At 43.8% G+C, this 144,179-nt stretch overlaps 1 protein-coding gene and 1 long non-coding RNA gene across 2 annotated transcripts; one reads left to right on the top strand and one right to left on the bottom strand.

The window, feature by feature from the left end:
• Nucleotides 1-1,178: 1,178 nt before the first annotated feature.
• NFIL3 (nuclear factor, interleukin 3 regulated) lies at nt 1,179-19,283 on the top strand. The gene is made up of 2 exons (XM_029618761.1): nt 1,179-1,440; nt 17,329-19,283. The coding sequence occupies exon 2, from the start codon at nt 17,530-17,532 to the stop codon at nt 18,907-18,909; it is 1,380 nt and encodes a 459-aa protein (XP_029474621.1). The 5' UTR covers nt 1,179-1,440; nt 17,329-17,529; the 3' UTR covers nt 18,910-19,283.
• Nucleotides 19,284-37,039: 17,756 nt separating this feature from the next.
• LOC115081646 lies at nt 37,040-112,229 on the bottom strand. The gene is made up of 3 exons (XR_003853848.1): nt 112,098-112,229; nt 41,002-41,234; nt 37,040-37,844 (listed from the first exon to the last, which is right to left on the bottom strand). It is a non-coding gene; the product is annotated as an uncharacterized LOC115081646 (long non-coding RNA).
• Nucleotides 112,230-144,179: the final 31,950 nt, after the last annotated feature.

Here is a 144,179-nt window from a genome sequence, read left to right as displayed (position 1 = left end):
TAAAAACATAAGTTCAATCAATAGAATACAGCATCTGTTTAATAGCACAATATCTTTATTCCATGCAACCTCAATTCAAAACATAATTGTGCTTTGCTCATGATTCTAAATTTACTTTCAGACTGCTCCAGTCTGTCCATGACATATTGCAAAATAAAACCCAAATGATTCTTGACATTTTGACATATATTAAAATATAAATATATGCTGAGTATTACATATACACAGACACACACATATTTTCAGGATGCAAGTACAAAAGCAATCTACAGTACAAAGCTCACAAAGTCACTATAACAAAAGTTGGCTCCTTTCAACATTTTGCCTTAGTTAACCTTCCCTCTGTAGAAACAGTCCTCTTTTGCCTTACATTCCTACCATTCAGTAAAGACTGACAGGCTTCTTAGTAATTTAATTTACTTGGTCCAACCTCCAGACTCATTCAAGTCATCCTCTGGAAACATGAAAACAGAGAACCAGGCAAATACCTCAGGCCCGTACAGTCAACCCTTACTCCCACCTGTTCCAGTAATGCAGACCCTACATGATCTCTGGCCTAACCCTCACTTTGCTACCCTGTCTCTTGCCTTCTCAAACTCTGATACTATTTTTGGGCCTCTCCTTCCCACTACCAAAGTTGGGTTAAGGGTGCCTTGGGCCCTGTGTGGCAAGGTCCCTTCACCCACATCCATTCTCCTGTTTGGGCTCCCTGTCAGGCTGGGTCCCTGGCAACAGCCCAATTGCTCCTCCATTCCCTTTAATCCATCACTGCCCACCCCCATCACTTGGAGGCTATTTTATGGGATCTTAGAAGTCATATGGTGGAAAAAAAAAAAAAAAAAGCTTTTATTCTGTATTGTTTTAAATACACACAGTGCCTAGAACTCTATCTTAACCACTGCTCCTGGATTCCTGTTGGGTAATTACGTAAATGCCAGTTCTTTCTTTCTCTCTCCCCTGCCCCCACCACTCTTCTGGTTACGCAATCCAGCACATCCATCCTACTGTACCAGCCTTCACAGTGGAGGTGTTTTTTTTTTTTTTTTTCCTCCCCTCAATTCAGGGTAGGTCCCGCCTTCTCGGTCCCTGCAGGAAGCCGCCATTGGCTGGCGTGCCGGAGTGCCGCGCTCTGATTGGCGACGGGCGGCTGTGAGCCGGGGCTAGGCTGGCAGTGCATTGAGTGTACGTCGAGGAGCATTGACCTACTAACACAGATCCCCGCTGCAGGCTCCAACCGAGCGCGGGGAGGGACGGCGCGAGAGGCGCTTCTGAGAAGCCGCTTTTTAAAACTCCGTCTTCTGAGTTCTCGTATTTGTTTTCTCTCTCTCTCTCTCTCTCTCTGTGACGAACGGAGGCAAAGGCGAAAAGAAGCTGGGAGGCTCCTTGCTTTCCAGCGTGCCGGAGTTTTAATCTTATGCCCTGCCAATGAGATCGAAAAAGGTAAAACATTTTTTTTGTCTCTCTCTCTCCATGCTCTCGAAAGTGGGATTCCTTATTCTCCCGAACGTTTGCTTCCCTTGTTAACTTTCTAAGGGGCGTTTCAGGGCTAAGGGGGGGACTCTCGGAGTGGTGCCTACCCTGGGAGCTGCGGCTTCGCTACTTCATTCTTGCATAAGCTGTCTCCTGAAAAATTGATGTTTTGATAGGGAAAGCACCATGGAGGTTGATCTGACACCGATCACTCCCGGGGGGGGGGGGGGGAACTGGCAGCGATTTCTTTTGTCAAAAAAGCGTCATCGCTTGATGTTTATTTACTGTTTCTTAAAAAGGTATTATTTAAGGAAAGGTTGGTAAAATGCTAACAAGATAATGCTCAGTGAAAAATTCCTTCTCTTTTGGGCTGTGTCTTTATCCCTACATTCCTCCTTTTGTTGCTGGTGATGTGTTTAACCAGCCCGAAAGGCGGGTTTGAGTGCCTTCCTCTTTCATACAGTGCATAATTTGTACACCGTTCGATCCTGCTGAGGATTATACGGTATGGGTGTGCAAGACTACCGTAATTCAGGTGCAGCATTAGGAAATTAGGTTACTAAATCCAATTTAAACATACTGTAGGTAACGTTTATTTGCAACGATGATCGTGCAACACAGCGAAATGATTGATTTTTATTTTTTTTGTAGAATTTTAGAATGAATATTTATAATGTAGGGATGCAAATATTTTCCTTGATAAACTTTCCTAGCAGAATCATGTATTTGTTCATGCCTTCTTGTTTCTTACCGAATCCAAGGATTGTCAGACCCTGCAAGGCTGATCACATAACAGTTCCTGGAAATGTTGCATTATGTAACCACAGAGTCTGCTGGCAGTCAGGCTGAGAGAGCGGGAGCTGATTACGTGATTTTATAATCTTGCTACAAAAGAAACTAGGACAATCTCAGCCTGGAGAAAAAAAAATCACTGTGATAGATTTTGTTTTTAAAGGATGTTTGAACAAAGCTGGCGAAGGAGAGTAGACAATTGGATGTGCGCATCTGCTTTGCTCACGGTGCTGAATGCGTCATACTATGTAAAATCAAATTTGTGTTTGTCTATGTTTAGCACAAAGTATCACATTTTCGCAGTTGTGGCTTCGCCTGCTATTTCTGTTCTTTCCTCCAGAGCAGCAGAAATAGGCGACCCAGGGCCTTTTGCCTCTCCCTCGAGTCAGCGTTACCATGGATTGCTCTATTGATATGCTGTACTTGCCACAATTAACAACTGAATTGTGGTGAGTAGGCAAGTGCCTTCTATCTAACAAACACATGGTTGCTAGTACCGTAGTAGTGTAATTACAGTGCAGAACTGGAGGTGGCTGATTACATATTTATTTTTTCTTGATTTTTCCCGATAAAGGATGTAAAATAGACAAACCCAGGGGTAATATGTGTCCATAAAATACAGAAAGACACACTCACAGATGTTAAATGTGTTCCATACATTCAAAATATTTTTCTCATTTAAAAATGTGGTATTACGATAAAGATGCATGGATATTTAACATCTTTCTAGGAAAATAGATGAAACTTTCTGGTTTGTAGAGTTTACGTTCTGGGGTGTTTTTTTTTTCTTTTTTTGTGCAGCAGGTAGCTGCTAGAAACAAGGTCTAGGTGAAGGCGAAGCTCTCCCCATGTCACCATAGGTCGGCGGGGGGGGGGGGGGGGGGGGCTATTTTTCCCTGCTTTCCGCAGGCAGACGGGGAGAAGGTGTTGCCATAATTGCACGCTTGACCGCTGGGAAGTGTGCAGCTTTGGCCCGGGCCTTGGGGTGTTGGCCCCAGCTGTCGGGAGGCGTTGGTGCGGTGGTTTGCGATGCCGAAGCCGGGGAGTGAATGGACTCGGCTGGGCTGCTGCTGCTGATCTCCGCATTCCTTTGTTCTATAAGGCGATGGTGGGAGAGGTAGAGGCAGCAGCTGCTGCTGGAGGAGGGAGGGAGCGCGCCGCCCGGGCGCGCGCGCGTGTGGGGGGAGCTAGCACTGTTGATTGGGAAGGACATACGCCGCACGATTCTCAGCGATAGGAGTATGAACGGATCCTGCTGCTTGTTTGCACTGAGCGGGGGAGACGGATAAGGCTGAGTAGCCTGGAGAGCGAGGCATGCGCCTCCAGTCACGTACACTCTGAGTGTGTGTGTACTCGAGCTGTTCATTAATGCACTCACACAGAAAGGGGGGGGGGGGGGGGGGGGGGGGGGGAACGACTCTCCGTCTCCCTCTTTGTTACAAGTGGAAATATGTTAAGCAATCCATGTAGCTCCTCCTAAGTGTGCTTAACAGACATTCACTACTTCACTCCTTTGAATTTGCCAGCGAAGATGAAAGCCTGTTGTGACTCTTGCTAATGAAGAAAGGTGCTTGGAAGGTGTTTGAATGCAACCTGAGCATCGCCCCTTATGAATTCATGCAGCTCCTGGGACTCATTTATTCAGATGTAGAGGAATGCCTTTGTTCTGTTTCTCTTGGTGTGTGTGTGTGTGTGTGTGTGTGTATGTATGTGGGTAGGGCTCTTGCTGGAGAGCATAGAGTTACAGTACAGTTTAGTAACACTAATCACTTGTCTACTGATATTTATGATCACATCTTTCTGAACTGTGATAAATAAGCCTTTAGCTTGGACAGAAGTTATTTTGAGAAATTATGCCTGACATGTCGTTGTGTATGCCTAAGATAGAGAAGCTGTCCTTTGTCCTTTACCCAGATAGGGCATTTTTTTTGTGTGTATGTGAAATTAATCTTTTGTACTGCAGCTATCAGAAATCTATTTTCTCTTTGTACCGAAATGGCTCTCTTGTTTTATTCTTCTGGACATGACTGTGCCACCTGATAAATGAGCCCTGGTAGCATCTTCTGGCCATTAATGACCCTTTTAGCAATCAGGCATAATTCAGGGTTCATTCCCTAACATTCTGCTGGAAAATGAGATTCTTTCTATGTACATGAACATTGGTTTTACTGGAATTTATTTGTACAATAATGTCTCCAGTAATGGTTAATGGTTGCGTGAACTAAAATTAGAGCACATCAGAGTAATGCAGCTGTTCCTAAAATACATCTCGCTGATTCTTACTCATGTGATGTTTTAACAATTTCTTTAAGCTGTTTTTGACACCATTAATAGTAGATTCAAGGTATGCAGTAAAATAACAAAACTTCTTGCAGGACAGGTTGTAGAGTGATAGAGTATTTTTCTCAGTTAAAAAGCAATGGAATAAAATGCTCAGTTATAGATTATTTTAAAATTTGGAACACTGTTAAGACTGACTGTCCTAAATAGAACAGCAAGGAATTTGAATTTGTAATTTGATTTAAAATATAACAGAAAAAAAGATCACAAAAATTCCCTGTTTTGAATAATTCCCCTTAAACCAAATGTGATGACAATTGCTGCTGTTTTTGCATTGCTTGAAATCCAGTTTATTGTTTTGCAATTGCATGAGTTGATCCTTGCCCAAGTTGCATAACACAAGCACACATATTACATAACTGAATTCTTTAATAGCAATATTGAAAGTTAACTTTCACAATCTTTTTCCAGTTGTCTTAGGAACATTTTGTATCAGAAGTTTGGAAATAAAGGACAATTAAAAAAAACTATAAAGTGATATATTTTTATTGGACTAACTTAATGCATTTCCTGGCTAGCTTTTGGGAACTTTTTTTTCTGGAAGGGTTGGCAAGAGGAAGAAAGGAAATTGGATAATGTACATTTGCTTTGGTGTCATGAAGTATATCATGGATGCATTGTAGGTATTAACTGCTTTGCTATGAGTGAGGAAATTATAGAATCCCATGTGTATGGATGCAAGTGGTGTTGCGATACTTAAATACATCTTGTTTCCAGTACAAAGAAAGGAACACAAAAATCAAGGTTTCACAAACCAGTACATTGACCCCATCACATTGGTGAATGTGCTGTAGAACATAAAACTTAAAAAAAAAACAAAAACAAAAAGAAAGAAATTGTGCTGACTCAGCATTTCAAAGAAAGAAAACCAGAAGTCATCAAAGCAGGATCGGAGCGATGAGTTAGCAGAGCTGCATTGATTGTGGAAGTTATGGAAGCCTTTCCATCCCCTCTCAGCTGCTGGTGACAGATCCGGTTACAGGGACATCATGATCCAGAGCAGATGGGAAAACCAATAAAAAATGAGGGTCTTGAGGGGCAGATTCAGAGAGGGTGACTTTCAGGAAGAGTTGTTCTCATGAACAAGATAAAGTAGTTCTTTGTGGAATTTTTTTTAAAATTAATTTATTGCATGAAAACAGTTTTTTAAAGTACCTTGAGCTGTTTTAAATATAGATTTTGGATCTCATTCTGCAATGGCATCACTGTAAAGCAAATGTTAAAGGAGGAAGCATGCTGACATTCATTTTTTTTTTCACATTTGGGCTTATAAGTCAGAATGAGAAAGAAAAAACTTCATGGCTTTGTTTTAACTGTCAAGCTGAGTTTCCCAAAAAATATTGGTAGATTTGTTGTTTCGAATGAAAAGATGTGTGTACATTAAACTATTCATTTAGTATTTCTGAGAATAAGGAATGAAAGATCTAGAATTACAGGATGTCCAGTGGATGCAGAAGTACTTTTATGTTTAAATGAGGTAGATTTTTAAATTGCTTCCCAACCTCCAAGCTCTGAAAAGGAGGAAGATAATCGGAAAACCTTAAGGAGACATTTTCCCCACTGTCAAAAACAGCTTTTAATTTTTTGAGCCAGGATAGATTGAAAAAATAACAGCATCCCATGCCTCCTTGGTGAATCACCAACAGCCGTCACCACTCATGTCAGGTTCTCTTGTTTCTTGATGTGTGAAGAAGAAATAGCAGCACAGGGAGGCCGGTCCTATTTTCAAAAATGCGATGAAATGGTGCGTTAAATAAAGTGTGGCAACACAGTGCGTTCCCATGGGATTTGCTAAACTGTGGCAAGTGATTGTTGCAGTTTAGTACATCCTGGGTGTCCATGGCCAGTAAGACACAGAGGTTGCCAGCGGCAATAATCTTTGCGTGCTACCGGCAGTGGGAGCACACGTCCCTGGCTCCTCTGGCAGGATGCTTAAAAAGGGCACATCGCCCCAAATTACTTTGAACAAAATCCCTTTGTCTAAACCAGATCCCCATCTGCCTCCCTGGCAACCCCCCCCCCCCCCAACACCAACCCTGGCTAAGAAACCACGATCCTTCTGCTGGCACCACAGCTCCCCCTCTCCCCACTCCTGGATCCCCCTTAGTCTTTAGTCAGAGCCTCTGGGGTCCCCCCCCACCAGGGCAAAAGCGATCCCCATTGAATGCAGTTGCGGGGAATGTAATTTGGGGCTACGTGTCCCTTTAAATATTTGGGGGAAGGGACAGGCTCCCGAGCATCGCCATACCAGTTAGGGAGCTAACGGCAGCTCTTTCAAGGCTTATTGAGGAATGCAAGGTTTATGGCCATCCACATGAATCCTTTTTAATATTAATGAGCTCCTCTGCATGCGACGCAGGCCATTCATTTTTGCCACTTGTCCCAGCAATGGTTTCAGCGTTATTGATAATGCTTGCGCAAGCTTGCCCAATAATACATTTTAACATGTTTTTTTTAACATGTGTTAACTCCATTTAGTAAACAGGACTCTAAGACTAGTACAACTCCCGTGTTAATGATCTGAGCAAACGTCAGGCGAAAGGCATCGAAGGAGCACATAATATACAACCTGAAAGGCTTGATTATACCAAAAGAGAGATTTATTGTACCCAATGGGCATTTTATGCATTTAATAACGTGACAAATGAATTGAAGAAGTTTGCCTCTGTACGGTTGACAATGTCATGTTTGAAACTGCCCCCCCATCAAAGCATTGCAAAACAGAAGAGAAGTTTGCTTTCATTTTAAAAGGCTCGAGGGCACTAACTAGAATATGCTGTGTTTTAAGAGTTCGTATGCCAGCCAGATGCATTATTCGGAGCTCCTGTCCGTGAGGATTCCTGCCGGCCCGCTGGAAACCTGGGAAGAAAGCTGAACGGGCTCTGTGACGGGGGTGCTGTCACCAAACCGCAGCTAAGGGATGCAGATATGAGGAGGGGAGAGTCCATTGGATATGAACGTTTTCTCTTTTGGATAGGTAGCGGTTGCCTGTCAGCGCAAACGTCATGCAGTGCTACAGAACCTCAGCCCAGGAGGATTGCTCTCCTTGATGCCCAGGCTTCCTCATTTCTTAACCTTTTAAAAATTGAATCAAAAAAAAAATAAGGAAAGCAAGGAAACTAACTAATGCCTTTCCCTCCCCCCCCCCCCCCCCCACCTTCCTGACTAGTTGCTCAGCTTATGAGTCTGTTGTTCTGTCTATCCGTGTGCAAGCGTTCTCTCCCACTATTGGCAATCGATGCATATGATCTGGGGAGGGTGGGGGTGGGGCATCAAAATCCCTTACGATGTTGGACGTTGAAGAAAAGCGCAGATATTTTAACCCGTTTATTTTTTCCTGCACCTTCAGCCTCGCCTTCTGAGCGATCAGTATATTCCTGCAAGTTATTGGGAGCTGTGATTTTGTAGTAAGTGGCTCTTGCCAGCACAGCCTCATGCTGTCAGCAGAATCACAAGTGTTATTTACAGTGTGTCCACAACCTTGTCTTATATAACGTGCCTTGTGTAATGGCAACCAGCAGTGTTGATCAAGTGTTTTTTGTTTTTTTTTGTTACTGCGCCTAGAAATCAGTGGAATGGGGCCAAAAGCGAAGGAGAGAGAGAATCTTTTTTGAACAGGTCCCATAAAACAGAGTTATGGTCAATGTTTCTTACAGCGTACTGCGAAACAAAAGTTTAGGCCGAGGTGTACCAGGCACTAGAAATAGGCTTTGTAGCATCCACGTTGCATAATTGTTTATGTAGCGTGGATGGTGTGACCGTGTATGCTTGTGTGAGTTTCGTTGTCTCACTCCTCGTACTGTACTAAATGATGATCACAGTTTAATCATGTCTTCAGAAGGGTAAAAACAAAATAAATGTATATTCTGAATCATAATCAGACCCTCTACAGAGAACTGGTGTGAGATCACACACACACACACACACACACACACACACACACAGGGATTAGTGGCAGTGCCTGGGCCTCCTCACACACACACACGGGGATTAGTGGCAGTGCCTGGGCCTCCTCTCACCAAGCAGGCCCAGTTTCTGCAGGAACGTTGGGCACATACCCCTAGGTTTCGAACTTGTGTGTATGACAGGGCAGTATGTCGCCTGCAGTCCTGCTTCTTCCATTTGAAATTTGCTTCACCTGCACCAAAAAGCTGCAGAAAGCAGTTGTTAAAACAGTCAGAAGTGACCAGAATTATTCCTCCAGAATAATGGGTCATTTGTCAGTTCAGTGTGTGTAGTCTTATCACACAGGTGCTCTCAAAGCAGCACTTTTCTTCACTCGAATCACGTAACCGTTGTTGGTAACTTTTAAATAGGCGTGCGGGCGTGTGGTTGTCAGCCCACGCCCAGGGATGCGGCCATTTTATAACACACGCCCGTCATAAAATAGCTTGATTGCGTGCATATGTGCGTGCAATTTTAAGCAGACAAGTGCCTGTGTGTGTGACAAATGCCACTCCCACTGCGTGAGTGGGATTTTAAAAGACACGACGCCATTAACAGTTTTCCCAGTTCGTTACCAGTTTGCACAGAAAAGGAACAGGACTTCCAAACCCCCCCCCCCCACCCAATTTTAATTGCCTCCCTTTTCCCCTGTTAGCCCTGACCCTTAAAAGCCCGCCGATCTGTTTATTTTATTACTAACACGTCATCCATAGCAAAGGAAAAGTTATGCGGCAGGGGACCCTAGGCGCGTAAGTATTTATGCGCCAATTTGAAGTTGTAATCCAGGAGCACCTATGCCCTTCCCAGACCACGCCCATTCCCCGCCCCTTTTTTGGAACTTATCAATTGTGCGCCCGACGGGAGATAACGCGCATACTCGGGCGGATTTTAAAATCCAGTTGGCGTACGCCAGCCCAACATATTCGCGTATCTCCCGGTTTTGGTGTGCAGGCTTTTAAAATTCACCTTTCGTGAGCCCACTGTTAGAATGCTAATGTACTAGCCAATGTACTAAAGTAATTTAGCATTAATGAAACATAGAAACATAGAAATGACGGCAGAAAAGGACCAATGGTCCATCCAGTCTCCCCAGCAAGCTTCCCATGGTAGTATCTGCTGCGCCATACAGGTTACCCCCATTTATCAGTCAGTGCTGTTTGATGCGCTTTGCTTATGGACTTGGCCAAGAAGCTGTCCTGTGTTTTTTTTCTCAAGTGTGAACGCGTGTGAAATGCATTTTAATGCACGTTAACACTTGCAACAGTTAACATACCTTAATGTATTAGCCTGCATTACCGTTAACTTGGACATGAAGTTGATTAACACAAACAATACTTAAATGAGCTAATTCGATTTAATCGGCTCATATCCAATTATTGCAAATTAGTATAATTTCCACTAACGATCTTGTATTAATTTAGCCCTTGATGCAAAAAAATGAACTACATCTCTCAGATGCATAGTCAACTTTTTGCATTAATGGCTGTTGTGTTCCGCGGTCGTGGTGCCCCACGACTGTGGCCCCCTACCTTATCCGTGGCGTTCCTGCGCCCCGGGGGAGGGCTCTGATTCAGGCCGTCGCTCCCGCACGGCCTCCCGAGCTGCTCGCTGCAGGGGTGGCCGTCCTGCTCCCCCATCGCGGCATCTCTCCTCCGCGGGGCAAAATCAAAGATGGCCGCCGCCATCTTTAGGTGCGAGGCCACGCCTCCTCATTAGCCTTAAAGGGACATGATCCCTTTAACCAGGCTCAGCTGTTCCCTATGAGCTGGAGCAGAGGAAGTATAAAGGGAGACTTTCTCTGCTCATTCCTCGACTTGGCAACGTCTGATTACTGTCTAGTCCACTTGCTTCGGTGAGTTCCTTGAGCTTGGCTTCTGGTTCCTGCTTCGTCTTGGTATTTCTGGTTCCTGACTTTGGATTGGCTTATGGTGATTCTCTGGTTCCTGACTTCGGCATGGCAAGTGGTGATTCTCTGGCGTACGACTTCGGACTGGTGAGCGACGACCCTCTGGCACCCAACCTAGGACTCCTTCATGACTACCGTCTCCAAGGGCCCACCTAAGTCCCAGCGGCCCGAGTCCCTACGGGCTCCTCCCGGGGGGACGCGGGCTTCCAGGGTGAAGCTCCAGTCAGCCCTTGCACCGTCACCTGACCTCTCAAAGGTCCGCCTAAGTCCCAGCGGTCTGGGTCCCTATGGGCTCCTCCTGGGGGTTCCACAGACTTCCAGGGGTGAAGACTCAGCTCCCCTTCTCGTCTCTTCATCCGCTTTCGCAGTCGCCTCAGTCTCCAGTGCCAGGGGTCAGCTGGTCCTGTCTCCTGCTCTGCCTCACCACCCGACGAGAGAACCTATGGACCCTCCGGAAGGTACACCATCCTCCTGTCGGCCAAGGGTTCACAACCTGAGCATAACAATGGCGGAGTTAATGCAAATGTTTTAGTTAATGTAAAATCCTGCTTTTAACGCATGATGTAGTAAAAGCTTGGCTCCTTTTATTACATTATGCATTAATGAGCTTGCAAACACATATCATGATGGGCATGTTAGCCTGCATTAACAGCCGATTTTCAATCAGTTTCATACACTGGCCCCATCGTCTTCTTTTGGTCACTATATGTAGAGGAAGCCAGTGATGCCACACAGTCTTCTGAAAGCAAAACATGCCAAAGTCTGTATCGCTTCCCATTTGTTGTTGTTCATAGTGCAAGAGCTTCTTGCAGAATGTTTATTGGCAGAAGATTCAGTTTTTTCTAAGGCTGGTGGGACTGCTAAGGTAGCCTCAGTATGCTGCCGTTTTACTCGTGTGACACAAGAAGGATGGTGGAGCAGGATCTAACTATCACTGCTTAGAGAGCGTAGACTGGCATTCATGTACCCTGTAATCACTCTTAATGAGAAGAAAGGGGAAACCAGTTTCTGGCCACCGGCAAAAAATTGCAAAACTGAGAAATTCATGAATGTGAGAGAAGGCTAACCCGTTCTGAGTACAATAAAGTGGGCCAAATATTTAACTCTATTTTTTGGAAAGGGAAATGGATACATAACCCCTGTCCCATGCCAGCTAATAGGGCACAGGGGCGTGCTGGGGCTGCATTCCGACCCGGGCACCTGGGGTTCTTCTCCCAGTAGTGGGGGGAGGGGGAAGTGAAAAACTCTTTCATGGTCCTTAGGGTTTCCTAGAGGTCATCTGCAGTAGCACAGCACAAAAGCACACAGGTACACAGTATCTGTTATTTAAAACAAATCCGTTTCCTGAAAAATTGATTGCAGGAAGAAAATAGCAAGTAGTTCACTATTAACTACTAGTGCACAGCAATACAAACCATTTCCAGGAAAAAAATCACAGACACACTCAACAGAGAATCTGAACACCCTAGCAATATGTACTTTCCACAAGACACCCTCCCTGGGCATTTCCCCAATGGTAACTGCAGACTGGATACTCTCAGTAGGAAAACTGGAATTTCTGCTTATATGCTTCAGAAACTTTTAATGTTAATACTTTCTTTTAGTCAGCAGTTCTTGGAATCTTCTCCCTGCAAGGCAGTCTTCCCTCTAATTCCCCACTAAGAATATCCTTTTTCTCTCCTCTTCTTTGAGACCTCGTCTTTCATTCTTTGGAATAACTCAGGAATCCACGCTTGGAGCCCCAAGACAGGATCTCCGTGATCCCTAGGGACCTGAAAGCCACCCTCTGAGGAGAGGAGAGGGTTGGTTCTCTCCCTTGGAGAGACAACCCCTGGAGCTCCTCTCTCTCAGAAAAAGAGACCTGAAAGAACTCCGAGTCAAGTGGGCTCATGAGCTTTGCTAAGGCACTCAATTAGGAAAAGACATCTCCCATTGTGGAATGTCAGAGACACTTCTCCACCCCTAAGCTCAATGATAGGGATGGTGGAACTCCAGTTCTCGAGTGCCCCAAACAGGCCAGGTTTGATTTGCAAACAATGGAGGCAGTGCATGCCAATCTTTCTCGCATATTCACTGTAGGTATCCTGAAATCCTGGCCTGTTTGTGGAACTTGCAGAATGGAGTTCGCCATCCCTGCTCCATGACCTCATCTCTCAGTGTCTGTGGCGCCACTGAAATCAAGGGACCATGTCAATGAATCTCTTACAGAGAGATGAATTTTGTTGATATCTGCATATGCTGCTGCTTGTTTTCCTGGTGGGATTTTCAAGCAACTCTGTTGAAGGTATTGATGCTAATAACAGTGAGTGCCATTATGCCGCTTGCTTCATGCCCAATGCCATTAACTTTCAGCTGCTAAAAAAGAAAACCCTGCAGCAGTGACTCATGATAGGCAGCTGGAAGTGTTCGTTAAGATTTTTTTTTTTAATGAGGAATGTTTTCTCTAATTGATAAATGAATCATCAAAATTAAAAATGTTGCCTTGCTGCGTGTTGTCTGAGGAATCGTTATGGATTATTAGTGTATGTGTAAATACTTGTGTTTTCCCTCAGAATTGTTAAATACAGATGCGGTGAAATGGCTTTTACATTGGAGGCACTCTGCCATCGTTGCTGCTTGGAGTTTAGCTATTTTGCAGGCTCTCGATCGGGCTGAATCCCAAAGAAAGTGATTTACAGACAAACCTCACGTGTTTGGTCTATGCATTACAGCATCATAATTAGACTGACTGTCATTGTTTAAAGAAGCTGGAAATGCAACCAAATCTTTGCTGTGCTCATAACTTGATGGCCTTGTGATCTGTAGATAGTCTACTGTATATCCTGTTATTAGTTAAAGAACATAAGAAAACACTTTTCTTTAATGCCTTTGTAGACATTTTTGTTTCCATTTTAACTTGTTATCTACTGTCAGAAAAGCAATATGGCTGCTTACCGGTGCTGCTGTAGCCAGAGACTCAGCACCAGACAGTCTTGCTGCTAAGTACAGTAGTTCTCCAAAGTGAAGGTTTGTGCGAAAGCTACCGGTAAATGATGGACAGCACTCCTGACATGTTTTGAGGCATAAATAGTCGTTTCTTCATGGTGTCATGGAAATGCTGGCTATGCTTTGAAAGGTGTCAGTATGTCAAAGCAACGCCAGGGTCTGCCTTTTGAGGATATTTTAGGACTCTGCCTCTTTAACTGTGGCATGGCGTGAGATATAGTATGTAATTCTGGTGTTGTCTTTCTTTTGGCTGGCAGTGTTTATCATTGCCAATGAGTTCAAGCCTCAATACGACTAAAGGTCTGGGGCAAATTAGTGGAAAAAATATACTAAGCTCACTGTTGTTAAAAAAATGTATTTCCCAACAATATTTTCTTGTCTTAGGCAAAATATTACTATGTAGACTCCTGAATACCTGCAATAAGTATTGCCACAGATTTGTTAAAAGTAATTTGAAAATCCTGAAAAGTGGCAATGGTAATTGTGCTTTTCAAAAATATATGTCACCTAATTTCAGAGCCATAGTAACCTATTAAGGATCTAAATATTATACTTTAATGCAGAGACCCGGTCCCTAGGATATACCCAGACAGTCAGGTTTACCGGACATCCACAATGAATATGCATCAACTAGAGTTGCATGCATTGCCTGCATTGTATGCAGATCCAGCTCATGCATATTCATTGTGGAGCTGGGCTACAATTAGCCACTGCACCCTGGGCATTTTTCTAACCCAGGGACCTAAACACCTAACTCCCTGCTTAGACATTGTATGCAGATCCAGCTCATGCATATTCATTGTGGATATCCTGAAAACCTGACGGGCTGGCTGTATCTTCGAGGACTGGGCTGACAACCCTGCCCTAGTGGAGAGGAGAGAGAGGGAGGATGTGATTTTCAAAGGGGGTCTAGGTGTCTAAGCAGGGAGTTAGATGTTTAGTTCCCTGGGTTAGAAAATGCAGTGGCTAATTGTAGCCCAGCTATATTTAGCTGCTATCAAAGCATGGCTCCTGTGCAGTGTTTGGTTCAGGGGAGAAATGTACATGCATAGAACTGAACTATAAATTCTGCATATGTTGCTGTTCCCCCTGTAACACAAGCACGTGTAGTTTCTCTTGGAAAATCAAATCTAAACGTATGCAGGTGCAAAAGTATCAATGGTCTTTGCCGCCATGCCCCACAGGCGTATGTTATCAATTATTTATGCTCTGTTCTGTGGCACCTCAATGCTGCCGCTGTTAGAAATACAGTACAACTGACCCTATAGGACTGGTTTCTGGACCTATTCCTAGAGCGAAAACATCTGCAATCAAAGATGTGTAATTAATTCTTAATCCTAGATTTCAGGTAATCCTAGATTACTTGCCATTGTGACCTTACTGCACCTGAATAAAAGACTTTAACACAATTCACTAAGACAGGAACCATGTCCTGATCACCGTACATATAGTAACTGTTATTCCGTCACTGTTTGCATTTTCTGGCAAAGATGAGGAAAAAGTGGTAGAATATCGCTCTGCGGTGACGTTAGGAATTTTTCAGGCTGGTAAGGGTGACCAGGTTCATGAAGGATTGTGCCCGTAGGTATGAAAGAAATGCCACCAAGACTGGTCTTATCAGTCATTTTAAAAGTACCTTCAAGAAACATCGTGACGTTAACCCATCAGCACTGACGTTGTTGAACCGGCAGGACACAGTATGAGTGCTAAGTGGATGGTTAAATTGTGTATGTGTGAGTCGTTATCTTACTAAATGTGGTTTTAGGAGGACGATGACTAACTGGAAAATTAGGTATAGGGAAGTTTATGTAGAGGAATGAGAACACAGTTTTGTTATGAGGGCAGCCTCATTTTGTTTTCATATGAGTTATATCAGACGTCAGGTCTAAATGCAAAGCTAGGACGAACATTTCCTGCAGCTTGCGGAATCAGCGTACCTTTCTTAGCTAGCAAATACCGTAAACGGAGTTAAAGTCCCACCTTGATTCGAATATCAAGGGCTCCTGTGCACTAAGCCAGGGGTGGTCATCTCCAGTCCTCAAGAACCACAAACAGGCAGGGTTTTCAGGATATCCATAATGAATATGCACGAGATAAATTTGCATACAATGGAAGCAATGCATGCAAAACTATTTCATGCATATTCATTGTGGATATTCAGAAAACTAGACCCGTTTGTGGCTCTTGCAGACCGGAATTGGCTGTCCCTGTATTAAGCATTTTTCCCAAAGATAGAAAATATGAGAAAACCTTTAGTAAATAGGCCCATATGCAAGCATACACCAAAGTTGATAATGTTGCTATGTTATATTGTGCTGTGAGAATACTACATATTTTAGTACAAGAGCGACTTTTGCAGGTATTATAATTTGTACAACAGCTGTGCCTATTTGATTTTAGGGCACCAATGCATGCAGCACCTTATCCATTTTTTTCTTAACTGCTTTGCTGACTGTAAAACAAGAATAAGGCACATACCAAATTCTGAGATTTGTGCATCCAAATGAATGAAGCAGCACTGGGTAGATCACAGTGGCAGCTTAAAATGATCAGCTGAACTAAGTTAACGTATTCCACAAATTAAGCCGGTAAAGAATACATGGCCTGATTCAAATCCGTGCCACCGGCATATCTCATGCACAGAGGGCAGGCAGCAGTCAGGGAAAACATCATTGGGAGCATTTACACTTGCTGCCTCTGTTGTCTGGAAAAGGTACACCAGTCACAGGTCTGTCTTAAAGAGCTACCTCTAGTGGAAGGGGATGAGAACTGCGGCTGAGAAAGGAACCACCTCTACTGTTGTGCCAAGTGGAGAATTTCCTTTTGACTGAAGGGTAAGGCTGCTGCCTGTCCCTCAGCTAATGTTCTAGCCGTGGTTGGTTTTCATTTCCTCACCTTACACTGCACAGTTTACCAAGTAATTAGCTCCAGCTCAAATCTATAGCTGTAGAGTAGAATATAGTGTACTGTCAGCACTTCTCAGGGATAGTGGGACAAAGGCGTTTTTTTTTTTTTTTTAAATACACCTGCATTAATTTTGTAAATACACTGGGCATACATTTCTAACAACAATTCTTTAAGAGCAATTATATTCAGCTAAGACCTTTCATTTGGAGGGGGTTAGGCCCTTTCTAGTTGCTGGTTTGCACTAAAACCTCAATAAAGCCTCCATTTGGAAGTAACTGTGTTGGATGGTAGCAGTGGTTTTGGGGAGTGTCAGTGTGTGATGCACTTATGATGTCACGGAAAAGCATGTGCCAGTGTGATTGTTTAATCAAATCGTTTATGCAAGCGTCCAGCAAGTTTCTTGCCATTTAAAAAAAAAAAAAGTGTTATGAGAATAGGCCCCAAGACTTGTTCTTTTATCTTTACTTTGATATTCTAAGAGACAGCTGCTTTTTGAAGTTGCTGTAAATCTCATAGGTTCTTACTGGGACCAGTTGTTCTAATCATTAAGCCACACTTGTGTTGTTTGAGGTTTTAGTGAGAAATGTAAAGGCATCCTAATGTGTAACTACAAAGAAGCTCTGGGTTACCAAACAGAGCCTGACTTATGAGCGACTTCAGTTCCAGAGCAGAACGCAATTAAGCAGAGTATCCTACTTGATCAAAGCAAAACTGCATATAGCAGTCCTCTATGTCAAACGGAAGTACATTAGACTTATTGTATAATAACTCCATAGAGCAGTCCATGCCTATTTTATATACATTTATAATTTACAAAGAAACCTCTAGGTTGCAGTTCTTGAGGCCCCATGTGTATTTTACAGTGAGGCAATAGCATTATTATTAGGAGAACGTTTCCTGCTTATTGGATCATCATGTTTTAAAAGCAGTAGGTTTTAAAGCAGGATCTTTAATAAACTGTATTATGTGTTTCTTTATTTTAGATCACATAAAAGTCACTCCCAGTGATTGCCAAAAAGAAGATGAACTTGATATGTTCTTTACCATGGGACAGCTTGAGACAAGAGAATGAACGCAGATGGATTTCCAACCTAGCAGTGTCCATTGGGTTGTTTTGGTCTCAGAAGCAGTAGTTTGCCCACTTAGGAACTGAGCACATTTAGACCTATTGAAGACTTTTTCTAATGCAGTTGAGGAAAATGCAGCCCATTAAAAAGGAACTAGCATCTACTGACACAAACAACAACATGGACAACATCCTAGTACTTACATCTCCTTCAGCAGACACATCAGAATCTCTGGATTCTAGCGATGACTTAATGTTCAGCGATAAGAGTAATCAAAAAGCAAACAAGATGGCATGCCGGAGAAAACGGGAATTCATTCCAGATGAGAAGAAGGATGCCATGTACTGGGAAAAAAGGCGGAAAAACAATGAGGCAGCCAAAAGATCTCGTGAAAAACGGCGATTGAATGACATGGTTTTGGAGAATAAACTTATTGCATTAGGGGAGGAGAATGCTAACTTAAAGACTGAGCTGCTGTCCCTGAAACTAAAGTTTGGTCTTATTAGCTCTGCAGCCTATGCCCAAGAAATACAGAAACTCAATAGTGCAACAGCTGTATATTTTCAGGATTATCCACCATCCACGTCAAACAGGAACTCTTTCATAGGTGACCATCCTCTGGTAGGGAGTAGCTGTATTTCTGTCATTAAGCACTCCCCACAAAGTTCAGTATCTGATATATCAGAGACATCCTCTGGAGAACATGCTCGGGAGAGCCCCATTCAGAACAGCTGCAGAACCTCTGAAAGTAAGTTCCAAAGCATAAAGCAAGAACCTATGGAAATGGAGAATTATGTAAGAGAAGTAAGAGATGAAAGTGGTCCATATGCAGCATCCATATATCAGAACTACATGGGAAATACATTTACTGGGTATTCCCATTCCCCTTTGCTGCAAATCAATAGTTCTTCTAGTAATTCTCCAAGAACATCAGAAGCCGATGATGTTGTGGTAGGAAAGTCATCTGATGGGGAAGATGAGCAGCAGGTTCCAAAAGGTCCGATTCATTCCCCAGTTGAACTAAAAAATATTCATACAACAGTCATTAAAGTACCAGAGGCGAACCCTTCAGCACTGCCTCATAAACTCCGAATTAAGGCTAAAGCCATGAAGGTCAAAGTAGAAACCTTTGATAATGAGTTTGATGCCACTCAGAAGTCGCCATCACCGATCGACATGTCGGCTAAAAGATATTTCCAGCTTGAAAAACCCAATGTACATAACGTTCTCAGCTCTTCCCTCCCTCCTTTGTCTGTCCAAGTGAGTAGTATTCAGGACTGGTCTTTAAAGCCAGGTCATTGGCACCAAAAGGAACCTAACGATAACACTATGGCCACCTGTAATAGTGGAATGGTTGAAATCAAGGACAACCTCTACAAAGCCTCTGACTTAGAGAGCTTCTATTTAAAGCAAGGTATAGCAAACTTATCAGCAGAGGTTGCCTCACTTAAGAGACTTATAGCTACACAACAAATCTCTGCCTCAGACTCTGGCTAAGGTATCTACTGAAGAAAACAAACAAAAACCAATGCCTACTGTCTAAAGGATGTCATTTGCAGTAGATTGGTATGTTTTGAGTAATGCTGATTTTTCACTGGGCTTGTAATGTCATTTCACTGTATGTTTTCACATTAATAATGTCTGGTTGGTGGTGTCCTCCCGTTTTTGTTTTTTTTTTGTTCTGTACACAAAAAATTCTGAAGACTAGTTTGTGTTACGACCACAGTCAAAGTGTACAGTCAAAGTGGCCTGTGCAAGGTTGTACATATAAGTATGTATATACATATGAAACATTTTTTGCTGTTCTGTTATAAATTGTGTGAGTTACCAGATACAATAAAGCTTTGGTGACAAACATGGAACATTTCCTCCCCCATCCCTTGCTTTCTGCTGTTTCGTAGGTAATGAAATGCAAATAAAGTTTGCTACCATTTTAGTAACCTGACAAGTTCTGCAGGTCTTACAGCTTGACAATTATAGGACCGCCAGCTATGCACAAGGACTTTCTAGGAAAACTGTAAATCACTAGGTTCCTTTCCCTCAAGCCTTTTTTCAGACAGAAGAACCAAGAAAACAAATTTAGTGGATGGATTTTAGGGACACCGTGAAATCAGTGACCGTCTTGTTTATCTACAGCTTTCTTGAATTGTTCAAAGCAGAAGCACTTGGGGAGGGGAAAAAAATGTAAATAATTCATCTCAAATGGATTTTCCATAGACAGTGAGTAAGAGAAAACCCTTGGTGAATCAGCCCAACAAAAAAATTTAGAATCCCCTTTGCTGTGCTAACTTTTATCACATTTCTGAGGACATGGTGAAGGCTTGCAGTAGTTCCTCTCCCAAAACCAGTTTTACTGTTGTGAATGTAAGTAAATCAGTTGAGGGGAGGGTGTGAGGGAAAAGGGGGTATTGCTGTGCTGGTCCTCTTCAGAGCCCCATGCAGGCAGGACACAGGACACGGACACTTGTCGCGAACCAATACAGCACAAGCAGCAGAAGCATGGAGTTAGGGAAGGAGATTTTTTTTTTTGTTATGTAGGGGCTAAAGTCAAGTCATACCTAGGTGTACATTTATTTTATTAAAAAAAAAAAAATTAAAACTAAAAGAATTGTCTTACAAATGAAACCTATTAAGGCAAAAAAAAACAAAAAACAACTTCCTAGGAACTTAGGAAACCTAAAAAGAAGAAATTGAGTCAAGTGAGAGACTGTGGCTTGGGCAGTAATGTGTTTGTGCTTAGGGGCAGATTTTAAAAGGGTTACGCGTGTAATATATGCGCATAACCCTTTTAAACCCGCTCCTGCGCGCGCCGAGCCTATTTTGCATAGGCCCGGCGACGCGCGCAAGCCCCAGGACGCGCGTATGTCCCGGGGCTTGAAAAAAGGGGCGGGGAGCGGGCGGGACCGCGGCCTCTGGCACAGCGGCCATGCCGGGGGATTGTGCGCCGGCACTTGGCCAGTGCGCACAAACTATGCCGGCCTAGAGGCAGGCGCAACTTATTTATATGTAATTCTCCGATTTGATATGAATGTATCATGAAAGTCGGTATATAAAAAGTATAAATAATAAAAATAAAAAATTTAACAAAGGTGAGGGGGGGTTTACATAGGGCTGGGGGCAGGTTAGGTAGGGGAAGGGAGGGGAGGGGAAGGTGGGGGGGGGGGCGGAGGGAACTGGGAAAGCCATTGGGGCTCCCCTAGGGCGCGGCACGCGCAAGGTGCACAAGTGTGCACCCCCTTGCACAAGCCGACCCCGGATTTTATAACATGCGCGTGGCTGCGCACGCATGTAACCCCGAAAACCCGAGCCTGCACACGCCAAGCCTATTTTGCTTGAAAAAGGGGCGGGGCAGTCGCGGGGCGGGGGCGTGACCGAGGCCTCCGGCACAGCTGCTGTGCCGGGGGATCGCACGCCAGCACTTGGCCGGCGCGCGCAACCATAAAAAAATAAAGGTAGGGGATTTAGATAGGGCTGGGGAGTGGGTTAGATAGGGGAAGGGAGGGGAAGGTGGGGGGGGAGGGAACGGTGAAAGCCATCGGGGCTCCCCTAGGCTCGGCGTATGCAAGGTGCACAAGTGTGCACCCCCTTGCGCGCGCCGACCCTGGATTTTATAACATGCGTGCGGCTGCGCACGCATGTTATAAAATCGGGCGTAGATTTGTGCGCGGCGGGTTGCGCGCACAAATCTACGCCCGCGCGTAGCTACTAAAATCTGGCCCTTAGTGTTTGGGTACTTGCCAGGTACTTGTAGCCTGTATTAGCCACTGTTGGAGACAGGATGCTGGGCTTGATGGACCCTTGGTCTGACCCAGTATGGCATGTTCTTATGTTCCTAAGAGGTAAGGTGAGACTCTGAGTATTCTAGTGGTATTGCTGCTTTCATGTTTTCAGTATACATGGGTGGGGAGAGGATCATTTTCCAACTCTCCATACTGGGATAAAGTCTGTGGGTGCTTTCAACCTACGGCTTTTGCACCTGTTTCTGAAACAAAAGCCTCGTGTACATTAGCACCTGCTTTTCCCTATGGGTACTTTTTTTTTAATGGAAAATAACACATGTAAACTTGAAAATTGCAATCTCTGAGCCAGATTCATTAAGGCTTTTCTCCCATTTTGTGTCTATGGGAAAAACCCTTCATGAATCAGGTCCTATGCTTGCTATTGTCCCCTGGGATCACCTCCTCTAAATGCGACTAAAGGTCTACGAATTGTAGAATATTGTGCACACGTTTACCCACATGGAGAAAGGGCAAGTTTCCGATGGCCAGTTTCCATGTGAAAATCACTATTTGCCCACATAAAACAGCTTTGAAAATTGCTCTCGTGATAACTCACTAAGGGTGCAAAGTGCATGCCTTTAACATTTCTAGATGGCATGCGACACTGGCAGCATGCCCATGGTGCATATTGTACTTCACACACTGGGGTAAACTTTCTTTTAGATCATCTGGTTGTGAACTTGGCAGTGCCGGTAGAGACTGTTAACAAGGTTTGAGCAGATAATGCAGTTTTGCTCGCTGCAGTTGTGTGAACGAGTGGTGTTTGAAATAAAAATATTATCGCATACTCTTCAAATCTTTAGAATTTACTTGGCTTCTCCAAACACATTGACTTCCTTGCATTTTCAGCAGCTGCAAATCTGTCTAATGGTTTGCAGGCTCCCATCAATGTCAGCAGCTCGCTCGTGTAATTCCTAGATATATAGACCCAATATAGCTGACAGCCCCCAAAATGTATTAGTTTAGAAATAGTTCTGAAAATGCAGACAGCTCTGTTTTATGCAGGGGCCTGGCAGTTTTCTTCTGCTCTCTTTTGGGCTTTCAGTTTAAGCAGAACCAGGGCTTCATTTACAACTAACTGCCTGTGGATTTTTTCCTGTTTTTCATATCCCCTCCTAATTAATCTAGCCCAGTTTCTGCAGCAGCAGAGCTGGGGCCTGTGTGCCAGCGATGGGGGACTCTAGACAGAAGTATCTGGGGAGGCAGAAGGGAGCAAGCTAAGTATAGGGGTGGGGGTGAGGCACACCAAAGTGATATTTCTGCACATCACCCCACGCCTTTAAATTGGCTATAAAAGCACAATAAAAAAAAGTCCCAAGGTCTTTCTGGGTAATTTTTAAAATCCCAGCCAGTTTCAACCTCTCAATCAAACTACTATTAAAATTATTTGATAGCCTCAGTCAACCAATGCTTCTGTACACTGGAGGTTATGAGAGTGAAGTCTAGTTTCTAGACATAAAGGGACAGAAGCTTATTATAAATCTGCACTTCCAGTTCTGTAAGATACTCAGAATCCACAGAAATCCCCCCAACAGTAGACCTAGGATGTTGAGTACCGTAAACAAAAAATATATTTAAATTGTGTTGTCACCTCAATAGCAGCAGCACAAATACTTTTCACTGCCTGGCACTTTGTGAAGTAACGCTAACAAACAAAAGAACCTACAACTAGTCTTGTCACCGTAAACAAATCAACAAAAAAAGACTGGGACGTCTAGTATCAATCTGTGTACACCTAATGTAGTGCAAATGCTACAAAAAGCTTTGTGAAATTTTTGTAAAACCGCATCAGCAAGCCTGACAACGGCTGTGAAAACACTTGCCGTTCGGACCACTCGTCATTACCGCAAATGACGAGTGGTCCGAACGGCAAGTGTTTTCACAGCCGTTGTCAGGCTTGCTGATGCGGTTTTACAAAAATTTCACAAAGCTTTTTGTAGCATTTGCACTACATTAGGTGTACACAGATTGATACTAGACGTCCCAGTCTTTTTTTGTTGACTTTGTGAAGTAACACATAACACTGCAAAAAAGACTTTTAGAACCTTATGTAGCAAACCAATCATAGCATAAGTGCCCTAATTCCAAGGACTCAAACAGCAATAACTCTATCTTTAATAAAAAGGCAGCAATGCACTGTAAATAATACATTGGGCCCTAGAACACCAATACATTTCCTATTGGGGAAATAAAACAAAATGGATTGCTGCAGAACAATACACAGGTGCTACACACTAGCAGCATCCCTCACCTTGGTCACACACTCAGAACATGGACAGACTCTCACCTAATAAGAACATAAGAACATAAGAAATTGCCATGTTGGGTCAGACCAAGGGTCCATCAAGCCCAGCATCCTGTTTCCAACAGAGGCCAAACCAGGCCACAAGAACCTGGCAATTACCCAAACACTAAGAAGATCGCATGCTACTGATGCAATTAATAGGCAGTGGCTATTCCCTAAGTAAACTTGATTAATAGCCGTTAATGGACTTCTCCTCCAAGAACTTATCCAAACCTTTTTTGAACCCAGCTACACTAACTGCACTAACCACATCCTCTGGCAACAAATTCCAGAGCTTTATTGTGCGTTGAGTGAAAAAGAATTTTCTCCGATTAGTCTTAAATGTGCTACTTGCTAACTTCATGGAATGCCCCCTAGTCCTTCTATTATTCGAAAGTGTAAATAACCGAGTCACATCTACTCGTTCAAGACCTCTCATGATCTTAAAGACCTCTATCATATCCCCCCTCAAAACAGAATTAGAAACATGCAGACAAAAACTAAAATGGAAAACCCAAGAAGTCAGTCACTGAGACGTGAAATACTGGAGAAAAAGAAACAGAAATGTAATTCGTCCTCTACTTTGCAAAATACAAAAATAGAAGAGATGCACGTTTCTCAAAGCTGATATATTCCAGTTTCTGAAAACTGAAAATATTTTATTTCTTTTCTACCATTGTTCTTTGGGCATTTTTTTTTCTAATTTTGTTGGCCTCAATCTCTTTTTTCCACTTTCCTGGCATCAGTTTTCTCCTAAGTTCTTTTCTTTCCCAGGATTTCTTATCCATTTTTTGTATCTTTTTTCTTCTCCTATCGACTTTCCTTCTTACTCTATATCTCTGTCTGACATTGATATTTCCTTGTCATCTTTTTCTCAATTTCTCTCTTCTCTTGTCTCTCCCCTCAATGCTTGATTTTACCCGTATTCTCCCATTCTTTCACCCTCCAGTCCATAGTCTCCCTCATGTCACCTTTCACCTATCTACCAGCTATCCATTTCCCCTTCTAACCATCTCCAGCCCTCCAACTCTCCTCTTCCCCAGCCTCCTCTTCCCCTCTGTCTTTCATTTGCTAGTCCTTCATTTTCACCCTTTTTATTCTTCCCCTCCCCAGCCTTCATCTACCTTCCTCTGTCTTTAATTTCCTCAATAGTCACAACTCCTTTACTGTCATTCACCCCCTCTTGGCTTTCATCCCCTTTTTTCTCTTACCCCCTATCCAGCTTCTTATTCCACTCTTTCACACCTCCATTCCAGTCCCATTTCCACACTCTCACCCCTTCACAGACCTGTCCCTTTCCTCTGTTTTTCACCCCCTCCATAATCCATTCTCTTTACAGTGCCACTCAACCCCTCAGCTGCTCCAGTTCCTTCACACTATCTCTCTAGCCCTCCCTCCAAACATTGCCTCTTCTCATGCCCTCCCCCCCAAAATACTCATTCCCCATTCTCACCCAATCCTCCCTCCTGAGAGATAATATTCTCCCCTCATGCCCTTCTCTCCTCATGCCCTCCTTCCCTTCAAAGGATCTATCACCTTCTCACTGCCTCCTATCTTTCTCGCTCCTTCATCCTAGATACTCTCGCCCCTTAAGAACATAAGAAATTGCCATACTTGGTCAGACCAAGGGTCCATCAAGCCCAGCATCCTGTTTCCAACAGTGGCCAAACCAGGCCACAAGCACCTGGCAAGAACCCAAACACTAAGTAGATCCCATTCTACTGATGCCAGTAATAACAGAGGCTATTCCCTAAGTCAACTTGATTAATAGCAGTTAATGGACTTCTCCAAGCACATATCCAAACCTTTTTTTAAAATCCAGCTATATTAACTGCACTAACCACATCCTCTGGCAACAAATTCCAGAGCTTAATTGTGCGTTGAGTGACAAAGAATTTTCTCCAATTAGTTTTAAATGTTCTACTTGATAACTTCATGGATGCCCCCTAGTTCTTCTATTATCTAAAAGAGTAAATAACCGATTCACATTTACCTGTTCTAGACCTCTCATGATTTTAAAGACCTCTATTATATTCTCATTCAGCTGTCTCTTCTCCATGCTGAACAGCCCTAACCTCTTTAGTCTTTCCTCATAGGGGAGCTGTTCCATCCCCTTTATCATTTTGGTTGCCCTTCTCTGTACCTTCTCCAGTGCAACTATATATTTTTTGAGATGCAGTGACCAGAATTGTACACAGTATTCAAGGTGCAGTCTCACCATGGGGCGATACAAAGGCATTATGACTTTCTGTTTTATTCACCATTCCCTTCCTAATAATTCTTAACATTCTGTTTGCTTTTTTGACTGCTGCAGCACATTGAGCCAACAATTTCAATATATTATCCACTAAGACACCTAGATCTTTTTCCTGGATGGTAGCTCCTAATATGGAACCTAGCATCATGTAATAGCATGGGTTATTTTTCCCTATATGCATCACCTTGCACTTATCCACATTAAATTTCATCTGCCATTTCGATGCCCAATTTTCCAGTCTCACAAGGTCCTCCTGCAATTTATCACAATCCGCTTGTGATTTAACTACTCTGAATAATTTTGTATCATCTGCAAATTTGATTACCTCATTTGTCATATTCCTTTCCAGATCATTTATAAATATATTGAAAAGTAAGGGTCCCAATACAGATCCCTGAGGCACTCCACTGTTTACCCTTTTCCACTGAGAAAATTGTCCATTTAATCATACTCTCTGTTTCCTTTCTTTTAACCAGTTTGTAATGCATGAAAGGACATCGCCTCCTATCCCATGACTTTTTAGTTTTCTTAGAAGCCTCTCATGAAGGACTTTGTCAAACGCCTTCTTAAAATCCATATACACTACATCTACCGGTTCACCTTTATCCACATGTTTATTAACTCCTTCAAAAAAATTGAAGCAGATTTGTGAGTCAAGACTTGCCTTGGGTAAATCCATGTTGACTGTGTTCCATTAAACCATGTCTTTCTATATGCTCTGTGATTTTCCCTCCACTGACTCTTCTATCCTCACACCTCCCTCCATAGGCTTTCCCCCTCCCTCCCTCCCTCTAAAGACTCTTCCCGCTTTAAACCCCTCTCTCCAAAGGTTCATCCCCCTTCTCAACCCCTCCCTCCAGATGCTCTTCCCCTTCTAACGTCCTCCCTCCAGATATTCTTCTCCTCTCCCCGTCCTCCAGCCCCATCAGTCTCTTAACAGTTTCTCCACTCCCCCAGCCTCATAAGTCTCTCACTAGTTTCTCTGTTTCTCCTCCAAGTCTCACAAGTTCCCCTTGAGTTTCTCATCTTCTTCCCCAACCCCATGAGTCCTCCACCAGATTTTTTTTCTTCCCATTCCCACAGTCCCATGAATCCCACACCAATTTCTCTCATCCCACTCCCCCAGCCCTATTAGCTTCTCTCTTCCTCCTCCCCTTAACCTTTCTTCTAATTCCTCTGCCTGGGCTGCCACTCATCTGCTGACCTGTGCTACTGTCCCTTCTACTCCTCTCAGTCTGTGCCAGCCAGGCAAATGTGTTGAAAACTCATGGGTGGCATGTTCTTTAGGATGATCTCATTCATCAAGAGATCAGCCTACTGGCAGGCGCAGAACAAGAGCAGTAGTGGAGACAGAAGCATGAGCTCCTGCTACTCCTGTTGCTGCATCTGGGTGCACAGCTGCTCACCTTAGAGGGAGCAGTGGCTAAAAGTAGGAGCAGCATTTAAGATCTCATCTAATGCTTGGGCCATGAGACTGGCCCCATGGCTGCTGGAGATGTCATTTGCTTAAATGCTGCTCCTGCTGCTGCCTCATGGGGGGTGGGGGTTGGGAGGGGTTCGGGTATGAGGAAGTTGATCACGGTTCCACTGCGTAGCAGCACATTGGATCAGGCAGGAGTTTAGTTTATCTCTGCCTGATCCAATGTATGAAACTGAGGTGGCTTTCCATTTTTTGGGGGTGACACTAGCCATTTCTTGTCACCCCGCAGTGAAGCTTATGGTACCATTGCTCCTGGAACCCTGCTATCATGGGCCCTAAATCCAGCACTAGATGTTGCCATTGACCTATTACTATGACTCTCACCCCAGAGGCTGTGAATACTGTCCCTATAGCATCTACAGGCCTGGCTGGCTCAGGCAGCAGAAGACCTGAGCTGAGGTTTGATTCCAGGCCCTTCGCATGGTGGTGTGCAGCACCACCACTATGTCACTGGGCCAGCCCGATTATATTTTTCAAAGCTTTATGATAATTTTTAGTGGTTCAACATAAGAATTATCCAAAAATGCTTCACCTTGTATGTCATAAAAGCTCTTTGGATAATTCTTTTATTGGTCCAAAAATCTTTTATTTTTCTTCAGGACCCATACGACAACTAAAACTCTGATCTTTCCATACATACAGAATGAGGTTTACATATAGGCCCAGAATGTAGGGTTACTAACTAATTTCATTTAATCATGACAAGTTGATGTAGTCCTGGTTTTATCCTATTGTGTGTGTGGACTTGTAGTTTTGATTTTCCTAAGAAAAGCAGGGGCTACTAGTTCACACATGCAAAACGAGGTCTGACAGCGGTGACTGATTTTGGCTTTCAATGTCCTTAGGCACCAGCAGGGCCTCCCCTCTTCCATACCTTGGATTCAATTCCTAACCACCCCACAATGGACCTCTGATTCCCTTTCCACAATCTCCCCCCACCACTACTCATAACCACCATGATGGACTTCTGATCCCCCTTCTCTTGCCAAGGACATCAGAACTCCAGAGGTGCTGACAACAGAAGGCCATGAGCAAACAGACAGCCTGCCTGAGCTCACAGGTCCCACAGTGGCCCTGCCTCCTTTGGACTTCTGTGCAGAAGGTAGGGCATGTGAGTCTGGCCTGTCTCAGTCTCTATGCGCACTGTCTTCTGTTGATAGTACCGCTGGAGCCCTGATGTTCATGGGGAACAGTGTCAATGGGAAAGAGGTTGCGAGTGGCATGATTGTTGGAGTGGGGACTGCACTTGAAAATTCACATGACCCCAGAGGGCAACCAAAACAAATTAGCAGAGGTGTAGTCCCCTTCCAACAATCATGCCACTCACACCCTCATCACAATCCATAACATCCTCTATCTCGAACTCCACCGCCTCAAAAGATCCCCAGCATGCCCCCCATCTCTCAACCTCTGCTTCTCCAGATAATACCCTCTTAGATCCACCAACTCACAGCCCACCCCCCTCTCATCACCTTCATTCCTTTTTGTATCCCCTTAGATGATTCTTTCATCCCCAAACCCTTATAACAACCCACAGCTTATTATCTGTCATTCTCTCTCACCCCATTCGCTTATCCCTCTCATCCCCATCCCATATTTTTCTTATATTCTCCCAGTCAATCTTCTTTCATTCCTTTCTCTTACCTCCACAGCCAAGCCCTTCTCTTACCCTCTATAGCCAATCTAACCTTCAAACCCTTCCTGCATCTGATCCCTCCCTTCAAATAATTCTTTCTCTAAATATCTCCCTGACAAGGGTCAATGGCAACATTTTCCTTTGGGATCTGGGCCAAAGTTGGATGACAACTGATGAGAAAAGCAGGCAACCTGATGACAGGGGAAACATTTTTCTTTTTGGATAGGTTCAGTGGTGGGTGAAAAGAGAGGATCCAAAGCAATTTCCACTGGCCTGTGCACTCAACCCTCTCCTTTCATGGCCAGTTCTAAGACAGTGATCTACAAGCAGCAGCAGCAGCATTAGTAATGAAAGTCAGCATGGAGTTTGTGAGACAATGCAAGCTCACAGGCCCAACCTCTTCTTGTGCAGAGTTTCCTTTTACCACAAAAAACTCATGCAAGGACAGTGCCACTCAAGGCCTGTGAATGAGGGTTGGCTCATAGGCCGCTCATAGGCCCCATGCAGACTTCCACTACTAAAGATGCAGGTGCCTAAAGAATGCCATTATCTAAGGAACTTGTGACCCCAGCTTAAGGTTTGGTAACCCCATTTGGGTCACAATCTTCTTTTAAGTACTCTATTATATACCTTATTGACCCTTGTTTTGAACTAATTCCCTGTTATTCTATCAAATAAATAAATCTGTGGTTGAAAATTTATAGGAAGTGGTGTTTTGGCGCATGCCTTCTGATCCTCTCCTGCTGGAAAGAAGGGGGGGGGGGGGGGGGATGTGAAAGTTGGAATCTGGGAGCTGAAGCCTAAATGGCTTGTGGTGTCCTGCAGAGCAGTGTTTCCCAATCCTCTGCTGGAGGCACACCTAGCCAGTCAGGTTTTCAGGACTTCCACAATGAATATGCAGGAAATGGATTAACATTCCTTGGGTCTCCAATGCATGCAAATCTATCTCATGCCTATTCATTATGGATATCCTGAAATCCCGACTTGTTAGGTGAGTGTACCTCCAGGAGAGGGCTGGGAAACACTGCTGTAGAGTCCTCTGCTGGGAGAAGTATGCAGATGAGCCTTCTGGTCCTCTGCTGCTAGAAAGAGTTCGGTGGCTGTGAAAACTCAAAATTACGGCATCGTTCCTTAAGTTGCAGTATTTTTCCCTAAGCCATGATAAATGAGAATTAAATATCTCCCCAAAGTAATATAAAACACCTGGTGGGGCTGCTTAGTCCCCTTGTCCCAGACCCCCACCGCCCTTGCAGGTGGCCTGTAATTCCAAAGTTCCTTTTTTTTAAAGGCCCACATTTCATTATTAATGACAGGGTTGGTGCTAGCTTTTTTGCTGCCCTGTGCAAAAAATTACTGTGCTGCCTCCCCCTAATTCATTCAGGGTTTGTCCTGGGCCCATCAGATAAAGCCCAGCTCCGTCCTGCAATCTATATTTTTTACAAACTGACAAGCCCAGAACCCATGGATAAGGAAGGGTATTAGGTACCCTAGGCAAACTTTACAGCCTTGCACACACGCCACCTCTTCCCCCCCCCCCCCTTTACAGACACAAACACAATTAAATTATGCATTTATAACAACTTTCAAATGAAAAAGAACATTCAAGAGTAAAGTCTTCTGAGGCAAAAATATCACTAACTACATGCATATTATATTTACATGCACTCCTGTGGTGCCAACCAGAAACCTCTGCAAAAAAGACACTTGGAACTCCTATGGAATTAGATTTTTTGTAATGCGTCTTGAATGTGAGCTTGGCCCTCAGAAAGCCATGAACAAACAGAATTACCATTACAATATAGTAAACCTCCCATACCAAAACAACCCTAACATCCTTATCTATGAAAAGGCAACACTGCACATATTACATCAGGCCCTAGAACACCAATAAAACTCGTATTAGGAAACCAGGTTGCTATAGATCCCTACACAGAAATTACATGCTAGCAAAATACCTCACCTCGGTCACATTTGCAGAACACAGAGAGATCCTGACCAAATACAGAATAAAGAGATCAGAAAGTATAAACAGAAACGTGCTGAGAAGAACAGAACTGGATCCCACAACAAGCCAGCTTCTATATGCAGAGCAACAATGGAAAAACAGAAACATAACCATTGTCATAAAACAATAAATAAAATCAAGAAATATAAAACATTAATCATAATAGTTGTTGTATTCATAAAATGAATTTCAAACCAGTTAATGAATAGAATATAAAAAATTTCAAAAATCTGATGAATAAAAAAATCCAATTAATAAATGTTCTATTCCCCACCCCCCAAAAAAAATATATCAAAAAAGCAGAATCATCAAATTACACCCAATAATTAAAACTCATAAGGATTTAAAAATCTGCTCTCCTTACCTGGGATCTGATTTCCAGTACCCTGAGATTGTCATGAATTGGAGAAGGTAGGGCCACACAAATTTCATCTTCTCTCTCACACACATGCACAATAATACATTTAAACTCTCACACACTCCCTCTCTCTAACATACATAGGCTGCCTTTCCCTCAGCCTCACAGATACATTATGGGGTAGATCTTTAAAAAATACGCGATCGTGTATTTTTGTTCGCGCACCAGGCGCGAACAAAAGTACGCTGGATTTTATAAGATACGCGCGTAGCCGCGCGTATCTTATAAAATCCGGGGTCAGCGCGTGCAAGGGGGTGCACATTTGTGCAACCTGCGCGCACCGAGCCCAGCGGCGCTGTCTGTTCCCTCCGAGGCCGCTCCGATTTCGGAGCGGCCTCGGAGGGAACTTTCCTTCGCCCTCCCTTCCCCTACCTACCCCCCCCCCCGGCCCTATCTAAACCCCCCCCCTAACTTTGCACGCGCCAGCCGGCAGCCCCGCTCCATCTTCCGGTCCCGGGGGCTGGTCCGGAGGCCTCGACCACGCCCCCAGGCCAGCACCACGCCCCCGGGCCCGCCCCCGAAACGCCACGGCACACCCCCGAAACGCCGCGTCATTTCGGGAACACCCCCGACACGCCACCATCCCGCCCCTTTTCGAAAGCCCGGGACTTACGAGCGTCCCGGGGCTTTACGCGCGCTGGCGGCCTATGCAAAATAGGCGCGCCAGCGTGCGAGGGCCCTGCGCGTGTAAATCCAGAAGGATTTACGCGCGCAGGCCTTTTAAAATCCGCCCCTATGTGTGTGTGTGTATGTGTGTGTGCGTGCCTGTGAGAACCTGCATGGAGAAGCAGTTACTACCTTGGGAAGCTTGCTGGGCAGATTAGATGGATCATTTTATTCTTTTTCTGCCATCTTTGTTACTATGTTACTATGTTACTATATGTATGTCACAACACAGAAGCAACTCCTCTCGCTGATAAATCAAAACACGTAAACCAGAGAGGAAAACAATCATTCTTACTAAAAGAAAATGTTATCGAATTATTTTTATCTGAGGCCAACGATATCAGAATATAATGCCTTATTGTTTAATCCACTGTCTCTCGCCCGCAGTGGGCCCCAAACAGTATCAGCCGTCTCGGCACTGTATTGCAATCATTTATCGTTGCCTCCTAAAAAATTTTTATTTTATTATCCAAATATATTGTTGTTCGATTTAAGTAAATCCAAAGTAATTTTTTATTCTTTAATATCCTATATGAAAAAATTAAAAATACTTAGCTCCCAATATGGCATTCACAAAATTGCTCAAATGCCGAACATGGACCATGATTCGGCCATCCCAGCCTTCATCAGGGGTCACCTCATATATTTGTACAAATCAGACACCTTCAGAAACCATTCTCTCATCCTACAAATAAAAATAATAAGTACAAAACATTAAACTGCAACCCCATTCCAACCCCTTCAATAATTACTTTGTTCTATACTCCTAAAGCAGTTACTCTTCTAATGTAAATTACAAGCATTTACTCACCAAGGGAGAAGAAATTCTCTCTTTACTCATAAACACCTGAACAGGTTAATGGCGCCACAGCGTTCAAACATTCCCGCCTTCATTTCCTCTATGTTTTATACCTATGTCATGACATAATATGTCATGTCAATCAAAAATCACCACTACTCTTCTCAGTATTCACAAAGTCTTAAATTCCACCTAAAACACCGACCAATTAATTTCTTTATTAAGACCCCTAGGTGTTACAGTATCAAAGTAGTATATCCATTTTTGCTCGCGTTGCAGTAAATAATTGTTAAAATTTCCCCCCCGTTCAAAAACCTTCGGCTGATCAATAACGGCAAAGGTGAGACCAGTAAAATCATGATTTTTAAATAAGCAGTGTTGAACCAATGGAGCTTCAACTCGTTCCCTCATGATTGCGCTCTTATGTTCAATCAACCGGGTACATAAGCATCATTTTGTCTTGTCAATGTATAAAAGAGGGCATGGTCACCAAATGCCATATGCCATATACAACTCCTTTTGCAGGACCACAAGAGAAATTTGCCCCTTTAAAAAATGGTAGAACATCCCCACTAAATGATTGTGCACAAATGGAACATTTATTGCAGAAATAATGCCCGGTCTTGATATCAGAGCGATTAGTTTGATTATTTGTTTCATCTCCAAAACTGGAATGCACCAATCTATCTCTAATATTTTTGCCTCTTTTCAAGGCAAAACAGGGACCTTCCTTGAAGATTTCATGTAAACTCAAGATGTGCCAATGTTTTTTTATACTGTTCTGCACATGCTATATGTTAGGGGAAAAGGGTAATACACAAATCGGTCTCGTGCTCTTGTCCTGGAGGACTCTATTCAGCGGTTTGAGCAATAGATCTCTGTTTGCCCAAAGTGCTCTTTTATAAGCCTCCTTTACGATCTGCATCGGGTATCCTCTCTGTTTAAAACCTTTGATCATCTCTTTCGCTTTTATCTTGTACTCCTGTATATCTGAACAAAGTCGTCTTAACTGCAAGAATTGTCGTATTAGCAAATTGGACCGTAGATGTTGAGGGTGGCAACTTTCGTAGAGTAATATAGTGTTCCTATCTGTAGGTTTTCGATAGAGGGAAAATTCAAAGCTTCATTCCTGTATCATAACAAAAATGTCTAAATAAGACACCCCCTTATTACTAAATGCTGACGTAAATTTTAAATTAGGATTGCACGCACCCAACCATTGCATAAATTCTTCAAAAACGCCAACTTCGACATCCCATACTGTCAAGATATCATCGATGTAGCATCTCCATAATTTAATATATTGCCTGAAAGGATTTTGTATCAACCAAATCGGCCCATATAAAGATTAGCCACATCTGGTGCTATGGTGGCTCCCATGGCTATCCCCCTAGTTTGTAAATATAAATAATATGTCCCATCGAACATAAAATAATTATTTTGTAAAGCCAAAGTTGCTAGCGAAATCACAAAATCTGCAGATATATGATTTTTATCTAAAGCACATCTTAATTTTGTGCTAATAATCTCTATAGCCTCTCTCTGTGGTATATTCGTATATAGAGCAACCACATCAATAGCTGCTAATGCTAGTGTTTTACATGGACAAAGGTTTTTGGCTAAATCTTCTAGCTGTGTGATCATGTCTGAAGAGTCTCTCACATATAAGGGAAGTAATTTAACCACAGGTGCCAGAAATTTGTCCACAAATATTGATAGAGGTTCCAGTAGGGAACCTCGTGAAGACACAATCGGTCTCTCTGGAGGTTTTTCCAATGTCTTATGAACTTTAGGTAAGACATACATAACTGGCATCTTGGGGAAATCAACCAACAGAAAACAGCGTTCTCTCGAGGTAATCCACAATAGGCTTCCTCTAACATCAAATGGTAGCTTTTAGCCCATTAGTGGGATCCTCACCTAAACGCCTATAGTAAGCGGTATCATCCAGCTGACACATTACTTCATATTTAGAATCTTGTTTATTCAACACCACGGTTGCATCACCTTTATCAGCAGATTTGATCACTATGTTAGAATCATTAGCCAATTATGTAAGCGCCTTCCATTCTTCCTTAGAAAAATTAGAGTCCTCACCCATCGAAAAAGTCTTCAAATCTTTAAGATCTTTCAAAATCAAGTCTCTAAATGTATTGATGATCAGATCTAAGTTGCCCAGAGGGCACCAAGAGGATTTTGGACATACTATTGAGGGATCAAATTGCAGTGTACTTTCTTTAGAAAAATACACATGGAGCCAAAGCTGTCTAATAAACTGCTGTAAATATTTTTCCACTTCAAATGTATTAAACCTCATTGTTGGCACAAAAGAGAGTCCTTTGTCCAAAACACTAACCTGCATTGGTGTTAAATCCAATGTAGACAGATTGATTACTGAAGAGACATGTCCTGCTGGGAGCATGTGAGCCTATGTGTCACTATATGTATGTGACACATAGGCTCTCACAGGCACAAAACATACACAAACACACAAGCTCTCACACAGACACATTGACAGGTACATAGGTTCTCACACAGACACACACAGACCCTAACACACACACACACACACACACACACACACACACACGCTCTCACAGAAACACACATATGCACTCAAATAGGCTCTCGGACACACACAAGATCTCACTCATTCACACATACATACACTCTCACACACAACGGTCTCCTGTTATCATCTGCTCATGGTGGGATGAGCTCCACCATGGTCCTGTGGCCTCCTGCTATCTTTGGGCCATACGGCTCACCAATCTTCCTGCTTTGGGGGGAGGGGGGGGGGAGCAGAAGGGAGACACCAAGGGATGCCGAGGGAGGATCCTGCTAAAGGTAAGCCAGCTTCCATTAGTTTGCTAGCACGGTGCTAGATCTGAATGGATTTTAAATTCTCTAATCCTAAATGTCAGCGCATAGAAATCAGACCATCAGGATACCCGTGTCATTAATCTTCAGAGCTTCCAGCTGAGATCTGCTCAGTTCACTGTTTGAAATCATTCTTTTTTTCCTTTTTTTTTACATCGGTTACTGCAGAGTGAAAAAGTCATCTGAAGCATGGTCAGTGTTCTTTCAGAAACTGCTGTTACTGCATATTAGAACTGCCTGACGGCATCAGGTAACTTCTTGGTGAGGACACCCATGGAAAGAACACATTCTGAGCTCTGTATTCTGTTTTCACTGTGCACAAAATGTCTGTGCTAAAAATGATGTCTTGGTCACCTACTTTAAAAAAGAAATCAGGGAGCAACCACATGCGACAAGAATAGTCTCAAGGCAAAGGAACTCTTTAAGCTACCTTAATAAGCCAGGAGTTTGAGATCCTTCTGCCATGAGCCTTCATTTAGAACAACCTAGGGATTTCTCCCCTGTTTTAATAGAAGCCCTCTTCCTACTGTTCATAGTCTGTCATTACAGCAATGATGCTGAGATCAGGAGCCCAGGGATCCTTCCTGAACCCTGGATCATGGGCTTTAAATGCAAACACCAGGTATTGCCCTTTTACTATGACTCTCCCTTTCATTTTTCCTTGTTCTCTTGAGATTTTGTGCTGTAGTTAGTAAAATATGTTCCCTACCCCCATTCCTGGAAGATCATCTACAATATAAGGGCAACTCCTTCCCCCCCACCCCAAAAAAAATCACATAGTTTACCTATAACCTGGCCCTTCTTTGAAGTCATAGATGTAGTTTGTTTGAGTGGGGGAAAGGGGTGAAAAGAGTAGGAAGGTCAGATTGGTAAACAATGTGAACTTTCTCTCCGCTGCCATTCCCACTGGCATGAATTAGTTGAGGATGGCACAATGTCTCTTTACCCCTCCCTCCACTAATCACACACACATTCACTCTTTACACTGTCTCTTCCTCCCATGCCAGTTTTCTCCCCTTTCCTTCCCTCCCCACAATCATGGTGTTATCCCCCTTCCTTTCTTCACTCCCTAATCCTGACACTCTCCTCCTTCTTCCCCCTCCCACAGGCTGGGCCTTCATAGCCTATAATCCTGCCTCCCATCTGTTAATATGCTGTTGCTTTTCTCCTCTTTACCTGCCTATACAAGGATTACCTCTGAAATTTAGGGTGCATTGCACTCTTTCTGCTATCTTCGGGCCGTACGGCCCACCGATCTTCCTGCTTGGGGGGGGGGGGGAGGGAGCAGAAGCTGTCTGCTCCCTTCCCCTCCCCTCCAAGCAGGAAGATTGGTGGGCTGTGCGGCAGCAGGTGAGGCAGCGGGCCGCCGGCGGAGCCTAACCAGCCGGTGGCCCGTGGTCTCTCCTGCTGCCACCGGCCCACACCTCCCTGGGTCTGCCACTCCATGCAAATGCACAATGTGCACACCCAGTCGCGCCAGAACTGATTAATGAGTTCATTTAAATAGGCACAGTTTTGGGCCCAGAATTATGTGGACTATTTCAAATATCTTGCATTATCCCCATATTAGACCATTAACTCTGCAAAATCAAGTGTTTTTCAAATGGTAAATGGCCAAACACAGTTTAATGAATAAGGCCACTAGATGGCTTATAGTGTTCTCTAGAGTCCTATGCTGGGACTGTTAGGACACGTATGTCTTCCAGTTCTCTGCTGATGGAAATTGTGTGGGGGGCTGTGGAAGCTAAGACCTAGACAACTTGGATGCTGGGGCTGCTGGCAGAAGTATGCAAATAAGCCTTTAGATTCTCTGCTGTAGGGAAAGGTACAACGACTGCAAAAGATCACACATAGATAGAACATAGTGTTCTCTGCATTAAATTGCTGGGTGAAGTATGCAGATGAACCTTTAAGTCTTCTGCTACTAGAAAAACTGCTGAAGCTGTGAAAGCTGAAACCTAGATGACTCACAGTGTCCACTGGAGTCCTCTGCTGAGGCTACTGGGAAAAGTATGCAAATGAACCATTCAGTTCTCTGCTGCTGGAAATAGTGTGGGAGCTGTGGAAGCTGAAGCCAAGACAGCTCATGGTGTCCTCTGAAATCCTTTGCTGGGGTGGGACTGCTGGGAGAAGTATGTTGCTAAGCCTTCCGGTCCTCTGCTGTAGACAGACACTAGTTCATCCTAAGTGCATTGAGTTCAAGCTTCTTTTTAATTGGTTTTCTGATACTGCAGAAAGCAAAAACAAAACAAACAATAAATCCCAGCTGTACATCTGTATTTGACTCTGCTGAAGTGTGAACAATTCCTTCTAACCTCAAGTAGAGCAATTAGATAAAGTCCCTGGAACAATATTATCCATATAATTTAACTACATCATCATCATCTGCACTGATATATTTTTCCTCTAAAATGTGTCCAGTTTATTTTTGGAGTAGTTTAGTATTTTAAACATGACTGTCTCTGTTAGCAAAGTGATCCAAAATTTCAGTATGCTTTGCTCTATGTAAAGAATCTAGGCTTCTTTTGGTGATAAAATCTACTTCCCTTAGCTTTAGAGGTTGCTGCCTCCTCTTCCTCCACCACCCTCCAATCTGCAGAGAGGGGGTTCTATAAATATAGAAACTTGATAGTAGAAAAAGACCATAAGGCCTATCTAGTCTTTTCATCCACACCTACTATTCAGCTTTACAATCACTACAACTCCTTAGAGATCCTCTAGATTTATCCCATGTTTTCTTGAATTCAGATGTTGTCATTGTCTCTTTTATCTTCATTGGGAGGCTGTTCCATGCATCTACTATCTCTCTGTAAATAAATATTTCCTAAGATTACTCCCAAGTCTTCCTCCTTTCACTGTCATCCCATGCCTTCTTGTCCTAGAGCCTCCTTCCCTTTGAGAGAAGCCCCAATTACTGTGGATGGAAACCTAGAGTTAAATGTCTCTATCATATCTCCACTATCCCACCTTTACTCTAAAGTATACATGTTTAGAACTTTGTCCCCATATGATTTAGAATGAAGACCACTGATCATCTGGACTGACTCCATCTGGTTTATATCTTTTTAAAGCTGTGGTTTCCAGAACTGTATACAGTATTCCAAATGAGGTCTCACCACTGACCTTCACAGGGGTAATGTCTTTTCCTTTTTTCTGCTGATTATTCCTCTTCCTATGCAACCAAGCATCTTTCTGGCTTTTGCCGTTTCCTGTTTGGCCACCTTAAGATTATCATATACAATCACCTCCCAGATCCTACTCTTCTTTCATGGTTAGGAGAATTTCACCCCTCTCTCTATCACCCTAAAAGATCAACCAATACTCCCCAAAACCATGAACAAATTTCCTGATTGCTCTGTATTCATCAGGCAAAATCCAATAATTCCAAAAAATTCCAATAAATCACAACATTAACTGCTTACCAAAAAATGTTTTAAGGTGGAAAATAATAACTTCATATATAGCATTTTTTAGCATTAAATCATAGCTGTCATACCGTAGACCATTCCTCAAGCTTCTATAGATCCGTTCTCATGCCTTTCATACCTCCCTGGCTATTTATCCTGTTCTGTTGCAGATTTTGGTATCATCAGCAAAAAGATAAACCATTCCCGATAATCCATCCACAATGTTGCTCCTGAAAATGTTAAACAGATCCAAGGACCAATTCCTGTAGAACACTGCTAGTAATTCCATTTTCCACTACACTTTGTCACATCCCACTCACCCAGTTTCTAACTCAATCACTTTAGGTTCCATATCAATTTATTAATAAGTTGCCTACACGGAACCATGTCAAAGGCCTTACCAAAATCCAAGTCCACTACATTTAGCACTCTCCCAGATCCAATTCTCTGGTTACCCAATCACAGAAATTGATCACTCTAGTTAAGCCATAATGCCTTGGATCTTGTAATCCATTGGATTCCAGAAACTGTTTTAGCAGTGATTCCATTAATTTGCTCAACATAGAGGTCACAGTAACTTGCTTGCAGTTCCCAGCCTCCTCCTTATTTCTGCTTTTGTGAATAGGAACCACATCTACTTGTCTCCTGTTCTCCGGAACTACTCTCATATCTACAGAAGCATTGAAATGGTCAGCCAGCGGACCTGCTACTTCTCTCTCAATAACTTCAGATGCATTCATTCTGGCCCCATCATTTTATGTACTTTAGGTTTAGTTAGCTCATTTTCTGAAATTGATTTAGGATTTTCTCATTTCCAATCCTATTTGTTTCATGTGCTCCTGCTCTTGCTTCTTCCACACTGAACACCAAACAGAAATATTTGTTAAGCAATTTCACTTTTACTTCATCAGCTTCTACATATTGGGGTAGATTTTCAAAAAGCGCGATTTGGCGTACTTTTGTTGGCGCATCAGGCGCAAACAAAAGTACGCTGGATTTTAGTAGATACGCGCGTAGCCGCGCGTATCCGCTAAAATCCTGGATCGGCGCGCGCAAGGCTACCGATTCCATATAGCCGGCGCGCGCCGAACCGCACAGCCTACCTCCGTTCCCTCCGAGGCTGCTCCGTTCCCTCCGAGGCCGCCCCTACCTATCCCACCCCCCCGGCCCTGTCTAAACCCCCCCCTTACCTTTGTCGGGGGATTTACGCCTCCCAGAGGGAGACGTAAATCCCCGCGCACCAGCGGGCCGCTAGTGCGCTGGGACGTGACCTGGGGGCGGGTCCGGAGGGCGCGGCCACGCCCCCGGACCGTCCCGGGCCATAACCACGCCCCCGGACCCGCCCCCGAAACACTTCGTCCCGCCTCGAAAACGCCGCGCGGATCGGGCCCGCCCCCCCCAACACGCCCCCCTCGGAAAACCCCGGGACTTACGCGAGTCCCGGGGCTCTGCGCGCGCCGGTAGGCCTATGTAAAATAGGCGCACCGGCGCGCAGGGCCCTGCTCGCGTAAATCTGGGCGGATTTACGCGAGCAGGGCTCTTAAAATCCGCCCCATTGCTCTACAACCTCTGAGTCTCACAATACCACTTTGGTGCTTCCTTCTATCTCTGACATATATAAAAATGCCTTGACCTCCCATTTTTTTTTATTTGCTGTTTATTTTTCCACTTGTATCTTTGCATTCCTGACCACTTTCCTAGTTTCTCTTAGCTTTCTAGATATCATAGCCTGTCTTCCTCTTTCTGTGATCTCTTGTAATTTATACATGCTAACTTTTGTTTCCTTACCCTTTCTGCTACTTCTTTAGAAAATCGTAGCAGCTTCTTTTTCCTCTTACCCTTATTTACTTTCCTTACAAAAAGATTTGATGATCTTATAACATTTAAATAAATAAATAGATCCTATTATTTTTTTCTCATTGCTCTTCTACTTCCACTAGATTTTCCCATCCAGCTAATGATTCCTTGAAGTACTCACCCATTTTAACAGTTAGTTTTCTGAAAGTCTAGGAATAACCTTCATCTCCTGCACTCTTCGTACTGAACCACACCATTCAGTGATCACTGAATCCCAGATGATTGTCCAGTGCAACATAAGAAACAAGTTCCTCATTGGCTGGCACCAGGTCCAGTATCACCCCTTCCCATGTGGGTTCAATTATCACTTGACGGAGCAGTTCTTCCTGCAGGGAATTCTGGATTTTGTTGCTTCTAGAAGACACCAAAGTTAGGATGCCCCAATCAACATGCATCAGATTGAAAACCCCTACCATAGCATCTCAGAGTAATTTTATGAATATCCTTCATTAAAACACTATCTCTGTAGGATGAATTAGTAAATCTGTACAGTGTAATTCAGTAATTAAGAAAAATAGCCATGGTGACTCCTATTTAAGCCTTATGGGAGTAATTTTCAAAGGTACCTGCATAGATGCAAAGACCATGAGTACTTCTGTCTATTAACTTTGCACCAGTTCTCACAGGGAAAGTACTAACATACTTTCCCTTAGAAAGTTGTGCTGGCAAAAAGTATTTTATTTTTTTACTTAAACACATACTGCCATCCCATCCTACAAAAGATTGCCTAAAGCAAGGCAGAACAAAACAATCAAAACAGAAATAACATACAATAAAATAAAAAATAACAATAACTTCTTAGCACTAAATAACAGTCATTGACACAGCAGATATTACAGCAACTCAAAAAAAAATGACAGCCTCATTACAAAAAACCTCAGATCTTAAAAGGTATGACTCTCATAGTTTCTTTAAAACCTAAGATGGTAACTTTTAAACAGGCGCACGGGCATACATGTGTGTGCGTTCATCGGCTTATGTCTAGGGTCATTGCCATTTTATAACATAAGGGCTGGATTTTAAAAGCCCTAGGCACATAAATCCAGAGGATTTACGCCTGTAGGGGGGGTTACACGCCCTGGGCCTATTTTAAAAAGGCCCGGTGACGCGCATAAAGTCCAGGGATGCGTGTAAGTCCTGGGGCTTGCAAAAGGGGCGGTCTGGGGGAAGAGTTTGGGTGGGGCGGGGCAGGGCGAGAGGCCTCCGACATAGTGGCCATTGCTGCTGTGTTGGAGGATCGCGTGTCAGCAGGCTGCCAGCACGCGCAACCTGCGCTTGCCTCCAGGCAGGCACAAAAGTTTAGATAACAATTTTGGGGGGTTAGAGTACGGCTAGTGGGAGGAAAGGTTAGGGGAAGGGGTGGGAAGGTTAGGTTAGGAGGAAGGGAAGTTCCCGTCCAGGCCGCTCCAAGCGGCCTGGGAGGGAATGGGGGAAGGCAGCACGGCTCGGCGCACGCAAGGTGCACAATTGTGCACCTCCTTGCGCGCACTGACCCCTGATTTTATAACTTGCGTACTCAAGTTATAAAATCGGGCATACATGTGTGCTCGCTGGGTAGCGCGCGCATATGTACGCCCACGCGCTGCTTTGAAAATCTACCCCAAACTGCCTATATGCACGCATGGTATAAAATAGCCTGACCGTGCACACATGTGTGCACAATTTTAAGTGGACACACAAATGCCGCTTCTACCAATGTAAGTGGGGTGATTTTAGTAGACATGTATGCTGATACCATTTCCAGTTTTCCCCATTCACCCAGGTAAGGTTTAGGACTTCCAAATCCCCCTAGTTCAATAGCCTCCTGTATCCCCTATTAGATCCTACCTTTAAAACCCCACTGATCTATCTCTTTCTCTTTGTTTTATTATTTCCAGCAGAAGTAAGGTTATGTGGCAGGGGACCCTGGCACGCATCTGCGCACGTAAGTATTTAATATGAAGTTCAAATCCGGGAACGCCCTTGCCCTGCCCAGACCATGCCTACTCTCCGCTCCTTTTTTGGAACTTTTCATTTGTGCACATAACGGGAGATGCGCGCATACATGGGCGCCTTTTAAAATCCACTCATCGTGTACTAGCCCAGCTTCTGCACATATACTGGTTTTGGTGCCTGCCAGGCTTTTAAAATTCACCTTTAAATATCTCCAGTCCACTCCACTAAATCCAGTCATTGTAGTACAAGAAGATAGTGATACTACTTACTAACAAACCCTTATAGGTCTTAGAGAAAATGAATGTTTTCATAAATTTCCTCAAGCTAGCTCTTGTCTAAATGCAGCTAAATGGAAGACAGTTCCAAAATGTACATCCTGCAACTGAAAACATCTTCCTTCGTAAGCGTGATCACTACTTTGGATAACAGAATGCAAAGCAGTGCTGCTTGACTGGAGAGTAAATAAGGGACTGGAACATACCATTCTAATTTTGTTTAAGGACTATTCTCAGTGCTTGAAACACCAAAGTTTGAATTGGCATTGCAGTTAGTGTAGCTGGATTTAAAAAAGGATTGAATAAATTCTTGGAGGAGATGTCCATTAACTGCTATTAATCAAGTTGACTTAGAAAATAGCTACTGCTATTACTAGCATCAGTAGCATGGGATAGACTTAGTTTTTGGGTACTTGCCAAGTTCTTATGGCCTGGATTGGCCACTGTTGGAAACAGGATGCTGGGCTTGATGGACCCTTGGTCTGACCCAGTATGGCATGTTCTTATTGGGAGCCAATGCAATAGCTTAAGTTAAAGGAAGGCAGGGGGTTCCCCTTGAACCACTGAGAATAGTTTTTGCTATTATATTTTGGACATTCTGCAACCTAAAAATATATATAGTTGCAGTTATCTAAATGTTAAATCACTATTGCCTGAGCTACCTTTTGAAATAGCTGCCTCTCTAATAACCACCAGTTTCCTGGTTAACCTTTGGTAACTGCAGGGGTGGAAAAGTCTTGCCTGCAGCCTCAGAACCAGGGTTCCCTCCACTGGGGAACAGCAGAATGCCAAGGGGCCAAAGGGGAGCCTCCACCCAAATACAGAAGGTCCACACAAAAAGTACTGTTTCAAAAATAGAAAAAAGGAATGTATTTTAGAGATAAACTTTCAAACTCCAGAAAGGTAGTAAAAATATTTGAAAAAACTGAGAAATATAGTTTAGCACTCAATATAAAAAACAACTTCTCAGTACACTCACAAATAACTTTGTGATTCTAAGTCACAGTTCTTTTTCTCCTAAGTTATGAGAGCAAAAAATCTTCAGAATCTGTTCCCCATCAGGTTCCTCACCAAAGTCTTACAGTACTTTTTTCCTCAGACCACATTGAAGAACACAGACTGAAAATACTTCTCATCTCAGAGTATTCCTCTAACTATGGGCTTCCCCAAGGAGATCATGGGTGGTCTTTATCCTCCGTGGAAGATCCTCAGCCATACTGGAAGGAGCTCTCTACTGCTCCTTAGGCAAACTTCCTCAACAGGTACCTAGCCCTGAAGCCCTCAAGGGCTAGCTTCCAAGACTGTAAGCTCCACAGTCTCAGAAATCCATTTCACAACTCCTTCCAGTTTTTGTGGAAGTGCTTTTATATCCTCACCCCAAACCCATTCCCTTAGCGGGGCAGAAACACCCTTTCACTCACACTACCTCTTAGAACCTATCTTTACTGGAAAGTTCTACATTTAACTGAATGGTATCTTTCTATTGAACCCAGACATGGCTCACACCACAGTTTGGCAAATGCTGTATGAACCACTTGAGATACTTGAAATTGGCATGCAGTCAGGGCCTTCAAAGGATTCAGTGAGTAAGTATTTACGTGCAAATTTGAAGTTGAAATGCAGGGCATCCACACCCTGTCCCTTTTTCGTAACTTTTCAATTGTGCACAAAGCAGGAGATATGCATGTATGCAGGTGCCTTTTAAAATCCACTCAGTGTGTGCCAACTCAACTTGTGCGCATATCTCCCGGTTTTGGTGCACGCTGGGCTTTTAAAATTCACTTATATAAGAGCAGCAAAAAAGCATATACTTACATAAAATATAATACGTAGACAATCTATAATACTTGCAAAATATACAGCCAGTAATAACCACATATAATAAGAATATATATGCATAAACCTTATTAGAAAATTACTAAAAAGATAATCTATAAAAATCGTAAAACCTAAAAAACTTTAAGGTACTAAAAAATCATAAACACACATCCACAGAAATAAAACTAGTATTAGACAAAAACGTAAATAGAAGAACAATTTCTAAAATGATGCATACAATGTAAGTAAAATAAAAAAAAGACCTGGTATATCTCTAAAAGCATCATTAAACAGTCCAGGAGATCTATACTAAATGGTTTGACTGGCTTACAGGCCGATACAGTACAGTGCGCTCCGATGGAGTGCACTGTTAGCCTGCTATTGGACGCGCGTTTTCCCTTACCCCTTATTCAGTAAGGGGAGGAAAACGCGTGTCCAACCCGCGGCACCTAATAGCGCCCTCAACATGCAAATGCAAGTTGATGGCCCTATTAGGTATGCGCGCGGGATACAGAAAGTAAAATGTGCAGCCAAGCCGCACATTTTACTTTCAGAAATTAGCGCCGACCCAAAGGTCGGCGCTAATTTCTTTCAGCGCTGGGAAAGTGCACAGAAAAGCAGTAAAAACTGCTTTTCTGTGCACCCATTAAGTCGGAGGTCCAGAAAAGTAAAAAAAGTAAAAAAAAAAAAATAATTTGAATTCGGCCCGCGGCTGTCGGGCCAAAAACCGGACGCTCAATTTTGCCGGCGCCAGTTTCTGAGCCCGTGGCTGTCAGCAGGCTCGAGAACTGACGCCGGCAAAATTGAGCGTCGGCTGTCAAACCCGCTGACAGCCGCCGCGCCTGTCAAAAAGGAGGCGCTAGGAACGCCAAAGAGGTAAGGAGGGCGGAGAGATGGTGTCGGGCACCGACGGACACAACACAGTACATTCTTGTGAAGATTTGGTGTCCTTCGGAGTGAGGAAACCCACACAAAGATGAGATTTGTACAATGTCTCTCAACCTAGCTTGTTGTTACCCAGGTAGAGAGTCCCTGAGTTGACAGATTCCTGAGAGGTAGGCCCCCAAAAGGCCCGCCCCCCCCCAAGTGGCAAGCCATGATGAGGCAAGGGGCCATAAAGGATCAAAGGTGGTGGCATCGAATGCCAAATAAGAAGAGTTGTACCAACAATTCTGGGTGGGCCCCTCTACAGAGGTCCTGTGCTGGCTAGATGGAAAAAGCCTTCTGGGCCCATCCTCACTATAGAGTTCCTGTCTCAGCTAGATGGAGGAAGCCTGTTGGGCACATCCTCACAACAGAGTACATGTGCTGGCTAGATGGAAAAAGTCTTCTGGGCCCATCCTCACTATAGAGTTCCTGTCTCAGCTAGATGGAGGAAGCCTGTTGGGCACATCCTCACAACAGAGTACATGTGCTGGCTAGATGGAAAAAGCCTTCTGGGCCCATCCTCACTATAGAGTTCCTGTCTCAGCTAGATGGAGGAAGCCTGTTGGGCACATCCTCACAACAGAGTACATGTGCTGGCTAGATGGAAAAAGCCTTCTGGGCCCATCCTCACTATAGAGTTCCTGTCTCAGCTAGATGGAAAAAGTCTTCTGGGCCCATCCTCACTACAGAGTTACTGTGCCAGCATGCAGAAGGGATGGTCTACTATCAGCCATTGTGGCCCAGCAGCCTAACACTAAAGCCCTCATCGATGCTCTGCCCGTATTCCATCCTCCCTGATGCGGCCTCCAGTTATAGTCTAGCAGCTGCCTCTTCTCATCATGTCTCAACTCCTGCTCTAGATGCTGGTGTCTCATCTCATTTCAGCTCATGCAGCTATGTCTTCTCCTGGGCCTCCTGCCTCCATGTTGCTCTCTTTGGTCCAGGTCCTGCTGGCTCCATGCTGTGATCTTTGGTCCTTGTCCTGCTGCCTTCACTTGAACTCTACTGCCTTGGCCCTTAGGCTGTCCCCTTGAGTGCACTCTTTCAACATAGACTGTCTGGGGCCTTCACTTGAACTCTGCTGCCTTGGCCCTTAGGCTGTTCCCTTAAGTGCACTCGTTCAACATGGACTGTTTGAGGCCTTTTCCTAGCCATCACACAGCAAAGCTGCTATCAGCTCAAACATTAGATCTGTACTTTAGCTAATGGGAATGCTACTTCCACTTTCTATGGTCTTTGTTGTAATTATGATTGTGCCAAAAGGATAAGATGCTAAGCCTGCATATGTAATAGAGATGTGAAAAGTACGAACCAAAGCTTTGTTTTCGGCCTGCCGTGGGAAATTTTGTATTTCCCGCAGTTCGGGGCTTTGAAATTCAGGGGACCCGAATTTCGGGTTAGCACGCACTAACTCCTGTTAGTGCGCGCTAACATTTTAACGTAAGCACGCACTAACCCCCATTAGTGCACACTAACCCGAAAACCAAATTTTCCCAAAATTTTGGAAAAATTTGGTTCAGTTTTCGGGTTCCCCGAACCAGAACGAATTAGGCAATTTCGTTGAAATTGCCTAAATGATTGCACATCACTGATATGTAATGTTGCCATTTCAAATAATGTATGTACAGGTCTACACAGAATGCTGTTCATATAATTTACAATGTTTTGTGCTATTTGCTATCTTGTCCTTGCAGATTTTGATTACCTAAGACTTTGACTTGATTTCAAACAGGTCTTCCATAATAAAGTCTTCCATAATAAAGTGATCACTGCTTTGAAAAATATACTTCCTGATTGGCTCCTTTCATTGTGTGATTTTTAATAGTTCACTAGGTACAAGGTTTGCCTGCCATGTAACCTTGCATGTTAGAATGCCCTTGCACATTCCAAGTAGCTACTTATCTAGCAGGCAACTGCTGTATGACAACTAGGGAGGATGAGTGAGGGAGTATTGTTGTGTTGAGAATGTCCACAGGCCAACAGCAGAGGCCTAGAGGGCTGCTGCTGCTTGGGACCAGGCAGACTTCCACAGATTGGCTGGCACCCCTATACTGGCATGGATTGGGGATCTATATAATACGTGTAAGGTAAGGATGACCTGACAGGTAGTATCCATATCACAAAGGCAGTCCACTATAGGGATGGCAGTCAGCCTGTGGAAGTCTGCCTAGTCCCAAACAGCAGCAGCAGCCATGTAGGCCTTCTGCTCTTCGCCTGTGGACATTCTCGACAAGACACTACTCCCTCACTCCTCCTCCCTAGTTGTCACACAACATCTGGCACTCTGTTCCAACAGTCACCAAGCACACAGCGGTGTCGAAGGGAAAGGTTGGTTAGTGTACAAGTGAAGTACCGAAAGTGCTAAGCAAAACCTGTCCCCTAGATTCTACAGCAGATATGGCTGCACCACCTCTATGTATGCAGAGGAAAGCTATTGACCTACATATGGCAGAAGGAAGGTAGCCCTACCCTGCCAGAATCTACTGAGGACAGAGTGAATGTCCAATGATTCAGCCACACATAAACACACAACCCCCTACACCAGGTATCTTACTACATGCTGCCACTAAACCCTCATCCAAACCATTCATCTGAATCAGCCCAACACTGATGCTATTAGGTGGTCTTTGCCATTCCACGTTGCTGCCATCCCAGCAAATCCACATTCAGTGGAAAGCTTCTTAACATCCATTTCCTGGAAATTGATGTTAAGAAGCTTCAGTGACAGCTTAAGCTCTGGGCAGCCTGCACACCCCCAAATAACAGGACTATTAGGCCAAGTACTAGGTGGAAGAGCCTCCATAGCGGGGAGTGGAGGGTGTGCATTACAGGCAAATTTCAACTAAATATGCACACTTGAAGACTGCATATTTGATGTGTGACGCTGGCAAGTTTCACACCTATGCCCCTCTCTCAACGCTAGGTATAAATAGTGAGTGGACTAGGGGAAATTTTAGAGTACAAAGCCTGAGGCCATGCCTACTGCAGCCCATATGATCAACTCTCAGAGGCACCCCTTCTTAAGAGAGGAAGCACTCGATCACTGCTGACCAAAAGTAATGTGTGCAAAATGAATGCACACACACTGCCTGCTCTGGGCATGGATTGCTGTGGTAAGGGCAGGACCTCCTAGTGCAACAGCAAGCAGAGACAGAGATTGACAGAGGGTAACACAGCATGGCACTCACCGAGTCACACACTGACACACTTATCTTTTGAGCACAGACTACCTGCAGCATTTTGTGCACCTACATATGGGCAATGCGTATGTTCCTGGAATGTTGTCATCAAACAACATTGATGTGTGTGGCAGGTTGTCCATAACTGCTAATGAGGTAGTTGGAGTCCTGGCCACATAAAACACATCTGTCAGAGGCATATTTGACACCTACTTTGTCTGAGGTACTACTGAAATGGACCTCTCAAGGCCTTAGGTGGCACTAAATGCATGTCTGGCAAGAGAACAACACAGAAAGGCCATTAGCCATCATGCCAACCACATGAGACCTCTGGGAGCAGTAGGCCTATACATTCAGCACTATGTGCCGTGTACTATGGAAGCAGCTTGTAGGCTCATGAAGTCATCAACTGACAAAGGTTTCTCTAGCCTTAATGCTTTACACATTGAGAGTGTAGGAGCACACCTGCCCTGCTCACCATTAACTGTAAAAGTGACTTACACCACATGAGGCACAGCATAGAAGACAGCAGCTTTTCCTGATTTCCCTCAATTTCTGACAGGCATGTGGATGAGCAAGGGCCTGCAACCATTAAACCATGGAAACATGTGGAGTGACATTGCAAATGGAACTATCTGCAAACTGTTTGGCGCAGGAGTGCCCAGCTTATGTGCTTTAAGGGTGGTAACAGATCGCACAGGACTGTAAGAGATATAAACTATTGCTCAAAGCAAAATACCTTGCATATTTTCTGGGTACATACATAGAAACAAACATGCACCACAAGATCAGAGAGCCATAAAGATCAAGGTCCTTGCAGCACCCAGACATCTCAATATTTCTGTAAGGCTAGCTGTGACGGCTAATGGGCTTCTATGATGGTAACCTTTGCTCAGGAGAGATGTGTATGTTCTTAGAGTCATTAGAAACTAAACTGTGATGATGACATAGAGCTGATAGGAAAATACAAGTGAAAGCAGGATACCATCTGATTCCCAATCCTGACTTCACAGAGCCGGTCATGTATCCTGGTGTAGGTTCGCTGAGAAGATAACCAAACCTACATGATATCACAATGGCCAAGGCCCTCACATTATTATTTACAAATTGCATAGATTGGTGTAGTACAGTGTACATGTGTAGGGGTGCATGCAACCACCAAGAAGAATGCTACCTTGGAAGGACCTGTGTGCGTTGTGGGAATGGCACCAGGTAGCACAGGCGCTTTACCCAAGGCTGTACGGGAAGGTGTGCTACTAGAGCACTCTGATGTCAGCAATAGGGTTGCCAACTGCCTCCAATTTTCAGGACAAGTAAATCCTGTTCTGGTTTGGAACACATTGCATGCAGGGATTTCATCAGATTTTCCTACAGCTTTTCTGAGCAAAACCAAGACTATCAATTTCTGCATGAATGGGAGTAAGATCAGGACTGCATTACCATATTCAGGAAATCTGGATCCAGTTGGAACACTGAGTGAGCAGTGGCTCTAAAACTGGTGATGCAGTGGTGGCAGCTGTGTCTTGCCACACCCATGTGACAGTAAGCCGACCCAGTACAGGTGTATAACTTTACATGCATACATTTGTCAGCTACGGAATGAGGCAGTAAAATGGGAACTCTGCCATTGAAACCTTTAACTGTTTACCTGTACCTTTAGGCTGTGCCTTTAAGCTTCAGAGCTATTTGATATTTACAGCATTTCCAGAGCTGTAGCACTCCATGCTCAAGGTCCAGCTGGGGTGGCATCACACTTGTGGCACTATCTCATCCACATGTGAGCGCTAGGAGGGGCTCCGCTGGGGAGGGCCCGCAAGCTATACTGTGCTAACTTGGCCAGACTATGAACACTGTGTTGGCTGTCGTTCACAAACTCGTGTGCCACATATGCCTCTTTTAGTGTCACTGTGAGGAAGAACACATTATGGCAGCCACATGTATTTTATGCCATTTTTACTTTCACAACTATTTTTCCAGTACACTGTACAGCTCCATTGTCAAGATGAATACTGAGTAGGCATACGTGTTTTCTGTTACACAGTGACCCAGACACAGAAGCAGTGAAAGAAAGAAAGATGATAATGAGGAGAGCATCAGCTAACAGTCTACTGGCCTCCCTTCCCCGGAAAGGGATGTGGTAGTGGAGGCCTATCAGGCAAAGTAGTGTTGTATAATGTTTTGACAAAGCTAGCTGCCACTCAGTGTGGTGTCCTCGGCTCGTGCGGGGACACATGGGGGATCCGGGGGGAGATCCGGAACTATATCCCTTCGTAGTCCATAGTGTAGAGCAAGATTATGGAAGACACAGCGGAGCAGTACTATATCTCCAACTTTGGGTGGGGCGTACATTAAAGCTCCACCCATCTTGTCAAAACAGCGAAATTGACTTTTGAGAACTCCAAAGGTGCGTTTGATGACACAGCGGGTAGCACATAAGGCCTCGCTGTACCTCATCTCGGCCGGTGTGTTGGGAATGGCAACGGGATTGAGAATCCAGGTCTTGCAACAGTACCCAGATCTTCCTGCAGCAAAGACATATTTAAGCCATCAGTTATAGCATTGTCACTTGCAGATCTGGCTTGCAAACCACAGCATCCTATAAGACTATATTAGGTAGCCTGTACCATTCCCTGAGCCTTAAAGACCAATTTGTCTATCCTAAGTGCATGTCACATTGTTCTGGGCCAGTGTATGTGCAGTATAGCAGTAGCCAAAAGCAGCTTAGCTCTGACGGACTACTAAATCACATCTGGGTATTCCAACAATTGCGTGACAGGCCCTCGCAACTGAGCTAAGGCTACTAGCTAAGGCTACTTGTGTGTAGCAGGCTGCCAACCTTGAAGCAATAGATAAGAACTGGCACACCTGTGTTAGCTGAAAAAATGGTACCTTGTGTGATTGCAAATATCCCTGCCTGCTCTGCAGTATGTCCTCCATAGAAACCAATTTGTGGGCCCTGACACAGGAAATATGCCAGGCCACCAACATGCACAGGACACTGCTTCTGGCTGACACTCTGGATAATGCTTCACTAACCGGTTGGCCACACGTGATTGTGCAGTACCAGCAGTGTGAACACTTCCAGCTTGTCGTTAACCAGTGAGATTAAAATAGCTCCCAATGGGAGGGTAGGAACAGGGCCATTTTGAAAATGAACATGTTGAAAGTGTATAGTGCTTGCTCACACACCAAGCTTTAGGGCCCATGCATTGTTTGCTGTCACAAGATTAGCAGGCCTCTGCAGCATGGGGAGAAAAAGCCAGGCCCTGGGGCAATGGCTTGCAGACATAACTGTACAAGCCATTTATCATGACAGTGATGTTTTTCCTTCCCCCCAGCTACCCCCCATGTCTGTGCTGTTTGCCACAAATACATAGCCAGAGATGGAATGTAGAAAGAAGCGTCTCTCTTACCTATGAGCCAAACATCAATGTACAGGCCATCCTCAAAATTTTCACACAGGTCCAATTGCCTAAGTAAAGGAATCATGCACGGTTCCTGGGTACCTGGCCCCCACATCAAGAATGCACATTTGAGCGTCACAGACCCTTGAACACTGATAGAGTGGAAGAGCTATCTATTGCGGTACATCTCCTCCCTGTCATGGGGTTGAATGATGGCCACGTGAGGGCAGTCGATAGCTCCCAGAATATTGGGAAAGTTTGCAAAGGCATAAAAGCCTCTTTTCAAGTCCATCAAGTCCTGCCTGCCCTGAGGAAATGCTATGCAGTGATTAATGCGGTCAGAGATTGCTGTGATGATTTGGTCCAGACAGCGTGAAAAAGTGGTTTAGGACATTCCCCCCATGATCCTACTGTTGTTTGGAAATTGCCAGTTGCCATGAAATGCAGGGTGGCCAACAATTTGGTGAGACCAGGCACAGCATGGGACCTTTCGGTGACTGGATCCAAATCCCCTTGGATTTCTTCATATAATTCCAGGATAGCCTGAGAGCTGAGGTGATACCTGAAAACTACATAATCCTCTGGCATGCCCAGCAATGATGTTCGTGGAGGAAAGATACACTCCCTGTATCTCCTCTGCTGAGGTTGCCTGCGTGCCAGGCGCTGCCCTGGGTCCTGACCCTGTGGGACCCATGGCTCGGCCTCCAGTGCAGGGACTGGAGCAGCCTTTGCCTGTTCTTGAGATTGTTGTTGTTCTACTTGTTGTTGTCTGCGGCGAGCCTCCCAAAGCATCCAGTATACCCCAATAATTAAACTTACCACAAACATTATGGCTTTAGGAATTTAGACCAGGTAAAAACAGATGTTTTTATTGGGGCAGGAAGGCCTGGTAGGTGCGTCCATTATAATTCCTCTTTTTATCTCATGCAATAATACCAGTGATCCGCAATATCGACTGGGGGAGCCCGATAAATAGTTTTTTCACCATATCACAAAAAAAAAGGTGTAGTTATTTCTGGTGTTAAATCCCAAGATAATGTGTGTTGCTCTATCGCATTCCACAGTAGCAGACCCTCATTTCCATTTACTCCGCCCAAACTCCTCCCACTCATACTCAATTTTTAATTTGCATATGCAGTTTGCTTTGCATTATTTATCGTGTTATGTCATTATCGTGCGCGATAAGGCTCTAATACGAAATGATAAATAACCCTCAGGTCTATCCAGTAAAGTGCGGCCGCGTTTACCCCGCTCCTAACCCGCATTCTACTCACTTTCCGGCCGCGTTAGCCTTTCCTGCGATCCCGAATCCCCTTTAACCTACTCCTACCGCGTCCTAAAATCCCCGGGCAACCCCTTCCGCACGCGGCATGTATATTGCATGCAAACGAGCGAATTAGCTATTCCCTAGCATCCCGTAACCCGCGCCCTGACTATCGCTATCTTTCCCTGCCGTTTTGTCGCGCGTTTAACCTGCTAACTTACCACCTACCCTTACCCCTGCGGTAGAGGCAGGGGTAAGGGTAGGCGGCAAGCTTTCCCCCAGCCCCCGCTCACCTGCCCCGGCCGCGATCATGGGTGCCAGTTTCCGGGGCAGCCCCAGTCCTCTCCCCTCCTCCCGAAGCAAAAAAAAAAAGCGAAAAAAACGTTGCAGCCCCCTCCGATGTCCGGAGGGGGCTGCAAAAAGTAAGTCGCTTCGCCGCTTCGTACTCCCAGCCCCTTCTTCCCTCCTCCCGGAGCGTGGCTGCTTTTCGCGCCCTGCTTCGGGAGGAGGGAAGAAGAGACACTGACAGTGTGAAGCGGCGAAGCAACTTACTTTTTGCAGCCCCCATCGGACCTCTCCTGCCTCCCGCTGCGCGACTTACTTTTTTTTGCAGCCCTCCGGCCATCAGCAGGAACAGATCGTGGCTCCCGGCGAAGATGGACGCCTGCACGGGGGAAAGCGGCCCCTGTTCGTGCAATTGGCCGCTCAATTCGTGACGTCACATGCCGTGATGCCAAACGTCGTGACGTCACGTCTTGAGCGGCCAATTGCATACACAGGGGCCGCTTTCCCCCGTGCAGGCATCCATCTTCGCCGGGAGGCAGGGGAGTCATGATCTGTTCCTGCTGATGGCCGGAGGGCTGCAAAAAAAAGTAAGTCGCGCAGCGGGAGGCAGGAGAGGTCCGATGGGGGCTGCAAAAAGTAAGTTGCTTCGCCGCTTCACACTGTCAGTGTCTCTTCTTCCCTCCTCCCGAAGCAGGGTGCGAAAAGCAGCCTTGCTCCGGGAGGAGGGAAGAAGAGACACTGACAGTGTGAAGCGGCGAAGCAACTTACTTTTTGCAGGTGTCCATCTTTGCAAGCAGCTGGAGGCAGGAGAGGTCGTCCGATGTCCGGAGGGGGGTGCAAAAAGTAAGTCGCTTTGCCGCTTAGTACTGCCAGTCCCTTCTCCCCTCCTCCCGGAGCAAGGCTGCTTTTCGCGCCCTGCTTCGGGAGGAGGGGAGGGGGGACTGGCAGTCCCAACTTCCTGGTATCTGTCATTTCAAATGACATTTGAAATGACAGATACTAGCGTGGCGTGAAGCGTTAGGCCCGCGCACCCAGGATACTGTATAGGCGCTCTATCCAGTAAAATGGGTTGCGCGGGCCTAAAGCTTCACGGACCCTTCTTAGACGCGGTTTACATTTGCATGAAATTATAGTTCAGGATCGAGCGGTAGGTGAGCTGCACTGTGCGTGCGGCATCCGTGGGTGCGCCGGGCACTAACGCAGCTCTTCCTACCGCTCGGTACTGGATAGACCTGCCAGTTAGCTAGATAGTGCTGATGCTGATATTCAGCATTATTCGAGTAAGTGTGGTTATGCTGCAGACCAGTCCTAAAGTTTATTGAAAACAATTAATCCGTGAATGCCCGACTTTAGGCCTGCCTGAGTTTTGCCCAGTGAAGGGCTGCTTCAGGGGCTATAATAAAATAATCATTACAAAATTAACATTAATAACAATATGATTCATAAACAACACACAGAAAAATAACCTAAGCAAAACAGACTAATAAACATACAAAATAATCATATGAGTCAGTTTGTAAAGGGACAGTGAGAGGATGGGAAAGAAATGAGACTAAAAGACCATGGCACAGTTTAAAAGCATTTTTTTTACCTGTTAAAAACAGATTGTCTCATTTGGTGCAAAGCACTTTGAAACTGTCATGCCTATCCGGAAAAATAAATAAAAATAAATATGAATGATATATTTGATACATTCATATCTTAGAAGCAGTTGTAATTATGAAAAAATTTAGGTTATTTTTCTGTTTGTTGTTTATGAATCATATTGTTATTAATGTTAATTTTGTAATGATTATTTTATTATAGCCCCTGAAGTAGCCCTTCACTGGGCGAAACTCAGGCCTAGAGTTGGACATTCACGGATTCATTGTTTTCAATAAACTTCTTTTGAGGACCTCGGCATCTCCTTGTTTTCATCCCTCACGACTTTGCTAGACCGACTTCCTTCTTGTTTTCTGCGCCAGTCCTAAAGTTTTACAGATAAATCTATCCAGGTTAGTTGTTTTTAAAAAAGTATATTCAATGGCACAACAATGCTAATAAATATCCAGTTTAAGTTAGCTGGACATGTTTAACCAAATAATGGAGCCAGACAGCTCACTACTAAATAAGTAAATATTGACTACTGGGTTTTTAAAAAGACATCTAAAGCTAGCTTAGCTTCATTGGGTAAACTGTTCCAAATTTTAGGAGTTGCATATGAAAATGATCTCTTCCTTGTTTTCACCAGCCTCATTTTTGCAATGTGAAAATACAAAGCAAAGCTTCCTCATCTGATCTCAGACTATGAGCTGGATTCTACCACAGTAGCTGGATGGACCATCCCCTCTTAGGGGCCGATTTTAAATGTTAAGTGCACGGGGTACACTTGTGCGCGCTACCCAGCGCGCACAAATGTACACCCGATTTTATAACATGCGAGCGCTGCCGAGCACATGTTATAAAATCTAGGGTCGGCGCACACAAGGGGGTGCACACTTGTGCACCTTGCGCGCGCCGAGCCCAAGGGGAGCCCCGATGGCTTTCCCCATTTCCTCCAAGGCCGTTCCGAAAACGGAGTGGCCTTCGAGGGAACTTTTTTTTCGATCCCTCCCATCTTCCCCTCCCTTCCCCTATCTAGCCCACCCCCCAGCCCTAACTAAATCCCCCCCTACCTTTGTTTCCGAAGTTACGCCTGCCCGAGGCAGAGGCTGCTGTGCCGGAGGATTCAGAACCGTCCCCGAACCACCGCCACACCCCTGGCCCCACCCCCGGACCACCGCCACACCCCTGGCCCCGCCCCCAGACCACCAATTTTTTAAAGCCCCGGGACAAACACGCATTTCGGGGCTTGCGCGTGCTGCCGAGCCTATGCAAATTAGGCTCGGTACGCGCAGGGGTAGGTTTTTGGGGGTTACACACGTATCTTGCGTGCGTAACCCTTTGAAAATCTACCCCTTAGTATTTTATGGACAAAAGTCACATACTTAAATTATACTGAATAACAGATTGGAAGTCAATGCAATCTTTTCAAAAAGTTTCCTCCTTTCTTTCCTGATATAACTTTATCAGTTGCATTTTGAACCAGCTGCAACTTACCAACCAGTTTTTCTAGTTGACCCACATAAAGGGCATTACATTAATTCAAACAGGATATCACTAATGCCTGTGTCTGATATAGCTTTTGGTGTAGACCCCAAACCATTTTGGTAGCCTCTCTCTACCATTTCCAGTCTGTTTATATCCTTCCAGAAGGCTGGCTTCTAGAATTGGATACAATATTCTAGGTGAGTCTCACCAGTGATCTGCACAAAAGCATTATCACCTCCTTTTACATGCTGGTTATGCCTCTTCTTATGCACTCTATCATCTCTCTGGCTCTGGCTGCTGCCTTATCATACTGTTTCACTAGCTTGAGATCATCAGACACCATCACCCTGACTGGTGCACATCAGTTTCTTATTCTCCATCGTGTACTACTCGCTTGTTTTCTGCACCCCAAGTGCATGACTCTTCTCTTTCTTTTGCATTGACTCATAACTTCCAAGTACTTGACTACTCCTTGATCTTTCATATATCACTTTTCATTCAGTTTACTCCCTCAGAGTTGTCCACACTGCTACAGATCTTAGTGTCATCTGCAAATAGGCAAACTTTTCCTTTTAACTCCTTTGCAATATCACATATCTTTTTAATTTGGCATACTGAATAGAAGTAACTGCAGGTCTGATTCCTGAGGAACCCCCCTAATTCACTTTTCTTTTCTCAGAGTGAATTCCATTTACCACCACCCTCTGATGTCTGTCACTCTATCACTTTCTAATCTAGTCCACCACCAATGGGCCCATCCACAAGTTGCTCAGTTTAGGAGCCAATATGCAAGACAATATCAAAAGCTTTGCTGAAATATAAGAAAACCACATCCAGTGTATGTCCTTGATCTAATTCTCTAATCATCCAATCAAAGAATTGGATCAGTTCTTTTTGACATGATATTCCTGGGAGGTTCTGGAAGCCAAATTTAGGCTCTTAGGTAGAAAGATTAAATCCAGAACCTCCAGGGTAGCATTCTCTGAAATGCTCCCTGTTCCACGCGCAGGTCACCAGAGGCAGGCAGAGCTCCGGAGTCTCAATGCGTGGATGAGACGATGGTGCAAGGAAGAGGGATTCAGTTTTGTTAGGAACTGGGGAACCTTTTGGGGAAGGGGGAGTCTCTTCCGAAGGGATGGGCTCCACCTTAACCAGGGTGGAACCAGACTGCTGGCGCTAACCTTTAAAAAGGAGATAGAGCAGCTTTTAAACTAGAACAAAGGGGAAAGCCGACAGTCGCTCAGCAGCGCATGGTTCGGAGAGATGTATCTTTAAAGGATACTAATGATGCATTAGAATTAGGGCATCCCGACAGTGAGGTTCCAATAATTAGAAAAGTAGTCCAAGTGCCTGTAACTAAAAACTCACCTGAGCTAAAAAATTCTAACTTATCCCTATCAATTAAAAAGCAGAATAAAAATACAATCAAAAAACAAACTTTGAAATGTTTGTATGCTAATGCCAGAAGTCTAAGAAGTAAGATGGGAGAATTAGAATGTATAGCAGTAAATGATGACATAGACTTAATTGGCATCTCAGAGACATGGTGGAAAGAGGATAACCAATGGGACAGTGCTATACCGGGGTACAAATTATATCGCAATGACAGAGAGGAGCAGTCGGGAGGAGGTGTGGCGCTTTATGTCCGGGATGGCATAGAGTCCAACAGGATAAACATCCTGCATGAGACTAAATACAAAATTGAATCTTTATGGGTAGAAATCCCTTGTGTATCAGGGAAGACTACAGTGATAGGGGTATACTACCGTCCACCTGGTCAAGATGGTGAGATGGACAGTGAAATGCTAAGAGAAATTAGGGAAGCTAACCAAATTGGTAGTGCAGTAATAATGGGAGACTTCAATTACCAACACATCCAACGTGCAAGGAATAAGTAGCAAAGTCCATCAATGAATTTATAAGAAAGTTTTTAATTAAACCAAATTTTAAGGCATCAATCGTGGCAACTCCATATCATTTCAAAAGGAAAGAGTAAAGGAGTCCCCCGACACGGTCCGTGTTTCGCGGTAGCTGCATCGGGAGGGACCCGCGGATAAATTTCATCTAAAACATAAAAGACAATAAATAATGGACCTTAAGAAGTGGCTAAAAAGAGCTACAACTGATAGCAATTGAACATACCTTACACATTCATCCTAGGAGCGCAATGGCTCATACATCAGGTGAATTATTTAAAGAGGCAGTTTTGGCGCCAAAGACAGAGAATATCGCGATAGTATCAAGGGCAAAGGTCAGAAGTAGCAAGAACCCCGCCCCCACTGGAGCCCCGCCCCCACTGGAGACAATTCAAGTGAATGCAGGAACCCCGCCCCCGCTAGAAGTCAGGTAAACAAGAAAGTCAGGTAAACAAGAACCATTCGATGTCTTTGTTAAGACCATTCGGGTGGACCGAGGTTACGTTACATTGATGACATTCTGATCATTTGGAAGGGGACCGACGTTCAATTTTTTATGTTCTTTGATTGGCTTAATTCCTTAAATCCTCATATACAGTTTAATTTTTGTATTCACTCGTTACAAATTGCTTTCCTTGACGTTGTTATCTCTGTTGAACAGGATAAATATGTTACCTCATTGTTCAGGAAGGAAACTGATAGGAATACATTGTTAGCATATTCCAGTTGCCATCCAAAACCCTTAAAAGACAATATCCCCACGGGTCAATTTTTAAGGTTAAAACGACTCTGTTCATCCCGTACTGACTTTTTAGCACAATCCAAGGTGTTGTCTCAGCGTTTTCTGGATAGGGGATATCCACCTCGTGTGGTGAAAAAGGCCTTTAAAAGAGCTTTGTATACCAACCGAGATTGGTTGTTCCTCCCTTCAGTGGACAATGACAATCGATGGTTTAACTGTATTTTACCTTTCTCTATCTCGAGCAAAGCAATTGCAGCTATGATCCGCAGACACTGGGACAATTTATCCTTAACTTCACTTTTTCAGGGTCCACTACGGTTCACTTTTCGGAGAGGGAACAATCTCCGAGACCAGCTAGTACACGCGAGTTTTAACAGACAATTAAGGGAGGGTAGGGATGGCCAGCATAGCCCCTGTGGACACTGTTCAGTATGTTGTCATACCACACAGTCAGACTCTTTTATCCATCCCAACACTGGGCGTGTGTTTAAACTTCGAAGCCAGTCAGACTGTACTACAAAGGGTGTAGTATACGTTATACAGTGCCCCTGCCCCTTGCTATATGTGGGGAAAACATCGAGAATGGTGAAGACTAGAATCATAGAACACTGTTCTAACATCCGTCTACTCAGGATGGATGAACCCCTTGTTACACATTGGGTCCAATTTCACCACACTATTGCTGATGTACAATTTTCCATTTTAGAGGTTGTGTCACCCCCGATTCGGGGAGGGGATTTCTCTGAAATTTTGGGTCGACGGGAACAAAAGTGGATTTTTAAATTGTCCTCGGTCCACCCGAATGGTCTTAACAAAGACATCGAATGGTTCTTGTTTACCTGACTTTCTTGTTTACCTGACTTCTAGCGGGGGCGGGGTTCCTGCATTCACTTGAATTGTCTCCAGTGGGGGCGGGGCTCCAGTGGGGGCGGGGTTCTTGCTACTTCTGACCTTTGCCCTTGATACTATCGCGATATTCTCTGTCTTTGGCGCCAAAACTGCCTCTTTAAATAATTCACCTGATGTATGAGCCATTGCGCTCCTAGGATGAATGTGTAAGGTATGTTCAATTGCTATCAGTTGTAGCTCTTTTTAGCCACTTCTTAAGGTCCATTATTTATTGTCTTTTATGTTTTAGATGAAATTTATCCGCGGGTCCCTCCCGATGCAGCTACCGCGAAACACGGACCGTGTCGGGGGACTCCTTTACTCTTTCCTTTTGAAATGATATGGAGTTGCCACGATTGATGCCTTAAAATTTGGTTTAATTAAAAACTTTCTTATAAATTCATTGATGGACTTTGCTACTTATTCCTTGCACGTTGGATGTGTTGGATTTAATTGTTGTGCAGGACTCTCTGCTTCATGCTCTGTTTGGTTAGACTTCAATTACCCCAATATAGACTGGGTAAATGTATCATCGGGTCACGCTAGAGAGATAACGTTCCTGGATGGAATAAATGATAGCTTTATGGAGCAATTGGTTCAGGAACCGACGAGAGAGGGAGCAATTTTAGATCTAATTCTCAGTGGAGCACAGGACTTGGTGAGAGAGGTAACGGTGGTGGGGCCACTTGGCAATAGTGATCATAATATGATCAAATTTGATTTAATGACTGGAAAAGGAACAGTGTGCAAATCCAAGGCTCTCGTGCTAAACTTTCAAAAGGGAAACTTTGATAAAATGAGAAAAATTGTTAGAAAAAAACTGAAAGGAGCAGCTACAAAAGTAAAAAATGTCCAAGAGGCGTGGTCATTGTTAAAAAATACCATTCTAGAAGCACAGTCCAGATGTATTCCACACATTAAGAAAGGTGGAAAGAAGGCAAAACGATTACCGGCATGGTTAAAAGGGGAGGTGAAAGAAGCTATTTTAGCCAAAAGATCTTCATTCAAAAATTGGAAGAAGGATCCAACAGAAGAAAATAGGATAAAGCATAAACATTGGCAAGTTAAATGTAAGACATTGATAAGACAGGCTAAGAGAGAATTTGAAAAGAAGTTGGCTGTAGAGGCAAAAACTCACAGTAAAAACTTTTTTAAATATATCCGAAGCAGAAAGCCTGTGAGGGAGTCAGTTGGACCGTTAGATGATCGAGGGGTTAAAGGGGCAATTAGAGAAGATAAGGCCATCGCGGAAAGATTAAATGATTTCTTTGCTTCGGTGTTTACTGAAGAGGATGTTGGGGAGGTACCTGTAATGGAGAAGGTTTTCATGGGTAATGATTCAGATGGACTGAATCAAATCACGGTGAACCTAGAAGATGTGGTAGGCCTGATTGACAAACTGAAGAGTAGTAAATCACCTGGACCGGATGGTATACACCCCAGAGTTCTGAAGGAACTAAAAAATGAAATTTCAGACCTATTAGTAAAAATTTGTAACTTATCATTAAAATCATCCATTGTACCTGAAGACTGGAGGATAGCAAATGTAACCCCAATATTTAAAAAGGGCTCCAGGGGCGATCCGGGAAACTACAGACCGGTTAGCCTGACTTCAGTGCCAGGAAAAATAGTGGAAAGTGTTCTAAACATCAAAATCACAGAACATATAGAAAGACATGGTTTAATGGAACAAAGTCAGCATGGCTTTACCCAGGGCAAGTCTTGCCTCACAAATCTGCTTCACTTTTTTGAAGGAGTTAATAAACATGTGGATAAAGGTGAACCGGTAGATATAGTATACTTGGATTTTCAGAAGGCGTTTGACAAAGTTCCTCATGAGAGGCTTCTAGGAAAAGTAAAAAGTCATGGGATAGGTGGCGATGTCCTTTCATGGATTGCAAACTGGCTAAAAGACAGGAAACAGAGAGTAGGATTAAATGGGCAATTTTCTCAGTGGAAGGGAGTAGACAGTGGAGTGCCTCAGGGATCTGTATTGGGACCCTTACTGTTCAATATATTTATAAATGATCTGGAAAGAAATACGACGAGTGAGATAATCAAATTTGCAGATGACACAAAATTGTGCAGAGTAGTTAAATCACAAGCAGATTGTGATAAATTGCAGGAAGACCTTGTGAGACTGGAAAATTGGGCATCCAAATGGCAGATGAAATTTAATGTGGATAAGTGCAAGGTGATGCATATAGGGAAAAATAACCCATGCTATAATTACACGATGTTGGGTTCCATATTAGGTGCAACAACCCAAGAAAGAGATCTAGGTGTCATAGTGGATAACACATTGAAATCGTCGGTTCAGTGTGCTGCGGCAGTCAAAAAAGCAAACAGAATGTTGGGAATTATTAGAAAAGGAATGATGAATAAAACGGAAAATGTCATAATGCCTCTGTATCGCTCCATGGTGAGACCGCACCTTGAATACTGTGTACAATTCTGGTCGCCGCATCTCAAAAAAGATATAATTGCGATGGAGAAGGTACAGAGAAGGGCTACCAAAATGATAAGGGGAATGGAACAACTCCCCTATGAGGAAAGACTAAAGAGGTTAGGACTTTTCAGCTTGGAGAAGAGACGACTGAGGGGGGATATGATTAGGGATGTGAATCGTTTTAGGACGATTAAAATTATCGTCCGATAATTTTAATATCGTCTTAAACCGTTATGGAACACAATACAATACAGATTCTAACGATTTATCGTTATAAATCGTTAGAATCGTGAGCCGGCACACTAAAACCCCCTAAAACCCACCCCCGACCCTTTAAATTAAATCCCCCACCCTCCCGAACCCCCCCCCAAATAACTTAAATAACCTGCGGGTCCAGCGGCGGTCCGGAACGGCAGCGGTCCGGAATGGGCTCCTGCTCCTGAATCTTGTCGTCTTCAGCCGGCGCCATTTTCCAAAATGGCGCCGAAAAATGGCGGCGGCCATAGACGAAAAAGATTGGACGGCAGGAGGTCCTTCCGGACCCCCGCTGGACTTTTGACAAGTCTCGTGGGGGTCAGGAGGCCCCCCACAAGCTGGCCAAAAGTTCCTGGAGGTCCAGCGGGGGTCAGGGAGCGATTTCCCGCCGCGAATCGTTTTCGTACGGAAAATGGCGCCGGCCATACGCGTATGGCCGGCGCCATTTTCCGTACGGAAAATGGCGCCGGCAGGAGATCGACTGCAGGAGGTCGTTCAGCGAGGGTTCCGGCGCCTCGCTGAACGACCTCCTGCAGTCGATCTCCTGCCGGCGCCATTTTCCGTACGAAAACGATTCGCGGCGGGAAATCGCTCCCTGACCCCCGCTGGACCTCCAGGAACTTTTGGCCAGCTTGTGGGGGGCCTCCTGACCCCCACGAGACTTGCCAAAAGTCCAGCGGGGGTCCGGAAGGACCTCCTGCCGTCCAATCTTTTTCGTCTATGGCCGCCGCCATTTTTCGGCGCCATTTTGGAAAATGGCGCCGGCTGAAGACGACAAGATTGAGGAGCAGGAGCCCGTTCCGGACCGCCGCTGGACCCGCAGGTTATTTAAGTTATTTGGGGGGGGGGTTCGGGAGGGTGGGGGATTTAATTTAAAGGGTCGGGGGTGGGTTTTAGGGGGTTTTAGTGTGCCGGTTTTTCGATTTTTCGATTTTTAACGATGTTCCGGCGAGGGATGGGGTTCGGGAGGGTGGGGGATTTAATTTAAAGGGTCGGGGGTGGGTTTTAGGGGGTTTTAATGTGCCGGTTTTTCGATTTTTCGATTTTTAACGATTTTTAACGATTTTTCACGATATTTTACCCCCCCAAACGGCAACAATACGATTCCCTCCCCCTCCCAGCCGAAATCGATCGTTAAGACGATCGAGGACACGATTCACATCCCTAGATATGATAGAGGTGTTTAAAATCATGAGAGGTCTAGAACGGGTAGATGTGAATCGGTTATTTACTCTTTCGGATAGTAGAAGGACTAGGGGACACTCCATGAAGTTAGCATGGGGCACATTTAAAACTAATCGGAGAAAGTTCTTTTTTACTCAACGCACAATTAAACTCTGGAATTTGTTGCCAGAGAATGTGGTTCGTGCAGTTAGTATAGCTGTGTTTAAAAAAGGATTGGATAAGTTCTTGGAGGAGAAGTCCATTACCTGCTATTAAGTTCACTTAGAGAATAGCCACTGCCATTAGCAATGGTTACATGGAATAGACTTAGTTTTTGGGTACTTGCCAGGTTCTTATGGCCTGGATTGGCCACTGTTGGAAACAGGATGCTGGGCTTGATGGACCCTTGGTCTGACCCAGTATGGCATTTTCTTATGTTCTTATGTTCTTATGTAATACTAGGGATGTGCACCAAAAAATTTTGATTCAGTTTGTTTGCTTCCTTGGTTCATTTCATTTTTTCAACCTTTTTTTTTTCCATTTATTTGTATAATTTGTTCATTTGTTTTCCATTAAAGTCACTGGGGGAAGCAATGCATCCAACTTTGGGATCCAACATTGAGTTTTCTATTCGATTGTAATGATACTTGCAGGTAAGCATCAGCAGAAGAAGAGTAGCATGCCAACATGCAGAGTGGGCCAAAGTGGCAGCAAGAGTGGCATCAGTACCTCAAGGCACTGTCACAGGAACAAAGCTGAATGAACAGTGTCATGAACACACCAAGGCACTGTGAGAAGGGAAAAGGAGCAACAACAGTGTCATGGCACCAAAGGAGGAGCAAGGTGGCACCAACAGTGTCATATAAATATCCCAAGACGTAGAAAAACGAACAAATCAGCAGGCACAGTGGTATCAAACCCCAAGGCACAGAGTGAGGGTAGCGCAGCAAGCACAGTGCCATCAAAGCCCTAAGACATCATGAAAGGGGCAAAACAGGACCAGCAGTGGCAAACATTCTAAAAGGCCCCATGAGAAGGCCTGCATAGTAACAGATGCAGACCAACCCATCAAGGAGCAGAACCAGGAGAATGGCAGGGGACTAGGAGTAGGCTGGGCTACGGTGGCAAGAGAGGCAACTAGAAACAACACAGCAAGTGCTGAGAACAAAAACTGTGGGCGCTGGTTCCCTGCAACTGTTCTGCCAATATCTGGAAATTCTGCTGTCCTCTTGCCACTCACATGGAAATTCAGAGAAACCCAACAGTGGGAAATTTATTTTAGTGAAGATCAATTTTTCCATCAACTTTGGCACCAGCCATGAATGATGTGCACTCACAATCGGGCCGATTCAGTAAAGTCCGCGGGAGAGCACTTCTCACAGTGCCTTGTATTTAAATGAGGCCCGGCAGTAAAAACGGGCAAAAGGAGGCGCTAGGGACACTAGCGCGTCCCTAGCGCCTCCTTTTGGACCGGAGCGGCAGCTGTCAGCGGGTTTGACAGACGACGCTCAATTTTGCCGGCATTGGTTCTCGAGCCTGCTGACAGCCACAGGCTCGGAAACCGGACGCTGGCAAAATTGAGCGTCCGGTTTTCGACCCGACAGCTGCCGGCCGACTTTCATTTTTTTAAATTTTTTTTTAACTTTTGGAAAGTTTCGGGACCTCTGACTTAATATCGCCATGATATTAAGTCGGAGGGTGCACAGAAAAGCAGTTTTTACTGCTTTTCTGTGCACTTTCTCGGTGCCCGAAGAAATTAGCGCTTACATTTAGGTAGGTGCTAATTTCTGAAAGTAAAATGTGCGGCTTGGCTGCACATTTTACTTTCTGTATCGCACGGGAATACCTAATAGGGCCATCAACATGCATTTGCATGTTGCGGACGCTATTAGGTTAGATGGATTGGACACGCGTTTTCAGCCCCTTACTGAATAAGGGGTAAGGGAAACCGCACATCCAGTGGCGGGTTAACAGTGCACTCCGTCGGAGCGCACTGTACTGTATTGGCCTGAATGTTCCTTGCCATTGAGAATATACTTTCACACTGGTTAGTGGGTAGGAGAGGAAATTCTGGGCCACATTGGTCCAGTAGCATAACTATAGGTGGGCCTCAGGCCTGCCCAATCAGCACTGCCAGGTAGCTTGAAAAAGGGGACTCTGCAGCAGGGCTGCTGTGGATTCCATCTCATAGAGACCTATGAAGAGGAGGCCCTGCATCAGGGTTACTGAATGCCCCATCCCTAAACTGCCTGATAAGAGAAGGTCTTGCAGGAAGAAGAGGCCCAGAAGACAGGGGGAGGCCTTGATAGAGGGCTTGTGTGTGTATGTGTATGTGTATGTGTGTGTGAGTAGGAATGGGAGTCTATGTGTGAGAGTGAGAGCCTATGTGTGTGTGTGTGTGTGTGTGTTTGTGTGTGTATGAGAGACAGGATATATGGAAATAACTGTCTGCGGGAGTGAAAGAGCATATGGGAGTTAGAATCTGTGTGTGTGAGGAAGTGTGTGTGTGTGGGAGTGGGAGCCTCTGTGTGAATGACAGCATGTGAAAGTGAGAGCCTGTATGTTTGTGGGCATGATAACCTGCGTGTGAGAGAGAAAATGTGAGAGTGAGAGTCTGTGTGTGTGCGTGTATGTGTGTGCGTGAATGGAAACCTGCATGTGAGAAAAAGCACATGTGAGAGAGAGTCTGTGTATGTTGTTGAGGGAGGAAGGGAAAAAGACAGGAAGAGAGAGAAGAAAGAAAAAAAAAAAGACCCTGACAAAGGAATTAGGGAAAGACATACAAGGGGAAAGTGGGTAAAAGTGACCGGGGCCAACTGATTAGAAAAATAAGATCAGAAAGCAAAAGTAAAAAAAAAAATAAAAATGCATTTATAGTGATTGGAATATGCAATCTTTGAGAATGTGCATGTCTTCTATATTTATGTTTTGCTCTTTCTTCAGTACTCCATTGTTCACAGAGTCTGGTTTCTCGAACTTTCTGTTTCAGTTTTGTCTCTATGTTTTGATTTCTAATTTGTAGTCCTTTATTCTGTATTAGGTAAGGGTCTGTCAGTGTTCTGCATGTGTGACTGAAGTGCAATATATCTGATAGCATGTTGTTGTGGTTCACTGAAATAAGAATACATAAAGCCAGCAGTGGTAGAGAAAACAAACTTCTTTTATTAAATTGCTACAAAATAATATAAGGTATACTTTAGAGAGAGAGGCAATGTGCTATGCAAAGCACCAATATAACACTTTCTCTAAAGTGATTTCACTGATAACAAGACTATTTATAGGATTTCTGCAGTTGTTTCATCTACCCCATGCTAGATTATATAATTGCCAACATTTCTATGTTCGATTTTCTATTTTAAACAAATAATCTGACTGGACATATGGTAATTTGTTCTCAGCAACCATGCTTCCTCTCCTCATATGTAAATGAAGTTATCTATGGCTTGCAATTAGAAGGAATGTAAACTGGCCTTGTTTCTGTTCAAATATATTCTAATCTTAGATGGAATGTCATCTGGCCTCATATCTATTCAAAAATGTTCTATAACCTTGTAGTTCAGCATCTTTTATCTAACTTACAGAGTCCTTTTGTCTAGGAAAACAAGTTCAAGGCTCAGATTATAATGTTATTAGTACTTACAAAACTGCTTATGATAAAAAAAAAATCAAAAAACTTAGGAGCACAAGAATAATGACTTCATGTGTGACATGTCAAAAAGTGTTTCACTGCTTTTTCACTGCTTTCATGTCTGTGATGGGGGCTTGTAGGCACCACAACAATGTAATTTCTTTGTAGGCATTTGCAGCAGTCCCACTTGTTCTGTTTGCCCAGTAGGTGAATTATTAGGGTTCTAGGGCCTGGTGTAATATTTGCACTGCTGCCTTTTCATAGATAAGGTTGCTGCTGTTTGAATCCTGAGGCAAGGTTCTAGGTGTCTTTTTTATGCAGAAGTTTGTTTTATTTCACAAAATGTTTGGAAATGGAGGGCATTTGTCTTGCTGTTACTGAGGTGACACCAGAATTTCAATATTTTTTTTGCATGTTGGGATGTATTATGAACTGTCCTAGTTCTGTTCTGTACCCATTGCAAACTTGAAGTTCTTATGATTATTATGATTGTTGCTATTTTATTGTAGTTATGAAGTTATCTGCCTTTTTGGAAAGAGGATTCAAAATACGTTGATATTTGTTTTATTACATGATTAATTGGATATGACATTTCTGTTGTGTTGTTTACTTTTTGCAGTATATTATTGTGTATTTTTTAAAGATGTGCAGCTTTTTTTTTCATTTTGTTTTTGGGTTGTTTCATTTTTAGGGCCATTTCATGATGCAATAATATAAATATAAAATAAATTAATACACATTTATAAGGCATTTTAATGTTGGTAAGTTCTTGAAATAATTGAGTTAAAATATTTTAAAGTATCACTCTTGATGCATGATGATGCATGATGGCTGTTGCAGACTTCTTAGAAATACATTGTCAGGTGTACTCTTAGTCATTATTGTTAAGAGTACAACTAGTAAAACGTATGTAGATGAGGAACCCTCCCCCCCACGCCTCCCGAAAAAGAAAAAAAAATATATATAAGAAATGCTCACCTGGGTCTGAAGGCCACCCTGAACTGACATGGTGGTGCTACAGGGGCTGGAGCTGAGGCCTGGATTTGAGTTCAGAATGAAATGAGACTTTGCTTTATCCACTGAGAAAGGAGGCCGAGAAATAGTGTGATGGCCTGGTGATGGGGGCCTCACCTGGAGTACTGTGTTCAGGACTGGAGCTCGTATCTCAAAAAGGATAGAGACAGGATGGAGGTGGTCCAAAGAAGGGTGACCAAAATGGTGTGGGGTCTGTATCGGAAGACTTATGAGGAGAGGCTAAAATATCTGAATATGTACACCCTGAAAGAGAGAAGGTGCAGGGGGGATATGATACAGACCTTCAGATACCTAAAAGGATTTAACAATGCACAAACGTTGAACCTTTTTCATTGGAAAGGATACAATTCGTAACTAGGGGTTATGAAATAGAACATAACATAAGAATTACCATTATGGGTCAGACCAAGGATCCATCAAGCTCAGTGTCCTGTTTCCAACAGTGGTCAATCAAAGTCACAAGTATCTAGCAACTTACTCTCTGAAGAAATACATTCTGAATATGCTCCCTGAGTAAACTCTTTTTGCTGTTTTCTCCAGAATTCTGTTTGTGTTTTGCAGAGTAAAACCTAGTTTCAGATACCCATAGGGAGCCCTTTTTCTTGTGAGGCCAGCTGGTTGTTACTGAGGTTTCTTTGAATCCTTATGAAGAATCTATGGCTGCTGAGTCACAACCTGTGAACTGCTATAACGTTCAATGTTTCTCTTAAAGAGATAGTACACCTTTCCATGTAAAAATATAAAGAGAAAGCAGGTTATCAAATATTAATAATTGATAAATAAATAAACCCTGATAACACTGGGCAACAAATTTTCACAAGTCATGTTACGGAAATGAAATTAGTCAATTCTTATACATTTCCATGTGCTAAACACAAATGTGACTGTGAAAATGCAAAATTGGCTCTAGTTTTTTTGTAATATGCAATAATATAATTACAACTTGAACTGTATGCCAATAGCTCACTGGGCAACAAATTTTCACAAAAGTCATGTTACTGAAATGAAATTAGTCAATTCTTATACATTTCCATGTGCTAAACATGAATGTGACTGTGAAAATGCAAAATTGGCTCTAGTTTTTTTGTAATATGCAATAATATAATTACATCTTGAATTGTATGCCAATAGTAGGAGACCTACGGTTAATACCGTTTGAAAAATGAAGTCATAGACTACGTCTTAGATTTCTTTGCTTGTCTCTTGTACACCTGTTCAGGAGCATCTCTGTGGAGTGTCCAGCAGTAGTCAGCCAGCATGAATATTTCAAATGCTCACCCTTTCTGACTGGGCTTCATATAGTACACTGCTGATGTCAGCTTACTCAGCAGCAGCATGGCAGTAGAACTGCATTGCATCAGAAAATGATGTAATAAACTCTGGATGATGTGTGCATGATGGCATTATGCAATATGATGCAATATTACATCATTCTGGGCTTATTTACAGTCCTACTGGATAAATTTACATGACTAAACATAGAAAGTGAACTATATTAAATATCTTCAAAACGAGAGCCAATAAAAACTTTTCATGGTCATATTTGTGTTCAGCACATCAAGATACTACAGAGTAGGACCTTTTTAGGTCAGTAACACTTTCATTGTTGCCCAGTGTAACAGTATTTCAGCTTTTTCCTTGATTCCCTCCACAGTGTCCTCCTATTCTCCTTGCAGTCTTACAATCCCACTTCTGCCCTTCCTTCTTTCACCGGCATAGCCAAAAATTACATCTTGTCACCTTTCTTTACCATCTTAGCTATCCTTTCCTCTGTTCTTGCTTTCCCCTCCTGATTACATTCTCTGCTTCTTTTATCTTAGCCAAATGTTCTTCCCTGTACTCCTCCTTGAGATACCTTGCACTTTTTGAATATTAATCTTTTTGTCCTTACTTTTGCAGCCATATAGTAACTTTGGAAAACCATGAATAGTTTTTAAACATTTTACATTTATGTATTTCCCTTACATGAATATTTGTTGCCCTTACTATAGCTCATTGTATTTTAGCCCACGATTCTTCCACTTTATTCATCACATCCTTCCACCTTGTCTGCATCGCCATAAGGCACTTTCCCATTTTACCAAAGTTGATATTTTTGAAATCTAAGATTGACCTCTGTGCGACTGCCGCAGCCATTATATCAGACCATACCATCTGATGATCACTTTGGGGAATGTGGCGAAAAGAGGTCATTCCATCTGAATTATCTGAGGGGCTGACTCAACTCTGGTGGTTTGCATCCAGAGAAGATACCCTATGAAATTGTGGCTGACATCATTGAAAGTGTCAGGACTTCCCTATTTAATCTGCTCCTAGCAGCCCTAGAGAGTAGAGGGAGTGCTGAAAAGAGGCTGTTCCATCTGGCCCATCTGAGATACTGGCTCAGCTCTGGTTTTCATGCATGCAGAAGATGCCCTGAGACAACATGGCTGATGTCACTGAAGGTACCGGGACTTCCCTATTTAATCTGTGCCAAAGGGGCACGCTTTGGAAGGAATTTGTTTGGAGTTGGCCTGACCTAGCCATGTAACTTGATAATCAAACCCAGGCCTGGATTTGTCAATAGTCACACTAGGCCTGTATCTAGGGTGGCAAAAACATAGGGGAGCAGCAGGCCTGCTGAAGATTTGCTGCCTTTCAGCTACGTGGAATCTCACTCTCTGTTTCCCACTCCAGCTCCTCCCCTCCCAGGCAGTGATCAGGGAACAGGAGAGGAGGGGGAATGAGCCAGCAGCAGACAGAGCAAAAAGGGATCATTCTGGGGGGATTAGGAGGGGCAGAGCAGAGATAATTGGAGGGTGGGAAGAAAGGCTGGGGGATGAGAGGAGGAGCAGCTGCTATGTACGTCTCTGTATGAGAGAGAGGGGAACAAGAGTATGAGTCAATGTTCATATGTGTGAGAGAGAAGGGATTGGTGCCATATATATGTGTATGTCATATTGGGTGGGGTGCTAGAGAGGAGATGTAAGAAGGAACAGAGAAGGAACAGAGCATGGTAAAGACACCTCCCCACTCACTGCAATTCAAATACTCCCTCTCTTCATCTGGATTCTATCCCCCAAATCCTGGAAATTCCCTTCCTACCTCTCCCTTTTCCCCAGATCCTGAAACCCACACCCCCAACCCTTCCTCTTCCCTCCTCTTCTTTCTCAATCCAGGAACTGCCTCTCTCTCTCCCTCTTCTTCCCCTTCCCAGTTTCTTAATCTTCTCCATTTCCCATCCTCCTCATCCCTAGTTCTTTTTCCTTCTCACACTCCTCCTGCTTTCTCCTCACCTCATTTCTTTTCTTTCTCCCTTGCTCTCCCCACCTCTGAGGTCGCTTCCCTGTACTAGTACTTTGGATTACCTTTCTTCACTAATAAAAATAATATAAATTATACTAATACATATACTGTAAAACAAATGTATTTTTGTAATGTAACATAAAAGATAGATATATTTTTGTTTCAGAATTTTTTACATTTTCCCACAGAATCTACCTCGAGCAGCCACAGGAAACTAGGGGACTGTGTCTTATAGACATTCTGCTCCATTTTGTTCAACCTCCGGGTGAGGGGGGGGGGGGTGACAGGGGGCTATAGCACCAACAGTGCCTAGGGGTGCCAAAATCCTAAATCCATCTCTGATCAAGCCGACAAATGGGCAAGAAAATGAAAGGCGCAATAATATCTTTCCCATCCAGTTCTGCTGTTCTTCCTTCTATGACCCAATCGATGCTTGAAGCCTTTCATTTTCTGCTGAACTAAGGTACTGTTGTAGGGTTTCATGAGCTTGGTGCTTCTTCTACTCCTAATGAGACCTATGTCTCTCCTAGCTCTGTGTTCATTCCCAAAGTTGGGGATGGAAATCCCGCAGGTGCTGAGGAGGTGAGGCTAGTGTCCGGAAGTGTTTTGAACTTCTCTGCTTGTGATGGGAAGCCTCCTGTGCAGGTGAAGGCGACTGGAAGAGTAGATTCCCCTTGATGTATCTATTTCTCAGGGAACCCAGACTCTGGTGACTCTTTCTGCCCCTTTGAAGCCAACTTTAATTACTTTGGAGACATTGTGGACAGCAATTCTGAATCTTGGGAGTCCTCCACCTATTAAGATTGATAATTCCTTCCCTTCCCTTAGGGATTTACATGCTCCAGTAGGTTTCCACACTCAATAACTTAAAAATTTGAGAGACAGAATATTGAAGTGTGAATCTCAATACAAAACCCTACATAATAGTGATATGGATTTGTGTAGGGATATTAATAAAGTTGGAGAACAAGGAAAGTTGTTCTAGGAAACTTAATTTACGTTTCCTTAATTCTCCTAAATCACTCTTAATATCTCTTTTGGGTATGTTAAACAAAAATTAAAAGGAAAATTGGAAAGTTTCTCCAGATTTAATTCCATACAGCTAACGTTTTTAATCTTCTAACTTGTAAGAATTTTGTCCTGGGCTCGGAAACCCCGGAGCAGAAGAAAATGATGTCTTCTGATAGTTTGAATCTTACTAATTTCCTGCAAGAATCTCAAATAGAAGTTGCCAATAGAGTTACTTTATTGGCTATTTTTGCATTAGAGCCGGAGAAGATCTGGAGTTTGAAAATGTTCTTTCAAATGAAAAATGCTTTTTGTCTAAGTTAAAAAATTGTCTTTATTTCCTGATGTAGGGCCGTCTACACACAGAAGGCATAAACTTTTTCTGATTAAGAAACAAAGAGGGATTGAACTTGGTGATTCTTTTTTATTATAATTTCCCTGCAGGTGCTTAACAGGAGGTAGGTTTCTTTCTTTTTTGAACCTGAACGGAAGGATTCCTGCAGTAAGGAGCTTTATCTAATTTGTCTGTCCAATAATTAATCTCAATGTCTGAGCATTGGTACTTTTAGGCTATTTACCCTGATTTTTTTGTGGAAATTCTTATTGTGTTTTCTTTTTGCTTTTCCTTTTTTTACGAATCCCCCCAAATGACGTCTAAGAACAGTGATTATTCCTAGCATTTTTTTCTTTATATACGTTTAGTTTTTCTTTATATTAGTGGTCTTATCCATGCTGTTACTTATGCCATGAATTCTTGATTTGTTATTTTGAAAAATCAAATAAATATATTTATACTAAAAGCACTTTCTTCAGTTGTAAGTCCTAGGTTCAGTTTCATCCTTTTCCCTTTTGGCTTCCATTTGTCTGAGGACGGCCGTTTGAAGGGGCTCCAGGATCTCTCTATTACTGAGACTGCAGGTGGGATACCCTAGTCCACATCCATCAGGTTAAAACCTCCCACCAACAGCAGTTCCCCCTTCATTTCCACCTGTTTGGATGGGATGCCTATTCAGATATCTATCCAGTTCTTCCACCTATGTCTGAGGTTGAAGGTCCATACTGCTGTGTATGGAAGCTTCATCTCCCCTTTTTCATCATAATTCACAGCAATTCCTTTCCCTAATACACCTTGCATTTGAGTTGCTTTGATATCTCTATCTCTATCTCTGTCTCTATCTCTATCTCTATATTTTACATAAGGAGCTACTTCTCCTGCTTTTTTATTAATTCTGTTCTTACTGAGCAGTTAATAGCCTGATATGGCCATTTACCATTCACGGGATTCATGTCTCTGATAACATCAATATCTAGGTTTGCTTCTGCCATTGGGCTTGCAGATCAGGAGCTTATTGCCTAAAATATGACCATTTAAGTTTACAGCTTTCCATTTATTTCTGCCTACTCTGTCTATACTCTGTACAGCCTAATGCCTGTTTCCCTTGTCTACCCTGTTGCTCAAATGTAGTCTTGTGAGATCCTCACTGTTGTGTTTTCTCCACCATTCGTTTGTTGGAGATGAAAACCCGAATCAATCAGTTTCCATTCACCATCTTTAGATTAAATATTTATATATGTATGATCAGAAATACACACCTAGGATCCTTTTCTATCTTGCAGATAGATACAGATCATTGCTACAATATAGCCTTTTATTGTTCCATTGTCAGCCCCAGCCCTCAATATAGCTAAAACCTTCTTCTTTATACCAGATTTTGGAATGTATGGAAGCTGGTGATACGACATGGCATTTCTTTCTTTAACATAAATAGGTATAACCTCAGAAAATGCCATGATCATTGCCATCTGCCTAAGCCCTTCCCCTAAATTTTTGAATTCTCCTGAACTACTCTAGACTCCTTCAGCCAGGCGATTGGCACTCAAGTGGACTGTGTCATCAACTTCATGAGTAAGGCTTGCATTAAAATTAAGGAAAATATGCAGCAAAATGAGTACTTCAATAATTTCTGTTTAAAATGCATGGCTGTTTGCTACTGAGGAGAAGGAATGGTGAATTTGAGACACAAGAGGAAAGACAGCTTACTGGAAAATGGAGAGATTTTTCTTGGAAATGGCACTGGGTAATGTGTTTGCATATCTGTCTATTTATACCCTGAAACATGAACCAAGCAGATTTTCCTGCCTTTATCAACATGTAAACTGCTTTCTGGCACAACAGTGCATATTTAATAGTCTACCGAGTTGACTGTTTGAAACTATTATGGAAGTGTCATGCAAATAGGAATTTAAAAACGAATGAAAGCTCTAAATAGTGCTAAAAAGTCAATGAAAAGTTTTTGGAAATTATCTCTGTTTACATACAAATTCTTCCAGGATGACATGCTCCTTTCTTTAAGGTAGGGGTGCTCAAACCGGGCCTATGGGCTCCCCCTGCCAGTTGGGTTTTCAGGGTATCCCTACTTAATATGCATGAGAAATATTTGCATACACATGCAAATAAATCTCATGCATATTCATTAGGGATAACCTGAAACCCCGACTGGCTGGGGGGCCTCCATAGGACTGGTTTGAGCACCCCTGCTTTAAGGAGTCACAGCACTACTTTTTAGCACTGATGCACTACAGGTAGTACAGGACGTGCCAACTGCTAAAATCTGGATTTATTTCTGGTAAGAGGCTTTCCGCGATAGATTGTGTGGACATCCATAATCGTAGGCCATCATAACTCTTTGTCATATTTCTTTCATTTTAATTGTAAACTATGATCCAAATTCCCAGTAGTCAAATATGTTGCCATTGCCTTTCCACTGATTTTATGGATTGGTATTTAAGTGTGACAAAGTTCTGCCTCTCAGAACTTTAGTAAAATTTCACGCCTTGCTGTTTTGAAATAATAAATAAAAAAATCTGTTCTGCCTACATAGTTTCATCTTTCTGAGGTGATCTTGTTGAGCTCTAGGCTGATTAGATCTTTAATTCAGCAAAGGTTGCTTAAAACTGCCCAAAGTGCTGTGCAACAAATTATTCTTGAAGAGGATAACTATCAGCAGGTCACGTTTGCCTACAGTCTGCAGGTACTTTAACCTGAATTTCAAAGCTGATTTATGTGCCTAAATCTGCTTTGAAAATGTATTGGGTGTCCCCAATACAGGTGCAACTTTTTGCATGTACACAGATGCACATACTTTAAAAAATGGAAAGTATGCATGGAAAGGCTTTCCTTGCCTTAACTCCTTCCCCTAGAAGGCCCTACCATGAGTGTGGGGGAAAAATGCATGCATAATTGAGTTATATGCATGCTTTCCCCCGAGCAGTGCCTCTGTAGGCAATGTAAGGTTAAATGTAACCAGGACTTCTGGCTCCCACTCCCCTTCCCTCTCTAGGGGGTCCGGGCCATGCTACAGAAACTTACCACTTATCACCTTATCTGCAATACAAAAAGCCCAGGATAGGACACCTCTTTGTCTCTGAAGCAGACTGCTTTATTTTCAGAGAGTTCAGGTTTACCATGTGGAATGAAGTAGACAACACATGCCTCTACAGCCCTAACACAGCATAGGCTTATATTGACTAAAGCTCTGCAACGTTAATGAACATAAACATACGAAAGACTTCAACTTGCTTCAAGTATGTTATTTAATAAGCACAATTAACTAGCCTCCATGACTGTAGAAGATTACCATCAGTTCTTACCCTTATAGAGGACTAGTTTGCAGACTCACAGAGGACATCCCTGGAGCGGCAGCATGCGTTGACGTCTCTGTTGTCTCAGCCACGATGCAGCAGGCAGGACTTTCTCTTTACATGGGGGAGCCTCAGGCAGGTTGAAGCGGGTCTGTTGCTCATAGGGAGGCGCAGGCAGCCATGGCTCAGAAGGTCATCTTCAGGTGTTGATAAGTCTCTCCTTTTGGCTGCTGCATTGAGTCTCTCTCTCCGCTGCAGCTTGAACAGTCAGGACATGAATATGCAACAGCATAGTCAATCAGAGCATGAAAAGGGGTAATTTCTTCATTTCAGAGTGCTGCCTCCCTCTCCGATTGTGGGGGAGTATCACTGCTCCTGCTATGTGACATCTCTGGAGCAGGATCTGGTCCAGTCTGGTAATCTTTTCACCAGTGAGCTGCCTTGCTGTGTCTGCGTTTTTCTGTGAATTGACCTGTGTGATGTTTGCTCTTTGGATAGGCTATTTTTGTCTCCAAGCAGATTTGGGCTGTGGCAGAGTTCACCTGTGAGTCCCCCGGTCTCATAAACTATCCTTCTTGGATTGGTTATTTCTTGTTTCCGGGCAGATTTTGGGACCTACCCATGGGTAGATTAAGTTGTTTTTAGTCAAACGTTCCTCATCTTGTTTATGGAAAAAGACAGTCAGACCTTGGAGGGGGCCTTGGTACACAGCTTGCTGGCAGAACAAATAGATCAGCCATCAACTACTTCTCTAGGTCAAAGATCATTGCCTCTGTGTCCATATTGTGATCAGAATTCATATTTTGTTGCACGCAGTGGTAAAAACATCTGATATCTCCTACACCCTGGGATAATTTGTATTTTAATACCCAAAAAATGCATAAAACCTTTTGAAACTGACCCCATAGTATTTATTTTATGTAATACTGAAGGATAAGTGACTGAGTCAAGTTTATACAGATGTTATAAACAGAAGTGTTAGAGAGCTAGCTGTCCATCTCAGGATCTAAGATTTTTTTTTTTTTTAATTTGATGCCATTCTTTTATTCTATCACATTGCGCCTCTTAACCCCTCAAATAATTTCCTGCTCCCCTAAACGGCAAGGGCAACAAACTCTGAGAATTCCTTGGCACAGAGGCTGGGCAGCCTTCCAGTTCACAGGAAACCTTTTCTGTTTCTCATCTGCTCCTTTCTTTTACCTGGGCCCTTGTTTCAGGGGCAGGGGAGCTTCCCTGGGTACCTGATTGAGTGTTTTGTCCCTGCAGGTCCAACTTGTTCACACAGCCATCAGGTCTGGTGGGTAAGGTCTCTGCCCTTTCCCAGCTGACCCCATTTCAAATCCCTGCTTATGCCTCACCATGTCACAGCCTAAAGGACAGGAGAGCTGATCTAGTGTTGTGAGAAAGCCATGGGGCTAGCTGATTTGATAACTTTTCTATTCTAGCATGTTTTCTATCCAAAATGTTTTGGTAGGTAATATAAGAATGGGCAAAATAACTATTGGATATATTCTTCGGATAACATTAACATTTGAATATATAATTACCTGCAATATACAAAATCTTAAAGGGGAAGTTTTGCTTTTTAAGAATGTTAGTGTTGGAGTTCCAGCAATGAATTTGTTATATCAAGTGTTCTGTAGTTGATTTTGACATGGCAGACACATCCTTACCACTAAACTACAAAAACAGCATAGAAGCATCCGATTTTCTATGGCAAATGCCGCTCTGTATAGACCTTTCCTTTAGTTTGAAACACTGTAAACACATCAGGAGAATCTGGTTTTGACCTTCTGCCAACCATTGCATAAGTATTTAAACTAATAAATAAATTTTCTCTTAAAGGATGTTTACTTTATACTTTATATCTTCCCACAATCTTTAGTAGAAAGCTTCATCCCTTATGCTGGGCAGATGTTTTTGGTGCAGAAAGGAAGACTAATTTGGTAGGCAGTGCGCCATTATTCTAAAGTTTCTTTCATGAGGATGATTTAAATTCTATTAGTTAGCAGAGCAACTTCACTCTCCAGAAAAGGTCAAATGAACCAATCAAACCCATTCCAGGCTTTGTGGGTGTAAAGTAACCCCCCCCCCCCCCCCTTGGTTGGTGATAACGTGCCGGTTGAAATGGTTTGCATTTGACTCATTTTCTTATTTAAAGTTCTACCAAAAATTTGTGCAGCAAAACTTCAGAATCTCAGTTGGAAAGGACCAGGAGCCTTCATTTGCAGCTACTAGAGTTTCTCTCCCATTTTTAAAACATCTTCCCTCTTCCCTATAGATAGGGCATCACAGTGATGATTCCAAGGCAGAGGCCCTAGGCAGAAGCAGGGGCAGCAGAGTGCCTTTTTGATTGGAGGAGGGGGCAACCAAGCTCTGACCCAGCTCTGCCCCCAACTCTGATCCAAGCTCCACCCATGTCCCCATTGCTGATTTTCTACTTTACTTTTACAGTTAATGTCATTCTATCTTATATACATTGTTCACATAAATCATATATAATTATTCAATCTCTGACCAATTAAATGCTTGATGCTAGAAAACCAGACATAATGGTGAAGGAGAAAACAAAAACAGCATTACTAATAGAAATGTCAGTACTAAATGACTATTTGTGATCACGGCCCACCCCCCAAAAACATACAGAGTCCTCTAGGAGCAGAGCAGGATATTTTCCCCTACATCTCACCATAGAAAAAAATGTTGGTATCATCTAAGTAACAGAAATATAAATTTACTCCACTATCAGGCACATTGTAAAATAATACAATATCCTGACAAAAAAAAAAAAACCACTCACAAGACTCCAAAAGCAACAACTACAGCAACAAATACAATTATTACATCAGGCCCTAGAACACCAATACACCTCCTGTTGTGAAAACACAATGAGCAAGACTGCCTTAGAACCCTACACAGAAACTACATGCTAGCAGAAAACCTCAGCTTAGTCATATGTGCAAAATGACCCTCAACAGATATAAAACAACTGATCACAAATTAAAAACAGAAATATGCAGACAAAAACTAGAATAGAAACATCATGAGACACCAGTTGATCACCCCTGTTCTAGCAGAATACCTCACACTTACAGAATACTGACAGATCCTCACCAACTACTGAGCAAAATAAAGAGACCATAAAGTAGAAATAGAAACATGCAGACAAAAGCTAAACTGGAAACCACAAACCCAATTGCATTATGCAGTGCAACAATAGAAAAAACAACCACTACTATTCCTCATAAAATACCAAATAAACTCTAGAAATATAAAACATTATTCATAATAGTAGAACCATATTAATAAAAGAAATAAATATTTCAAAACAGCCAACAAATAGAATATCCAATAATTAAAAACCTATGAAACTGTTTTAATATTTCTCAAGAAATCAATAAAATATTTCAAAACAACAGACACACATCAAATAACATCCAAAATTAAAACTAGTAAATATTAAAAAAAGATCTCCTGATCGCCATACCTGGGATCTTTTGATGGCCAGTCATCCTGAGAATGTTGTGGATTGGGGGGAGGGTGGTCATACAAATTTTATCCTTTCTCTCTCTCTCATTCTCACACATGTTCATTTTCTCAAGCATTCCCCACATTCTCTCACATACACCACACAGCTAGACACTCACACTTTTAGGCATTCAAGCACACACACACACACACACACACACACACTCTCAGACATGCAGGCACTCACCCACATACAGGCAGGCACACATACACATGCAGACACGAAGGAAGGTACTCTCTGACAGACACACACTTGCAGGCAGGTACACACACAGGAAGGCACTCACATGCAGGCACTCCCATACAGGTAGGAAAGCATTCTCAGAAACACACACATGCAAGCAGGCAGGCACTGTCTCACACATATATACACATATGTAGTTAGGCAGGAAGGCTCTCTTTCTCTCATTCACACACACACATACACATATACAAACACGCAGGCAGGTGCACACACACGTGTGCATGCAGGTAGGCACTCACTCACACACACACACAGGCAGGTAGGCAGTCCCTCACACACACATGCATGCAGGTATGCACTCACACACACACAGGCAGGCTGGTACTCTCTCACACACACATGCACACTGGCAGGAAGACACTCTCTAAGGGCCTCATTTTTTAGCCACCTTGGTGGCCTGGGTTGCTTCTTCAGCTACCGCGGGATGGGCTCCATGGCAGCCTAGTCAGAGGATCATGGCCTGCCATGTGGTCCATTTCCTCCCCCTCAATTGTCAAGAAGGAAGAAGCAGCCTGAAGCACTGCAAGGCACTGCAAGGCCATGATCCTCCAATTCTTTTGGAGCAGGCAGATTGAGTGAGGGGAATTCAGACATAGCCAGATAAGTATGGTTTATCCAGATAACTTAGCTGTTATCTGGATAAAATAGCTGGCTAATTTTAGACCGGCTATTGAGCAGGATATCCACAATGAATATGCACAAGATAGATATATATACAATGGAGGCAGTGCATGCAAATTTATCTTGACCATTTTCATTGTGGATATCCTGAAAACCTGACTGGCTATGTGTGTGAGAGAGTACTAGGCTAAGAACCACTGCTGCAAATAAACACCACCAATCCAGTCCCCAAGGGCCACAAACATGTCTAGTTTTCAGGATATCTACAATGAATATACATTAGATAGATTTGTATTCACTGATAACTTTGTATGCAAAATTATCTCATGCATATTCATTATAGATGTCCTGAAAACCAGGCCAGTTTATGGCTCTTGAGGTCAGAGTTAGAGAAGAGGTGGCTGAGAGGGGATATGATAGAGGTCTACAAAATACTGAAAGGTCTTGAAGAGGTAAATGTGAAATGGTTATTTACTCTTTTGGATAATACAAGGACTAGGAGGCACTCCATGAAGTTAGCAAGTAGCACATTTAAAACAAATCAAAGCAAATTATTAATTTTTTTTACTCAACACACAATTAAGCTCTGGAATTCATTGCCAGAGGATGTGGTTAAGGCAGTTTGTGTAGCTGAGTTTAAAAAAGGTTTGAATAAGTTTCTAGAGGAGAAATCTATAAATGTCAATTAATAGGGTATAGCCATTGCTTGTTGCTGGCTTTGGTATCATGGGATCTATTTAATGTTTGGGTACTTGCCAGGTACTTGTGACTTGGATTGGCCACTACTGGAAACAGGGTACTGGGCTTGATGGACCCATGGTCTGACCCAGTATGGCATATCTTATGTTCTTAAAGTTGGCCATACCTGCTTGAGAAGAAGGAAACTGGAAGGCCCTGAAAGCTAAAATTATAGTACCTATGTATGTAAATATTTTGGGTGTTCTGACTAAAAATAACCTTACTTCTAAGACAGACATTTTCAGTCCTAGCCTCAGGTACCCACTAGCCAATTGCGTTTTCAGTTTATCCACATTAAATGTGCATAAGATAGATTTGTTCACATTAGAAGCGGTGTATGCAAATCTATATCATGTAATATTCAATGTGGATATGCTGAAAACTCAACTGGCTAGGGGCTACAGGAGGACAGGGTTGAAACCTTTGCTCCAAAGTATTTGGTAACTAGGAAAGACATGCATGAACATTCAAACTCTTGCTTTTAATGGCATCATGAATAAATGAGCACTAAATTAAATATTTACCATCTCAATAGCATCTGGCTCAGTATGTCACTGTATACAGTCTGGACTCAGTCTTTTGTCTGGAAGATAAAACTGATAAACATGCTCTGGATGGAAGTCAAAATACTATCTACTTACCAAGAAACAAGATATTGTGCTTTGCAAGTACTGGCAGCTGCTCCCAAATAAGATTTACATGTCCAAACACTTCATTAAATTTAATAAAGGATGTAAACAATAGGACTAGATTAGAATGATCTTAGTGTAATGTTCTATTAAGACTGTTCTAGTAAATTAAAATATGCACTATACATACCTCCTTCTAGCCTCACACAGTATTTCTCAAATAAACATTTATTAAAAAAAATGGTTATTTTCCAACTATAGAAATGCCATGCATTCATATACAATAGATAGAAACAATACATGAAAGGAAGACTTACAGGCCATTGTTTATAAATCCGCCATGGGAAATAATAGTTATATAGAAACTTGAGAATGGGCCTTAATATATTCTCGCTTCCCAACTACTTCTTTCCATTCTTTGTGTGGTTTTTAGTGGTTGCTGGTGGAAGAGAGAATATAGGTGCACATCACTAACACTTGCTTTCAACACCAACCTTAGTGTGACCACAACTCCAAAGTTCCCAGTTATGGGTGTGACAAATTGGGGTGGCTGGTTCAGGCCCCATGCTTCGGGTGCCCTGTTCTTCAACATCCTCGGACATAATGCTCTTCTTCCCCCTCCCTGCCCCAGGATCTATGTTCTTATGTTCTCCAGCTATGTCAGCCAAACTTTTCAGTTGGGCCATGGTACTGATACAGTATTGATATCAGCAATAAACAGTGTGTGAATACAAATGGATAGGGGGAGAGATAACGTTTGGGTATTGCTTGACCCATCTGCTGCTTTCAGCACAATAGACCCGTAGGACGATGCTGAAGAAGCTGCAAGATACTGATATCGAAGGCCGTGTGTTGACCTTTTTGGAGAAAAAGATGCTAAAGGTCCTGTGGGAGAGTGAGGACTCTGCTCCAAGATGCCTGAGATTTGGAGTGCCACAGGCGTCTATGTTGTCACCATTTTAATATTTACCTAGCTACTGGGGTGACAGTATTACAGAATTTTGAAGCAGAGTGTCACCTTTTTGCAAATGGTATACATTTCCACAGTATTATCTAATCAAGTTGTTATTATATCAGATTGAATGCATGCTCACAAGTAGTCACATTGAGGTGCATATTCAAGAGCATTTAGCTGGCTAACTTGGAAGTTAGCCGGCTAAATTAATATTTGCGAACTTATCTGGCTAAATTCTAGCCGCCTAATAAGATAGCTAGCCAGCCAAGTTAGGGGCGTTCCTGGGATGTAACTGGGAGGAGTTGCTGGGTAAGTTAGCTGGCTGACTCTGATATTCAGAATTAGCTAGATAACTTAGCCAGCTATGTCTGCTCAGCCCAAGACATGTCATAAAGTTAGCCAGCTATAGTTAGCAGGCTAACTTTAAGATAGCCAGCTATATTCAAAAGTGCAGCTATTGAATATGCCTCCAAAGTTAATCAAATACATTTATTCAGCTAACTTTGCTGTCCAGACTGTTTCTGAATATGGACCTCACTGTGGCTAAATACACCGTGAAATCAGAGCTACTCTGGGAAAGTGGGCAAAAAAGGGAATTGTTAATTTTTCCCAAGATTGCTGTAGTTGAACTGAAACCAAAGGAAGTGGTTGTAAGCTTAGGCATTCAGATGGATGTGCAACTAACATTCAGGAACAGATTTCACATGCAGTAAAATCTACCTTTGCTAGCTTCTTATTAGTTCACCAATTACATTCATTTTTTAGTAGACAGGATTTGTTGACTATTATTCACTCTTTAGTCACAGTGATTATTGTAACTCAGTTTATCAGGGTCCTTCAGGAGTTAAGTTTAAACGTCTGCAACTTTTACAAATTGTATGGGTATAGTTAGTAACAGAAAGGAAAATATTTGATAACGCAAGATCTATATTTCAAGAGTTGCACTTGCTCCCCATTGAACGACAAATCTAATAAAAGATTATTTCATTAGTCTTTAAATGCCTTCATTTCTCTGTCCCAGGATACTTAACGGATCTTCTTTGTTACTACCAATCATCTAGAGCGCTGCAATCTTCCCAAGTACTCTGTGAGGTTGGAAGATACAAAGTATATGGCCTTCCAGCGTTATGCACCAGGGAATCTTTTCCTATTGGAAGCATGTTTAAATACATCTTATCTGAGATTCCAGAAAAAAAGAAAATATCTTGCTCTTTGAACTTAGTTCACATATGGGACTGTTTAGATGTGAGAATGTTGATGGTTCTGACTTTGGATTATTGACTTTTGTTTAGGCTGCATTCAGTTAATAAAAAAATAAAAAAGTACATAGGAGAGCAATCCTTCTTACTCCTTGTCCTACTGGCTGTGATTTAAAAAGGATTTGGTCTCAGGGCCAGATAGGGCCATGTTGTTTTATGGATGTAAAGCAATATGGCTGTAATTCTTTTTTATTTATTTATTTATTTATTTTTAATTTTTATATACCGGAATTCCTGTATGCAATACAAATCAATCCGGTTTACATTAAACAATAAGTTACCCTGGTTGGGACGTTCCACCCTGGGCTTATTACAAGGAACATTGAAAAATAACCATAATAATTAACATTTGACATTAATGGTTGCGTGCCCAGGCAAAAAAGTATTTCTTGGCCACATCCAGCGTTTAAAATTTGGTTGGGGCACGTAGGCCCAGACTTGCACATGCATTCCCCAAATGATGAGCGTGCCGAGCTTTTAAAATCCTTTTTGGCCACAAAGAAGAAGACATTAAGTGGAACGTTGGATTCAGCCTTGCTCTATATTTTCCTGGATATAGTCTGACATTGCTTTGGTCTCATGGAGAGACAAGGGGTAGATCCTACCCTGTGTGGGTTTGGTGTTGGGTAGCAGTTCAATTCCACAGTTGTACTCCCTATGGGATGGTAATGTCTCAGCCCTCTTCTTGGAAAATATACCCTTGAAGTCCAGCATTGAGCAGAAAGGCCAGGAGGTGTGGTGGCCAGTGATAGGTGGAACATGGATTCCACATGTGCCAGGCATGTATCGTGTCATTGATGACCCCAGTGGATAAGTTGCAGCATGGACCAGTCAAATTGAGGGGAATGCTGCTGGAGCCAGAGAAGCTGTAGCACACCAGGGTGAACTGCTTGAGCAATGATGTGGAAAACTATACGTTCCTTGTGAAGCAAGCCAGTGCATACGGTCAATGGTGTTGTGGGCAAACTGGCCAGGCAAAGGATCCCCATAGATGGATCCTGTTGGAAACAGGATGCTGGGCTTGATGGACCCTTGGTCTGACCCAGTATGACAATTTCTTATGTTTTTATGGAAGAAATGGCAAGATAAGTCTTCCTTTGATTGGTGGGAATCCATATATGGTCTACCAGTTCCTTCATCATGAAATTTCCTTCAGCACCTGAGTCCACCAGTGCAAGGGTAGAGAAATCCTGGTCATTCATGGTGATTGTCACCGGAAGGGTCAATTGGGGAGCAGAAGTCATGAAGCCTAGGATCATCTCCCCACCAGATCCTAGGCTCAGACGTTTCCTGGCTTGATTGGACATTGGGCAAGCAGGTGATCTGTGCCTGCACAATACAGTGGTAGGCCTAGCTGGAGGCGGTGGAGTCTTTCTTGAGGTGCAAGGCAGCTGTGACCGAGCTGCATGGGTTCGTCTGAGCATGCAGAGGAGGACAGCACAGGAGCTGACGGCCCGAGAGCGGGAGATCGCTCCTGGGACCCCCACTGGACCACCAGGTAATTTTAAAATGTTTTGGGGGGGTCGGGAGGGTGGGGGAACCTAAGGGAACAGTTTTAAAGGGTCGGGGTGGGTTTAGGGCTTGTTTATGTGTGCCGTTATTCCCGCCCTCCTCCAAAATGATAAGAGAATCCCACGAACAATTTTGTTGGGTTTTCCTATCGGTTTCGGGGAGCCCCGATTTCTGATGACTTTGAAAATATTGTACGATATTTTCAATCGTCAGAAATACGATTCACATCCCTATTAGGGACTGAGTGTGAGGGAGCAGTTAATTCAAGGTTGGCTTTGGCAGTGGAGGAGGAGATTTGTGGGGGGGGGGTTGTCGTAGAGGGGAATCTGAGGAGGAGGTTAGTTATTTTTTTGTGGAAGAAGAGGGTGAGTTCCTCACATTTACTACTAGCGTCTTTGTCAGGGATGGAAGGAGGGGAGGACTTAGTGAGGTCAGCGACATAGGCGAACAGGGCTTTGGGGTTGTATTTGAATTCATATATTTTGGAGGCACAGAAATCGCGTTTGGTTTTAAGTATGGAAAGTCTATAGGAGTGCATGGTAGATTTGTAGATGGCGGCTTGCTGTGGGGTGGGGTCTTTGCGCCAAATTCTCTCTCTCAGTCTAAGGTTGTTTTTCATTCTTCTTAATTCCTGTGTGTACCATGGTTTTTTTATTTTTTTGTGCTGGGAGAGTGTTGCAGCTAGTGAGAGGGCATAATTCGTTTGCTATATCAGAGGTGAGGTTGTGCCAAGAGGAGAGGGCAGCTTCAGGGGAGGAGCAGTCAAGTTTGGTCAGTGACATGTTGAGAGCTGAGATAAAGTTCTCAGTGGGGCAAGGTTTTCTGAAGACAAATGTGGTGTGAGAGTTGTTGCAAGTAGTGGGGCAGTTATGGAGAGGAGAGCATTGATGTGATAGTGGTCGGACCAAGGTACCAGGGTGCATATGGGGGTATTGGGGGAGAGGATGCCAGAGTTAATGAAGATAAGATCATGAGTGTGCCCGGCTTTATGGGTGGGTGAGGCGATGAGTTGTCTAAAGCCGATCGCCTGGAGTGAGTTAAGGAAGGTTTCAGAGGAAGAGGAGAGGGGAGTAGCGTTGATGTGGAGATTGAAGTCTCCTAGTAAGATAGCTGAGGTGTCAATGTTAATATTGTCGGCTATGAATTCTATGATGGGGGAAGGGTTGTGTTCAAGGAGGCCAGGTGGTGCATAAACGAGGCAGATTTGCAGTTTGGGGGATTTGAATACGCCAGTTTCGAGTCTGGGTGGAGTGTCAATAATTAGTGGTTGGATTTTGAGTTGCTTTTTGACTGCAAGGAGGAGGCCTCCACCTCTTTTATTTTTGGGTCTGGGGATAGAGAGTATATCGTATGTGAGGGTGGGGAGCTGATTAAGGAGGATAGTGTCAGAATCCTGAAGCCAGGTTTCTGTGATGGCGCAGATTTCAGGCTTGCAGTCTAGTAGTAGATCGTTGAGGATATGTGTTTTATTGGAGAGAGATTGAGCATTGAATAGGACTATAGAGAGGGTCGTAAGTCCTAGTAGCTGAGTCAGGGGTGAAATAAGGACAGGGAGTAGGGATTTGTGGTGGGCTGTCGGGTTGGTGGGGGGGAGGATGGGGGGGTCTGTGGGATAGGAGATGGATATGGGGGATCGGAAATGTGGTCATGTTAGGAGCTGGAAGGACCCGAGTACTGCGGGCCGAGGATAGTGACAAGTGGGAGAGGCTGGAGGTAGGTGCAGTTATTAGGTGCGGGTGACGGAGGAGGTTGTATCAGTTAGATGGAGCAGAGGGATAAAGCAAAAGGTATTAAAAGGGTGCTGGATACACTAGAGGTCTGAATCAAAGTGGGAAGGGTAGTGCAGAGGAACAATTATCTGACTTCCAATAAGAGTAGCAAAATAGCAGCACAGATATCAGATTGCAGTAAGAGATGTAAAACAGTTTTACAGTTATCCGGGTTACAGACAGAGAGGCAAAAATGATTGCACAATTGAGTGTGTTACCTTAGGGAATGCAAAGTATATAGGAGCGCTGGAATGGTGTTGCTATAGAGGTGCTGTGTTCGAGAGGTGCAATGAGGGCACCAGAGTCAGGAAGCACAGGGGACAGATAACAGTCGCGCTGTAGACGGTGATAAGGGAGAGCACTCAGGGAGAGCACTCAGGGGTGCAGAAAGGGGCAGGCCCCTTTGTCACACTCCTTCATGTGTGCGACGCCTGGCACGGGACGCCGAGGGCTTGCCTGGTGATTTGAAAGGGCCTCCTCCGCCAGATGTGAGGTACCCTGGAAGGGCGGTCCGATCATGTCATGCAGCTGAGTTGAGCTATGGCCTTCGGTGCCTCGATGATGTCACCTTGGGGGTGTTCCTTCAACCTGCGGGTGGAGCGGAGTCGAGGCGAGGCCTGGATGGCTCGAGATCGGGTGAACTGGCTCTTTTCCCCGATGTCTAGGTGATGATGATGCTTCGGGGGCGGTCTCTGGCAGCAGGCAGGGTCAGCGATGTCCGGCGTTAGAGGTAGGCGGTGATGGGAAGCGTGCTCGGAGGCTGGAAGTAGGGCTGCTCTCGGGCCAGGCACCGTGACCCCAATGGGTCAGTGCCGATCGCACGGGTGCGGCAGCAGGAGGCTCGGTCGGCAGGCTCGATTGGCAGCGCGTGTAAATGGTAGGCATTTTGGGGTGTTCTGGAGTCAGGATGAGATAGCTCAAAAACATATTCTCTTAACTCCAATATTTGAAGGTAGCAGAATAAGTTGTTTGGCTGTCTGTAGACATGACCATGTGCAGGTCTAAAGTTATCCGGGAACATGTTCCCAGAAAACTTTAAACTTAACCAGCTATATTCAAAAGAATATAGCTGTTTAAGTAGCGATTTGGCTTTAAAGAAAAAAATAGCCTAGAGGACCTGGTGGCCAGATTACCCGATCTTCACCCTGGTGCCATAAAAATAGGACCTGCTGGCTTGAGCACTCTCTAAGTCCCTCCAAATATTGATGTAACGTATAAGATGTAAGGGGCTGAACATCACACCACCCCTGCCTCCAGCACATCCTCAATCCCTCTCCTTCCTCCCTCCCAGACCAACTCTTACCCATCCACCTCACCTGGCATCCTTCTAAGCCCCTTTCCACTGCCAAAATTGCAGTACTCTCATATTGTTGCTCATGATTTCCAACATTGCACTGACAGAACCTGTTAGGTGCTGAGCAATTTTTTTTTTAACTTTCATCTTTTCAATATTAAATATATTCATGATCCCATACCACACTGTCTTTCTGTTCTTGTCTGTTGGTATTCTCTTTGTTGCTCTCTCTTTGCTTGGAGTCGCGCACTGTTCTCTGAGTGCAATGTACTAAACAGTCTGCCAATTACATTTTTTGGATTTTGGGCTAGTGCTGTTTCATTGGCATAAACTTTTTACAGACATTCAAGAGGCATCCTCTTTGGCAAGCTTATGATGAAAACTGAAAACTCTCTTCAAACAAGCTTGTGCTAATATTTGGCTCCCTCGTTTTACTTTCTCCTTGATTATTCATTTTTTATTTCTGGTTGTACAATGTAAACAAAAATTGTAAATACATAAGTTTCTGTTATATGAAGATGCTATACTTTTTTATAGGAGGCTTTTTTTTTCTTTTAAGAAACGTTCTTTGGCTCATTATTTTGCCTAGCACTAACTATTAGAATGTTTGGTTTTATTTATTACCTATATCATTAGATTGGTCTAGGTTTTGGCTTTTATGATAGCCTAAGGGGTAACAATAGGCTGTATCCTATTCCATCTCTGTTGTATGTATGGCAGATTTTCAAGCCTACTTGCCTAGAAACTACAATGGCAATAAAAGTAATGGACACATGCTCTACATCCTTTAGTCTGAATGATCATACTTATGTATTTGTGTATTCAGAAACAGCATTGTTGGCTTGACCACATCATTCCTAACTGAGTGGTTTAGTGGTTAGAGTATTGTCCTGGAAATTAGGGAATTTCTGGATACTGGGACACTCACCATCCACAACAGCCCCTCTCAGGGTCAGATATCCAGCATTAGTGACTTCTTGGTTTGTCTTTACTGTTAGTCAGTTTTGCCTTCCACCAACCCCTTTATGTTACGTCGGAGGTGGACCCTTGGACCGAGGTGGGGTTGGCGAAACCCGTAGTTAGGGACCTATGGGGCCCCACCGTCGGCAGGCAGAGTGACCAGAGGGCAGAGGCCACTGGAGCTTCACCTATACCAGCCCTCGTTCCCCTCGGTTGAGCCTTTGGGTGCTGGGGCCGGCAGGACTTAGGTGGGCCTCAAGGTTAACTAGAGATGAGAAGTGATTCAGCCCAGAGACAGCAGCCGGTAGCAAATGGAAGTTATGGCAAGCAACGTAGAGCTCTGGACACAGGTAAGTCTGTAGCGTAGTCGTTCAAAGAAAGAGTCAGGGCATGGAAAAAGCAGGCGTAGTCAATCAAGGCAATGGTCAGCGCACGGAGAAGGCAGGCGTGGTCAGGCAAGGCAATGGTCAACGCACGGGGAAGGCAGGCGTGGTCAGGCATAGCAGAGGTCCGGGGCTGGAGAGAACTGGATAGTAGTCAGGCTTAGCGGAGGTCTGGGGCTGGAGAGAAGCTGGAGAGTAGTCAGGCATAGCGGAGATCTGGGCCTGGAGAGAAGCTGAAGAGTAGTCAGGTGTAGCGGAGGACTGGGGCTGGAGAGAATCACAGGTAAGGCAGGAAATTCGGAAACGGGAGCCCAAGGCAAATGAGGCTAGGAGGCCAGTTGCGAAGGCAATTAGTGAGAGCCGGACCCGGCCTTAAATACCGGGCCATGTGACATCACTACTGGTAGGGTCGGCAGTCTTAGCGCACCGCGGGCCCTTTAAATGTTCCAGAGAGGTGCACGTGCCTGGGAAGCTGGGCCGGACCAGGAAGCGGCGACGGCGTCTCTGCCGCGCCGCGAAGGAGCCGACCACCGACAAGGCCACCGCAAGGGAGGCAGCGCTGGAGGCGCTCCCCCCACACCGGAAAGGACTGGAGCCCATCCTCGGGAACGGCAGACGGTGAGGAAGGCTGGCCACGGGTACCGTGGCAGGCCGACATAACACTTTACAACCTGGTAACCTCCATTGTCTGAGTCAAGCCAACCAATGCCACTGCGTTTAGGTTGACTGGCAGGTATCACTTCTGCAGTGATCTTTTTAACCCCTCCTCTTAGGGGTTTCCAGCTCTGGTGTGGATGATATGCAAAAACTCAAGCTAAGAATCAAAATCTTGCCACCTGTGGTTTGGTATGTAGAAATAAATGATTTTTTTTTTGTTGTTTTTGGAATAGAGAACAGTATAATAGTAATAATAGTAATAATTTGACTGCTACAAAACTAGAAATAATTTTTTTACTGGGTGAATATGTATAATATGTGAATAAATGCTATGATTAGACCTAGCAGGATAACTACTGTCCTGAGTTCCTGCAAAAGAGGAGGCAGTTTAAGAAAGCAGAAAACTGCAGGTGCTTTACCTTCCTGTACATCAGTTAGCATGTACATCAGTGCAAGAACTGTGTTAACTTTGTTAGTTTGAACAACTTTTAGAAACTCAGCGTTTGCAAAATAACTGCCTGTTTTTTTGGTTTTTTTTTTGTCAGGCACAATGCTTTCTTTTTATGTTCCAGTGACTATAATGAAAGATCAAAGGAGAGAACACGAGAACAATCAGGGAGCTATGTGGCAAGCTGAACTTTCTTCCAAATCTCTGACTCATGCATGAAATGTTAGTACACAGGAAGAGGTTTATGTAACTGGATCTGTCTATAGCTGCTTGACAACTGTGGCGACCAAATGAACATTAAAATAAAAAAGCTTTCTATTAATGTATTAGTGGTCATCATTCTTGCTCATAAGAAATCAATAATATAATGTCATGGTAAATGAGATTTACATAAACTAATCATTAGTAAATTTCAAAGAATAAACACAACATTGAATCCATCAAAACTCCCACTCACTTTGTGGGGGCAACTGATCTGCCACTGCTTTGCTAATAGATTAAGAAACTGTAAGGTCTAGAGAACATTATTATTTCTTTAATGCATTTCACCAATGACTGTGCCTATTAAGACAAGACCTTCATTACACAAAGTTACATCATGTTACAAACAGCTACCTACCCCTCCTCTAAATTAAAAATTAAATCATAGACATTCTTTATTCCATTCAAATTCTTAATCAACATGAAAATGAAGCTTCAAGTTTTCCGAGGTTCATTAAAGAGTACATTAAAAAAAATGTCCAATGCTAATGTTACTAATTCTCCCCTAATTAACCAGCATAGGGCTTGATTTACTAAGGCTTTTGTCCAATTCTATGGGGAAAAAAATGCTTAGGAAATCAGGCCCATAGTTGATTAAAACATCTCAAAGGGTATACAAATATAAATCAGTTAACAATCCACCATAAACAAACATAAATGAAGCAAACATATCTTTTTCTTTCCAGTTCTTCCACCCCCCCCACACATATTATTACAAGCTTTAATATTTTGAAATATTGTTTAAATAAAAAAATTGTTAACAGTTTTGAAAGATTTGGGTGTGTTGCACTTTCTTTGCATGCAAGGGGCCATGTGACCCCTTACTCAACCTGGTGTCAGAGATTATTACAACACCACAAATTTATGCAAAAGAGATTCACAAGGAAGTCCAGGGGCCATCCTCGAGCCAGACAGTGTGAGGAGAGGTAAAAGTTTGGTGGGGCTTCCTTTCCAGGTCATTCTTTGTTACAAGGAAACATGCATAGAGTGTTAGGCAGCGTGCCCTAAGCAGTCCTCTCTGTTGGCAGCTGATCTGTTGTGTTTACTATGCTCCAAACGATCTCACACCGCCACAGCAAGACCCCGGGAAACAGACATGTGAATGTCTCCCTGAATGAATCCCACTCCCAGCAAGTAGAATCTGCACGTCATTATTGAGGTTACAGATTAACAATTTTATTAAGCATAAAGTTATGCAACACAGTGTTCAGAAGCAGCTCTAACCTCTGAACTTTGCATTGTCCTGTCTCAGCCTGTCCATCTAACTGTATGTATCAGTATTCTACCACACTCTAATTATGTATGTTCTTATTGTACCCCTCTCTGAATGTAGGGAGGGCAGGTAATAAACACTTTTAAATAAATAAATAAATACATTCCCATAAGCCTCATAGAATTGTGTGCTGCTACTACTGGAGTGGATAATCCTTTGGCCATTAAGCTATCTGCTCCTCATACAAAGCCCAGCTGCCCCCTTACTCTGGGTCAGGAGCATAGTAACAGAGTAAATGATAGCAGATAAAGAGCAAAATGGTCCATCTAGTCTGCCCAGCAAATTTTTTTAAGGTTATCAACTACCACGCCATTCAGGTTATGCCAAGCCTTCTGTTAAGGTCAATAACTGCTGCTCTATGCAGATTACTCCCAAGCAGAAATGTGAACTTTAGGAGCCTGTTATTCAGCATTACTTAGCTAGATAATTGGCTACTTATCTAGCTAAGTAGCAGCAGCTGAATATCTGGCTGCGATTAGAAGTTGCCACTTAGATAAGTATGGGTGGATCGGAGAGGCTCTACTTATCCAGTTAACTTATCTGGATAAGTGCCGATATTCAACCTTATCTGGTTAAGTTAGCTGGGTAAGTTAGACCTGCTCAATAACAGGTCTAAGGTTAGCTGGATAACTAGCAACTTGTACAGGGATATTCAACAGCATGAATATCCCTTGTAAGTTAACCTGGATAAGTCTTATCCGGCTAATTTAGTTATCTAGCTATGTTTGAATATCAAACCCTAGTTGTAACAGAAGTTACCCCATCTCTTCATTTCTCTTCTCTAGCCAGTAGGGATCCTCCAAGTCTGTTCCATACACACGTATTTGTGCAACATGATGCATGAATTTGCAGTAACTACCAAGCAACTATGAGTTTGTTTTTAGTTCTGCTCATATTTTTCCTAGGAAATTTCTGGCCAACATTGGCCTTTCCTCCTACAAGTTAATGCCAGGTACACAGGGGCCTAATTCTTGCTACAAAGCAAAAAGTCCTGTTCTTCTGGAATCTACTTGATAATAGATCAGGACCCCAAACTACCACACCACACAGGGAGTCTAACCATTTAGATAACTTCTAATGTATGATCTCATATCCTACCCCTACCATTTCCTATAGCTTCAATCAGTATGCAGATAAATGACATCTGACTGCACAGTTGTATTACTGACAATGTAAAGGTTGACTTTTGTTTACATTCAACAACTGTCTTACTTCTTGCAGCTGACTAACTTCTTCCATCAGGTGGCCCACTCATTTCCATCATATTGAAAGGTCACAAGGGTCTGGTGCTTTGAACAACATTATTAATCAGCAATTCTCTTTCTGAAACACAGAGCTACCTCTGGAAGCAATCAACAACATTGCTTTGAGTATATCACAATGTGCCAGATATATTGTGCATGATATGAGCAATTAATAAGCATAGCACATAAAAGTCAGCACATACTTTATTAATATAAGCAGCAACATCTTGAGAGGTATTTATATTTGAACTCTCCAAATGTGCTAATATATTATGTAATGCATTTAGATGCCAAAGCAGGGGGGGGGGGGGTTTGGAAAAAGGACCTAATAATAAATAGCATTTGAAGAAGCCACCTGCTACATATAACATACAGTACAAGGAAGGGTCATCACATCACAGGAAAATACCTAATCTACCTGTATGGTACTAGGCATGAGCCAATGTTTATCTATTTATTTACTTATTTATTTGTTTGTTTGTTTATTTATTTATTTAAAGCATTTATAACCCTCACATTCTAAAAATTCAAGGTGAGGAATAATGTTACATTCAAACAAATTACATAAAAAATATATTGGTTAACAGAAAAAAGGAACAACTATCTCACCAGATGACAATAAGAAAGGTGCTATACTGCTCATGAAAGAAACCATTGACATGAAGAAACAACTAGAGGTGCGCATACATTTTTTTTGTTCCCCTTTTCATTTTTGGTTCGGGGGTGGGCCATTTTGGTCCACCCTGGATCGGAAATTTTTTTTGTTGTCAATTTTGTTGAAAAATAAAATCACCAAAACCCTTCAAATTTAATTAAATACAATACCCCCACCTTCCTGACCCCCCCCCCCAAGACTTGCCAAAAGTTCCTGGTAGTCTAGCGGGGGTCCCGGGAGCATTCTCCCGCTCTTGGGCCTTCGGCTGCCAGTAATCAAAATGGTGCTGGTGGCCCTTTGCCCTTATCATGTGATGGGGCTACCGGTGCTATTGGCCAGCCCCTGTCACATGGTAGGAACAATGGATGGCCAGTGCCATCTTAAACAGCAAGGTTTTCAAAGACTTCTTAAATGTCTGTGTACAAGTTGTTATAGATAACTGCTTGAACAATGTATTCCAAAATAAAGGCCAAGCCTTAGAAGAAGTTTTGTCATCATGGGTCTCTGTCAATGTAATGTAATGTAGGGATTTGCAATCATTTAAAACAAAATAGACACTGAAACCATGAAACAAACGAAAACATGCCAAAATTGTATTTTGAGTTTCGTGTTAGTGTGTACTAAGTCCAGTTAGTGCGCATTAACCACAAAATTAGGGGAAAATAGAAAAATACCAATGAACCATTAAAAAAAAGCAAAGTCAACCAAAAAAAACAAGAAATGAAAATGTCACAAAAAATAAAACACTGCACACCCTACTGTCAAGTGATAGTACATCTAATAGACCCTATTGAGCAGATCATAGTGGTCAAGAAGGTTAGTAAATCTGAAACATGATTCAGACCCATGTGGAAGCATTGCTGCTCAAGAACTTATCAATGAACATTGCTCTTTTTGAATTTAATCCTCCATTACACCGGAGTCAATGAAGCAAATTGAGAAATGGTGTGTTGTGGTTTCTAGAGATGTGAATCGTGTGCCAGATCGTCTTAACGATCAGGTTCGGCTGGGGGGGGGGGGGGGGAGGGAAATCTGATCGTTAAGATATGTGAATTGGAATCGTTTCTTTAAAGATGGTGCCGGCCATCCAGTGCTCCTACCATGTGACAGGGGCCGGCCAATGGCACGGATACCCTGTCACATGGTAAGGGCAAAGGGGCATCGGCGCCATTTTTTTTTAGCGCAGCTGATGCCTGGGAATGGGAAATCGCTCTCCAAGGCCCCCCTGGACCACCAGGTAATTTTAAAAGGTTTTGGGGGGGGGGGGTCGGGAGGGTGGGGGAGGCTAAGGGGGGTCGATTTAAAGGGTCGGGTGGGGGGTTTTTTATCGGGCCATCGGCGCCATTTTAATTAGTGACAGCCAAAATGATGCCGATGGCCCGAGAGCTAGAGATCGCGCCGGGACCCCCCCCCCATTGGACCACCAGGTAATTTAACATTTTGGGGGGGTTTGGGAGGGTGGGGGAGGGTAAGGAATTGGTTTTAAAGGGTCAGGGTGGGTTTAGGGGTTGTTTTGGTGTGCCGGTTTTCCCACCCTATTCCAAATAATTCCCGTGCCCTATTTAACGATTTAGGATGATTTATGATGATAAATCGGGGGCATTTGTATTGTATCGTGCACTCTGATGATTTAGGACGATTTTAAAATTATCTGACGATAATTTTAATCGTTCAAAAATGATTCACATCCCTAGTGGTTTCTACTGCTAGTATCAGTCAAAATACAGGAAGCAGAGTTTAGGATAATTTGGAGAGTTCTAATGACATTTGCTGGTAACCCAATACAGAAAGAGCTTCAATAATCTAGCCCTGAAAGGACTAGAGCTTGCAGCACAGACTAAAAATCAAGAGGATTCAATAAATGTATCGATTGGTGAAGCATTCAGAATTTGAAAAAAAGCAGCTCTTACAAAAGACTTAATCTGAGCATGCATGAATAGATTGGTGTCCAGAATGACAAATAAATTCCTTTTCTGCCCCATGATCAGAATCTCATAGACCTCAAAACTGAAAACAGAAGGAAAATTCAGTAAGGACATTCTTCTTAAGATCGTTATCTTAGTCTTTTCAACATTAAGGGCATGCTTGTAATGCAAGGCAGATTGTGACAATCTCAAAAGTGGCATCCCATGTTGACATTGTAGGTATAACAAAATCCTGAATATTGTCGACATATAATATAATTCAGTTCTAGTCCAGACAGCAACTTACAATACATAGGGAGGAAATGTGTATGTTAAAGAATGTAGCCTATAAGGTTGACCCCTGAGGCTTCCCTGTCATAATTATCTTCCAAAGGGATCTGTCTGCACCAATATGGATCTTTTGGGCATAACCTGACAGGAATTATTTAAACCAATTCAAAAAAGTACCTGTCAGGCCAGTCCTTCAGTTGGAAGATTAGAATTTGATGATTAACTGTGTCAAAAGCTACAAAGATGTCTAAGACATATTTAAAGCCTTGGTCAAAGCCATGTCTCATCTAGACTGGACAATAGCAGCATTTCAGTATTGTACTGTTTTTGAAACTCAAATTTAAATTTGAGTTTCTCAAATTTAAACAAGGTCTCTCCTTGTGTGAGAGACCTTGGTGTTCTCCTGGATAACCAGCTTAACCTAAAAAAATTTGTTAACAACACCACAAAGGAATGCTTTTACAAACTGCAAGTCCTTAGAAACCTGAAACCACTCCTTCACTTCCGTGACTTCCGAATGGTGCTGCAATCCATCATCTTGTCGAAAATTGACTATTGTAACTCCCTTCTTCTCGGTCTCCCTGCTAACACCATCAAACCTCTACAGATGGTTCAGAACTCAGCTGCCAGGATTCTTACCAACACCAATAAAAGAGAACACATCACCCCCATCCTTCAGTACCTCCACTGGCTGCCCATTAAAATCCTGGATTCTCTTTAAAGGCCTCACGATTATACACAAATCTATGCACAACCTCTCCCCTCTTAATTTAACCATCCAACTACGTCCGCATACATCATCCAGACCTATTGGAAGAGCTTACAAAGACACACTGTATGCCCCCCAAGCCAAAACATCCTTAAGGAAGCACGCCTTATCGATAGCAAGCCCCATGTAATGGAATGTACTCCCCCCAGACCTACGACAAGAACCTTGCCCATCGGCATTCAAAAAACCCCCTCAAACCATGGCTATTCAACCAAGCTTTTCCGGATACTTAACATTCACTCTTTCGCAACTGGCATCTTCATTCTTCATTATCCTTCCGCCCCTTTTCTTACCCATAGTTCTCATATATTTTGTAACCTTTTATCTGCACACTAGTAGGTTCACATCTCCCAGTACATGTCCTACTTTAAAAAGAAAAATCCGATATTCAAGTCCATTTATGTCAAGCTGTACTTCACTTGCTTTCATACATACTCATGCATTATCATTCAAATCTGTAATTAAGATTGGGCCTTGTCATTTTTGTCTTTAATTAAGGTTTGGGCCTTGTTATATTGCTTTTAATAGTTTTGCTCGTAATGCTATAGTTAAGGATTGTTCTCAGTTCTGATATTTTGTGAAGATTTCATAATCCCCTCCTCACAGTTACTTATATCCCCTGTTCCTTGTATCGCCCCAGAGCAAATTTGCAGTTTCATTGTAAACCAGTGTGATATGTATTTTATACAGGAATGTCGATATAAAAAAGTTATAAATAAATAAAATAAATAAATAAATTGATCAGTACTGTATATGTCTTAAGATGGTCAAACAGCTAGTTCAATATCACAGATTCAGCAACCTTGGAAAGAAAGGGCAAAAATGGGTCGATGGTTTGCTAGAGTAGAGGGATTAAGCATAGACTTTTTCAGTACTGGCCAAATGAATGCTTATTTCAGGGGGTTAAATACACTTACAAAGGGGTTAAATACACTTACAAAGGAATAATTTGACTTTTTTTGTAATATAGACACAGATGTCAACCTGAAGGGCCTTACACAACACTGTGGCACAAGGGGTTAATGAGCAATATGCAGAATTCATATTAGAAATTATATGCATGACCTTTCTGCTCATGAGCATGGAAAACTGGCCCCATTTCATTGATGCATTGCCTAGGATAACAGATTCATGTTAGGAATCTTCAGGAAATGTTTCACAGATTTTTAACACCTTGTTGGAGATGAATTCTGAAAAATCCCCATACCAATTAGGAACTAAGGAAGGATCAACATTTGGGTCCAACCTTTCCAACACAGTTGTCAAGTATTTTACATTTAATAATGGCCAAGACTTCAAATGAATAGAAGCAAAACACTGCTTTTCCATACCCACTGCAATATATAGGAACTACAAATAATAATTGAAGGACCTCTAGATGAAGGTCAAAGGCAAACAGGTTGCAATTCATGCCAAGGTTCCTTCAACTCAGCTCTGCTTATCTGCCATTGATCACAAGGTTTTGAGCACCATGGATGAAGCAACAATATCAAGTGTGAGCCAACAAGATACCTCCTGCTGACAAGAGAGACAAGGTCCATTAAACTTTTACCAGTTTTGCTTTCTGGCTGTACATATATACCCTACATCAAGGGTTTCAACCACAGGTAAATACAATTATAGGCAATATAACACAAATCTATGGGGCCGATTTTAATTCCTACGCGCGCGGGGTACAATTGTGCGCGCTATGTTATAAAATCCGGGGTCGGCACGTGCAAGGGGGTGCACACATGTGCACCTTGCGCGCGCCGAGCCCAAAGGGAGCCCCGATGGCTTTCCCCGTTCCCTCCAAGGCCTCGGAGGGAACTTTTTTTTGGATCCCCCCCACCTTTCCCTCCCTTCCCCTATCTAACCCACTCCCGGCCCTACCTAAATCCCCCCCTACCTTTTTCGATGGAGTTACGCCTGCCTCTCGCAGGCATAACTTGCGCGCGCCGGCTGGCCAGGTCCCGACACAGGCCACTGTGTCGGGGAACATGGCCACGCCCGCGGACCGCCCCAAACCGCAGACATGCCCCCCGAATACACCCATGGACCGCCCATTTTAGCAAGCCCTGGGACATACACGCGTCCCAGGGCTTGCGTGTGCTGCCGAGCCTATGCAAAATAGGCTCAGCGCGCACAGGGGCAGATTTTCAAAGGCTACGCGCATAACATACATGCATAACCTGAGGAAATCTGCCCCAATGTGTATAACATTTTGTAAAGATTTATTTTAACACATTTTTATCAAAACACCACTTAAAATGTTTCTCAACAATATAAGACAATATACATTATCCATATAAATCTCATTCATTCTCCACATACATACCCAATACAATACATAACATATATATCACATGTAAATTTTAAATGCATATACAAAACAATGTATCAAAACAATTAATTAAATAATTAATTAAACACTCCCCCAAAATATCCAGATATTTTTATTTCATATTTCATATCGTCCAAGGTGGAATGATCCTTCCATATCTTCTATTCCATTTGAGTATAACTTCTTCACAATACGTTCCTCTTCCCAACAAGAGACTCCTGTTTCACCCAAGGTTTCATCAGGGGATGTAACGGTCCACTGATATACCAGGGAGCCATATATTTCAAATCTTCTCATCTATACAAATCCTGAAAGGACAATTCTATCCATTATTACCACCCGCGTTCAAAAACGTCCGATCAGTATTATCCACAGCACACAAACCGACACATTTTCCAATCGCATTTCAATGTTTCTTCAACAAGACAGCCTTTAACGATTTGGAAATATTTCTTATATCACCAGTTCAAATCACCATCGTTAAGGCAGAACCGCCACCATACTCAAAAGGTCACATGAATTTTTATGGCCTGCTGCATGCTACATAACCTCGCGTTGCTTTTTGAGCAGGAAGTAGAGGTCCCTGAAAATTTGCCCCCAGATCCACCTGTACAACCACCTGCAGAAGTGGACAACACAGTACGAGGCTCGGAGGTTCACCAAAGGGTCATTGAGGAGTATTTCTCATGTAGGTTCTTAGTTTTACAAATAACCCCTCTCCTCCATCTAAGATATTTCCAATAATCTAAATCCATTCTTTTGTGTTTTCTTTTTCAGGCATTGTAATTGGAGTCAAGAGGCACTGAAGGATGTTCCAGAATTTTCTAATGTTATTTTTGTTTTCTGATTTCTTTTTAGTTAATAAATAAATAACGTTTCTACAGCTGAACAGACGCTTAAGTCCGGGTGTCCCTTAAAGGTGCCAAACTTGGGCCGCTGATCTCATCATTTGGATGCCCAAGACTGGCCCCTTTAAGGGCACCCCAGCCTTGGATGTCCTTTTCTTGCTCACACTCAGTTCCTAGTTTGCATGCCTTATGACGTCCATCCCCCGTGGCCATGACCGAACGTCCATTTTGAGTGGAACTCTTGGCAGCATGCCGCAAGGCTGCTTGCCAAATTTTACCGAAGGTGATGTGTGAGTTCTAGCTGCCTCATTATAGACGACAAGAGGCATCGCTTCTTTCACCCTGGGTTCTGGCGGAACCAAGAAAGGGCACATGCTGCCTGACTGGTGCTCAGGGCAACATTTACACCCAAGCATCCTACCCTAGAGAGGTAATTATGGGTGGGCACAGATTGATAGCTTGAATTGTACAATTGATTTGAGGAGCAGGACCTGCATTATTCACTGTATATGCTTATATTTGAATTTTTAATTCCTACCCTGAGTATGGGTGAGGCCTACATTGGTAGCTTGAATTGTAGAATGGGTGGGAGGTGCAGTCCCTGCATTATTTACTGTACATAGTTATGTTTGCATTTCTAATTTCTACCGCCAGGTGGAGGCATTGAAGACGAGGGTCAGGCATGTGCGACGGGAGAAGAAGGAGTGGTTCCTGGCCTTCTGTGCCAGACGTGGGCAGCTGGATGGTGAGTATATTAGGAATTACAGCCGATTATTCCTCCCCCTAAATTGATAAAATAGCAATTGATGGGCACGTTAGTCCATTGACTTCTCTTTCCCCAATAAAATTATTGTTTTAAGTAGAAATAATAAGGTTTATTTATATCTGATGTGTAAAATCAATGCATCTTAAACACCACCTTCCTTTATCCATCCTTCCGTCTTCCTTTTCCCCAACACTTTTTGCTGTTTTCTATTTCAGGCACCTCAAACTCAGAGGAGGAGGACGAGGAGGAGGTGGAAGAAGAAGAATAACCTCTGCCATCACCACCACCCCCAACACCATCACCCCCAACACCACCAGATGCTTGGCCACTACCCCAACACCACCACTGCCAACACCACCATGTCCAAAGACCCTGCCCTCCACCCATTTCCCGCCCCATGTCCCGGAGGGACGAGGAGGTAGTCCTAAATAACGATGAGGAGCCCTCCACTGATGCTCCTTCTGCAGCCTGCAAATGGCAGGAGCAAGAGGCAGCATCTGAGGATGTGCCTGGTGAGGAAGGAAGGCCTTCTTCAATTGAGGCATGCCTGGATTCTGTGCTCGTACTGCTTGGTCGGCAGGACCGCAGGATGGACACAATGCAAGGGCTCCTGGTGTATGTGGGGGCCAATTTGGCAGAGCTGGTACAAGGCTGGCAGCAGATTGAACTTCTGTCATCCATAGCAGAAGCTCAATTGCTGCTGGTCCTGTTCGGCCCTGGCCAAGTGAGCCCCCACCGCCCCACCAATGATGCTCCTCTTCATTCCTCAGGGACACCTACACAATCCCTGTCCTACATCCCAACCCCATCCTGTTTGTTTATATATATATTTCAAAGGGGTTGTTTCTTTAAAAAAATTGATGCATGGGAATTTTTGTTTTTCAGAAATATATGCTATTCTAAATTTGTGATGAATGTGCGGGTATGTTGTGTATATTATTATGTTCTTTTGAAAGTATGGGTTTGGTTTATATTGTATGGTTAAATGCAAGAGATTAATCTCAATGTTTTTAGATGTTGAAAAGGTGGTTGCTCCCCCTGATGAAGTCACTTTGCGGTGAAACATCTAGGCCTGTTATTCGGGGTAGAAGATCCATTTAAGTGACTCCGTTGGGGTAGAAGATCCATTTAAATGACTCCACTACTTTAAAGATTTGGAAAGTTCTTGTATCAGTTTAAAGTTTGGGGATGGAAGATTGTGGATGGGAAATCTATTTGGAAAGTTATGTTACTTCAACGTTGTGAACAGAAGATTATGTGAAATTTGAATATTAATCTACAGTGATTTTTCTATTTGTTTGTAATTGGACATTAAATTCAAATTTGTCTAAGAATTTTTTATGTATATTTTAAGGTGTGATAAGTGTTTTTGGATTGTTTAAATAGTTTGATAAATACAAAAAAAAAAGATATAAAAATACTTTTGGGGGTTCCTGCAATAGTGATAATATATATATATTTATATTTGTAAATAATTTTCTAATTCATACATAAATAATAATTAAGCTTTAGAAATGTGATGCTTGTCCTGTTGCTTCTCCAGTATTATGACCAGCACCAGGTATAAAATAGACAACTTGAAAACACTGGAATAATGAGAGACATTGCAACCTTTAAAAAACACAGTACTATTTTATTGCGAAAACAAAGAAATATCAAACTGTCATTGTGGGTTTGATGACATGAAAGCTTTGGTTAAGGTCTCCAGAGCCACAATCCATCGGCCCACCAGTGTGGTCATGTTGTTCTGGAATTCTTCATTCTTCTGCTGCATTTGCTGGAGGACCGATTGGACTCCAGTCTATCCCTCTGCAACAGCAGTGTTATGATCTTGCTGATGTTCGATCAGGTAAGTCACCATGATGTTGGCCAGCTCATCCAGGCCAACCACTTCCTCCTGTTGCTCTACTGGAGCCCTTGTAGTCTCCACTGACTGTGTTTGAGGGGTGTCCTCCTGAAGGGTGTCTTCCTGCAGTGTCAATGTCCAATGATCCGTGGGCTGCGTCTCCTCGACTAGTTCACACACAGTGGGAAGGTTCTCATCTGTAATATCGGGAACATGAATTCAGGCATTGAAGGAGAGTCTGAATTTCCTTCCACACCCGCATCCATATCGTGAGTGCTCATGTTGTTTGCCACTGCAGCTGCAGGAATGGATACAATGGTCAATAATTAGTTATGTTGATCACCCAAGCACCAGAAAAAGAAAAAAGCAAAGCAAACATGGTAGTCAGTTCAAAAATTGTACCTTCTGGTCGCCTTGAGTCACATCCGTCAGGTGCAGACACTCCATCCATCGCCTCTGGGCACAGAGTTGAGAGGATCAGCTCCTCCAGGGGAGTCAATCTCAGAGTACATGCAGGTCCACCACCTGTCCATTTTCATGATGCCACAATTTTTCCTGCTTTCTCCTTCACCTCCCTGCGGGTGTCACGCCACCGGTGCTGAATCGGCTTGACATCCTTGGTCTTGACCCCGTGGAGACTGACCTCTCATGCAATCCGTGTCCAGATTTGCTTCCTGGTCAATGCAGAACACTTGGATTTGAAGAGTGCCCTGTAGTTCTCGCAGAGCTGCTCCTTATCCGCAACAGAGAAGTGCACATCACGTACACGCTTCTGTGGAGGTGGGACACCACTGGGGCCCACCAGCTCTTCCTGCACAGTTCCCTGTCTGTCATCCTGAGGCATTTTCTTCCTTGCATTCATTATCAGACTTTATGCTATTTAAGAAGGCATTCAAGACACACTTCTTTCGGGATGCTCTTGGAGTTGGCTGATGATTATTTGATTTCAAAACTCATTTATTAATGTGCTTGTTTAACTGGTCAGTTTATATGTTACATTAGGCTTATTTCCATCTCATTTTTATGTGCCTTACTGTAAACCGTTGTAACAGTGTCCACTGAACTACAGTATAGAAAAAAGTTAAAATAAATAAATAAATATATATATTATTGGATCTCTAAACATAATGGGCTAGATTTTAAAAGCCCTGCGCGCGCCGGCGCACCTATTTTGCATAGGCCCCCGGCATGCACAAAGCCCCAGGATGCGTGTAAGTCCCGGGGCTTCATAAAAGGGGTGGGAGGGGGCGTGTCCTGTGTCAGAGGGCAGTCCGGGGTGGGTCCGGGGGTATGTCGATGGTTTGGGGGCGGGCCGGGAGGGCGGTCCCGAGTCCCCCGGCACTGCGGCCTGTGCCGGGGGATGCCGGGGGATGCCGAGGTGGCGCGCGCAAGTTACGCCTGCTTCAAGCACAACAAAGGTAGGGGGGGATTTAGGTAGGGCTGGGGGGTGGGGTAGATAGGGGAAGGGAGGGGAAAGTGGGGGGACGCGGAAGGAAAGTTCCCTCCGAGGCAGGCTGCGCGGCTCGGTGCGCGCAGGCTGCCGATTTTGCGCAGCCTTGTGCGTGCCGACCCCGGATTTTATAAGATACGCGCGGCTACGCGCACTTATTTAAGATCTACCTCAATGTTTTTAACTTCTGATGCTAAGCCTGGATTTGTTTCATTGTTTGTCATATTTTATTTATGTAAGCTATTTATGAAATTTTTTTTATTATACCTCGCCTCAGTCTTTTTGTGGAGGCAAGTAATAAATAAAAAAACTAACTATATCCCTAAGGAATGTGCATGGATAGATTTGCATACAATGGAGGCATATTTATTTGTTTGCAGCCATCAAGGGCTGAGAATGAATAACTGGGTAGCCCAGACACCCGTGGTTCTATCCTGCCCCCACTCATCCTGGCTGGACACTCAACAGTACATATATAATAAATGGCCATAGCCATTTATTAGGATACCCTAACGGGAGTCTAATTTAGGTGCCAACTCCTGCCACCACTGACCCCCAGGCAGGTGCCGATATCACTGATTCCATCTGCTTAAATGGAACTGAGGGGGGCTTGCGCATCCACCCAAGCGGAACTGAGGAGTTGTCACTCCCCGTAAGCCCCCAGATCTGGCATTCACCAGAGGGGTCCCGGGCAGGCTGCCATGCTGCAGGCCCCATTGGAGCCCTTTTCGAACGTGCCTGGCCATCAATCCATCAAAGCCCAATCCCCAGGCCTGACATTCGTTATCCGTGGCCAACTGCCAAGTGGTGGTCCCAAGCCCTTCTCTTCCTTACTGGCACCTCCCTGCTTCCTTTTAATACCTCAAGTGTTACAGTAGCTTTTCTTGGACTTGGTCGCTGCCTCCCTGACAGAATAACAAAAGAACAATAATAAGTTGCTAACTAACTGTTAATTCTAGCTAACACAAGAGTGGGTTTCTGAAGGACTGCAGCCGCTCTGGGTGCCTCTCTGCCGATCAGCTCCACTTGTAGTGCCAGCCATCCAAACAGTGACCATTTGCAGAGCGAAAGAGGATCCGCCATCTCACAGACATTCCAAGAACATGCCTCACTCGCTCCACAATGTTCATGCACTGCAACACGATCTTCCATCACAACTCAGACTCTTGGAAGTCTGCTCATTCGCTGCTCATTCGCTAACCGGACCACCACTGAATTGTCACACCACAAAACCACCTGTTGACAAACAAGTGCTTCACCCCAGATGTGCATGGTGACCACAATGGGAAACAGCTTAGGAAATTTGATGCTCCTGGTTGGGCCACATGCTGTCCAGTGGTCTGGCCAATGTGCTGCGCACCAAGCTCCTTTGACAAACACTAAAACCAGTGCCTCCTGATGCATCAGAATATACTTGGATGCCATCGCTGCTGACCAGTCTAGGAAGCCACGCTGAGACGCTGTTACAGACCTTTAGGGACTTAGACTTTAGAGACTTTTAATTTGTTATATTGTAAAATTTCCATGGAGATGGAAATTCTTTTTCCATGCAATGGTATAGAAAAACTGTATGTATAAATAAATAAATAAATAAATACATACATACATAAAATAGACCATAATGCTAGGTCTTCCCTAATTGGCCTGCTTATCTGCAAGCGGTGCTGGTCACGAACCAGACCTTCCGAGATGTAATCAATCTTGATCTCTGGGAAAGTAAGTACCATTACCAGGCCTGGAGACATATCCTCTGCCTAAGGGATGCCAACAGCTCCTGAAATGTGTCAAACACTTGACCCATTCAGGTGTACTTCCCTTTTCTATAAAAAAGAAATCGTCCAGATGGTGAACCAGTGATGCCATTGGCTGAAATCTGTCGCAACAGGAAGACCCCCCCCCCTTGAAATGGAAACCACCAGTGGGGACAACACAAGATGCTCCAACAGGGGCTCAGTGAAAGGTGGTTGTCAATCTGCCCAAGCTGAACCTCCCTCCTGAGTTTCTCCCTGACAATGCTTGCCAGAATGTGTGCCAAAAGGGCATTGACCACCTTAAAGGATTGAGGCTGACCTGTGTGGGGGATAAGAGAAACCATCCTGGAAACCGAGCAGCAAATTATTCACCTCCACCCTATTAAGGTAACGGACTGACCAGGAAGCATTGCATTTCACCAGGCTCAGGGCAACAACCCGGCCGCATCCTTTACTTCTCATTGTGCGAGCATATGTTTTCTGGGTGAGATGCTGGGTACTAATTATAGAAGTGCCACTGCCTATATCTGCAATCAGCAGCAGCACAGGTTCCCTAGTTGTATCTCCAACCAAAGCTGCTAGGGACTTGCGTGCGCTTCGCTTGCCTGCCTTGCACCCGCTCACTGCAAAAGGGTTGCAAGCTTGCCTTGGAGTCAAACTTCCACACCATCATTCCTGTGAGATCTTGCGAATTCGCTGTGCCCCTCAAAAGCACCCAAAATAGTGTCTAAGCTTGTGAACAGGGCGGCTCTGCATGCTCAACCACCAAAGCCATTTGAGCGAATGCATGCACTCTGTTAATGATCCCTTCTGTTTTGTGTTGCCCACTCTCTGAACTGACTGCTGGCCACGACCCAGAGAAGGCTGTTTGCAGAACCCTGTGTCAGATGCCTTGCTGATCCGGGCACCGAACGAGCACAGTGAAATAATGGACCCAGGTTCGGTCCGTTCCCTGTGGATTTCACCACGCTGCCCGCAGATGGAGACGGAGTGAGCTGATGTCACAGTATATAGACTCTTGCAGTGATCCCAGCCTGATGGACAATCCACCTACAGGGCCGGGACCACCCCTTAATCCAGTGAGCTATTGTAGATAGCTGGTTTGCCCTGCTTCCTTCCACCATGAAGGACAAACAGGCGATCCATCTTCTGGAAAGATTCCAAAGCATCCAGTTACCGCACGACAAGTCTCTTAACATCCAAGGAATGCAGGAGGTGATATTCCTCTGCGTCCCTGACCTTATCCAGGGATAGCAGGGAAATGGACTGATTCAAATGAAATTCTGAGACCACCTTAGGTAAGAACGATGGGACTATATGCAGCTGTAAGGCCTCTGGAAAGAACATATAGCCACCAGTGTCCTTCTGCCCATTAAAACATCCAGGCAAGGTTTCCACCTGCCCCACTGCTCTAGGAGCATGGGACAAGATTGAGGACTGTGCCTGAAGAAAGGATTGCAACCCCTGGAAAATCATACCCATGAAAAGCAGAAGCATCCAGTCCAGGATGTACCTTAGGTGTTCTCACTGAGCTGGCATCCCCTGCTGAGAAACCGGTTAGGGGAGTTCCAAAACTAGGCACCCTGCCTGAATCATCTTTACCCAGACCATGATGGCTGACAATGCGCTGAGCGGTGGCCAGAGCCATGCGACTAGCTGTTTGGGTATTTTTTTTTTTTTTTAGTTAGGGACTCAACTAGGCACCTAAAATTGTGTCCTCACTTAAGCACACTATTGAAGTGCACAGTAAACTTAAGCATACAGTACCACCTGTGCGCAATTGAAAGCGCACAGCGAAAAGCCTTGCAGTGGGGCCTAGCCTAAGGAGGCAGGTCAATCCGCCAGGCTGCCCATGTCCCTCGACTGCACGAGCTCGGGCCTGCTGATGGAAGGCTGGCCGACCGACTGCCATACTCCGCGACTCTCCAGGGAACGGCAGACTGCTGCATCTGCACGACACTCGGTGCTGAACGGTCCTGTTGCGGTGCTGAATGGTTTTGTTACCCCACGGCGCTGCCAGCAACCCATTCCTTATGTCTGCCCCTCCTTCCTCCCACTCCTAGCCCCTTGCTAAGATGGTCCCCCTGACCTCGTGGAACCTTACAACCACCGCCAGAGCACAGCGTGCGCTCTCGTGCCATGTCAGCCATGCAGGGAGGTGGGTGGAATGGGGAGGGGGGGGGGGGGAGGGAGAACAGCCTGTAATGGAAAGGCTTTTAAATAAATTAAAAATAATTTTTTTTTGCCCACTACCCCTAAACTTGTTGGCCATGCCTTCTCTGCCTCTCCCGGATGCTGCTAATGCCTCTGCAGTGGCTGCTTAACAGCAGCTTGGAGGTCCTGCACACGCGTACCCACATCGATCGTGAGCAGCTGCCCGGTGATGCCATGGACCTGCTGGTGCTCTCTGGTCAGCCCACATGCCCGAGCGAGGTGTGCATCCCAGTGCTGGATGCGAGAACATCCCCCTGGAGAACACCGCACCCATCTTCTCCAACGCCTCGCTGCCCATCTCGATGAGCCTTAAAGGAAAGAGGCTGGATTCAACAGCATGAGGTAAAGCAGAGACCTTGAGCTCAAGCGATCCATGAGCCTTAGCCTCCCCATGAGGTGGTATTACAAGCACGAGCCACTGAGAATCGCGCTGCGTTGGTGCTGGAAGAAGAGGCCGAACAAAGGGGAGCCGACGGGTTTTAAAGCTCCTGCCAGTCACCTACCCTCCACTGACGTTATCACGCTGCTCCTCCCAGCCAATGGAGTGCTCCGGCATCGGGGGGTACTATGATGATGTCACCGTGCTCGATGCCGAACCAACCTGGGGAGTGGTGTCACAAGCCGCACCTCTCGTAGAATGAAGGAGCTTCGCCTATGGTGCCAGCTGGATGCCACCAGCGCTGTTACAACCCATGCGGAGGGAAGGGGGTAAGGACCCCCTCCCCAATGCATCCATGCAGCAGAGGGTGCATGGGGCGCCCATGCAGCAGAGGGTGCATGGGGCGCCCAGTTATTCGCGGCATCCACATATCCGTGCTGGGGGGGGGCCCATTATCACTACTCTAAATAATCAGTGCATGATGGAAGGGGAGAGGCAACCAGTCATTGTCCACATAGAGTTCTCAGAGATGATGCAGGGAGTGGAAGAGGGCAGCATGGGGCCAGGAGCAGCCAATCATGGTTCCTCTTTTCAAGGTAGCCTGAGCCTGAGTTGCTGGAGGCTGAGGCAGATTCTACTGAGTAATGCAGGAGCTCTACAGCTTTCAGTATCTGCAAGTCAGCACCACTCTCAGAGAAAATTGATGGGCTAGGAGAGGATGCTACCAGTGCCTAATCCTTGGCCCTGGCTCCTCTGGAGCATTAATGGATACTCTTTCTTACAGGAACTGTGTGCTATTAGCAAAATCTCCTTCCTAGTCAATGTGCATGGCCTCACCCACTTTCCTGCCCAATGCTTCCCTTCTGTGAGTGGCCACGGGACCACACATCCCTGTGAGAGAGGGCTCTATGGCGCAATGCAGAAAAGAAGTTTAGCAACTTATGGGAACACAACAAACAGTAAATCCAGGAGAGTAAATCTGAGATCTCATCATGGCAGCAATATTACTGCTGCAGACCTGGATATAGGCCTGGATTTGCCAATAGGTGCACTAGGTCTTTGCCTAGGGTGGAAAAATTCTGAGGGGGGCAGCAGGCCAGCTAAAGTTTTGCTGCCTCCCAGCTGTGCTGAATGTCACTCAGCAGAGAACAGCCTTCTGCTTCCTGCTCCAGCTCTTCCCCTACTAATGCAGAGATCAAGAGGGGAAACGTGAGGCTAGAATGGACAGAGCACACTCCCATCCCCCTGTTACTCCCTAATCCAGCCGCTCCCCTCTTGTCAATTCCACAGACATGAGGGGAGGAAGTGAGCGTAGATCAGATTAGGCAGCGCAAAGTATACTCAGGCCGATGCAATACCGTGCGTTGTGGCCAGCGCACAGCTCAACGAGCAATTGGATGCACATTTTGGATGCGTATCCATAACCTCCGATGCATCATGTTGATGAGGAGATTAACTATTTCCCCCGATGCAAAAAAAAAAAAAAAAAAAAGTGCGCCCGACGTGCACATTTTTACTCTCAAGAATTAATGTCTGCCCCAGACTTAATATTGTGGTGATATTAATTCAGAGGAACCAAAAAAAAGAATCCCGAAAAAAAACAATTAAAAAAAAAAAAGTGTGCCGGCAGTCAGGTTGGGAAAACGGACCCTCAATTAACGAGCGTCCATTTTCCTAACCCTGTGGCTGTGCACAGGTTAGGAAAACGGACGCTCGTAAAACTAAGCGTCCGTTTTCCTAACCCACTGACAGCCACCTCTCCTGGGCACCCAATTAAATATTACATTGGGTGCTTGGGAGAGAGCGCACGTTAAGAGAGCGGCCGCTCAATCATGGGTGCCCGTTTAATGTCCGCCGATATTGCATTGGCCTGATTGTGCCTTACATCTTGTACTATGTTATCCCTTGTTTGGGGGGAGGGGAACAGGGAAATGGGGTGACAACACCAATAGTGCCTGGAAAAATAGAGTCATTTCCATTCTGAAACCCAAGCGTTAATTGTGTGAACTGGATAGGAAGTCCATCTGTCATGCAGATCACACCGGCTAAAAATATCCCCCCAAAATATAGTAACTTACCACTCTATTCCCAGATGAAAAGTCTGCTCTTCAGGGAAAGTGAGGATCCTTGATGTCATCTTGGCATAAATGTCAGTGAGCAGGACTGAAGCAGGTTCTGTTTGCTTCCAAGCACCAGAAGATGCTATCAAGAAATAAAAAAAAAAAACAACCAACAACAACCCATAATTAAGATCCTGTGAGGGGGAATTCAGATGAATACATCTGTTTCTTATGCAAGAGACTGTGAACAAATATGTATTCTTCCAATGAATAATATTGCTATGGCAATGACAGATGAGTCCCTTAACTATTTAGTTTCAGTATTTACAAAATCACAGATTATTTACTTTTACTGCACATCGAAACGGATGAAATCTGCTTCGAGCTAAAATGAAATTTATGCTTAGGAATGAGCAATTTACTCTCATTCCAAATTATTTCTATCTTTAAAATGTCATTTCTTCTCTTGAATAAACGCTTGTGCAATATATCCTTTCAATATAATTAACAAGCAAATGTCAAAGCTAGTGTATGTACTGTAATGTGTTCTTATGGTGAAAGCTTAATATCCCTTTTATTTACTTGTCCCTCTCCCCTCCTTTCCCCTCCCCTCCCCTCCCTGACTTTGTCGCAAATATTTGTAGTTTGTTAAACCAAACTTGTTTTGTAGCTGTGCCGTCCTAGTTTGTTTCCAAACCGTCTCCATAGCAACGTCATGCTCGGAATGCCACTCGCGCCACTGCAGAGTGCCCCAAGGCTCCATCCTATCACCCACACTGTTTAGCATATAACTTATTAGAGAATGCCACATCACCCATTTTTAATATGCTGACGATAGCCAACTCCTGTGCCCATGGGTCCCAATCAGGATCTAACCCATCACTCATCTCTAAAGATTCCTGGAGAAAATGGCTGCACCCAAGTAAGCCAAGTCTCAACCCCCAAAAGACAGAGATGCTTTGGATTGGGAGAAAAGGTCCTGAAGGTAATAATCTTTATGTAGAGACCCCTTGGGGGGGTCTCACCTAGATGTCCCTAGTCCCAGCCCTTGGGTAGTCAGCTGCAGAGGGACAAACCATTCATTACAGCATCTCCCCCAGAGTTTGTCTGGAACTGGACGACGTCCTTAGGCACGGAGGTGGGGGTGGGAGAGGAGGGCAGATGTGGGTTGCATTTGAAAAGGAAGGTTGTGTTTCAGATGTGCCCTCCGAGTTAGGCCCCCAGTCTGACAAAAATGGAGAGAGAGGCGCATGCCTTGCCAGTTCCTGTAATACGGCTGGAAGGAAAAAGGGGCATTCAGAGAGTTTTTGCAGATTTTTCCTGATTTCCACCTTTTTGATCTGTTCCATTCCTGGTAGGCTGAATCCCCTGCTCAGGGTGGTCAGGAGGGATTGTACAGGGGCATAAGGAGAGGCTGAAGTACCCAGTGTGGGAAGAGATCCTAATTCCAGCTTGCAAGTTCTATTTTTCCATTCTTGGGGAAAGGGAAATTTTTTTCTGCCCATCTTTTCCCTTGAACTGGAGACTTTGATTAAATATCTCCAGTTAGGCCTTTCTTCCTGGGAGGTCAGCTTTGTCTTTTGAAGAGCAGTCATCACGGGAGAAACATCAGGAGACCCCCACATCTGGAGTTTCCTCCCCGGGACACAAGACACTGCCAGGTGAAGTTCAGGATTCAACGTGGACTTTAGGTGCTGTGGGAATGGATCTGGTCACTGTTAGGATACCTGTATTCCAAGCCCCTGCCTGAAGGGACATTTCCACAGACTCAGAGAGTACTCAGACCCAGTCTCGTGGAAATCTGGGACCACTGAAAGTAGCTGGACGCTACCCTGCATGCACAAATGTACACCCGATTTTATAACATGTGTGCGCTGCCATGCACATGTTATAAAATCCAGGGTCAGCAGGAGCAATGGGGTGCACACTTGTGCACCTTGTGCGCGCCGAGCCCGGATTGGCTTTCCCCATTCCCTCCAAGGCCGCTCTGAAATCGGAGCGGCTTCGGAGGGAACTTTCTTTTCGATCCCCCCATCTTCCCCTCCCTTCCCCTATCTAAACCGCCCCCAGCCCTACCTAAATCCCCCCCACTTTTATCTTGTGCGCGCTGGACAGCTGCCGGTGCGCCATCCCCTGGCACGGCTGCTGTGCCGGAGGACTCGGGACCGCCCCTGGACCTCCTCCCTGCCCCTGGCCCTGCTCCCTTCCCGCCCCTTTTTCAAAGCCCCGGGACATGCATGCGTCCCGGGGCTTGCGCGCGCCACCGAGCCTATGCAAAATAGGCTCGGCGCATGCAGGGGCAGGTTTTCGGGGTTACAAGTGTAAGTTACGCGCATAACCCTTTGAAAATCATCTCTTGATTCTATTGCAAGGAATTACACTAAACTATATTTTGAACACCCATCCAGGGAGTCTTGCTTGGGTTTGTCAGTGTACCTGCCCCCAAGATCTACGGCAACACACACACAAGGGAAATCTCTACTGCCTGGGCCAAGAAGGATAGCTTCCACCCCACAGAAAGGATCCATACCTTGGGGACTCGGGAAAAGGAAATGAGTGTGAGGACAGCCCCATTTATAAATTCTTTTACTGCTCTTCAGGATATGTGCCATCTGCCAAGAAAGAGTTAAATGTAATGGAACAACCCTCACTCTCAGTTCTCAAGTCCAGAATCTTGGCTTCAAACTCGATTCCCAAATCACCACCAAAGCCCAGGTACATGCAATGACTAAAACAGATTTCTTCCACCTCCAGCACCTCCATCCATTGCCTCATTACCTTCATTACTGTCATCTCTCACCTGGACTACTGCAATGCACTGTGTATGTTGGAATCTCCTACAACCTAAACTGTTGTCTGCAGCTTATACAGAATGCTGCTGCCTGCCTGATATCGACAGCACATAAGTTTGGCCACATCACCCCAGTCTTGAAAAGCCTACACTGGGTTCCAATACTCTATCATACCAAATTTAAGATCCTGACCTTGACCTACAAGTCTATCAAAGACCTGACTCTGCTCAATCTCAGCAATGCTATCACCCGCTGTGAGCCCCATCCCCCTGTCCGCTACGACCTCTGTTGCACGCCTGCTTTGCGATCCCGTCTTTGAGAACTATGTGACTCATAAACACTAGGAACAGAACCTTTGCAGGCATGCCCCAAACCTCTGAAACATCCTGCCCCTTCACATTAGGTTTTATTTATGTATGTTTTTTGAAAGCCACTTGGAATTTTGAATAATGCGGCCTATAAGTGTTTTAATAAATAAATAAATGCATACATAAATACACAAATAAAGCTATTAAAAACTTGGTGTTTGAAGCAGCTTTTGGTGTTAACATTAATCATTGACATCTTTGTTACCTGTCACTTAAATCTGTACTCAGATCCTAATTGACTATGGTCACCTGATCGTTACAATATGCATCTGATTTTGATCTGTACCTGATAATTTTGACTTGAGTCACTCTACTTGTCTTCTGTCCTATCTCCTTGCACCTGATCAGGACTTATCCTCTGTTCTAACGTCTGCACCTCATCCTATGTAACACTGGGATACACTGTAACCAGCTCACCACCCTTCTCCCTGGAATTCTTTACATATTCTAAAATAAATTGTTTATGAACCTTTCCTTACCCCTGCTCTATAGCATTGTTCCTGATTATTTTATAACAAGTGTAACTCACTTTGAACACTTTGGTGGAATACTGTGTCATATATAAAAGATGATGGTGATGAATATGACAACTTAATCTACCAATGTAATAGACTGCTCCACCTTGTTTTTATCTGCTAGGGATGTGATTCTTTTTTGAACGAATGTAAAACATGCAATGAATGAGGCCATTTTTTGCTTACTGTAAACGATACAAACTGAAAATAGGTATCGGATGAATAGATATGAAAATTTTCGTGTATATTCATAATCAATTGCTAAAAAAAACCCCACAGGGCCTCCAGCATGACCAAGCCTCAGCTTAAGCCCGATGCCAGGGACCGGCCTGAGGCTGGGTTGAGATCACCTAGACCTAGAATTAGCCCTTAGGCTTAGGCCCGGGTCTGATACTGAGGCTGAGTACCATAGGTCAGGTCCCAGTCACCAAGCCATAGGTACAGGACCTGGCCCCAGCACGAGACCCAGGTCTAGGTTTTGTTTCTAATCCTCAGGCTTAGGCCTGTGTCACAGAGACCAGGACCCAACTTCAGGCAGGGCCTCAGCATTGGGTTTAGGCCCAGGCCCTAGGCCTCTGTCTTGGCAATCGAGAACTGGCCTTGTCCAGGCCCCAGCACTGAACACAGACCTAGGCCTTGTGACTAGGCCTTGTGACTAGGACCCAGCCTTGGGCTGGGCTCTGGGTTTGGACCTAGGCCTAGGTCATGGCCCAGGCCTTGGCAACTGACCCAGCCTCAGCTGGGCTATGGTGTCTGTCCCGGTCTTGGCCATGGGGCCCAGTCTCAGCCAGGCTCTGGCGTCAAACCCACACCTAGGCCTTGAGCCTAGGCTTCAGGCTTATGCCTGGACCTTGGCGACTAGGATCTGGACTCTGGCCATTCCCCAGCATTGAGCCTAGGCTAGGGCCCTAGGGCCATGCCTAGGTGATCGGGACTAGGCCATGGATGGGGCTCTGGCTTTGGGCTGAGGCGGAGGACTACATGCAGGGCCTAGGCCTTGGTAAACTGGACCTTGCTTCAGCCAGGCCCTGGAGTTGGATTCCAGTCTAGGCCTCTGGCCTAGGTCTGGGTATCCGTGACCAGGAAATTGCCTCAGGCTGGGCTCCATGTCAGGCCTAGGCCTAGGCCCAGGCTCTTGCCTCAGCATCTGGAACCTGGCTACAGCTAGGCCCTGGCTTGGGCCCAGGCTGAGGTCTAGGCCCTAGGGTCATGCCTCAGTGATCGTGATCTGGTCTCCCCTAGGCTCTGGCATCAGGCCCAAGTCTATGAACAGGCTTGGGCTCAGCACCTGTGACTGACCTTGGCCTTGCCCTGTCATTGTAACTGGGCCTAGTCTTGTGCCTTTGCCTTGGACTTATACCTGGGGCTTTGTAACTGGAATTTGGACTTGGCTTGGTCCTAACATCTGTCCCAGGTCTTGACTCTAGAATCTGGGATCTGGTATCAGACCTGGGCCTTTGCAATCAGGAGGTGGCCTCTGGCCATGTCTTGGCATCAGGCCTTGGTCAAGGCCAGGCAAGGGTCTCGGTGATGGTACAGGCCTCGGCTGGGCCCCAGCATTGGGTCTGGGCCTCATCCCATTTTTCGCTTTACAGTGAAGTGAATGGGGTCTTCCCCCAATGACTTCAATGTGAAATGTAAAGAATGGTACAAATGATCACATTTTTTTTGTTCCAAAACTAATGAAAAGAATTAGAGTACCAATGAAATGATCCAATTAACCAAAATAAATTTTTCAAGGCTGCACATCATCTCTATTGTCTGTTGTAGAAAAGCAGTGATGAAGATCTAGTTTTGAATTTTGTGGCGGTTCATTAAAAAAAATGAATTACTTCATACATTAAGATCCACTCATCTTATGTGACAAATCTGACCATGTCAAATTCCTTGTATATATGCATTTAACCTTTTAGCACTGCCCTCCTGGAGAATTATACCTTGAAAAGCTGCTTTTCATATATTAAATATATATATTATATTGTTAAACTTGTTCGATGTAAAGCGCCGCCACAGGCACTAGTTTCATGTTACGCTGTGAACCGATGTGATATCATTGATGAATGTCGGTATATAAAACCTTTAAATAAATAAATAAATATATTTTATTATGCTTTTAATATTTACATCATAAAGAAATCCTGGGTAAGAAAACACTAATTTCTTATTATTGTTAATAACATTAGTTGTGTTTTCAGTATCATCAGGGGATATGATGAAAATTTTGGAAGGAGGAGGCATCTCTAATCTGATAATTACTTATTTTTTGAAATATCACCTTCCTGGGCATTTCCCACATATAATAAGATAGTGACTGATAAGATGTCAGAGGCTTTTCGAAGCCTCAGGACTAACCCTTGAGGTATGTAAACTGTTTCCCAGCACAGGGTACCAGTGTGACCAGTGGCATCAAAAGTAGGGCCGGAGGACTGAGATACTCAGATAGAACTATGACAGTAAGAGGGAAAATCAATGTCCCTGCGGTGGCCCCACTCCTCTCCCCACATGGGCTTCCTGTTAAAAAGAAACCTGTACAAATATCAGGGCAATTGCAAGGCTTGTGAGCATGCACCAACTCACTGGCACCTCTCACTTTTATTATTGCAGCATTGCAAAACATCAGCTTACCAGCACTGATTTTGGCATCTGGGCTAGTCCTGTCACTGCCTTAAAATCATCATCACCACCAGGCCTGGGCCCTAGGATAATCCAAATGGCTTGAGGGAGAGTAGGACTAGAGATAATGGAAGGGCTCAACATGATGTGGGGTAGAGGAAGAGAGCAAAGGAGGGTGCCATGGAGGAGTAATAGGGAGAGCACCATGGTGGATGAGTAGGACATAAGAACATAAGAATTTTCATAATTGGTTAGACCAAAGGTCCATCAAGCCCAGTATTTTGTTTCCAGTAGTGATCAATCCAGGTCACAAGTACCTGGCAAGATCTCAAACAGTAGATAAAACCCAGGTATAAGTACATAGTAGCTTTCCCCAAATCTACCTGGTTAATAACAGTTTATGAACTTCTCTTTCAGGAACTTGTACAAAATGTTTTTAAAATCTAGCTATGCTAAATGCCTTTACCACATTCTCCGGCAATGAATTGCAGAGCTTAACTGTGCATTACATTAAAAAAATTGTTTCTTAGTTTGTTTTGAATGTGCTACTTACTAACTTCCTGGAGTATCCTTCCTGGGGTATCCTTTTTATTCCACTCAAGATTTTACAGACCTCAATCATATCCCCCCTTAGTCATCTGCTTTTATCACTTTGCATTTTTCCACTGATAAAACTGACCATTTAGTCCTACTCTCTGTTTCCTATTTTTTAACCAGTTTGAAAATGACAATAGGACATCGCCTTCTATCCTGTGACTTTTTAATTTTCTCAGGCATGTGTCATGGGGAACTTAATGCCTTCTGAAAATCCAAATACACTATATCTACTAGCTCACCATTATTCACATGTTTATTAACCATTTAAAAAAAAAAGAAGTAGATTGGTGAGGCAAGACTTCCCTTGAGTAAATCCATGCTGGTTTTGTTCTGTTTCTATTTGTTCTGTGATTTATTTTTCTTCAGAATGGATTCTACAATTTTTCCTGGCACTGAAGTCAGACTCACCAATCTGTAGTTTCCTGGATCACCCCTGGAGTCCTTTTTAAAGATTGGCATTACATTGATCATCCTCCAATCTTCAGATATAATAGGCGATTTTAATAATAGGTTAAAAATTACAAGTAATAGATCTGAGTTTTGTTTTTGAGTTCTTTCAGAACTCTGGGGTAGAAACCATCTGTCCCAGGTAATTTGCTACTGTTTAGTTTGTCAGTATGTCCTATTACATCTTCCAGGTTCACCATGATTTTTTTCAGTACTTTGCATCATCACCATTAAAAATTGTTTCCAGCACAGATATCTCCCCCAACATTCTCTTCAGAAAAAACTGAAGCAAAGAATGACCTTGTCTTCCCTAAAAGCCCCTTTAACCCCTCGAATATCTAATGCTCCAACCAACTTCTTCACTATCTTCCTGCTTACGATATATTTAAAAAGTTTTTCTTATGAGTTTTTGCCTCTAGCTTCTTTTCAAGTTCTCTTTTTTGCCTGCCTTAAAAATGTTTTGCATCTAATTTGCCAATACTTACGCTTTTTCCTATCTTCTTTAGATGGATCCTTTTTCCAATATTTGAAAGAAGTTCTTTTGGCTAAAATAGCCTTTTTCACCTCACATTTTAACCATAGGAGGGAGAGGACACATAAAGCAGCCATAAAGTAAACGCCAGATTTCAGATAATACTTCTCCTAGGCACTGTTATTGCCAATGCTTCTCTGCCCCAGACTTCTGAACCTTTCCCTCCTACTGCAGCCCATCCCCTGAACTCCAGAAAATTAATTTCAGTAACATATTTTCTGATTACACAAAGAATGCAGGGAATAAATCAGCCCTCACATATAGGTCCTGTTCCCTGCATCAGAGCGACCTCCTGCACTCCGGCCATCCAATGCCACTATTCAAAATGGCACCGATAGCCTTTGCCCATACTATGTCACAGGGGCTACCGGTGCCATTGGTCAGCCCCTGTCACATGGTAGGAGCACAAGATGGCGCCGATGGCCATGTGACAGGGGCTGACCAATGGCACCGGTAGCCCCTGTGACAAAGGCTATCGGCGCCATGATGAAGCTGGCACCGAGGGTGTGAGTGCAGGGGATGATTCCCGGACCCCCCGCTGGACCACCACAGAGTTTTGTTAAGTCTTGGGGGGAGTCAGGAGGGTGGCGGTTGTAGTTAATTTGAATTTTAGCAGGCACACGAATAGAAATCGCTGTATTAACGCATCGAGGTACCATACGGCCAAATGCATCGTATCTGCTCCCCGACGAATCCGAATCACGAATGCAACGTATGGCGTCCCTCTGCACATCCCTACTAACTTTAGACATGCTATGGAGCAGGTCTAACTTATTTGATTAGCTTAGCTGGATAAATCTGAATATTGGCACTTATCCGTTAAGATAACCAGATAACTAGCCCTGTCCCAATTGCTTGCCCCCAAGATATCCGACTATCTACTTAGCTGAATAAATACTTATATGGCTAAGTGGTGGCCGCTGACCATAACCAGATATTCAATGGCTGCCATTTAGTTGGATACGTCGTAACGTCCCTATTTATCTGGCTAAGTAGCACTAAATATCAGCTTCATATACAAATTATTCAGTCTTTAAAATGCCAATATGGAGGCTTGTTTTTCTTTCACGATCTTGCCCATCTGTGGACAAACATGAAGTCTGCACTGAATAAAGACCATGGGAAAGGATAGCAAGGGAGGAGACATATTAGGGAGCAGAGTACCTCTCCTCTGCTCCAGTTTGCAAGGCACTGGCCAATAGAATTTAGGCATCAGTTCTGTATGTTGTGACCAGGGATAATACAGAATAGCATCAGAATTTAGTAATTGTCCATACAATTAATGAGTCTGTACTCTGTAATTTTAATTACAGTTATTACCACTTATTTTATACTTTTTTTTCATTTCTTCTCCTTTTAACCATTTTGAGGCCATCATTCAGTAGGCTGTTTAGAGGATAAGTTATCTGTTTACAGTTAGCCAGAAAACTTGTCCAGTATGTTCAGCGGGATAAACGTTCTGCTGAATATACTAGTTTAAAGTTATCCGGCTACATATAGCCAGATAACTTCAACCCTAACTGGCCAGTCATTGAATATAGCTGGTTAGGCCTAAAGTTGTCTGGTCTCATATGGCCAGATAATTCACTTCTTATCCAGATATCTTCAGTGATATCAGGGTAATTAGAGCCTCTTAGAAAAAAAAAGTACCAAGTCATGGGCTTCCCAGACTGATGCCCACCCTCTCAACACCACATGTATGTACACCCTCTCCCCCTGGAGGTCCCCACAAGCTGTCCCAAACCTTTAAAATTTGAAAAGTTTCATCTGACAATCGCTGCTGGCATGAGCCTCCTCCTCCCTCCCTGATAAAAATAATTTGTCCCTCTTCTGCCCCCCAGTCATCCGCCCTCCCACCAGTTGATAACCTGTCACCCATCCTTTACCTCCAAAACTGGTTCTTCTGTGCCGAGATTGCTCTTCTCAGTCATCCCGGCCGCTAGTAGGGTAACGTAGGAAATAATGCTGGAAGTGTACAGTTTATTATAAAACTACCCTTCCAGCATTATTACCTATGTAACGTTATGCTACAAGTGGCTGGGATTGCTGAAAAGAGCGATCCCGGCAGAGAGAGGTCAGTTTTGGAGGTATCAGGTGGGTGGGAGGGTATCCACCAGGGGTGGGGAGGCAGAGGAGGGGCAATTAAAGTATTTAACAAGAATGGAGGAGGGAGGTCCATGCCAATGGCAATCGTTGGATGAAACTTTTAAACTTTTCAAATTTTAAAGATTTGGGCCAGCTTGTGGGGACCGCCATTGGGGAGGGGGGTTGGGCATCGTGCCAGGAATCCCGTGGCTTGATGCTTCTTTTTTTTTTTAAGGTGTGCTACTTACTTACCTAGATATCTCTAAATATATCCGGATAAGTAGCTAGATATATAGAAACATAGAAATGATGGCAGAAAAGGACCAACGGTCCATCCACTCTGCCCAGCAAGCTTATGGTAGTCTCTGCCTTGCCATACAAGTCACCCCCATAATTTTCAGTTTCCCAGACTGTCAAAGTCAAGGCCCTTTTTGGTTGCTGTTTGAGTTCGAGTCCCCGTTACCTTCTGCTGTTGAAGCAGAGAGCAATGTTGGAGTTGCATCAAGAGTTTCAGGCTTTTTGGATAAGGGTAGTAACAGCTGCATCAGTAAGTTACCCCTATGCTTAATTGTTTTCCCAGACCACAAAATTCAATGTCCTTGTTGTTTGCTGTCTGAATCTAATTCCATTTTCATCTTTTCCCCTGCCCTTGAAGCAAAGAGTAATGATAGAGTTGCATCAACAGCATGAAGGCTTATTGGTTAAGAGTAGTAACCGCTATACTAACCCCCATGCACTCATTTCTTCAATTCCATCCTCTAGCCTTTAGGGATCCACAGTGTTTATCCCATGCCCCTTTGAATTTTTCACCATTTTTGCCTTCACCACCTCCTCTGGAAGGGCATTCCAGGCATCCACCACCCTGTCCGTAAAGAAATCTTTCCTGATGTTGGATCTGACCAATTTCCCTGGAGTTTCATTACATGACTCCTAATTCTACTGATTTCTTTCCAACGGAAAAGGTATGTTGTTGATTGTGCATCATTAAAACCTTTCAGGTATCTGAAGGTCTGTATCATATCTCCCCTGCACCTTCTTTCCTCCAAGGTATACATATTCAGGTCCTTCAACCTCTCCTCATAAGTCATTTGATAGAGACCCCCCACAATTTTTGTTGCCCTTCTTTGGACTGCTTCCAACCTGTCTCTGTCCCTTTTGAGATACGATCTCCAGAACTGAACACAGTACTCCAGGTAAGACCACTCCAAGGACCTGTACAAGGGGTTAATCACCTCCTTTTTTTAACTAGTTATTCCTCTCTCTATGCAGATCAGCATTCTTCTGGCTTTAGCTATTGCCTTGTCATATTGTTTTACCATCTTCAGATTGCTAGACACTATCACACAAGGCCAGATAACTTTAGACCTGCTTCCCAGCAGGTCTAAAGTTATGTGGCTAACTTACCCAGATATACCCGATATTCAGCTAAGTTAGTCGGATAACAGGACCCCTCCCCGGAACACGCCTTTTATATCTGGTTATAATTTAGGCGGATAAGAGGCTGAATAAAAGCCATAAAAGCCATTTTGACGGATAACTTGTGAGTTATCCGTCAAAATGGCTTTTGAATATCTATCCCTTTAAGTATTACTTTGGCAGTGCATACAAATTTTGTCATGACAGAGTTTCCAGAATCTAAATCTGAGGAAAGAGACAGTGGTGTCTCTCTTTTTCAACATCCTTCCACCACACATTCTTTTCCCATGCCATGATGGTGGCAGAAGAGATACATCAGGTAAAAGTGTGTTAGGAATCTTATGCTCGATGGGAGGAGCAATCAGATAGGAGTTCTGTACTAGTAGACTGCAGAGTAGCAATCTGTAGTCTTTCATATAGTTGTAGGTGGATCCCTGGGCCGGTGGCAGATGACCATGCCCTTGGGAGGATATCCCAAGAGGGACCACCGGCTAGGCTTGAGTATGGAGACAGACACACATTAGTTCTTTTATTAAACAGGTGATGAAGCCACCAGAGGTGGCAGTAGTGAGCTGATATACCCAGCAGGGCTGTAGTCCCTCAGGTACTGGAACAGCGATCCAGGATGGCTGAGCTGTTGAGAAACTGTAGAATGTGAGTAGGCAGAGTAGACAGGGTTCATGAACAGAACTAGATGACAAAACTCACATAAGGTCTCAAGGAAGCTCAGGAGCTGGAACGGTATAGGACCTCAAGAAGCAAGTACCTGGTTCCAGGGTAAGCTCTGAGAGAGCGATGGTAACTCACAGATGTTTGTAGTAGCGATATCTTCCAGGCAGTAGAGAATCTTCAGAGTATCCAGGATCATGGGCCCTCGAGGAGCAAGTACCGGTTCCTATCTGTAATCTGAAAGGTAAAGAGAGAGCGAGGCCCCCGAGGAGCGGGTACCTCTGGTAAGTCCGAGGAGGAAGAGTAGCTTGGAGGAAACATATTCGTCCTTCCGTCCTTGCTAACTCAATCTGATAGTGAAAATAGAGACCTTTAAATATTGGAAGTGGATGACGTCATCTCAGGGGAACGCCCCTGAGTTTTGCGCCCTTGCTGGTACTTCAGTCAGAGCTCGCACACGCGCGCCCTAGGTCATCAGGCAAACATGGCGGATCTGCAACGTCGCGCCGGTCCGAGGACGCCGGAGGGAGATGACATGGGGACACTGCGGCAGCCAGCCGTCCATCAGATCCAGAGGGAGTCACCACAGAGGTAAAGAGGACAGAGTGAGGGTGTCGAGCAGCGACAGACACAACAAAGTGCTGCTCCTTTATGTCTGTTACCTGCGGTAAGATGGAAAAGGGGAAGGGATCATGCTGTGACTGAACACTGCAGCCAGTTGCAGGGAGCTGGGCTACCTTGCCCTGATTTACACCTGTCCTCCCCTTTCCAAGGATGGCCCTGCATAGGGGTACAAATATATATTTTTTTTCAAGAAAGAAAACTGTGTAAGAGTGTGAAGATTAGAATCATTAGCTCCAGTGAAGAGTGTGTGTCCCATGATACCTAGAGAGGATCCTAGTATTGGGGAGGCGGGAAACACAATGACTCCAGATCTGTAGCACAGAACATACAGAAAGCAAGACAAAAAAACCAACGAAGACCACCTAATAACCCATGTTACATACCACCCTAGATGCCAGGATCCCATTTTAGAAAAAAGCGAGCAAGACCCTACAAAATATTGGATCCAAGATATTATTCTAATCCCATGAGATATCTGCAATATTATTGGCTATTTTCAAAGATTTCATATGTATATTTGGAAAATACCAGGGATGTTATCGAAATTCTTGCCCAGATTTGATAATTATTCCAGGCAAAGCATAGGTATCAGATTGAGTTTCAAACTAGTACCAGGCCAGATACCTATGGCAGATAATAGAAAAATCAATTAAAAGCCTGACAGAAAAGCCAGACTTTGAACTACTTCTTGAAGTAATTATAATCCTGGGTTAGCATAGCTTTACTGGAAGAGAGTTCTAGAGGAGCAGGAATTTCTGTAAAGGCTCGCTGGTGAGTCTCAGAACCAATTGATTTTTTTTAAGCAGAGGTGTGGTTAGGCAAGCTCCATGAGTGGGCCTAGAGGGAATATAAAATGACAGCCTGTCTTTCAGATGTGCTGGTCTGTTTCCTCTTAGGGCCTTCAAAATCAGAAGTCCTGCTTCAAAGCAAGTGCAAATGTGCACATCTCTGGCCCGATTTTCAAATGGAAACCCCATCGCCATTCTAAAACTTGCCCGATATGTTTGGAAGAGGGGCCCTAACATGCATTTTCATGAATGCTAAATATTTATCACATATGAGAGTATGGGATACACATGCTGACAGCACTTAATATGCTTGCCAGCACTAGCATGTTTTTAGTGCATACGCCCCTTAATATCTTAAGCTTTTTCTTCAACCTCTTGCATTCCAGCCATTTTTTTTGTACCCTATGGGGCAGCAGCAAAGATACCCAAATTAAAAAAAAAACTAAAATGTGGCTGTTTCAACAGGCCATTTCCTAAACAGCCCTCTCCTACACTACCCCCTCCCTAAAGTATACTTGCGCCTCTTCAAAGCATACTTATGCCCCTACTTTTAAACATAACCTTGAGTCTGGACACAGTCTATCTGTTCACCCCGGCCTGTACACAAGTTAGCTTTCCCTCTCCCCCTCCATTCCCTTCCCTCCTTTATATTTAATATTTATATTTAATATCTATTTTATTAGCCCCTATTTATATTTAATATCTATTTTATTAGCCCTCCTTCTCCCCCAAGTCCCTACTATTTGTACAGTCTCTACCTTCTTATATTTGTAAAACAGAATTCTTATACCTTTTGTTTTATATGACTAAGTTAATCGTTTTCATATGTTATCAAATGCTTTCCTATGTTCTTTAAATGCTTTCAAATGTTCACTTATGCATTCCATGTAACGGTTGTGCCATTTCCTCTGGCCTTCCGCTTGTTCCGTGTAAACCCGTACGATGTGCAAACGGCTATCGGTATATAAAACATGTTAAATAAATAAATATGCAGATTGAAACAAAAGGATTTGTTGTTTCTGCCGATAGCCAGTTTCTGAGGAGCTGCAGCTAGCTTTCTGTTATCAATTTGCAAATCTTTTCTGGAAACAAATGTCAGCCTATCGATCATTAACAATTCACCAAGCCTAGAGAGTATCCTTTTAAATATATCTACCTCTGATTGGCCAGTTTGCAACTTAACACCACAGACTGTCTGGAAAGCAATAAAGCATCTCTGAAGCTTGTTTTATTAAATGAGTCATATTCATTAGTATTCTTCCCCAAGCACAGACCTAGAGAGAGGGAGGGGATTGAAGCAATCTTTGTGTAGAACTCATTAGCAGAGGAGTTGCATAGTCTCAATATTATATTACTTTTTGTTGTATACTTTAATACTTTAGCAGTTTAAGGATGACAATCTGAGTTTTCTTGAGCTTTCAGTAGCTGCCTGCTCATTATGAACTTTTAGGGAAATGATAGGTCATTCCATTATAATATTTAAAGGTTAACCTGCAAAGAAGCAATGTCTCCCTAAATGATTTTTCAGGTGGACATTCTTTGTCATTCAGTTTAACTTTTGTCTAACTATTATACTTGACCAAGAACTGTTTACACAAAAGTATCACCGTGTCTCAGTTACATTTTTATTTAATGCTAGATTGGGATAATGCAAATTGTGTATGATTCATAGTGATTAATATCACTTAACAGCAGGCATATGCTGGCACGACGTCAAACTTTTGTTTGTTAATTGCATTGGGGCATTAAAAGGAAATAGAGTTGCTGCTGATCCAGCACCTTCCACACATCCTATTTTGTAGAGTGTTTGCAGCCACCATTTTTATATTGTCTGACATAGGCCAAGAAAATGGTGACACGGAAAGTAAGTAGAATCCTTCCCCAAGCATTTAAGAAAACAAATGCTTTGTGTGATTAGGGAAAGGGAAACACCTTTGGATACATAAGTAAACCAGAATGATAAATCCAGTCCTGGAACAAGCTTATTCTGCACCTGGGGCTGATATTCAGAATTATGCCCGCTCCCCATCTTGACTAACTAATGGCTGCTCTGGAACAGAGCTCTCCCCTTTGGGCTAAAGGCACTGCTGTCCCCTCTGCTGGTGGGAGTGACTCCAACAAAGCATCTTCCTTTCCTCTCTCCTCATGTCTAGCATATCTCCCTTTTTCTCTTTCCACATCCTGTGCCCAGCGTTTCTCATATTCCCCCTCACTTCTTGCTCTGCATCCCTTCTCTCTCTCCCTCACGCTAATGTGTGCCATGCACCCCATCTTTCTCTCCCCCCCCTCTCCTTGCCCTATATTACCCTTCCATCTTCCCACTCACTCCTTGCCCTGCATCCCCTCTCTTTCCCTCACTCCAGTGTGCCTTGCATCCCCCTCTTTATCTCCCCTTCTCCATGCCCTATATTACCCTCTGCCTCCACACCCACTCCTTACCCTGCATCCACATTTCTCTCCCACAACCACTCCTTGCCCTGCATCTACCTCCATGCCTTTGTCCAGCAGAATGCCTTCTTTCTTACCCAACCTTTGCCTAGCAGCTTCCCTTCTCCCCTTCTCACCCACTGCCAGCAGCAGCCCCGCTCCCTGTACCCGCCAGCAGGCCCCTCCCTGTACCCGCCAGCAGGCCCCTCCCCCACCCTCTGCCCATCAGTTCAAGCAGCCCCCCTCGCCCTTATAACCTCCTGCACAGCATCAGCAGCCCTCTCTCCCCAGCCCTCTGTCCAGCAACAGCCCCCTTCTCTGGCATCCCCTTCACCCTCTGTCCAGCGGCAGCCCTCTCCCCCTTTCTCTCTCACTCCTACCTGCTACATTCCTCAGGCTGCAGTGCTGTAGATATTGGTGGAGCAGCAGTGTCAAGGGGTGGAGAAACCTGAAATAAAATCAGCACGAGTCCTGTGAGCCATCACAAGCTCGTGGCCCCTGAGACAGCCCCAGCCTTCTTCCACAAAAGCTTTTTCATTGTGGATATCCTGAAAATTAGATTGACTGACTGGGTCCCTCAGGACAGGGTTGGGAACCACTGTTCTAGGTCCTTCATCCTTCTATCTTGTTCACTGTCCTCAATTAATGATCAGGTTTGTTAACCCCCTGAGACTTTGATAATTAAACTCATTATATCCCCGCCACCACCATTCCCAGAACAATCCTGTAAAATCACGTTATTGGACATCATGAGGTCCAGCCATATTCCAAGGGATTTGTCCAGGTAACGTTTGTGCTACCCAGACAAACCCCAAGATTTAAATTTTTGACCCCACAAACCAAATACATTTACCCAGATAAGTCATTATTCAGATTAAATTCATCCAGATAAATTAGAGGTGTACTGGGGCGGAGTTATTTTAGCCTGATAATTTAGATTTAGAGTTAGCTGGATAAGGTATCCATATTAAGTGTGGACGAAACTTAGAGCAGTCATAAATTTATCTGGGCACATCTATCAGACTATATTCAACATGTAGCCGGGTAAGTTAAAAAACAATCCACCTTCTGGAACAGCAGGCCTAATCCTCCATCCCACAAAATCAGTAAAACAGATGTTGGGCGTAATGACCAACAGCCCCTACCCCAAATCTCCCCAAAATAATTAAAATAAGTTGCGAGCCATAACAGCTCAAGAAACCTCCCCTTCTCCCACCTCAATGTTTAAAATAACACATGGGCTCTGGGTTCCTTCCTACCCTTGCACCCTCCTCTCTGCTCCCAACACCTAACCTCAGCCTTCAGTCCCACTTGGAACTCTCCAAAACCCCAAAGGCCACTGCGAGCACAGTGCATTCGTAATGCTACTGGCAGGATCCAGCTTTGCTTTGATAGTAGTGCTGGTAGTGGTAGCCATTATATTTTGCAAAATATGGCGCCGGCCATATTGCCGTACGGCAAAATGGCGCCGGCCGTACGGCAACACGATTCGAATGCAGGAGGTCGTTCCCGGACCCCCGCTGGACTTTTGGCAAGTCTTGTGGGGGTCAGGAGACCCCCCCAAGCTGGCCAAAAGTCCCTGGGGGTCCAGCGGGGGTCCGGGAGCGATCTCCTACGCTCCTGACGTCGGGGGACAAAAAACAAAATGGCGCCTGACATATGACAGGGCAAAGGTAGCGCCGGCGCCATTTCTACAACGCACCGGAGGCCCGAGAGTAAAAGATCACACCGGGACCCCCCCTCTGGACCCCAGGTAATTTAAGGCATTTTGGGGGGGGTTCAGGAGGGTGGGGGATTTATTTTAAAGGGTCGGGGTGGGTTTTAGGGATGTTTTAGTGTGCCGGTTTTCCCGCCCTCCCCCGATTTATGATTTACACGATATTTAAAAAAACAAAACCGCGACGATCCAATTCCCTCCCCCCCCTAGCCGAAATCGATCATTAAGACGATCGATCACACGATTCACATCTCTAAAAAACACTACTTGCATAAACTACCAGCGTTTCTGTCATTTAATAGTCTGTCTGTTATGGTTGTGGACCTTTGGGCCGGTTGGGACAGAGGATGGAGCGCTGTGGTGGACCACAGCAAGTGTCCCAACCGGGAGGTGGCTCGGGGAACTCGGAGATGGCTTTGGCACTGGACTAAGGCGGAGTCCTATGCGACCAAGGACTCGGCAGCTGGAGGAATGACGGACGATGTTGGGCCCTGGTGACTGAAGAGTCTTCACCCTGGAAACTGGAACCCCCCCAGGAGGAGCCCATAGGGGCCTGGCCGCTGGGACTTAGGTGAATCTTCGGGGCCGGCGAACAGCAGGAACCAGAGGAGCAACGATGGCCAAAGATGGAGTCCAGGAACGAAGCCGAGTCGGAAGCTGAGAGTCGGAGGAGAAACCAAGCCAGGGGTGAGACAGGAGACGGTGTCGTGGATGGAGCCGGGTCAGAACCAGAGGTCGGAGGAAGACAAGCCAGGGACGGAAGCTGAAGACGAAGTCGTGGGCAAAGCCGGGTCAGAACCAGAAGTCAGAAGCAGATACCGGAACCAAAGGACAAGACGGAGGAGAAGTCAGGGGTCAAGCCGGGTCGAAGACGAAGAGCAATCCAAGGAACGCAGCAACTAGCAGTCAGGAGACCTGAGGAACCTCTTGCAAGGCGAAGAAGGAACCAGGAAGCAGGGCTTAAGTAGTCTGGGCGTCTGATGTCATCCTGGGATGGCCCAGAGGTTTCCCGCGCTGGCCCCTTTAAATCCCCAGCCCCTGCGTGCGTGCGTGCCTAGGGAGCGGGGCTAGCCGCGGCGAAATGCCGGTGTCTCCCTCGAGGAGGGAGAGCCGCGGCAGAGGCCTGAACAGGCCTAGATGTAACTGGTGGTATATTCTCTTCTGGTACTCAAAGAGACATGGGATAAGGGTGGAAAAATCTTAAGAAGGGTAGTGAATGCATGGAACGGTCTCCCAGTGGAAATGGTGGAGGCAAAAACAGTATCTGAATTCAAGAAAGCATGGGATAAAAAGAGGGCATCAATCACTGAGGTATAGATAACTTGGATAGATGGGCAGACTAGATATCTACTATCATGTTCTATGTTTTTAATCTCTGAAATGGCTGGCTGGGCTGAACTGGGATGTTTTTCCTTTGCTATTCATCATAGAAAAAGGTTAAATTATACTTACCTGATAATTTTCTTTCCTTGAGAACTACTAGACCAGTCCATTACACAAGGGATTTTCTTCCTCCATGGTTGATGGCGACAGAGGACAAAGGATCTCTTTAATGACCTCACTCTGGGGTATAAAGGGCATGTGGTCCTTGTCCAATACCAGTAGACTACTGCCTAAGCATTGTGACCCCTAGAAATACCTCCTGATGCCACTTTCTTGAAATACATACCACTGGGAAATAAGGCCCACTCTGAGTGAGTCCAGAGGAAAGATGAGCAAAGCCAGAGAGAGGTAGAAGGAGGAGGATGCAGCCAGGGTACCTCATAAGCTGTCAATTGGCCCCAAAGGTTTTCTTACCCCTGTCTTCCTGAGCGGTATCTGAATTGAATTAGCAGTACTCAAGGAAATAAAATTATCAGGTAAGCATAATTTAAACTTCCTTTTTGACTGCTAGACCTGTCCATTACACCAAGGAGATATGAGTGACCACTTAAATAGGGTGGAAGGAAGACCAAGCTGTCTTACCAATTCTTGCCTCATAGGCAGCATCTTACTTGGCCTGAGTGATTAATCTATAGTGTTGACCAAGTGGGTGCAAGGATGACCAGGCAGCTACCTTGCAATTCCTTCTGGTGAGGCTAGGCAGTCTCTACCCAGGATGAGGTTGCGCCCTTACAGAGTGATCTTGAAATGCTACTGGGGATTGCTAATGTGATAATAAGTAGGCTGATGATATTGCCTCCTTGATACATCTGGCTATGGTGGCCTCAGAGGCAACTTTCCCTTCTCAGGCACCACCCAATACCATGAACAGATTGTCCATTTCCCTGCATTTGTATTTATTTATTTTATTTATTTATGCTTTTTATATACCGTCATTCCAACAGAAGATTCCAACGGTTCACATAAATTGCATTTGATTACATTGTATAATATTATATTAACAGGTTCTTATTTAAAGTAATTGAATCTATTTTAATACTATTGAATAATCCAAACATTCAAAGTTAACAATCTAATATTGATATTTACTGCTTCAGTTTTGAATAAATTTTAGTCAAATTATTTGCTGTGCTGAGAAGAAGTAATATTTCTGGAAAAATAAAGTTCATTTGTTTGATATTTCTTTACATTAGTTCGTAGGCTTTTCTGAAGAGCCAGGTTTTAAGTTCATGTTTTAATTTCTTTTTTTCAGTTAACAGTCTTATTGATTCAGGCAGATCGTTCCATAGTTTGGGTCCTGCTATTGTGAACATTTGTTCTTTTATTTGGGTTAGATAATTGTTCAGATTTGAAGGAACTTTAAGAAGATTTTTGTTTTGAGATCTGAGATCTTTTTGCAAGCTGTAGCTTTTTATTGTTATTCCTGGAGGAGATGGATCATAATTGTTTATAATATTAAAGATGAGGGATAATACTTTGTAATTGATTCTGAACTTTATTGAAAGCCAGTGAAGGATGATTAGAGAAGGGATAACATGATCATATTTTCTAGTTCCTAAAAGGAGTCTTGCTGAGGCATTTTGGAGAAGTAGTAGTGGTTTAATTGTGCTTGCGGGAAGGCCCAACAGAAATGAGTTGCAATAGTCCAGGTTCGAAAATATTAATGTTTGTAGGACTGTGTGGAAATCTTGGAAGGTAAGTAATGGTTTTTGATGGTGTAAGATTCTGAATTTACAATACCCAGATTTAATCATTTTACTTATATGTTTTTTCATGTTGATGTTTCATCAATCTGTATTCCAAGGTGATGGACTTCATTTGAGGGTGTAATGTTGGCAGTTCCAAGGCTGAGGGTGGGTTGTTGTGTCTCTTCTTAGCCATATTATTTCAGTTTCATTGGTGTTAAGTGTATGTTTTAGAAGAGAAAGTTCTTGTTGGATTGATCTCATGTATGTTGTTAAGGTTGCTGTAGTTCTTTCAAAGGTTTTATCAAATGGAATGTAAAATTGAATATCATCGGTGTATATGAAAAATTTCATGTTCAGATTTTCTAAAAGAGTGCATATTGGTAGGAGGTAGATATTGAACAGGGTTATCGAGAGTGCTGAGCCTTGTGGAACTCCTGTGTCTATTGTAAATATGTCTGATAATTGGTTTTTAATTTTACTTGAAAAGTTCTATTCTTAAGGAAGGAGCAGAACCATTTGTGAATTTTTCCGTCAATTCCAACTTTTTTTAGTTGTTGGCATAGTAGATTATGCTCCACAGTGTCAAATGCTGCTTTTAAGTCAAGTAGAACCAGTAAATATGATTCATTATGATCAAATCCTTTTAGCATGTTGTTTGTTGGGGATATGAGTAGAGTTTCAGTTAAATGTTTTTTTCTAAATCAAAATTGGTTTGGGAATAGAATATTGTTGTCAACCAGGTAATTTTCTAATTGAGATAAAACTGCTTTTTCTAATGCTTTTGAGATGAAAGCTAAGTTTGAGATTGGTCTATAATTGTCCCAGTCATCTAATTTTCAAGTTTTATTTTTCAAAGTTGTTTCACAATAGCTTGTCTTGCTATCTTGGGGACTATTTCTTGTGATAGAGAATGGTTTATTATTGTTGTGATTATTGTTGTGATTACAGTATTTATTTTTTTATGGTATTAGCTGGGATAGGATCTAGTGGGTGGGAAACAGGTTTCATTTAATTTATTATCTAATTCACTTCTAGTTTTGATACTGTGTTGAAAGAAGTCCATTTTGGTTTGGTAGGGTGAGTTGCTGAGATATCTGCTTGATGGTTGTTGGAAAATTGTGGCTTGAGGGTATTTATTTTATGTAGAAGATAGTTTGCAGGTCATTGCATGAGGTTTTTGTGGTCATAGTTACTTGAAATGGAAGATGTTGGATTTTTGATAAGGTTTCTTACTGTTTCATAGAGAAGTTTAGAGTTGTAGATTACTCCATGAATTTGATTAGCATAGTATTGTTTTTTATTTTATTTATTAGTTCTTGGTATTTAGATAGCTGTAATTTGTATTTTGCAAGGTTTTCTGTTGATCGTTTTTTTCTCCATTTCTTCTCATATTTTCTTAGGGTTTGTTTGGTATGTCATATGTCTTCGTTGTACCATGGTTTCTTTGGCTTTGAATTATTTTCTTTGTTGTGGATGGTTTGGGTTTTTTTGTTCAGGACATAGGGCCTCATTTTCTAAAGTATCGCAGGGTCGGGGGGGGGGGGGGCCGAAACGGGGGGCGGGCCTGCGCTAGCTGGCAGCAATCGCACCATCACGGTGCGATCGCTGCCGGTTTCACACCCAATAGCGCCACCATAGGGGGTGTAGCTATTGGGAGCGAAATAGACAGCGAAAAGGCACTTACCTTTTCGCTGTGTGCGCCGTCGTCGCGGAGTCAGCCCCGGTGATGCCCCGACTCCCCCTCTTCCGGGGCCGACTCCGCCTCCATTTTGGTATCGCATGAGAAAAGGGACATTTCGCGTGTGAAACGTCCCTTACTGCGTGTGATACTTTTGGAAATTAAGGCCCATAAATTGTCAGATATTTCATTGATGGCTTTTTGCCAGAGATCAAAAGCTGATGAAATATTGTTTATATCTGAATCCAAAAAATTAAGTTTGACATGTTCTTCTAGAATTTCAGGTTCTACATTTTTTCTGTATTTGATAGTTTGATTATATTTAGTTTTTATTTTTGTGAGGGTTGGAGTGTAATATTTGCTTTCATTAGTTGATGGTCTGACTATGGTATAAATTTTTGGGATAGAATGATTTGGCAGTTATTTTGATTGGCAAAAATAAGATCAAGGATATGACCTGCTTTGTGTGCTGGTTTAGTTATAAATTGGTTCCATCCCATGGCTTTCATTGTGTCTAAGGATATTTTACATGAGTTGGATTTAGGTGTGTTATCTATATGTAGGTTGAAGTATCCTACAGTTATGGTTGTTTCTGGGTTTGGGAATAATTTTGTGAAGATTTCAATTAAAGGTGAACAATCTTTTAGGAGTGTTCCTGGAGGGTTGTATATTAGACCAATATTTATTTTTTGTGATTTAAGTATTGCCACTTCATGTGGCGGCTTTATCTCAGTTTTGTAAGGTTTGAGTTTGAGTTCTTTTCTGCAAATTATCAGGAGGCCTCCTCTTTTCTTTTAGGTCTGGGAAAATGGAACATTTCATGATTCAGACATTCAATTTGGTTTAGAAGAACATTGTCAGAGTCTTTTAGCCATGTTTCAGATATGCAGAATATGGAGAGGTTTAGATCTTCTAATATGTCATTTATAAGTGGTAATTTTTTTGCTAGGGATTGTACATTTATTAGTAGTAATGTTAGTATAATGAACAAGAGGTTTTCAGTGAATTGTTGTTACACTTTGTATAAAGCAGATTACAGTAATTTCTTCTGATTTTTTTTGTTTTTTTCATTAGGTATCTGCTATTTCTTTTGTTTTGTATTTTTTCAATGGGTAAAGATGTCTCCATTTTTTAGGCTTTTTATTTTATTGAGTTTGAGGTGGTTGAATTTTCATAGATTTTTGAGGAATTGTTTTGGTTTCAGGCTGCACGTTAGGCTCGCACGAAGGGGCGCACAAAGGGACATCATTTGCAACCTTCAGGTATGATAGGAGAATGTGATGAATACATAGTCTGAATAAACAGATAAGCATGGGTGTAGCTTGCTTATTGCAGGGTTAATACCCCTAACTAATTAAGCTATTTCACTTAGATGCAGTTCCAACACTGCTCTCTACATTAATGGCAGGGGTGGAAGGGAAATAGAATAAAAAAGGTTACTAAGAGCCAAGACAAACATAAGTATGTGAGTGAAAAAAAAAGTGCAAAAGCTTGCTGGGCAGACTGGATAGGTCGTTTGGTCTTCTTCTGCCGTCATTTCTATGTTTCTATGTTTCTATCTAATAGTAGATTTTTCTTTTATCCCCATTTGATTACTAGCCCCATTTGATTACTAGCCCCATTTGATTACTAGCAGCCCTTTGTCCTTCCTATGAGACAGGGGCTATCGATGCCATTGGCTGGCCCCTGTCACATGGTAAGCCCACTCTGCATGCAGTGCAAAACTGGAGAGCTAATAACAGAAATACATAGCCTCCTATACTAAGCAAAGTACAAAGATAGAAGAAATACACATTCCCAAAACAGACATATTTATTTATTTATTTAGGTATTTTATATGTCGTCGTTCCAATAGAAGATCCAAATGATTTACAAAATCAACATTCATATTATGGCTCTTGCACCCTGTCACTCCCCTTCCATGCCTCCATCATCCTTCACTTTTACCAATTAATCCCTTTCAATCATCCACTCACACTCATATCCTTGCCCAGCATTCCTGACTCTCCACATCCTCTTCCCTATGCTCCCTCTCTCCCCTGCTTGACTCTCCCTACCCCCTTCATCCATCTCCTTCCCTGCCAAAATACCGGCTTCTGTCACATGGTAAGGGCAAAGGGCTGTCGGCGCCATTTTGATTACTGGGAGCTGATGGCACTCCCTGGCCCCCGCTGGATCACCAGGAACTTTAGGTGAGTCTTGGGGGAGTTGGGAGGGTAGGGGGGCTTTATATTTAAAGACATTTGAAGAGTTGGGATGGGTTGTTTGGTTTTTTTTTTTTTTTAATTTTGATAAAAAAAATCTTCCTATCCAGGGATGGACCAAAATGGCCCACCCCCAATCCGAAAATGAAACGGGCAAAAAAAACAAACCCCAAAAACCTGCACAACTATAGATTGCATGTATAAGTTGAACTGGCTTTTTTGTGCTTATTTTCTGGCATTAATTTCTCGACTTATACACGAGTATATACGGTAGTTTTTTGGGGCTAACTCTAGGCATATTTCCCCCTCTCTGCTTGCCTCAAGGTGTGGGTCCTTTCTATGGTGGACCTTCTAGGCCTAGGTGGTGTAATGGAATCCCTCCTGTTGTGGGCTACTGTGCTGTCTATTAGTGGTAATGATGCAGGGAAAAGGCAGGACACAGATTGGGTGTTCATCTTAAACTTTACTGTGATTCTTCAGAATAAACAAACAAATGTCCAATCACGAAGATAACTATCCCTTTACATCTCTACTCTCACTGAGATAACTTGGCCCTTAAAAGCTGGAAGTCTAGACATGGGTGCACCGATAATGCCCTGTGTATGCAGGGCTGCTGCTACCACCCTCACGACTTTGGTGAAGGTTCTGGAGTTTTCATTAGATTGAAGGCAGCATTTGAAACTTGGCATGTTCGCACAACACACAGAGCCTTAATAAGTTTTGATGAGATACTCAGCTGGAAATATGGGAGTGAGCTTCTGTGAAGCCCAAGGACACAAGATGCTCTCCCGATTTCACTGAAGATATCACTGACTGCTGTCTCTTCCTCCAACAATGGGGCACTTGTAGGTATCTGTTAACCCATTTTTAGGTCCAGTATTGGGCAGAAAGAACTGTCTTTCTCCCCTTCTATTTTTTTTTTTAGCTACACAATATATTGAGTAGATGTCGACCCCTCTCTTGTATGGCAGCTAGAAACTAGAGGTCTGGAGGACATCTGTTTAAGGGTTGCCTCTAATATCCTGTCCTGGGGTCCTTCAATGCTAGCCCTCCCTTCCCTCTTCACATGACCCCTTTATATCCCAGGGTGAGGTAATTAAAGAGATGTGTCCTCTGTCTCCTTCAGCTGTGAAGGAGGGAAATCCTTAGTGTAATGGACTGATCTAGCAGTCAAAAAGGAAACATCAAATTAGGATATCATGTCAGTAACAGTGATACAAAGTCGCTACATTAAGATAACACCCTGCAAAAAAAAGCCACTCAGAACCTACATAGTAAATCTGCCATACCAAAATAGCACTAATTCCCAGAACCCAAACAGCAACAGCTCTAAATGAAAAGGCAAACTGCAAATATTCCACAATGTCCTAAAATACCAGTATACCCCCCCCCCCCCCAACTGGAAAAACAAAACAAGCTGGACTGCTACCGATCCCAACACAGAACCTACACACTAGCAAATACCTCACTTCAATCTCACAAACAGAACACAGACCCTTGCCAAATATATGTAGGCAAATACTGAATTCTTCTTTGTTTTGCTGTCCACTCCATCTTCACCCCCCACCCCCCGCCACCACACCCCTCCAGTTCCCTCTCTGTTTTATTTGTGAATGATACCACAAGCCTAAGGCAAGATAAGATAAAGATGATGAGCTAAAATAAAAATAAAAATTATGAGAACTGAATGTGGACACTAGTGTATCTGCAGTTTGATAGCAACAGGATCAGGTATACAGATGCTGCCTGAAAAGTGTCAGATTTCAGTAGAAACAGAGAGTAGGTAGGATTACTGGTCTGTTTTCACAGTGGAAAAAGTTAAACAGTGGAGTGCTTCAGGGATCTATACTTGGACCATTGTTTTCTAATATGTTTATAAATGATCTAGAAATAACCCATGCTGTACTTTCACAATGTTAGGTTCCACATTAGGAGTTACTACCCAGGAAAAAGATCTGGATGTCACAGTGGATATTACATTGAAATCGTTGGCTCAGTGTGCTGTGGCAGTTAAAAAAGCAAACAGAATGTTAGACATTATTAGGAAGGGAATAGTAAATAAAACAGAGGATGTCATAATGCCTCTGTTTTGCTCAATGGTTAGACCGCACCTTGAATACTGTGTGCAATTCTGGTTTTCCGCATCTCAAAAAAGATATAGTTGCACTGGATAAAGTATAGAGAAGGGTGACCAAAATGATAAAGGGCATGAAACAGCTCCTCTATGAGGAAAGGCTAAAGAGTTTAGAGCTGTTCAGTTTGGAGAAGAGATGGCTAAGGGGAGATATGATAGAGATCTACAAAATCATGAAAGGACTTGAATGGGTAAATGTGAAACAGTTATTTACCCTTTCAGATAAAACAAGGACTAGGGGACACTCCATGAAGTTAACAAGTAGCACATTTAAAACAAATTTAAGAACATTGTTTTTCAATCAATGAACAATAAAGCTCTGGAATTCATTGCCAGAGGATGTGGTTAAGGCAGCTAGTGTAGTTGGAGGAGAAGTCCATTAACTTCTATTAATCAATAAGGAATAGCCACTGCTTGTTGCCGGCAAAAGTAGCATATTTAATGCTTGGGTGTTTGCCAGGTACTTGTGACTTGGATTGGCCACTGTTGGAAACAGGATGCTGGGTTTAATGGACCCTTGGTCTGACCCAGTATGGCAATTTCTTATGTTCTTATGTTCTATGCTACATGTGAAAATAAACAGGGTACAATTTACTGACATGTTCTGTTTCTTCTTGTTGCGGTAGCAAGTTGAGGTGGACCCTTGGGCCGGCCTGATGGAACTGGGGGTTCCATTGTGGACAGGCTGGGAGGTGGAATCAAGCTGAAGCACCGAAGATCACTTCACCCAGAAGTCCTAGATCCCCCAGGAGGAGCCCGTAGGGATCTGGACCGCTGGGACTTAGGAGATCACGGCAGATGGGAGGAAGCAGCGAAGGTTTCACCCTGGAACTCCTAGATCCCCCCAGGAGGAGCCCGTAGGGATCTGGACTGCTGGGACTTAGGAGACAACAAGAGATGAGATGAGAAGAGAGTCCGAGGGTCGAGGCAGGTGGTAGGCAAGGCAGGTCAGAAGCGAACTGGAGTCAAGAACCAGGAAGTCACTGAAGCGAGGATCAGCCGGAGCTGGAGCTGGGACAGGAACACAGGGAGGATCCGAGGTCAAGGCAGGAACAGCAGGACTGGGCAGTAGGCACAACAGGAACAGCAGGAACAGCGAGGTCAGCAGGAACAGCGAGGTCAGCAGGAACAGCAAGGACAGCAGGAACAGACGGCAACTAGACACTCCGAAGAGGAACCTCGTTGCAAGGCGTCGTTTAGGAGTCAGACGCCGGCTTAAGTACTGTGCCGGCGTCTGACGTCATCCAGGAGGCGGTCCAGCACTTCTGGGTGCTAGACCTTTAAATGCTCTGCCCTCGTGTGGGAGCGGAGCCAGCATTGGGCCTTGGCGGCGTCTCCCTCGTGGAGACGCTGCAGCCATGCGGCCTAGCAGGCCTGAAGCCCAGTGATTCCGGCCACGGACCGGAGCGGGGGTAAGTGGGCATGGACCTGATCGCGAGGGACGCGATTGGGGCCGCAACACTTCTGGTAATTTATTTTGCAATCAAATTGTATTTTCTAAAACTAAAACTTGAGATGTATTTAAACTCTTAAAATTCATGAATCCTGTAATGTTGTTTCTGTAAACTATTACCATAGATCATTAATGCTTAAAATTGTTGCAAGGTGAAGATCAAATGCCTCAGAGGATGGGCACAAATTTGCAGAGCCTTTCATCTCTGGTTTTCTGCCTCAGATTTAGTCCAAGTTGGTAGTGATGGTAAATCATTGTATCTTGATATGGTTTGGTAGTTTCCAGTTTTTAGCAGATATGTGCCAGATCAGAATTAACATCATGATTAGTAGTTTACACAGTGAAGCCAAGAATAAAATGGAAACAAAAACTATACTACCTGCTCCTTTGAATCCATATTTTAGCCTGATACAGCATGCTGAGTGCCTTCGTATAGGCACTTAAGATACAGTATGCACTAAATTCGGGCACCTATGTTCAGCCAATCTATGGCAACTTAACCTTGGGCAAAATATATAGGCCCAAATTTAGGGCCCTTAAACTGAAGTTTCTAAAGTTATGCCAGCTATAGTCTTGCCTTAGCTAAAGCATCAAAATTAGGTGCCCAGCACTGAAAATCAGCATTGGGTGCTTAACTTCATTCCCCTGACCTGGCCCTGTCTTTTGCCTGCTTAATGTTAAAGTTCCTAAAAACAGAGGCTCATCAGGGGCCAGATGAGTGGATTTTTTTTTATTAAGACAGATCGAGGGATCTAGGTGCCCAACTTTAAACTGCAAACATGTATAGAGACCCGGGGCTTAGTTTGTGAGTGAACTGCTTGGAACTGAATTCCACCACTTCTTTTCTGAGACAGAACAGCAGGACTTCCTGCCTCTCCTCTCCAGGCAGCCCCAGGGAAGAAGGAGGTGAGCCTGGCGCAGGCAGGGCAAAGAACAGCCACTCTGCTCCCTAATTCAGCCCCTCCCCTTCTTGTTGTTCTGCCCCCTCCCCATCCTGTTGTGCAGAGGGCAGGAAGGGAAGGTGTGACCCTGAAGCAGACACTGCAGCCTAAAGAACAGACACAAAAAAAAGGGGTTGGAATTAGCAGAAGTTTGAAACTTGTGAGCAGTGATGCCATTCATCAGGGCTTCAACCCTGGCTACTGTGCTACTGCTCACAAGTTTCAAACTTCTGCTGTTTCAATGACTTTTTGTGTCTGTTACCCAGGGCTTAATTTCTGAAAGAACAATCTAGAATGGTGTTCTGCCACCTTTTATTCCAGGACCCGAGGAAGTGCAGCAGAGCAGATGGTGCAAGTCAGTTCTGATGGGTGAAAAACAGCCGGGGGTTGGTCGGGGCAGAGGATGATGGAGGTTCACTGGGATAAGGAGGAGGGTGTTCAAATATGTGTTTGGAATAGTGTGTGTGCATTTGGGAGAGAGAATTCACAACAGGTCCTAACCCTACCCCATCACACATGACATACCTGGACCTGACCCCTCTTCTCCCCCCCCCCCCCCCGATTCCCCCAGCTCCACATTTCCACTTTGTTTTATCTACAAATTAAGCCCTGTGGAGACTTTCAGCTTCCAGCGTTGTCAGTCATGTTTTACATGCATTCAATTCTCTAGAATTCTTTGAAAAACCAAATTGAAGTTGAACATTTAATGGAATACAACTGTTAACCCTTTATAGAACTGCAAAGACGTTACTGAGTTTTGGGATCCAGTGGCGTAGCAAGGGGGGGGGGCAGAGGGGCCAAGGGCACCAGACTGTAGAGGGTGCCTGGGGGCAGAAAAAGAGGAGGCTCATGGCCACTGGGGGAGCCCATCCCGCCCGGCGGCAGAAGAGGTGGAGGCCTGCAGCCACCGGGGGAAGCCTATCCCACCTGGGGGTAGAAAAGGAGGAGGCCCGCGGCTGCCGGGGGAGCCCATCCCACCTGGCGGCAGAAGAAGAGGTGGCCTGTGGCCATCTAGAGCTGGGGGAGGCACCGGCAGCGGTGAGCTGGGACGTGGAGTACCGCAGGGGAAAGTGAATGTGATCAACGATGGTCCCAATCCCACCGGCATCTGAAAAACAAAGAGAGAGAGGCTGTGCAGCTGCCAGTGGACCTCATCCAACGGCAGCTGAGCAGATGGCATCCTTCCCCTTGTCTGTGCCGGCCTGCTGTATTAGAAATGACGAGAGTAGCACATTCTCTATGCTGATCTCGTGATGTACAAGGAAGTGCTAGCCCCGTGAAATTTTTATATTGTGGGGCCTGCACAGAGGAGGTGGAAGCAGCAATGAGTGATCAGCTCTTTCCCAAGAACAAGGCAGTAGCGGCAACAGAGGACAGAGAGGTTCTGAGGCTGCCAGAAAAACAAAGAGATAGGGCCTGGCTTCAGTGTATGTATGTGTATAATTGGAAGCTTGTGTGTGTGTTTGTGAATGAATTGGTGCATGCCTGGGGGGTCTTTCTGTATGTGTGTGTGAGAGAATGAATGCCCACCTGGACGACTGTGTGTGTGTGTGAGAGAGAATGGGTGCCTGTCTAGGAGTCTGTCTGTATGTGTGAGCATGAATGGGTGGCTGCCTGGGAGTCTGCGTGTGTGTGTGTTTGTGTGTGTGAGAATGAATGGGTGTCTACCTGGAGGTCTGTGTGTGTGTGTGAGAAAGAATGGGTGTCTGCCTGGGGATCTGTGTGGGTGAGAGCCTATGTGTGTATGTGGGCATCTGGGGGAGTAAGAGCTTTTGTCTGTAGGGGAAAGAGGGTCTTAGAGACTGTGCATGACAGTGTGTGGGTGTGTATGAGAGCAAGTATGTATGTGTATGTGACAGTGAATGTGTGAGAGAGAATGAACATGCGAGTGTGTGTGAGAGAGGATAAAGTTTGTGTATTCCCCTAGCCCCCTAATCCTCAACAATCTCAGGGTGACTGGAAATCAAGAGTTCCCAGGTTCGGCCAGCAGGGGCTTTTTAAAAATCCTTATTAGTTTTAATTATTGGGTGTTATTTGATATGTGTGTTGTTTTGAAATATTTTATTGGTGCTTGGGAAATTTAAAAAAAATGTATATGACTAATTAATAGACGTTATTCTATTTGTCAGTAGTTTTAAAATATTTTATTAGTTTTAATTGATGCTTTATGTTTCTTGATTTATTTGTTTTAAGAGAAATGGTGGTTTTGTTTTTCCATTGTTACATGGCTTCTTGGGGTTTTCATTTCAGTTTTTGTCTGCATATTGCTGATTCTAATTTGTGATCCTTTATTCTGTATTTGGTAAGGGTCTGTCTCTGCCTCTGCACATGTGACTGTTATGTTATGAGAGTTTTGCTGTATAGATTTTGAGTGGGGTTTTTTTTTTTTTTGCATACAGGATTTTGTGTTAGTTCACAATGTGTCTGGCAGTGCAAGGAGTTTGTGCTACTATTACTGTGAGGTGCCTGTCTGGATGTGGTATGGTATCTGCTTTTCTTTATGTTTTGTGTGTCTGATTGCTCCTTTCAGCAACTTGAAGAGAATCAAAACTGGAATTTTGAGCTTCTGCCTGGCAGTGTGATTGCCTGCTATTTGGGAAATGGTTCAACAGCTGATTGGTTGTGAGAGACTTTGACATATATATATATCCATAACCCAACTTTGGTGGGTGGAGGGCCCAACAAATTGTATGTAAGGAAGGGGGAGACATTGCTCAAAAAGTTTGCTCACCCCGGCCTAAAATGCTACCGGTCTGGGGGCGGTGACAGTATAGTCTTTCCTTCCCACCCACACAGCCCGGAAAATGAAGTCGTGGGTCTACTCGGGTGGGAAGAAGGAGAGGCCATGCAGTCATGGCAAGAGAAAATAACAGCATATGCTCCGCACCATGGCAGGAAAAGGAAGCATCGGCCCTGGGCCTGCATGGTGTTGGACTACAGGAAGAGCAACGGCGTGTTGCTCCCCCCCCCCCCCCCCGTATACACAGGAAACAGTGAGGCATCAGCTCCCATGGCCTCAAGAAGAGGAG

This window comes from Rhinatrema bivittatum, chromosome 1 (assembly GCF_901001135.1).
Source record: "Rhinatrema bivittatum chromosome 1, aRhiBiv1.1, whole genome shotgun sequence".
NCBI classification, from domain to species: Eukaryota; Metazoa; Chordata; class Amphibia; order Gymnophiona; family Rhinatrematidae; genus Rhinatrema; species Rhinatrema bivittatum.
The sequence above is the reverse complement of the archived record's forward strand: the minus strand, read 5'-3'. Positions and strand labels throughout refer to the sequence as shown.

Coding starts and splice junctions, on each gene's coding strand:
- NFIL3 (XM_029618761.1), top strand. CDS start 17,530: ATGCAGTTGAGGAAAATGCAGCCCATTAAAAAGGAACTAGCATCTACT.